General features: G+C 32.9%; 1 protein-coding gene across 1 annotated transcript; it reads left to right on the top strand.

Annotated features, from left to right (window-relative positions):
- The first annotated feature begins 56,679 nt into the window (after positions 1–56,679).
- dyl (transmembrane protein dusky-like) lies at positions 56,680–99,715 on the top strand. Its single transcript, XM_072546549.1, has 3 exons — positions 56,680–56,853; positions 95,170–95,260; positions 95,728–99,715. Exons 2-3 carry the CDS (start codon positions 95,207–95,209, stop codon positions 97,540–97,542), a joined length of 1,869 nt encoding a protein of 622 aa, XP_072402650.1. The 5' UTR covers positions 56,680–56,853; positions 95,170–95,206; the 3' UTR covers positions 97,543–99,715.
- The last annotated feature ends 44,464 nt before the right edge of the window (positions 99,716–144,179 follow it).

Below are 144,179 nucleotides of genomic sequence, written 5' to 3'. Positions count from 1 at the left end.
AGAAAACGTTGGCGAGTTTTTTGATCTGTTAGAAAAAGAAATAGAAGAAAAAAACTTTTCAGATAATCAAATATTTAACGTTGACAAAAGTGTCCTGAGATTTTTTTCCAAAAGGGAAAGCGGTAAATAAAAGCGCTGATATCTGCAGAGCGAGGATCTCTGATTACTTGCGTTTTGTGTACGAGCGCAAGTGGGAATTATGTGCCCTTTTGCTTATATTCCCTCGCAAGAATGCCAGCGAATTGGTAAAGAGGCTAGCTCTACCTGGAAGTATTTTTGCCTTCCATTCACCAGGGTGGATTTAAAACATTTTCGCTCAATGGTTCAATCGGTTCATCGATTATATAAAACCAAACGCCGAAAACCCGTATACTTTTGATTTTGGACGGGCATCACTCGTACACGAGTACTAGATGGTATTACCGCTGCTAGGGAAAACTACGTAACTTTATTGTGCTTACGACCTCGACAAATCCGTCCAAATTTCCGCTTTGAAAATTTTCTACAGTGATGAAATTCGTCAATTTTTAAGGAAAAAGAATCGCATAATACCTCATTTTGATATCAGTGGCCTACTTGGTGAGCCTTACTTGAAGATCCAAACAATCAAGTCAATGGATTTTGACAAACGGGTACCTTTCCAGTAAACGGACATATTTTTTCCGAATAAGATTTTCTAGTGAAAGTACAGAAGAACGAAGAAGCACACGTTGGACATAAAAGCAAGATAAACTTGCCTCGTGAACAGGAAAATGCCGATGAAGAATCAAATGGACAATCAGTTTTACCACAACACATACTTTCCGTTCCTGTTCTTAAAAAGCGACAAGGCATAAGATGCTGAAAATCCGGAACATCTAAAATTTTGACTAGAATCCCAAACGAAAATGAACTGGAAGAGTCAATCGTATCGAAAATTGAAAATAAATAAAATTAAAAGAAAAGTTATGTTTGATGGAAAGAAAAAGTCAACTGACGATGCAAAACCTGGCAGCAGCAAAAGAAATGTGGCAGCAAGTTCAAGTTGTGTTAGGAAAAAGCAAGAGGATTTAAGAAAGGAACTTGTATTTTCAGGTGATTTAAATGAGAATATCCCATCCCCAGATGAATCGACTTATGATGAAGAATATCCGAATAAGGACAGTAACCTAAAAGATGATGCGTAATGTATTTTTTGTTCAGGACGTTTTACCGCTGAATACTATGAGCACACGAGTTAGAAAAATATTTCATAGTATTATATTCTATATTACCTCATTAAGGTATTTCATATTACACGACCATTTTTTCGGTAAACAAAAATGTATTTTTTTTTCAATAGCACAAAATATATTTTTATGTATGATTTTTAAGTTCGTTACAATAATTCGGTATTATAAACCTTTTGACCACGCCTTTACCATTTTTTTATTTATATTTATTTCAATACTTTTCGCAATAATTCGATAAATAAAAATGGTATTCTATAATGAATAGTTGTGTTTTTGAGGTGTATTTTGGCATTAAAACACCACGCTTACCGGACGGGTTGGTGAGTGTTCGCAGTATCACAGCCGGTTAAAGCAGTATTTGATTTTCGCCTGCGACTTTGTGGTAGCGCATCTGTCAGGAATTGTATTCCTCAGCCACGGGCCACTAATGACACAGCTGCTGACCTGTGTCAAGTCCTCCGTTAATCCGCGGGTACTTATTTGGCGAAGCCTTATTCATTGCATATCTACAGGAACGTTCCCTATCAGCCATTGGGACACGCCGTGTCGGGGTAGAGGACTTTCCAGCGCAGTCTGTCTTGCACAAAGTACTGAAGGACCCCTACTCAGTTCAGCGTCCCTCCTCTACACAAGCTGAGAATGGCACGGGTAATATATATTACAAATAATAAATATCCAAATTTCAAAGATTTTTTCTCCTTTTTCTTATAATTCAGTAAAAAGTGTAGCATTAAGCCCGCGGGGTTTTTATATATAGATTTATAATAATTATATTTTTCAATTTTTTTTTAGCATCAAACAATCGTTTTGCTTGCTTACAAGTTTTAAGTTGATAAAGGAAGTCCCCAACTTCATTATTCCATAATAAAAATCATAAATAAAGGTATTTTGTTATTCCGAAGAAGATAACAAATAATAATATATTTTGTATTAATACGCATTGTGTATGATATACAGTTTTTTCTACTGCCTTTTATAATAATGCAAAATATTTATAAAATGTACAAAAATGTATGAAGCTGTTCTTAAATGGCTTTTATATTTAAAATCGTAAAAGATCGATATTTATTTTTATAAGATAAATATTTTTCTCGATTTTAGCTACTCAATAATTGATTTACTAATATCTGCTAAGGGCAATCAACGGTATTAGACCATACTCTTGCTCAACGTAATTTACGTTCCAATTTACATCCGACTACCACAGAACCGACGAAAAAGAACGTTGGATGTGGTCGTAAACCAGGAGCATTCGTGAACTCTGTATTATTCATTTGTTTCTCCTAGAAAACCGTTCTAAAGTTTTTATTTTCCGTGGAAGAAGATTATTTAAAAACGAATTCTGCTTCTAAATACTTGATGAGACAAATTGTGTGATACGACTGATGAAACATCTATTCAGAATCTTTATTTTGTTATTTCTATATAAAGAAGTAATTGATAGAAGAATTAAACAAAAATCACAGGGTATAAATAAAAAATTTCAATAAAACTACCCATTAAAAAATTTAACCCTGAACAAATTATTGAACCTTTACCCAAATAAAAATTTTTTATTTCAAAATTTTTAGTAAAAGGTATAAATAAAATACCCAAACGGGCTATATCACAAATACCGAACGTTTTCGGAATGTAAATTCCATCATCAGTGTAACAAAGTGGACATGCTATGAGCCACTAAAATATATGGGTGAAAACCCTTTAATTGTTATAAATTTACAAATATGTTACATTATATATTATTAAAAATTAGGATGTTTAAGTTACTGTTGGAATTGGTAACATGGCAATAATTGGGTTTTCACCCATATATTTTGGTGGCTCATAGCATGTGCACTTTGTTACACTGATGATCGAATTTACATTTCTAAAACGTTCTGTATTTGTGATATAGCCCGTTTGGGTATTTTATTTATATCTTTTACTAAAAATTTTGAAATAAATTTTTTTTGTGATACATGGTATACAGCCAGCTACAGGAACTTAGTTTCCTAGTGGACTTTACCCAAATATGATGCAGCAAACATTCCTCTAAAAAAATTTTTTACTTGCTTCGCATTTCGACATTTGATTGATCGATTGGTGCAAATATCAATCGAGCATAATGTTTTTGCAAAATACAACTTAGGTACTATCAGGTATCAGATAATCAAAGCGCACATAACTCGAAAATGGCACCCAGAGTTTTGTGTTAATAGCTTAGATGTGATGTGCGGCAACCTCGAAGACCATTTTTACGATTCAGGGGCCTTTAGTATCAATATCCGCTGTTTCTGTTATAATAAGAGTGGTATATCCCACCATAATTGGCCTAAAATATACAGGTGCAGTTTATTTCGTTTTTTAGCTATGTAAATTATACATATTGGAATATGTGATTACATAACTATACAATGTTAAGGTGCTCGAAGTGCTAAATGGTGATAGCAATGAAAGTAACTAGTCAACATAGCTCTCACCAGGATGCCGGTTAACTTCTTGCCAGAAGGTAAGGTTATGGATCAGAAGGTGAAGTTGTAATAAACTATGAACTGAAGGCTTACAGTTTTATTTAACTAGAGTTATATACAGGTCGGGCCGGACGTTAATCTAGTAGAGATTTGTTTTTAGAAAAATGTAAAATCAATTTAAACCTCCAAAACTCCTTGTATTAGATGATGGCAATTTGGCGGCAAACTGGAAAAAGTTCTCTCAAAAATTTTATATGGATTTTACCGACTTAGATCACAAGCCTGAGAAAAAAAAAACTTGCAACATTCTTGAGTTTACTTGGAAATGATGGATAAAAAAAGTTCGACACTTTTACGTTTAGAATAGAGGGAGATGAAAAAAAGTTACGACCAGTCATTGATAAATTTGAAGAGTACTGCTCCCATAAATTAAATAGTATTTATGAGCGGTTTAACTTGAACAGCGTTGCCAAAACAAGGGATACAATTTTGATAGTTTTGTAACTAAGTTAAAGAAAGCAGTGAAAATTACTGTGTATAAAGATTAGGACGACATGTTTAGAGAGAGAATTGTTATTGGAATAAAAGACAAACAAACACAAGAAAGTCTTCTGAGAGAATAGAACTGACATTGCAAAAAGCTATTACAAGATGTAGATTAAGTGAAAACAGTAAAGTTCAGGCACAGGTGTCTACATCTTAATCAACAGTGAAGCTAGTTAATCAAACATAGTTATTTCACAAAAAGTATGCAATTATTGTGGGTTTAAACATCGAGGAAGGAAGTGTCCTGCATATGGTAAAACTTGTGCCCATTACCAGGCTAAGAACCACTTTGCTGGAGCGTGCAGAAAAAAAAACACAAACATGATGGAGCAGGGAAAGTCAATAAACAGAACAGGAGTACATGAAGTAAAAAACTAAATGCGTAGTAGTGAAAGTGAAAGTGATGGTAGTGAGCCATCTATCAGTTGTGTCAAATCTGTGGGTTTATAGAAATCTAAAAGCTCCCAGATTGCTGGGAAACAGAAAATTCAGGTAAAAAACTGTATAGTAGAAGTTAGATACTGGTGCACAAGTAAATGTTCTCCCTCTTAATTGTATACACAATCTCGGTATAAAACCTGTGAGAGAAATTAGAATGCATTGCAATGTAGGGACTGCATCTTCAGATATTAAATTTATTGTTGTTAAGGTTTAGAACCAAGAACCTTTGTTAGGTTTGGATGCTTGTATTCGTCTCAATTTCAATAATCGAGTGGGAAGTATAGATGTAAACTTCAACACTTTGACTAATGATGTAGAAGCATTTCTCACAGTTTTTGAAGGACTTGGTATGTTTCCTATTGATTATCACATTTTATTGAAAGACAATGTTCCTTATGTTCAACCAGTTCGTAGGGTTCCTAAAAACAATTAGAAAAATTGAAACAATTAAAAATTAATGTATTATTAGAAAAGTAGAGAAACCTACAGTGTGGGTGAACCCACTTGTAATTTTTAATTACTATTTAAATGGGAATAAGCCACAATTAAAGGTTAAAATACGTTTATTGACGTTTCAATTTCCACTTCGGAAATCGTTCTCAAAATACAAACATTAGTAAATTAAATAAATTTTGTTTTTTTGTTACTTAGTGAAAAATTCTTCTAATAATTTAATTTTATCTAACTCATCTATATTGACAATTCAGACATACCTTATACATTTTAAAATAGACGACTTTAAAATGATATTGCCAATATTGTTGTTGTTGAGTTGAGCCACATTTCAAATGCTTCCAACTTTTTAGCAGTCGACGCGTTAAATGTAGCCAGGGAGTAGTCAGGGATTACAAAATAGTATAATGGAGTAAAAGGGATAGTGAGAAATTAAACCCATTTTTTTGTGGCATCAATGTCATTTACTATTTTTATTGGGAATAAGTCACAATTCTACTTAAACAAAATTTTATTTCGACGTTTCGATTTTCTCGTGGAATTTCCACATGGAAATTGAAACGTTAAAATAAACTTATTTTAAAGTAAAATTTACTTAAAAGTAACTTATTTAAAAATCATAAATAATATTAATTTACTTTACATGCATTAGGATTTCAAAAAAGATTGATGTAAAAAGTTTAGAAGTAAGTTTGTTCAGAGTTTAGGTTTACGCTAATTTTTTAGAGTTTGGGTTGGCGCTTTTTTATGAGCCAGTCCGGACCTGCTTGTGTGCGTTTCTTCAAGATTTTCCCTGTTTGTCCGGCGTAAGCATTGCAATCTCCGAAGATAGCTTGCCAAACATTGTAGTTTTTGTTCCAGTTTTTTATGTCTGGTCTTATATCTTGATTTTTGATATAAAAGACAATATTTAGAGTATTTGTGTCATATATTTTTTGAAAAATTAAAAACTAATTTAGAGCACTTTTTGAAAATAAAAAAAATTGTTTTAGTTCCTTTTTTATTATTAATATATTTGCTTGTATTGTTTTCCAGTTCACTTTACTAAAATGATGCTTCAAAGTAGTTTAAAAAAGGTTTTGTAGCCTCAATTATTTGAAGCAGTGTATTTTTCCAATGGTCTCTGTTGTGGTGCATACATCCAGTTATGTATAACCATTATTTTATATTGGCATTACCATTTCGATAACATTTGCGAGGCATGGGATTCGAATAGAAAGTAACCTAAAATCACCGATTCGAGTCGCTATAAACATTAATTTGATTTTCTCTGAATGTACATCAAAGAACGTATATATTTAGTTAATTGCTTAATTATTTAATGAGTACTCCACTTTAATATTCAGAAGGTTAATATCGTTTATTTTCGGTAATAAACAAACTTCTTTGGCTGTTGGTAGAAGATAATATACTAAGCGCATATTTGCGATTTAATGATTTATTTTACGCAATTCTGTTTAGGTTTGGTTTAGTGTTTAAAATATATAACTACTTAAGAGACAAATTAGAGCCTCCGGAAAGAAGTTTGAGAATATAGAGATCTGATGGTGGTCTAGGATCAAGAAAAAGTAAAGAAGAAGGGAGAAATATATGAAGAGTGATAAGAAAATTAGTCAGAGACAAATCTTTAAAACTTAACCAAAAAGAAATAAAATTGATTATAAAGCTTCCTCGGCTTGTGCAAAATAATTAAAAAATTAATTTCGCACGCATAACACATTGAAAATTGTTGGTCGCTTTATGTTTTGTTTCTGAGAGAACGGTTTATTCTAAAAAAGTACTAAAATATTTTCCACCTAAAAAGACCGCTTTGCAATTAAATGCTGGTAACTTTATTACTAGCGGACCAGATAAGCGGCGATATATTTTACACTACTTTTATGAATATGGTCGTATGAACTGCTCTGTTGTTTCAATCAGTACTGCTCAACAAGTTATCGTTTATTAGTTTTAATATTTTATTGCAATAGTACGAGTACGGAATATTTAATACATGTTAATTTTTTTTTTAATTTGTTCTGACGTATCGTATAATTTAGGTTTACCCAATAATTAAAGTTATGTCTTTATGAGAACATATTATTTGAAAAATACGGAGTAAATACCATGTGTCATAATAATTGTAATCCCCTTTATACACACTTTAAAAATTTGTTTAGTAATGTATTTCTTACATCCACACAATCATTGAAAAATTATTCATGCTGTTTAAAAATATCTTTCTGTTAACGACACTGTCATTAACAAAGTAAATCAAATTCAAAAGTTATCATATTTTCCTTCTGTTTATCGTTAAAAATTAATTGATGGTCGTGGGTTGTATTGGTGTTATTTAATAATTTAACAAAATGCATAATCAGCAGAAATCTTATTTAAAACATGCGAACGGTTTTTGCAATTACAATCAATGCAGTATTTATGCTTGTTTAGCATTGGCTGTTAAATAATTTGTGTTCGATTGTTTCGTCTGTTGTGAAACCCTCGTCCTTTTTAGGGTGTAGTAGTTGTATATAAGTACCCATTTTTTATAGTAGTGTAGTGAAGCGGTACTTTAAAGCAAAATGAGTAATTTGGAAGAAAATAAAATACAGTCGAAACGTGGAGTGTTATCTCCAGAAGAACGGCGTTTAGTTCTAAAAGTCGAAAGTTATTTCAATTTGAAAAAAAAATATTATAGGTCCATTGACATCTGTTATGGCAGTTCAGAAACGCACATGCGATGCTTGCGGTATCTCAGAGAGGACATTCCGGAGAATTAGCAACATGAGTGAGGATGAAATAAATACAGTAAGCAAGAGAAATCGTCAATATCCAAAAAGTTTAGATTTGCACCAGTCAATTAAACTTGCAATTAAAAATATTATATATAATATGTATAAAGCCAAAGAACATGTAACAGTTAGTGATGTGTTACAAAAAATAAAAGTCAAGGAACTGTGTGATATTAGTTCAACAAGTTTGTGGAGAGTGCTGAAACATTTAGGTTTTCGATATAAAAATACAAATAATAGACAAGTATTGTGTGAACTCTCTAATATTGTTTCAAAACGGTGGCATTTTTTAAAAAAATACATGAACAATAAAACGTCTGATAGTACGAGGCAAGTTGTATTTTTAGATGAAACTTAAATTTTCGCTAAAGGAAATATGTCAAAATCATCCTGGCAAGATGGCGCCACGAAATGTTATTCTTCTAGTCGTTCCGGTAATGGTAAACGCTACATTATACTTCATGCTGGAAATGATGAGGGTTTTATTCCTGACGCTAGTTTAATTTTTTTGTCCACAAAGAATACAGGTGATTACCATGGAAATATGGATGCAAATATTTTTGGAGAATGGTTTAAAGAAAATTTGTTAAAAAAATTGGAGCGACCATCCACAATAGTGTTGGATAATGCATCCTACCACTCAAGAGTAGAAGAGAGATTTTCTTTAAGCAGCTGGACAAAAGAAGAAATAAAGTTGTGGTTGACAGAAAAGAAAATTTATCACAGTGACATATTTTTAAAAGTCGATTTACTTTAAAGGTGTGGAAAGCACAAAATTAAAAAAAAATTTGTTACTGACCAAATGGCTCTTAAATGTGGCCATGAAGTTCTTCGACTTCCGCCCTACCATTGCCACTATAATGCAATTAAGTTAGTTTGGGTTGTAGCTAAAAATTTTTATGATAAACATGCATCCAAAACAACAGATGACGTTCTTAGTTTATGTCTTTTCAAATCGAGTGAGTTATAGATGAGGTCCGGCCTCTAATTACTCGGATAGACAATTCAGATAGTGAGGACTATCGTTTGCTAAAATGAAGTAACAAAAAAGTGTTTCGGGAATTCAATTCGGACTTTGTGGTGTGTTTTAGATAAACGATAAAGTACCTTCGGTCTAATTACTGGGCTGCATACTCTCAATAGCTTTGGTACTAATTACTAGACTACGTGTGTTTAAACATTTTGTTTTGCTGAAAATTCAGAAGTGATTTAGTGCCAATTTGTTTCAAGATTATATTTAATCCAGTGTCTGCAGACTTGTCAAAAGTCTTGGATGTATTTTATTCAAATTTGGACATGTCAGCAACTTGGCAAGTATCTTTCAATTTAACTGCATGCAAAACCATTCGTATAATTTTCACGCTACGCAAAATAGAGACTTATAGAGAACTTGATGAACATTTGATGTCGAGAAATAATTTCGAGTATTCGAAATATTTCGTCCCACTTCTTTTAACATGCCCTGTATATACATATTATATTCATTTTATTTGCCTTTCATACAGTAAAATCCAATATTATTACTGAACATAAAATACAGAAAATTAAATATTGTTACTTTTCAAGCGATCTGAATTAAATATTAACGCCCCACTCTTTGAGGCCCACTGATCATATATTAATTACATTCGGCGGTCATAGGGTAAAAGGACTACAATAACTACTTTTGTTCAACTGCTATTATCTCAGCTGCATTTTAAAGACTATTTTAAGTAAAAAAATAAGCTTTCTTTTTTATTTAGTAATGAATATGTCTGAATGTACAAGAAACAAAGTTATAATGAGATATTTAAAAAATAACTGTAAAACTAATAAAATTTGAAGAGACGTATCTTGTTTAAAATTAGCTATAGAACCTTTTACTGCAGACCATTTTAAAGATAATTAATTTGGCTTTCAACTAAATACACCACTGTATATACCTAAAACTGCGTAGAAAAAAGTTATAGAACAATTTGTGGGAAAAATAGGGAAAATGGTCAAAAAATGGTGTGAGTGGCGAACTTTGAAAAACCGTATCTGGGATACTGTAAATCCTAAATACTTTTACCAAACGTCTTTTTGAAGAAGAAGGATATTATTTTTGACTTTAAAACGTGACAGTTCGATAGGAAATAAATTTAATTGTTAATAAATAACAACTTTTTGTAAATGTTAATGTACTAAAACTGCATAGAATCCACCCAAATGCACCTTAGTACATAGGGACACGTTGAACCCTTATTCAAAAATGCACTTTTTTAAATGGTAGCACTCCACATTTTTTTTATATTTGGGGCCCGTTGACAATATGAAACAGTTATTTATGTACAGATTTGCTCGGAGTTTGTATCCTTTTCTTAAATTGCGTAGGTATTTATACGCCTTTCTTATATCCATGCTTTGAAGATTTTCTTCCATTTTATGTATATTAGTGTTTTTGTATTTTCTTTTCTCTGTTCGGCATATTTTATTTGCCCTCCATCTTCTTTCTCTGGCCCTTCTTTCCATTTATTTCTTGTGTTCTTGAATTCTTTTCTGTGTGACCTCTTTATACTCGTCATTAAACCATTCTCTTTTTGTTTTTTTTTTATTTTTTTGCCTATGATCTTTCTTGCTGCGTCAATTACTTTTGTTTTGATTTCTTCCCAATATTCTTCGGTGACTAGACTGCCTGTATTTGTCAATGTTTGTGTTATTTATGTCTCATAGTTCTGTTTGATATCTTGTTGTCTCAATTTTTCTATATCTAATTGTTCTGTTGTTTGTTCCTCCTCTTTCTCTAAATTTTGCATCTATATTTTATATGTACTAGGAGATGACACATAAGCAGAATGCTTCTCTCTAACTCCTCACATCTTGAATGTTTGTTGCGACTCTTTTGTCTATCAAGACATGATCAACTGGGTTGGCGGTTGTTCCACCAGGCATAATCCATGCCGTTTGGTGTATATCGCGGTGTAGGAATAAAGTCGAGATTACGATCATGTTCTTTTTACTAAAGTTGATCAGTAAATCTCCATTTTTATTGGTGTTTTAATAGAGTTAATGTTTATAAATAGTCCTAAGAAAAGTTCTTCCTTGCCTATTTGAGAATCCATATCCCCTAGTATGATCTTCATATCATTTCTCGGTGGGCTGTCATATACTTCCTCTAGCTGTTCGTAAAACGCTTCTTTTCTTTCGGTGTTATGTTCTGTTCGTGAGTGTATGTTAATGATTGAAAGGTTAAAGAATTTTGTTTCTATTCTTAGTTTACATATTCTCTCACTGACTGCTTTAAAATATAATATGGTATATTCCATCATATTGTTAACTATGAAGGCTACTCCGAACTCTTTGTTTCCGCTATATAGTATTGTATGCGTTTTTGTGTCTTTTATTCCGTGTCCTAGTTATTTAGCTTCTTGTATTGCTGCTAGTTCTATTTTGTATTTTATGAGCTCATTAAATAGCGATATCGGTCTTCTTCTTCCCGAGTTTTTTTTCAGGGGTCGCTCTTCCTTATTATTGTTCGCCAACTATTTGTCTTCATTGTCTCTTCTTCACCTAAACCTTGCTCTTTTAAGTCCTCTGCCGCACAGTTGTTTCATCTTCTCCTTCGTTTTCCTTTACCTCTCTTTCCATCAACTTCTAACAGCTCCATCATTCGTATCGCAGTGTTTTCATTTCTAGTAGCGATGCCTGTACTCCTGGTTTATTCAATATCAGGACATTGCATGTTCCTAGTGTATGCGTAGTCCATGTTTCTTAACTTAAGTCGTCGTCGATAAGAACCGATCTATCCGAGGCTTGTTTAAATGTTTCGTGGTTTTATACTTTTTACGGTAAAGAGTTACCGACCCATTGCCCAACCCCTAACCTGGAGGACCAGAATTTTTTGTCAGGGTTTATTCCCTTGGCCGATATGGCTCCAGTTTTTGGGAACGGTATCAACAAATAAAATAACAAAACACTAATTCACGAAAAGTTTGTAAAAAAAAATGGAAAAAATACACGAACAGCTTATTAGACGAAAAATTTGACAGAAAACGAATAGAGCTGTAAAATTTGATCTAAATTAGTATTGATATTGCATTTTATCTGACTTACTGTTCAGTATATATTGAAGGTAATTATCAAGAAGGTTATAGAGATAACAGATGGTAATAAAATAAATAAAATAAATAATAAATAAAAAAAAATAAATAAATAATAAAGGTATTAATACGATATGCGGATAATACAGTGATATTGGGAGATAACGAGAAAACACTACAAATAATGATGAACAGAATAATAAGAATTTCTTAAGAATTCATAAAATAACTAAACACAAAAAAACATATTGTTCTGAAGCTATTTTTTTGTGGCATTTTGTAGTAATTACTATTTTAATGTGAATAAGCCACAATTGAAGGTTAAAATAAGTTTATTGACGTTTCAATTTTCACTTTTGTAATTATTTTAAAATTGTTTCAAATTATTCCACAATTTCAGTTTTGTATTTTGAGAACGATTTCCGAAGTGGAAACTGAAACTTATTTTAACCTTAAATTGTGGCTAATTCCCATTAAAATAGTTGGTACAAAAAACAAGGAACATAGTTATTAGCAAGAACATGACAGATATTAGGAATAAATATAAAAGGGAATGAAAACGAACTAAAGGTAAAATTAATGTAGTTAGGATGAAATCAGAGTAAATCTTCATATAAACGCACGGACCTATACAGAGGGATCTATATTGTTAAAAATGAAAACGATGTTATGCAAAAGGTTTTGTAAACATGATGTATATCTACCTACAAATTCGAGTACTCAGACGCTACGTGTTTTCTCAATGTTGTACGGTATTTGGGCGTGGACTAAAACAGAGAGTACAGGACAAAATGCAAATTCTGTATTTTGGTCGTATCATGAGAAATCAAATATATAACTTAAAATTCATCATTAAAAGATTGAAAACAAAATGAGACCGGGAAGGCACAAACTCTTAGCTTAAAAATAAATGACATTGGACTGTACAGTGAGCAGTAGATAAGACTAAACGGACTAATGGATCAACGTTTAAGTGGATACGGAACCCAACAAAAAAGGAGATAGTAAGTACGATGTAAGAATATTGGACAAACATGGCAAATTTTCAATAAATACATTCTGGATCACATACAATCGTTCGCATATAAAATAATAGACTTAACATATATTTTTCACCTTATAGAAAGCACATATTCATCAGTAGGGACCAGAAAAAACACAATCTGTGTTTTTGCAAGCTGTTACATCTTAGATTTCTTTTTATAACATTTCTATGCTTCTTACTAAATTTTAATCTACACCTCATCAGAGCATCCAGAAACCTTAAAAAAGACCTCTAAAAGCCTTTTAACATAGCTAAAACATGGAGAACAAAAGAACTCTGTACACATAAATATGTTTAGAACAGACAAAAATAGAAAGTGTCTAGTTAAATGAGCATGAAATATACCTATTTCAAAAACAGAGACTTCGATAAATCTTAGATATGCAAAAATTGCCTGAAATAACAAGCACAGAGTACAATGGAAAAATGCATCAATAATCATGAAACAAATATGAAAAAGGGAAACATCAAATAAGCAGCTCTCATCCTATCTAATGAAGAAAACTACGTAGTAAACCATCAGCAGAGTGTAGCAGGCTTTGATTGCCAATACTAAAAGAAGAAGTCAACAACAAGAACATAACAACAATAGAGGATTAAAGGAAGTCGCAGACATCAGTTACAATTATACACAAAACATATGCAACACACACACAGTATCTACGCCAATACACAAACACAGTATCTACGTCAAACAAACATTATACAAACAAATAAAACAATAAAATACACAAAACTGTCTAGGTCAAGTAACTCAACAGACAGTTTAGAAGAACATACCCCAACTTAACAACTTGGTTATACTTTTCGCATAATTGTTTAAATATCTTTTATCAAACGTTTTTTAAAAATGTAATTTTCAATACAATCATTAACCTCATATAAACATTATTTGACTTAGGCATGCCACAAGAAAACACTTTCAGAACCTTTTTAAACATAAATGTTTTTATAGTTTTTGTAAAAACTCAACAGTAATTTTAAAATTTGCAGTCGTTAAATATTTGTTAAATTCATTCAAATTGTTTTGAATAGACATTTTTAGGAAAAGTTTTGGTAGTGTAGACGAAAATCCTAGTCGGTATCGTAGAAAGTCACTGGATTAGCAATCCGAGATAACGTCTAACGAAAATTGCTCAAACTTAACTTTCAATCCACGGCTCGGAGCGTTGGATCCGGGTGTTATCTCCAAAAATTCATTGAAATTCAGACGACGTAAGTAATTCCTGTAAAGTCGAACTGTGTTACATAACTCCGTGAATAAGCTATTGTCGTATATATGTTAAATTTGCGTCACAATTGTTTTGTAGCTTTCACTAGTTGATATCAGGTACCCATATCGTTGCACCCGGATACGAGAAACTTTCAACTACGGAACAATGAGTAAGGCGTTCGCAACAGTTACAGCTCTAGTCAGAAGATGCATCCCACGCTGGTAGGAGACGATTTCTTACGCGGGGGATTGAGAATTGGATGCAGAAGAAAGTGACGACAAATTATAATACTTCTGCATCTTAAATTTGAAAAGTATAGGCCGTAATATTAAGTAATATAGGCAAAATTCTTCTCTTTTAAAAATACGATATATAAATAATATTAAATTCTTTTTTGTAAAAATAAAATTATTATTAAGGTAAACGCAGAGAATATTAGAAATAAGTCATAATAAAATACCTTAAACCGAAAATGCATATATGGATAAATACTTAGAAGAATTCTCCCAATAAATTGATATAGAAAACTGTATCAGAAAAGTGAGAAAGAATTATACCTATGCGTAAAAGTGTTAGAAAATATAGTCCGATCAGACTGAAAAGAACAATATAACATGATTGGCTTAATTTTTTTATTTTTCATAGAGAATTCGCATCATCAATAGAAGTTGGATTTTTGTGGTGATATTCTGGAGAGAGTTTCTACATTTCTGTTTTTAGTGTCTTTTTCTTCTTCAAGTACCATATTCGTTCCAAATATTGGCAATCATCAATGTTACGTGTATTTTCATCCTGCTGTTCTAATTCGATGAGGTCTTGAAATATTCGTGAAGATTTTTTTACAAATAGTGTCTTCTACTTCCTATTATTCTTATTAGGCTTATTTTTACTTGCGTTATCTGTTAAAATAATAATTATGATGTGTCCTAGGTAAGCATTCCTATTTTTATTGGTCAGTACAACTTCCACAAGTCAGGTCAACAGTATCATCAGGTTCCACAAGTCAAGTCAGTACAACACTTCGGCATTAGAGATTTTCTGCTCATATTGTTATTCGAATTCGATCCATTCAGGGAAACTTTTTTCTACTTTTCCTTTTTTGTTTGTAGATTTAAGGCATGTGTTTCGAATTTTTTTGTAGTATGCTCAGGAATAAATCAACTATAAAAACAATATGAAAAATTGAAACATAATTCTTCTTTTACGATCCGCCTTGTATGTAGAAAAGTTAATTCCCCAACAAACTAATAAAACCTAAAAACGGAACAAAATTTAAACTTTAACCGAAGTCCTAGTAGTTTATTGAGCCAGTTTTGGGAGTCATTGTCAACTCGCTGAAACTGGGAACTGAAAGGTAGTGGAATACGTCAATCACAACTGTAACCACATTGTTTTAAAGTTAAATTTATCAAATTAGTCTCTGAAACAGCTATATCCCTCCTTGAATCGATTTTCGTAATGTACAAATACTATGAAATATATTATTTGAAATATAGCAGTTGGAGCAGTTTGCTAACTTTATTTGTTGCGTTAGATTTTGCAATGGAATATATATATATATATATATATATATATATATATATATATATATATATATATATATATATATATTACTTTTTTCTTACTCTTGAGTAATGCAGTCAATTGATTTGAGCTTATACAAGTGAAACTCTTTGAGCTTAGACGAGATTTCGGAAATTTTCTTTCCTTTTTCAAGACAATCTAAAAATGTATCCTAAATGAGAACGGTTAGATTTAGATAATAAAAAAAACTTACTGCTCGTGATTACAAATTAATTCAATCACTTTGATGAACATAAAGAATTTAGAATACATAAAAAAACATAATGCAATTTTATTATTTTTATCCAGATTTAGTCATACGGCTCACACTTCTTCTAAGGAGAAAATTCACTCATCCCCGATACCTACAACGGTATCACATGGCCATATAGAGATGTTCATTTAGACGCATCTATTTAATGTTCTTTGGGAGGTTTTCGGGAATAACACCAGCAGTAGATAGAATAATAGGTACTGTCTGGGTACTAGATCTCTATACTTTGCAATCTTTTCGATGTATTTAGCACGTAAATTATTGGTGTTGGGTATCGCCACAAGTAGTTCATTATAATCAGTACAGACAAACACCTGGCAGCCATCGGTAAGATGTTAGATGGTTTCTTGGGCTTGGCATACATATCGGCATGTGTCATTTTGGACTTGAGGATCTTTAACAATATATTTCAGGTAATTTTAAGTTGGAATAACCTGATCCTGAATGGCAAGTAGAAAACCTTCAGTCTCGGGAAACATCTTGCCAGATGCCAACCAATAGTATGACGCTGTATTGTCAACATATTCTTGGCTGATCTCATTCAGATGTCGCCGATGCAGAGGTTTACTTATCCAGGTGCGCATTTTTCTTGCTTACTCGGGCGGTTTATGCGCATTTCTTGTTCCCGTAGTTTCAGCGGCGTTGCATCATCTACTGCGCAAATTGCTCGATGTAAAGTAGATGTCTCAGCCTGTACCTGAAAATAAGTTCTTAAATTAGCAATCTGTTTATCCAGTTGCTCACCTATATCCATAAATCCTCTTCTCCGTTCATACTGCGGTAATGTTGTTCTTTCTACTGAACTGCGTGGATGGTGTTTTTGCGAATTTGTGAGAACTGTTCTTACTTTCTGCTTAAAACCCTCTATATTCGTTTTTGATCACTTTATAATACCAAGCCATAATACTAAGCTATAATAATATTATAATACCAAGTCTCAGTTTAAAAGCTATCTCTTGATGGAGAATCTTCCCTACTGAGTCATGCCGTTCCTTATATTCAGTTGCAACAAATGCCTGGCAGCACCCGGTAAGATGTTGGATAGTTTCTTGGGCTTGACATCCATATCGGCATTTGTCATTTTGGACCTGAGGGTCTTTGACGATATATTTCAGGTAATTTTTGGTTGGTTTAACCTGAATGGCGAGTAATGAACTTTCTGTTTCAGGGAACATCTTTCCTGATGCCAGCCAATAGTTCGACGCTATATTGTCGACATAGTCTTGACTGACTTCATTCGGATGTCGCCCGTGCAGAGGTTTACCCATCCACATGCGCATTTTTTCGTTCTTAGTAAGATGGTTTATGCTCATTTCTTGCTCCCTCAGTTTGATCGGTGTTGTGTCATCTACTGCACAAATCACGCGATGAAGAGTAGATGTCTCCGCCTGCCTCTGAAAATAAGTTTATGTAAAATAAGATTAGTAATCTGTTTTTCTAATTGCTCGCTTATATCAATAAGTCCTGGTCCTCCTAAATACCGCGGTAATGTCGTTCTTTCTACTGCACTTCGAGGATGGTGTTTTTGTGCCTTTGTGAGGTGTGTTCGTACTTTTCGCTGAAGAGTTTCCATATCCGTTTTAGTCCACTTAATAATCCCAAATGAGTAGCTAAGCGAGGAAAATGCGTAGGTGTTTAATGCCTTAAACAAATATTTACTATTAAGATGTGAGCGGAGTAGCTGTTTCACTCTTCGTATGAACTCTGATGTTAATTCGATTTTCATTTGTTTATGGTCAATTTTACGCGCTTGCTTTACTCCTACATATTTATACATGTCATTTTCGCCCATAGCCTCGATTTTTTGGCCATTTTGCGTATCGAATCTTCCGGGCTGAACCTTTCCCTTGACTATATGTAGTACACGACATTTGTCTAGCCCAAAGTGCATAATGATATCATTTGAAAAAGTTTCTAAAGTTTTTAGCATTTGATCTAAGTGATTTCGAGTGGAAGCCATTAGTTTCAAATCATCCATATACAACAGATGATTAAGCTTGGCCACTACAGTATTGTCGTTTTTAATGCTAAAACCTGAGTCAGTGGAGTTCAATAGCTGGGATAGTGGGTTCATCGCTAGACAGAACCACAATGGACTCAGCGAGTCTCCTTGGAATAGGCCGCGGTTAATTGTGATATTTTCCTTTTCGATATTGCTTTTACCAGGTATTTGGAGGTGAATTTTAGTCTTCCAATATCTCATTATATGTCTTAAAAAGGTCACTATATTATCATCGACTTTATATATTCTTAATATATCTACCAGCCATTCGTGCGGCACTGAGTCGAAGGCTTTCTTATAGTCAATAAAGGCAGTAAAGAGGTTCCTTTTTTTGGTGTATGTCTGGTTAGAAATGACTGATGAGTCGATAATAAGTTGTTCTTTGCAACCCATGGAACCCTTAGCGCATCCTTTCTGTTGAGGTTCTATGATATTGTTTGGAGCGCAGTGTTGGTAGATACGCTGGGCTACACAAGATGTGACCAATTTATACAGAGTTGAAAGACAATAATTGGGCGGTACTTGGCTGGATCTTGGGTATTATTTTGATCCTTCGGTATTAAATAAGTTGATCCCTGAGTTAGGAATGATGGTATTTCCTGCGAATTAGAAATTACACGATTAATTAGTGTTGACAAGCACTCATGAGCACTCCAGAACTTCTTAAGCCAGAAGTTTTGAACTCTGCCTGGTCCAGGAGATTTCCAGTTATAAAGCTCATTGATGATATTAGAGACTTCTTCTGTGGTGAAGGGTTCGTAGATAATTGTAAGGTAGTACAATTACTACTTACTACTTAGTAACTCTTTGAGTAAAATGAAATAAAATATTTTAAAAATGGCAAAAACACCAGAGAAAATGAAGTAAACCCAGAAATTATTAAATATGGGAGCGAATACTAATGCAGTAATTAAAATTTTATGGGAAAGAAAGTAGATTATTACATTTTAAAACAGTTGTTTTGAAACCAATGTGTCAATAAGCACCATTTTGGTCTCAATATTAGTAGCTGGCAGATTCACTAATAATGATTGGGGAAATATTAACAAGAAATTAATAAAAACAGAAATTATTCAAACACATGTATGTCGATAAAGAAAAAAAAAAAGAAAATAAAGCAGACATTGACCTGCATGGGATAGGTATCCAAAATATACATCAAATGATATGAAGGTACCATGCAATCAAGTCCTATGTGACAAAGGAAACAGCCACTACCAATTCTATTAGGCATAAGTCATAATTTTAAGTGTCTTGAAAGTGAATGCTCAATTTTTCCAATATTTCCAATTTACGAGCTTTGTCTATTAACTTGATTACCCACTGTATAATGATTATTTAAACCCTGATAGCTAAAATAAAGAAAATAATTCAAGAATGTCGATAATTTAGGCATTAATTAATGGTGACCTCGAAATTGTCCGTGTAGACATATGGTAAAGTGAAGAAATATAAGTTTAAGACTACAGTACGAATCTAAATTTATGTCGTATGAATCGGCCATATGCTTTATTTCTTTTCTGCATTTCTTCGGCTACTCGAGAGATTCTTGACAGCTGATAGGAAAACGTACCAGGTGTTGTAAAAGAAAGTCATTATTTGGCGAGATGCTAGTTGTTTAAATCATTTGTGCAAATTGGTCTGAATCAGAGAATATAAGTTACAAAAAAAGTTATAGTGAAGCTGCTACAAAAATCTATATGTATTTCAAAAGGTGATCGCCGTCGTTTTTAAAGAATTTGGCAGAGAGATTAGAACCCCCTTTGTTACAGGATCCTTTAATAAAGTACAAAATACTTCATATATGTAAAAGAGAGCTATTTCTTACATGTTAAAGAAATCTTTTATTTTGACAAATGACATTAAATATTTTTGTATAATATAAAAATACCCTATAAATGCTTAAGGTAGGGATGCCAAATAAGGCCAGTGTCTTAATAAGGCCAATTGTAAATATTTCCTTAAATATCGATATTATATACTAGATGTCACTGTAAATCGCTTTCCCAGTCAAAATCGTCTACGCCATGCAGTCGGTAGTATCAAACAGCAGCGCGAAGTCTACTAGACACGTGTTTACTACAGTGCCGAAGTTCGGTTATAAATTTGAGGTAAGTTATAAAATCACTATAAAGTTACGTAAATAATATACACCAAATATTATTTCTTTGTAAAGCAATAGAAAATTAATACTCTTTTAGGAACTGGTACTGTTTTTTCGCTATATTGCACCACTTATCATTATGAAAGGGCAATGAGCAACGAGTTAAACCAGAATGGTATTGTAATCTTTCAGCAGAAACAAAAATTATAATGACTAAGAAAGCAAGCATGACAGCAGATGCATTTATAGATTGGTTAGATCACTTCTACCGATTCAAAAATCCTGGACCAGCCCTTTTAATTTTTGATGGAGCTTCATTTCATTTAGACATTAGAATTGTAGAAGCTGCAATTAGAAAAGATGTAACTCTGTTTTGTCTACCGTCTCCAACACCACCCATGAGCTTCAACCACTCTATAAAGCAGTCTTCAGGAGTTTTGAATCTTACTGGAATGAGGAGGTGTTAAATTTTTGGGTGAACCATAATAACGAACGTATCATTAACCCAGCAAGATTTGAGCAAATATTTACCCCGGTTTGGAAAAACGCAATGACGCAAAATATTTGTTCTGGATTTGATGCATCTGGAATATGGCCTGTTGTAAAAACAACCTGTATAATATTGTAATAGTATAGTTATTTTATCAAATTGTGCGCTCAGGTCGTCAGCTATCGTGTTAACGTGTGTGCGACTGATTTCCTACATCAGGGACCCGTCCTCCCCTCGTTATATAACTTAGGACAGACAGTGCCAATTTGCCTCTCGGCAAGTGAAGGCCGGGTGTGTGTGATCCCGAAAAGTGCGTGGTGCGTAAGTGATAAATGCGCTTGTAAACCCGGTGTTTTGTGTTAAACGTATATCAGTTTGTTTCTCTCAATTCTATGTATCTCTGTTACTGCCTCCCAGCACTGTAAAGCTAATGATATTTGTATAACTCTTTTTAGTATTATCAGAATTGCGATAATTATCAATGTTGAATTAGCCCTTAAGTTCACTATAAATAAATCGAAGGAAAAATACATTTTAATTGTTTTATTGCTTCAGTGGTCCTTAATAAATATTTTGAAGCAATTAGGTGTTCAAATACGCCTCTCTTAAATGTGGATAGTTTGGCAACAAAGTTTACCCTTTCCACCATGGCCATTCAATCCAAATGCTATTCCGGATGCTGCCTTTGCACCTAGGTGTCTGACACAACGAGAGATTGAAACAATCGCCGAAGATTTTTAAGAAAATCCTACAACCGAACCAGAAATTGAAACAACTGGCAAAAAGAATACAAATTTCGAAGAACAGCTATCCTGCAGCGGTGTAAATAAAAATAATAAAAGCAAAGTATTCTCGAGTAGTGAGAAAAGGAAAATTACCAAAAAAAAAAAAGGACTGACCAAAGTTTTTCAAACTTACATCTCAGATGAACACAGTGACTCATCTGGGTCTTACACAAGTGCTACAGCTTCCAGCCAGGATTATAGTAATGCAGTTTACACGTCAAATAAATATGATAAAAATAAGGTTGCAAAAATAAGTGAAACAGACCATGTGAAGAACTAAATGCAAGTTTTAGTTCCAGTGGTTTGCTGAGCACACCGGAGTTAAAAGTATCAACAAAAACACATCGACAGGCCATTAATGCGAAAGCACAAGAAGTTACCATACAGTTACAATCTCATAGCTCAGCAAAACGAAAACCAAATTAAAAAAAATATTCATGATACTGTTTCTTGTGTGGTGAGGATAGAGTGGCTGATATGCGCAAGTGTATTTGTTGTAATAAGTATATCCACGAGGAATGTATAGGATTAACAAAATACGACAAGGATATATTTGTATGTCCTTGTGATGTGTGTAAATGTGCGATATATGTACTTAATGTATTAACAAACGTTTGTTTTTATTATGAATAAAAGTTTCTTTCGCCAAACTTTGTATTTATTCTTTAATTCTTAGGTTTAAAATTTATTATCCACGTAAATTTCTTTAAAAAATGAAACTGGCCTTATTAAGTTACCAGTTCCAAATAAGACCAAATATTCAAGATTTATTCAATGGTAAAATTTTATATTTCTTTATTTATTTATTAGTATTAGTATTAAAGTATTTTATCGTGAAATTCGATAGCTAAAATGTTAGGCAATATATATATACAAGACTTTTCCCCCATATTTTTGCTGAATAAAATATTACAGACATTTAAACCTAAACGTGGCCTTAATTAGCGTCCTTACCTTATAAACCTTATAAGATCCTATGTGTTACTTATATACCTAATCGTAGATTAAAAATTAAAATTGGAACATTGAAAAGAATAAAACGGTGAAATTAATTAAATTGTTATTTAAAGAATACTATTATCCCTAATACTCATCTTATAAGATTTACTAATTGAGAATAATGATACCCAAAAACAATGTTCATGAAATAAAACAGAAAATTCAACAAATTTGATCAAATATCTATATAATTATAAATATAAGTGAGTTAGACGTCTTTCTACAAGTAATTTGACAGGTTACGTCAAAATAAGGGATTTTTAAATAAAAGTTATCTGTCCTGTATTTAACTTAAATACAGGCGGCCTGCATTTTAATAAAGGCCAAAAATACAGAACTTAAAGCTGCACATGCGTATATGTTAAAATAAAGGTGCTTTTATTACAGGACGACATAAAATACCACTTTAACAATTCTCTATTATCAGAACCAGGGGATTTGTTATTTCTTAATTTTAAATACCTTCTTTAATTTTTTCCACGGTCGAAACTGACTCTTGCGCGTTTTTATTAATTTCAAGTAGAGGAACATCTATCGGGTCTTCCTCTCACGAAGTAGTTCTTCAAAGTGATTGACCCATCTGTTTAATATCCATCCTTTGTTATTAATGATAGGATCATCCTTATCTTTACAGGCTCTATTATTTTGAGTTTGTACTGCCACTAATTTTTTTTTGGTAGTATTTTCGTGGGTCAATTTTATTAAGGCTATTGACTACCTCGTTTAGAGCTTTTTACCTTTTTAGCCTTGTTACACTTGTTAACACCTATAGCCGCTGTGTGCATTGCCTACCAGCTATTTCTAACAATTTAAGATTTTAGCAATTTGTTATTACGTGGACATATAATGTTTGGAAGAATATGGTATTTTGCGGCTCATAATTCAAAGAAAAATAGAGGGAAATATAGTGAAGGAGGGACACAAATATCTTCGCTAAAAACTTAAGGAGAATGGTGTAGCATGTAACAAATCTTAATACGAGCCTAACATATTTCTTATTAATAGTGCAGAGTGCGTCTCTGTACTATATTTCTTTGCAATATATTTACCATAAAAGGTCGAGTTTTTGGTAAATGCCTTATACATCACAGATCCTGTATATATATATATATATATATATATATATATATATATATATATATATAGGGTATGTCATAATTTAATTACGCATTCCGGAGACAAAAATAAATTGACTGAATCCAACTTACGTTAGTACAAAAGTGTACACAAAAAAAGTGTTAAACTAATGATGCCACAAAATTCATTTGATTTGAACGTACTCAAAAGGTTGGGGGGATTTAGGGCTGCACACCTCCCTTAAAATTTTTCTGTGCGCTTAGATTTTGTTGTTTCTTTTTTATGAAAAATGCTTTTAGAACAAGAAAGTAACGTGTCCATTTTTATTACAAAATGTCAAGTAGTTTAGGACATAATACAAAAAATCAATTTCTATTTTGTAACTTCTTAGGGCTGTAGCTGGATTAAATTAATTTATTTTTGTCCCCGGGATGCGTGATTTAGTTCATGACATACCTTTTTGAAACACCCTGTATATATATATGTATATATATATATATATATATATATATATATATATATATATATATATATATATATATATATAACAGCGCTACACCTTGGCTTCTCCAATCTTGGTTATTTCCCTCCATGTTTTCGGTTTTTCGGTTCCTTGCTTTCTCTCTCCAATTTCTCACGCCCATTTCTGATAAGTCTTAGTTTACTGCTTCCAACCATTTCTTCTTTGGACGTTATCTTCGTTTTTTTCCCATTTCCTTTCATATAAGACATATTATTTACATATAATCCGTGTCTCCGAACCGTCGTTATATTCAAAACAATTTCACACCTGCATAAATTAGTTCCATTTTTATGTTCACAAAGTTCCAATGTTAGGCACCACTAATCTAGGTTAAAATTACTTATATTGTCATGAAAAATAATTCGGACCACACACCTGTATTTTTTATCGTTCTATTCTTACTAAAAGGTTGTAATAGTCGATCATAAAAACATGTTATTGCTTTTATTGATTTATTGCTGAATTTACAATCTGGAAACCCATAAAAAGATCTTACTATATCCTCTAGTTTGAAAATTCCTACAAAATGCTGGTTATTCGCCGGTAATAAACACATATCACATCCTCAATTGGATAATTCATCTCGCGCTCTTTAGGTATTAAACGTGCATACTCGACATGGCAAAGTAGCTATTTAAACTTATTTATTTTCAAGGCAAATTGTAAAATAAAAGTGTAAAATTAACTGTGCTCGAAAAAAATTAAAAAACTGACAATTTGCTATTACTTTAATATCAAACTATACCTTGCTTCGACGAAGTTTACTTAGTCGGAGTCTTGTATAATTAACAACTTAGATGTTTGTTTTTCGTCTTATGTTGAAGGAAATCTACATCGACGACAAATGGTATGGTTGCAACTCAAAACAAATGTTTAGAACAGTTGCTTTAAAAATTAGCCCGTAATGGAGATGAACAGTATTTCTTTCTATATCCTCTGATATGTATATATATATATATATATATATATATATATATATATATATATATATATATATATATATAAATATATATATTTATATAATACTAAAAACTAGATAAATATAATGTAAAACAATTTTAAATAAACAGTTTCTGAAGCTTTTTGCATGCCTTATCGAAATGAATTTATATTATAATCTCTGATGGTTTTATTAGAAACTTATCATCTTAATTTCTTTTTCAAGCAACCACTCGACAAATTGCTCGACATACGAAACGAGAAATCCACTCTGTACATGGCGTATTTCTGTACATACTGTAGCGAATTTCTCCTGAATTTCATTTGTGTGAATCAACGCTATTGTGTATTCATACTATGAGCACAGCCTATTTCACTTTTGACATTACAAATGTTTAAATGAAATTATAAAATAATTGTGTTGTTTCTCGTGCAATTTGTTATGAACACACATTGTTTATTTAATTACTAGGACGATTCTTACTGTTCGGCTTTAGTTACATTGTTACCGTGTCCAATATTTTATATACTTTTGATCAAGTGTTTAAATACTATATTTGAAATAGATTTTAATGCTACAACGCTACCTTTTCTAAAACTCTTTCATCGTATTTTATTGTAAACGCTGGTATTTTGTCCCTCTTATTACGAGGCCAAGATATTATATTTTTCATATCCTTGATCTATATTTATCTATCCAACATTCTTAGTACCACTATGAAAAGGCTATCCATCTTTTATCCTTCTTTCTAATTTACCTACCACCCACGGAGATCACCTGCACTAACCTTAAAACCGATGGAGAACACCAAGAGAAAAAATCCGTAATCGAAAGTGTAAGATACCATGTATGACTACACGATACGTGGTCTCGAACAGTTTCCATCGGGAACCAGGCTACTTTCGGTTGTAAGAAGCCTTACTTATTTAAACGGGGCTCTGAATGAGTGGAAATTTATTTCTCAGCTGCTTGTGGGAACAGTGTGAAATCAACAATAAAAATAAAAGAAAAAATGGATATTTAGAAGCACGGTTAAAGTACCCCTGAAAAAGATATCTCCACAGTGGGAGACAAACAGATCTTGGAATGCTATTAAGTTATACTCAAGGGAAAAAGAACGAGACTACGTAACGCAACACGGATAGTTACGGCGGCGTCTGAAATCAAGAACACCCTATGAGAAAGCTCTAGAAGAATAATCAATCAATAAAACCTCCTAAAGAGAGGTTTCAACCCTCTTCTACCAAAACTCCTTGGAAAAGAATTATATCAGATTCATATATGCATCATGCGATTGCATCTGACCTGAAACGATTCCGAACCGAGGAGATGAATTACAAAGCTGCAACTAGCGGAATAAAGGTATGACTAATCCACTCTAAGTACCCAGTACAGCTAATAGAAAATGATAATTTTAAGAGGCTGTAGAAAGCCATCCTACAAGCTGTCGAGGATTTACTTGAAGACGGGATAGAATTTAAATTCTACGGCCTGGATGACTCCAGGTAATATATGTATTGACAACACAATCTCCAAATGGCTAATTAAGGCGACTGAAAGACTCAAGCGATGGAAAGGAGCAAAACTTAAGGCGATGAAAGGTACTGATCTCACCAAAACTCAGATATGTACTGCATACATATCTAACGCAGAAAAATATACCTCAATGTTCGCAGAAAAATTTCAGAACGCTGAACAGATGACAAAAGATGAATGACACTGCAAGAAATCTGGTCCAGGAAATACCTGAACTTTTTAAATAGACGTTCCATCTATGAAGACCTTAGAGAAAATAAACTTCAAGCCCTTTTTCGGATTTGGTTACATCATGATTAGACTACAGGATGCCAGGAGAAAGGAGACATCTTTCTCTAAACAATCAAAGTCGAAGAAAACAGAAACAAGGGAAGAACTGTCAAACTCTGGAAAGTTTAAACAGACCGGTCAAAGAGAATGGAGAAAGATCCTCTTTCTCGCAAGGCCGGCAACCCACAAAAACGAAACGAGAGGTATATGATGACCTCTCTAAAGCCTTTAAGAGACAAAGGTAAAAGTGGAGCCAATAAATATAAGAAAGATCCTTTAAGTGTAAACTACGATTAAGTTTATACAGGCGAATCTTCAACATGCCAAGGCTGCTTCATATTTCATTGACAGATGGAACATTAATACAGGCCGAATTGGAGGCCTCGATCTCAACTGAGGTACTGTATTACTCAAAAGGAATAAAAACCAGAAATTTTATAAAATTCCTGTTAAATCATTTAATTATGGATTGAATATGCCGGGGATTAAATTAAGATATGTTATACATTTAAACTGTTAAAACAATTACCGCACATTGGATCAACACTTCCAGTAATATGATATTCATGTGTTAAGCGTATATATCCTAATCTGAGTCTTTTTATTATAGTTTGGTCTTTCCTTTTGCTACACTTATTCTTCCATCTTGTTGCTGTTATTTTTCTGTCTCGTAGTTTTTGTTGAGAATGATTCCATTGTTTAAGCTACCATTCTTTTAATGTCGAGTTAATCTAGTGATGTGAATCTTTCTTATGTGTATTTTTCTGTTACAGCATCTACTCTTTCACTACCTATTTGTGACGGAATCCATATAAATTTTACAATGGCATTCTTTTGCTTAAGTGAGTACAAATGGTTTCTTATCAATCGCAACAATGGATGAGTTGGGTAAATGGTGCCTAAGGTGCTCATGGATCTTAAGGAATCTGTCTAAGTTTGCGTTCAGGGCATATTCTAATGCTTTGTAGATTGCGAATAATTCTCCTGTATGTACTGAGCTAAAATTTGAGATTTTATATGAAGCAGTATAGTCATTGTGTATTAAGGCACATCCCACTCCTTTTCTGACTTGAAAGCATCAGTATAAATACGTTAGTAATTCTGATACTTAACAATCTTACTGTAAAATTGTTTAAACATAAAGGAAGCACTGAGTTGATTACTAGTCTTTGTTAAACTCATGTCTAGGAAGGGCTCTTTGACTATCAAAGGGGAGCGGTTAAGAGATTGGTTTGGTATATTTTAGCAAGACAATTATTACTGGCAATGTATCTATTAAGTTTTTCAGATAAGGGGGTTTAGATCTTTTCTTTTGAAGATATGTTGTGTGGAAACGAGAAGCAAAAACATTGTTTCTCACGGGATTTTCGTTATTTGCTGAAACGTTTGCAGCATATGCTGGGCTAAGATATTGTCTTCTTAATTTCATAGGCATTTCTCCTACTAAACATGTAAGTGTGGTGCAAAAAGCTATTCTTAAGGTTATTCTTACAGCAGCATTTAGGATTGTTTGTAATTATTTTTAAAGTAATTGAATGGTAGACCCATACCAATACACTATTAAGCCGTAATCGACATTAGCTCTAATTAGGATTTTATATACTGTCAATAAGATATCTTGATCACATCCCCAATTTTTAATAGATAGGACTTTCATATTTCCTTCTTCTTCTGATATTCCCGAAGATATTCTTGTAGTTTTTGTTTTTTGTATTTATTGAAAGCTCTGTGAGTCTCCTTTATAGGATCTTGACAGTGACTGTTCCACCACGGTACTCCTATACGATTTCTTACTCTTTTCTTTTTTCTAATTAAATGATCTGCTGCGAAAAGTATGACGAAGGAAAATTTATTCACTAAATCGTTTATATTAACATTCGGAGAGGGATCTGAAAAATAATTAAATTGATAGTATGCGAAACCGGTCGTTGGTGGTAGAATAAATTGATTGTGAGTAAGTCTTATTCTTATTTATTTTACCTATTTGAAATGGACTAACAAGAGCAACATATTCAAGATTTGAATAAAAAATAGCATTGACGAAAGAATAGAATTACGAAAATTAATTTGGCAATTATTATACGGAAATCGTAATAAGATATTTTTAATAGTGACAAGGTTACATATCTCGAAAACTTTTACCATTCCGATCATCACTCATCACTTTATTTAGAATGGCTGTTTCGAAACCCTCTAACAGGATACTAAATATAAAACATATTGACGTGTGTATTTTTAGATCAATACTTAAAATTATATTGTGACAAAATTGATTTATTTTCATAAACGAGTTATGTGCATTTTCAATTTAATTTTCGATTAAAAAGTCGTTAGTCTCATTTATTGAAAATATTTATATTTGTATACATGCTGGATTTATGGTTGGTGTATGTATATGTGGTAATATGTGTTAAGTATTCTTATTTGGTTTCTTTGCAAATATAAGAAATTTGGCAATTAATATGATATCGTCCGCATATTTTAGGTTACAGGGTTCATTTACTACAACTTCAACATTTATAAGAACTGTACCTATTTCATACCAACTTTCAGTTACAAGTTAAATAGTAATGTAGAAAGAATGGAGATGAATATCTTTTTTCTTTTACAATGTTTTACTTAAATTTTCTTTCTTTTATATTATTTAGCTTTTATGTCAGATATACTACGATTCAAATCATAATCAAAATCATTCTAATAAGTTGCTTGAAATTGATGTGAAGAAACGATCAAATAAATAAATATGTTGTCCTCAAGAAGACGTTATAAAATTTTGAAACATCTTACAGAAAATTTGGTAGGAAAATTAGGAAAACTGACCAATGGAGACCGTAATCACCAGAAGTTATGTACCAGAATAAGCTAAGCTATATAAGGCTAATAGTAGCAATTTGATCATTTAAAACATCATATAATTATTTTTATATGGGTGTATCGTTGATGTTTTCGAAAAAGGTAAAGTGGAGATATGCTATGATTTTAAGAGTTTTTTATGGTGTTATATTTATTATTGTTTAAATCAGATTGAAATATATTTTATTTAGGTTCTGTGTATTTTTTTTGTTAGATTGCTTTTTATTTCAATGAATTCAAAAACTCTGTTAAATAGTTGACTACATTGGGCTGATTTACAACTATGTCAACTGAGTTGAATGAAAACAACTTTCCTGGAAAAAACTTCAGAGTAGTATATTTAATCGAAGACACATACAAAATTTCATACAAATCGGTCAAGCCGTTTCGAAGAAGTGTGCCACCTAACTCTGTGACACTGATAACTTTGTAACACTAATTTCGCTATTAAAAAATAGGGGTTGGTAATAGAAGGGTGAAACTTTAATGCCACATCATAAAAATTTAAAAATAAAAAAAAATGTTAAAAAAATGTTTAAGTTGAATCAACCTTACCACTTAGGGGTATAAAAAACAAATAAGAACTTATTCTCAGACCTACAGAATGTGAAATTATATCAAAATCGGTCCTGCGGTTTCGGAGAAGGAAGGCAACAACATGAGGTGTTCCCCAGCGGTCACTCATCCAAGTGTAACCGCGCCCGACACTGCTGAACTTTGGTGATGTAACGAAAACCAGTATATTCATTGTAGTATGGCTATTGCCCAATCTATCAATTCTGACATTTATTTTGTTAATCCCAGTTTTCTTTGTTAGTCATAGTATGGCGTCATCTATTAGTTATATTTCGATTTAAAATAAGAGAAAAACTGTTTTTGAAGTCTTCTGTACAATTTTTTGAAAATTATCTTTTACACAAACCTTCTGATGATAACAAACACAACAAAAAGAATTATCTAATTTGGAGTAGTTTGTAGACATGAAGTTAAACGCCACTTTATGTTCAAATGAACTACAACTGTAAAGGTAAAGTCGTATAAAACATTTTGAATAAATATATAATATAACTGGTTTTTTGTAATGTAACTATTTTCTCACCTATTGAACCCTCCTAGGACTTCAAATAAATATTTCAAAATGAAAATTAGCCAAATCGATACAGTCTTTGTCGATTTATTATAAAAACAATTATAAGAACATAAAATGACGTTTCGCTAAACGTCATTTTATGATATTTTATAACTACATGGATCAAATGAATTAACACTGTAAAGGTGAAGTCGTATAAAAGATTTTAAATATATATATATATATATATATATATATATATATATATATATATATATATATACATATATATATATATATATATATATATATATATATATATATATATATATATATATATATATATATAAGCAAGGTTCCTACAGACTCTGCTGCTTCTCGCATTTCGACCTCTATCGTTTTCTGTCCATTCATTCGTCTTTTTGATGGCTCTATCTCTCATTATGTGCCATACATTTTCTTTCCAGGCAACTGAAAGCGTTCCCCTTTTTCTTCTTTGTTGTGGTATGTAATTTAAAGCTTCCTTTGGCTATCTATCTCCATTAATTCACTTCACGTGACCATACCACACTAGTTGTCTCGTTTCAATTCTATTTACAATGGAATATATAGTATTTGTCCTCCTTCTAATATCTTCATTCATGATATGATCTTTTTTGGATACACAACACGATTTCCTTAGAAAATCCATTTCTACTAGTTCTATTCGTTTCTATCTTTTTTCGTGATCTGCCAAATTTCTGCCTCATAAGTCATAATAGGCCCTACCAAGGTTCGATAGATTTTGAATTTACAATTAAAAAAATAAGGGGCATTTATCGAAATAAAAAATATCCTATCTGCTAAGTTGGACCAACAAATACACTTTCACAAAATTTTATTGCAATCGGTTCAGTGGTTTTTGAATATTAGTTTAGACAAACACCGTGACACGAGATTTTTATGTATATATATATATATATATATATATATATATATATATAGAAATGTAGCCATAAGCTCCCTTACTATTAAGAATCAGCAGATTCCGATATCCGACGTTATAAATAGGAAGAAATCAATATTTTTATTATTATTGTAATTATTATGTTTCAATAGTCAAGTTTAAATCATTAAATGTAGTAGTTTGTAGAATTTCTCAAAAATTGTAACTTATTTTCGAAATAAAGATTTTTTTTTGGGAATATCGACGTTGAAGAAACATTTCTGGCGCTGCGAACAGGATATTTCATACAGAAACATAGTCGTTTCCTGGTCTACATTAGTTTAATGAAATCCTGAAGAACCTGGTAAAAGAGAAAAATGTATTGGAAATCAAACACGATCATCCTTGCGTAAGTTTTTCCTTTCTTTACCATTGTTTATGAGCATTTATTATTTTAATTGAATTCTTAAACATTTACATTGAATTTATTATTTATTGTTTATTGAATTTATATTATTTATAACATTTTACTTCAACGAATTTTTATATATACTTGCATTTATATTTTTGCATATATTTTATGAGTACATTGAATGATATTTCCCAAAATAGTATCGAAAATTTAAGTTTACTATTCGACAATTTAAATTTAAAAATAAAAAGAAATCTACAAACCTCTAAATCTAAGCCTGCATCTAAATTACGTTCCAAAATGCCGATGACCAATAGCGATATTGCTAGCCTTTGCTCAACTCTGCCCGAATTCTCTTCTGGAGACAACCTCTCCACCTTTATCAAAGCAGTAGATAATTTAATAGTTTTCTTAGGCACCCAAGATTTAAATCCGTCCCAAGAATTTATCTTAAATTCCCATATCGTATCTCGAATTAAAGGAGAACCTAGAAATTTCTTAAACTATTCTAATAAAACCAATTGGACAGAAATTCGTCCAGCATTATTAACTAAATACGGAGACAGACGTTCCGAAGACATATTAGTAACACAACTATCCACTACCGTCCAAAAACATAGTGAATCCTACGACAATTATCATCAGAGAATAACTACAAATCTGAACGATTTACTCCAACACATCACCCTAAACGATAATCCCGCGACAGTCACTTTTAAAACTCCATACTTCAAAAACATTGCCCTCAAAACTTTCTGTACCGGAATCAACGAGCCTTATTGCGAATACTTATCGCATTTTGAATTAAATTCCCTAGAAGAAGCCCTTCAAAAGTGTATTGCCTACGATAACCACAAAAATCAACAACAATACATGAACTTCCTTAAGAGCCAACAAAACAAAAAGGCCCCACTCAAAAATAAACCCTATCAATCTTCGAATAATCAAAGATCCACAAACTTCCAACCCACATACTCAAACTTCCAACCCACGCATTCGAATTATGTGAGACCTTCAACTCACAACACAGAGCCCAATTTTAACTTTACTCCACAACAGAACTATAATTTTCCTCAGAGACAAAATTTCAGTTCTCACGAACAAAATCAATCCTTCCAACGAAACAATGTTCCGAAAAACAACCAACAAAGATTAAATAAATATAAAGCTCCTCGACCCCAACCAAATTTTGCTACTCCAATGAGCGGTGTTCAAACTACCACAACCAGAAACCATCAGCCCATGACAATTACAACTAATAGAAGCCACAATTTTCACATAGACTCAAATGATACCCAATATTTCGAAAACGATTTCGAAAATTACGAATCCGAACAAGAGCCCGATTTGCATGATGAAAATCATCAGGATTTTCAAGCCATCCCGTTAGACGATCATCCACCCCCTGTATAAACCTACATAATATCGAAAGTTCCCCTGGGTTACCTTGCTTCATTACACCCAAAACACATCTACGCGTTTTAATCGATACCGGCGGTTCCCATTCAATTTTAAATCCGCGAGCTCTCAAACTATTTGATAAAAATCATATTTATCGAAAACCCTTTTCGCTAACGTCAATGAAAATTACTTCCAAGCACGACTTAAATATTAAGACGCCACTATTCCTAGAATATGGAATTCCACAAACATTCGACGTAAAAATTGCCGACTTTAGTCAATTCTTTGACCTCCTCCTTGGAACTTACGATCTGAAAAGATTCCACGCCACAATTAGCTACGCAACTCATACTTTAACCTTTGAGAATCCTCACGTTAGCATTCCATTTGAAACTTTATACCAAAAAATTCCAGTAAGCGTTCATAATGGCGAAGTTTTATTGCGTGAAAGACACTTTCAAGGTATCAAAATTCCCAATTCTATTCACGTTGCAAAAAACGGCTTTCTAGACACTTTCGACTTACCTATGCCTATGAAATTTAATAAGAGAATTGAAGTTGAGAACTTCTGTAATTATAATATAGTAAAAATTCCAACGACGCATTTTAACGAAAACAAAATACGTACTTCGCACTTGAATAACGAAGAAAAATATAAAATTATAAGTCTTTGCAAAAAATTTAAAGACGTATTTTACGATGAAAACAAAAATTTAACTTTCACATCAGCTGTTAGACACGAAATTAAAACTAAGGATGAAAATCCAATTTATGTAAAGGGATTTCGGCATCCCAAAGCAATGCAGGAAGAAATAAAAAAACAAATAAATAATTTATTAGATAATAAGATAATTCGACCGTCAATTTCACCGTACTCAGCTCCAGTTTGGATAGTACCAAAAAAAGCTGATGCCTCAGGTCAGAAAAAATTTAGATTAGTAATTGATTATAGGAAGCTCAATGATCATACTGAAAGTGATCGCTACCCACTTCCTCAGATAGATGAAATACTGGATAACTTAGGAAAAGCCAGTTATTTCACAACATTAGATTTAGCTCAAGGTTACCATCAGATTGAAGTTCATCCGGATTCTATTCGGAAAACAGCCTTTTCAGTTCCGCATGGTCACTTTGAATTTTTACGTATGCCCTTTGGTTTAAAGAATAGCCCAGCAACATTCGAAAGGTTAATGGACAATATTCTTAGGCCCTTTATTCATAAGTTTTGCTTCGTCTACATGGACGACGTCATTATTTTTTCCAAGTCACTGCAAGAACACTTAGTTCATATTGCGACTATTTTTGACACTTTCAGAAAAAATAATTTAAAAATTCAGTTAGACAAATCTGAGTTTCTCACGAAAGAAGTTTCTTTCTTAGGTCACGTAGTGACAACCGAAGGAATCAAACCTAACCCAGCAAAAATCGAAGCTATACAAAAATATCCTCTACCAAAAACAGTAAAAGAAATTAAATCATTTCTTGGTTTAATCGGTTACTACCGAAGATTCATACCCAACTTTGCAAAAATAACGTCCCCATTTTCGAGATGTACTCGAAAAGGAGCAACTATCGACCCCACAAATCCAAATTATTTAGAATGTTTTGCAAAATGCAAACAATTGTTAACTAATTCTCCAATCTTACAATATCCAGACTTCGAAAAGCCTTTTGTACTGACTACAGACGCCTCTAATATAGCTATAGGATCAGTATTATCTCAAAATAATCACCCTATTGCCTACTATTCTCGAACTCTAAATTCCGCAGAACGAAACTACTCCACTATTGAAAAAGAACTTTTAGCCATACTAGATTCTTGTAAACACTTCCGTATGTATTTATACAACCAAAAATTCACTGTAGAAACAGATCACAATCCTCTCGTATGGATCTACAAAATTAAAGACCCCACTTCTAGATTAGCCCGATGGAGACTTAAACTAGAAGAATATGATTTTGAAGTTAAATATAAAAAAGGCAAAGAGAATCAAGTTGCTGATGCTCTTAGCCGAGTCCAAATAAATGCCCTAAGCTCGAGTTCAGAATGTGCTGAACCCCCGAATTCAGAATGTGCTGAACCACCCGACAATTTCGACATAGACGATTTCCTTGCCGATTTTGACAACTTACAAAACAGTACTAACACACAACATACATCAGTTGAGAACCCTATCACTGGAATAGAGATTTCACCTGAACCAATTAATTTATCCTCAAACCAAATTATTTTTAAACCAGAGTCAAATAATTTTGAAATTAAATACAAAAGAATTTTTAACAAACACCGTTACACTGTCACTTTGACAAATAATTGGAAAACAGAAATAGCAAATACCTTCCAAAATATCCTTAGACCAAATCAAAAATTTGCAATAACAATCCCTCACGAATTTAGACCTTTTATCTGTAACTATTTTAAAGAAAAAATAAATTCCACAGTCAAAGCAATATTTTGCAATATACTACTTCAGGACATAGAAGAAGAAAACCAACAAATAGAATGCATAAAGAAATATCACGTAGAAAATCACAACGGAATAATTGAAACCTACAAACATTTAAAACAAAAATTTTATTGGCCCTCAATGCAGACAACTATTTCTAATTTTATCAATAAATGCGAAATTTGCCTAAAAAATAAATACGAGCGACGTCCTTATAAACTTCCTCAATTAGGACCGTTGTTAGGTCAAAAACCTTTTGATATATTACATATCGATCTATTCCACTGCAATAAAAACCTGTATCTCACAATAATAGATTCTTTTTCCAAATACGGTCAATGCTATAAGCTCACCGACAAAACTTCCATTTCCATACTAAATAAATTAAGACACTACTTTTCGCACCACAATTACCCAAAAAAGATTGTATGCGACAGCGGCACCGAATTTAATTCCGCAGTCATCAAAGAATTCCTAAATATCCACAAAATCGAAATACATTTTACAACAGTAAACAATTCTTCCTCAAACTCTCCAGTAGAGCGCTTTCATTCAACTCTTATTGAAAAACTTAGGACCTTACAAGCCCAAAATCCAAATGATTCGTTAGATGACATTCTAACACACGCCATTCTTATTTACAACCAATCAATCCACAGTTCCACAGATTATTCCCCGTTCTCAATTCTGTACGGACCCTATGCAGAAGAAATACATTTCGACTTTGATCTTCCGATATACGAAACATATAATCAAAGACATAAAGAAGAACTCCAACCCTTTATTGCAGAACTATATAATAAACAAAAACAAAAAAGACAACAACTCTTAGATAGACAAAACGAAAATGCCGAAGATATTCCGGAAATAGACCTTACAAAATCCCTATATGTTTCTAAGAAAAAACATAAGTCCAAATTACAAGCCCCTTTCTCCACTATTCATCCAGAAACGCAAGACAAAACAAAAATAATCGGTAAAACAGATAAACAAAATTTAACAAGCACTCACCTTAAATATGTAAAACGAATACGAAAACATGTAGATAAACCTACTCAAGACCCAAATTTTTCACAGGACAATCCTCGCCCTGGTCCATCCACTCAATATTCAGGAGATTCCGAATAATGGTTACTATGCTGAAGAGATAGGCAAATCAAGAGAAATCTCCCACTATCACAGACATTTTCTTCACATTCCACTAGACAAATTATCCGACAGTATTGACGCTAGTCCGACAAGCTATTTCAAAGATCACTTCAAAAATGCACCTCTCTCGCTACTGTACTCCCAATACACCCACATACAAGAACAAACAAAAGACGATCTACACAAGATTACGCGAAAACAGAAACGCGGACTTTTTAATTTTCTAGGTACAGCCATCAAATACGTGACTGGAAATCCAGACGACTCTGACTTAGACTTGTTAAAATCACACATAATCTCTTTAGAAAATAAACAAAACGAAATCATAAAAAAATTTAATAACCAAATATCTTATGGAAACTCTTTTAACACGAGATTCGATAAACTTTTAGAAAAACTAAATTCTGATAATTCAATTCTCATATCTGCACTCAACAAATTATCAGCTGATTTCGACAGCTATATCATTCTACACAACGAGATAATAAATCTCCAAAATATAAACGAATTTCTAATGAAACTTATTAGAACCATTACTTTATCTGAACTTAATATCTCCAATATAGAATTATTCACTTTAAAGGAAATAATAGACCTTAAAGAGAACCTTCTCAAAATTTATCCCAGAAATTCAATTCCCAATAGTAATGAACACCCTTACGAACTTATAGAGTCAACAAAAACTTTAGTTTGTGTAACTTCAAATACAATGCTCATAATAATTAAAATCCCTATACTCCATGAAATTCCTTATACTACCTATAAAATCTATCCCATTCCAAACAAAGATCATGTTATGATTCTGCCACCTGCAAGCTACTATACAAATAATAAATGGTTCAACACTTGTATAGGACAAGGCGATAACATAGTTTGTTCCAACTATGTACAATCCAAGTGTAACATACCCAATGTAGATAATTGCACAAAAACGTTAATCACAGAGAACTTTTTCCAAGAAACCAGCAAAGTCGTATTGCTAGGAATAGTTCACCCAATGAGAATCCAGCAGATAGAAATTAATTCAACCAGCCTCTTGACGACAGATGTACCAATAATGATTGAAGGTATCCAATTTAATAAAAAGACGTCTCAAGATATTTCCATTCCAAAAATTGTTCCAATAAAATTAATACCAAACCATGAGACGAAAATTGAAAAATTAACAATCCCAGAGACACATGGCCAAATTCAACCAATAGATACCATAGAAGTACTACCCCGATTATCCATAGGACTGAGCACCACTTCTGTTATAATATTTTTAACTATTTTAGCTTTCCTAATAATCTTCCTAATTAGGAAAAGAAAACGAATTTCCAAAATCCTATTTGGAGAAAAATTGCATCCTGCCCAGATCCAGATACTAGACGAGCTGATAGCCGAAGTAACCAAAACTTCGAGGACGAAGTCCCAACCAATGGAGGGAGGAGAAATGTAGCCATAAGCTCCCTTACTATTAAGAATCAGCAGATTCCGATATCCGACGTTATAAATAGGAAGAAATCAATATTTTTATTATTATTGTAATTATTATGTTTCAATAGTCAAGTTTAAATCATTAAATGTAGTAGTTTGTAGAATTTCTCAAAAATTGTAACTTATTTTCGAAATAAAGATTTTTTTTTGGGAATATCGACGTTGAAGAAACATTTCTATATACATATGATCACAGTCGACTTTGGTCCCCCTGTAATTTCTTACGTGTTTTGTTTGTTGTTTTGTAAATTGCTTATGTCTTTGTCCCACTACTTCATTCTTAAAGGAAGAAATACTTTAAAATGTGTAATATTAGTGTAGTAGTCTACAAGCGTATAGATCGTAGACATTTTGGAAATCAATAAATTCATTTTTGAATACAAATACTCGGTAATATTTATCTGTCCCTGTATCCATTACAAAGCATATTTCAATTTCGCTTAATTTTATGTAGTACCATCATTTTCTTGTCGATAGTTTCAATAAAATCTGAATAACATAATTATTAAAATGTTTACAGTTTTATTCTGCATGGCAACTTTCCCCTCTTATCTGCATTTTGCTGTAATACCCAGATGTATGCAAATCAATTAATGAAGCTAGTAGAATTGACCTTTATATTATATGTACGAGTATTATACCTAAGAACATAAAACTAGTAATTTACTATTTCGAAAATAGGTTTTTCCTCAAACTCAAAATTACTAGCAATTAACAGATAAATTAATTATTGTTTACTGAGGACCATTAAATAATTGACAAATTTTACAGACATTTGCGTAAGAAGTAAGTTTACTATATTTTTTTAAAAATACTTAAGGTTTCGAAAAAAAAAAAATGGCAAAAACTTACTAGGTAAAGTAACTAAAATAAGTAGGTAATAATTATTAAAAATAAAATGTTTAGAATATTCATTTAAAGGTGGAGTTAATATTACAAATAAGACTTTGAAGGACAAAATGATTTGTAGATTGTATATTTTAAAAGGATTGTTTGGTTTGTAAACATTTCCATAAGTTATTTCTTATTGATAAAAAATATAACTATAAAAAAATACGCAAAAAATACAACACGCGAAACAGGGAAAACATTACCAACAAACTAACGAATCAAAAGGTAAACAAAGAAGACCAGAAAGAAATATATTCATAATGGATCAGACTAAAAGAAGTTATTGCCGCGGCAGCAGAAAATTAAATGGAAATATCAAATTTCTGCTTGGAAATATCATTGGTTTGATGATGCATTTAAAAATATAACCAGAGAAAAAAGTGAAGCCTCCAGAAAAATACTTACCCAACGAACTAGAACCACAGAATTGTCTAAATCGTTTTAAACAAACAAAGAATTATGCTAAAAGACCCTCTCTCCTGCAATCGACTGGAAGGACCATCTATAATTTTCTTATATCAAGCAAGAACTAGTTATTCTATTATTACAGGAACGAATTGAAGTTTTCGATTAAAGTAAAACCAGCAAACCGAATTGACCGTTTTATTGACAGGAACCTGGTAAATAATGACCTGAAGCGTTAGGACCTGTGGCTTCCTTTTGACCGACTCTACCTCCCTCATTTTTTACGCGCCTTTTATAAATTAATTACTAGGTTAAGCTCCACGATTCAAGCTTTATTACCAATATATATTAAACAAATAATTGTTACAGTTTAAATTAACAAGTGTCAAACAAACAAGCAGGCCACGCATACAACAATAATATTTGAGAGAATTACCGCTAGAATTAGCGAATTAATTCGGCGAAGTAATAGCGAGGTAATAAAATTCATTGTTTAATGATATTAAACACTGCTCAATCTATCGCTGGAAAAAAGTAATAAGTACGTCATTAATATATTATGTGAAAGATATGTAATTTAGGTGAGGAAAAATGTCCCAGTAAGAAAACGCATCTTAATACATGTATTGGACAGAGAGGATAAAGTTCCATAACAAGATTTCTTGATAAAATCAAAGATATGAGAAACATGGGAATACACGCTTGGATAAACAAGGAGATGGATAGGGAAGACTGAAGAGAAATTCTTAAAGAGGCTAGACACATCTTCTTCTACTTCTTCTTTGCATGCCTCATGCCTTAAGGATATTGGCGATCATCACGGGCCATTTTACTTTATCTGCACCAGTTCTGAAGAGTTCTATTGTTGTTTTTTACTCCACTGCTTTAAAATTTTCAGCCAGGACGTGCATCGTCTCCCTGATCTTCTTTTTCCTTCCAGATTTCCTTGTATAATCAATCGCATAAATTTTTGTTTTTCATTTATTAGTATGTGACCGCAGTAGCTAATTTTTCTTTCCTATCCTTTCCTGTCCGTAATTGTCCAGGCTTCAATTCCATATAAAAGAGCAGAGAATACGTAGCATCTCAATTCTCTAGTTCTAATTTCTGTTCCCAGTTTTCCATTGCATAATACTGCTTTCATCGTATTGAAAGCACTTGTGGCTATCTCAATGCGTCGTTTTAATTTAAGAGTGCAATCCCATTGTTAATTTAGCTCACATCCTTAGTGATTGTATCTGGTTTTAATTCTTTAAAATTTTGTCTTTAACTTAGATTGTTTCGTCTTCAATCTTGTTCTTACTGGCAATCATGATTTTTTTTGTATTCAGAGCCATTCCATACCCCTCACAGTACTGCATAGTGCGATCAACCAAAATTTGCAGCACTTCTCTACTGTCCGCAAGGACTATTGTATCTTGTCTACATATCTGATATTATTTATTAGTGTTCCATTTATTGACATGATTTCATTGATGTCTTCTAGTGCCTCTTTAAACATCTCTTCTGAGCACACATTAAAAAGTATAGGAGATAGTACACATTCTTGTCGTACTCTTCGTATAGGTATCTCTTTAGAGTCTTGTTTGTCTACTTGTATTATGGCTATCTGATATCGGTATAAATTTGTAATGATTCTCACATTCTGACACACATAGTGTTGTAAAACGAATAGTATACTATGACATCTGACATGTTGGTAATTGTTTAGATGTACTATGTAGGCAAGAAAACAAAGCACTAAACCTACCAATTTTCCGCAGCAAGGTTAATCGATAAGAAACTTTTTGCATTCGATTCCGGAAAGTATCAGGAAAGTTTGTGAACAAAATTGATGATGGTAAAATAAAAATTACATTTTGTGCATAGTTTTATTACGTTTTGTGCAGTTTAATTTTGTTACTCGGGAGTTTTCAAGGTCGCTAAACACGAATATGGTAACGACGATGGTTCTCCGAGATATCTGATGCTCAGAGCGGATTTCGTCTCCTGAAGTATGTTAATTTCATTCTAAATCAATCGACAGTCATAACTCGTGGGTTTTCGAGGTCGCTGAATCATCAATCAGCCAGTCCCGTCAACTGCTGGACATAGGCCTCCCTCAGTTCTTTCCAGTGTTCTCTACACTGGGCCGCTTGTAGCCAGTTTCCCGCTACTCTTTTTATGTCGTCGGTCCATCTAGTCGGTGGTCGTCCTCGGCTTCTTTTATAATTTCTGGGCCTCCATTCCATAATTCGTCTTGTCCATCGTCCATCTTGTGTTCTGGCTAAGTGTCCTGCCCAGTTCCACTTAAGTCTCGTGGTTCTTTCGATGACGTCTTGAACTCCTGATCTTTGCCTGATTTGTCGGTTTGTTATGTGGTCTCGGAGGCTCACATTCAGCATTGCACGTTCCATGGCTCGTTGTGTAACTCTTAGTTTATTCGCAGATTTCTGCGTGAGTGTTAAAGTCTCTGCTCCATAAGTTTGTACAGGCAAAACACATTGGTTATAAACTTTTCGCTTGAGGCACATGGGAATTGAACTTTTTAGAATATGGCTTAGTTTGCCAAATGCTGCCCATGTCAGGCCTATTCGCCTCTGTATTTCATTTGTTTGATTGTCTCTGTTTATTTTGATCTCGTGTCCCAGATATTTGTAAGTGTCTGTTTGTTGTATGGTATTATTGTCGATAGTTATATTTCCACTCATTACGAGATTTGTCATAAGTTTAGTTTTCTCAAAGTTTATCTTTAATCCTGCTCTTTCAGACAGACTTTTAAGCGAATGTAGCATAGAAACCGTATCCTGTAAGTTATCTGCGATTAATACGACATCATCTGCAAACCTCAGATGATTTAATCTTTCTCCATCTATATTGATGCCCATATCTTGCCATTGGGTGTTCTTAAATATTGACTCTAGAGTTGCCGTGAACAATTTTGGTGAACTATTGTCTCCTTGTCTTACTCCTCGACCTAAGCTGAATTTTTCTGTGTCTTCGTGTAGTCGTATACTTGATGTAGCGTTCTCGTAGATGTTTTTGATTAGTGACGTGTACCTGTAATCTATTCGGCTTTGATTTAGGGCTTCCAGTACGGTTTCAAACTCTACAGTATCAAAAGCCTTCTCGTAATCGACAAATGCAAGAACCAGTGGTATGTTGTACTCGATGCATTTTTCAATTAAGATCTTTATGGTGTGCAAATGGTCATTTGTGCCATATCCTCTCCTAAAGCCTGCCTGTTCTTTGGGCTGATAGAAATCAAGTTTAGGTGTTAGTCTCTTTGTTAAGATTTTCATAAAGAGTTTATACATATGTGTCAAGAGGCTGATGGGTCTATAATTTTCTAATTTAGTAATATCACCTTTTTTGTGTAACAAGACTATCACTGCATTGTTCCAGTCTTTAGGAATCGTACCCGCATGTAAGCATTTATTAAACAGTTCGCTTACTGATTTTAATAGAATTTCTCCTCCTGCTTTTATTGCCTCAATAACGAGTCCATCGTCACCAGGCGATCGATGGTTCTTCATTTCCTTTAAAGCTGATCTTACTTCTGACACAGTAATGGGTAAAAGTATTTCCGATCCCTGATTTATGAGAGTCTTTACTCGTGTCGGTAAATTTTCTTGTGATCTTTGGCTGGTATAGAGGTCTTTATAAAACTCTCTAGTTATTTTCAGAATGTTTTGTTTATCTGTTGTTGCCTTTCTGTCTTTATCTTCTAGCTTGTATATTTCTTTTTTACTTTGTGTGAATTCTCTTTTCATTATCTTTAAACCTTTGTTCTTTTCTACTGTTTGAGTAATTACATTAGTATTATATCTTCTTATATCTCTTCTAATATCCGCTGAAATTCTTTTATTTAGTTTTCTATATTCTTCTTTGTTTCCCTTTTCTTTCTCGCTTAGGTTTCGTCGTATTTCCATGAGAGCTTTTGTGTCTTTGCTAATCTTTTCACTTTTGGTGTAATTTTTCTTGCAAAATTTGAGTTGTGCGTTTCTAACCGAGTCTGTAATTAATTTATTATGATCGTCGATACTTAGAGGTTTGGGATTATTACTCTGTAAAGTTTCTGCTATATTTTTTATGTACGCTTCTGGCTGATTTGGTGAATTCCAAACTATGCGTTTGCCACTGTTTATCATCTTTGCTCTTTCTTTTTGTAGGTTTATCGTTATTCTAGCTCTTACTGGTCTGTGGTCGCTTCCTACTGATAGTTTATTAAGTACAGTGACATCTTGAATAATTTGCTTTTTGTCTGTTATTATATAATCATATTCGCTCTTAGTTCTTCCATCTGGACTAACCCACGTCCATTTTCTACTCTGTTTCTTCTTAAAAAAGGTGTTCATTGCATACAGTTTGTGTTGCAGTAGAAAGTTGGTAAGTATTTCGCCTCTTTCGTTTCTTACTCCGATTCCAAAATCTCCGATTGCTACTTCTTGTTCGTCCTTTTTCCTTCCGAGTTTGCCGTTAAAATCTCCCATTATCAGATTGTAATGGGCCGGTTCCTGCTTTTTTGCTCTTTCGATTTCCTCATAGAAGACTTCAACAATCTCATCTTCGTAATCGCTGGTGGGGGCGTATACCTGGATTATTTTCAGATTGTATCTCTTATTTAGTCTTAGATTTATATACATAACTCTTGGGGAAATGCAGCCAATGCTCTGTATCATTTTCTGTAATTTTTTGTGTACTAATAAACCTACTCCTCCAGTTGTCGATTCTGTTTCCCCATTATAGTGGAATATGTTGCCTGATTTTAGTTTGACCTGATCTTCACCTCTTCTTTTGACTTCGCTAATTCCTATAATATCCCATTTCACATGTCTGAGTTCTTCCTCCAGTTCCGTCATTTTTTCATCTTTGGATAAGGTTCTTACATTATACGTAATTATGTGCAGCGTTCGTCGTTCTTGGTAGCCTCTTACATCCCGGAGATTCTTTGCACCCTCTGCCCGCTGTCCGTGAATCCTACCGCTACCTTGGTTGGGAACTAGCGAGCTGCCGGGGACTGAGGGCCCTTTTCTTGAATGTCTATTCATGCTGAGGGGTTTTGGCATTTAAACACCATGCTTGCCAGGCGGGTTGGTGAGTTGGTTTGGGAAATTGGTAGGATAGTAGGTATTGGGTAGGAATGGGTTTAGGACATGATTTCTCTCCATAGGAGTTGAGAGACAATTAAGGCTCGCGTAGGGCAGGGTCGCATCCCTGAAGTAAGCCTATCCTCCACTGGTATTGTGGAGGAGTACTTACCCGCTACCGCTGAATACAAATATGATAACGAAGATGGTCCTTAAGCTACCTGGTGCCCAGAGTGGAAGTCGTCTCTTTGAGTTTTATGTTGTTTTCATTTCAAATCAGAGTCGAAAGTCATTACTTAGGGGTTTTCGAGGTCGCTGAACACAAAAGTTATGACGGTGATGTTTCTGGAGCTACCTTGAGCCCAGTACCTGGTGCTTAAAGTAAACTTCGTTTTCTGGAGTTTTATGTTATTTTTATTATAAATCAGTCAAAAGGTTTAATATTCATTTTCAGCGACTTGGAAAAGTCCTGACTAATAACTTTCGACTGATTTCAAATGAAAATAACATAAAAATTCAGGGAACGAGGTCTACCCTGGGCACCAGGTAGCTTGAGAACCGTCGTCATTATCAAATTCATGTTCAGTTACCACCAAAACTCCCGAGTAATGACTGCCCACTGCTTTAGAATAAAATTAAAAGACTTCAGGTAACGAGGTACATCCTGGGCACCAGGTAGCTTGAGAACCGTCGTCATTATCAAATTCATGTTCAGTTACCACCAAAACTCCCGAGTAATGACTGCCCACTGCTTTAGAATAATATTAAAAGACTTCAGGTAACGAGGTCCATCCTGGGCATCAAGTAGCTCGAGGACCATCGTCGTTATCATATTCGAATTCAGCGACCTCAGCGAGTTGCAATTTTTTTATTTTCTATGTACTTTGGAAATGCATTTTCCTAATGCACAAAATGCAATTTTCATTTTATCATCATACATTTTGTTATCAATCTTTCCCGAATCAAATAAAAAAAGATTCCTGCGGAAAATCGGTAGGCTTAGTGCTTTTTAGTGCTTCATTTCCTCGCCTAATGGTATAAATGAAAGAAAGTGAATGCAACAAAAAAACTCCAATAAAATTGAAAGGTAAATTGTATACGATCAGTATAAATTAAAACAGTTAAAACAGTTAAAACGAAAAAAGAACTAATGTATTATGTAGACGTCTGAGTCTGAATGCTTTAGTTGATAAGTAGAGTGACAAAATAGGACAAAATTAAAAATGACTTTATTGCGGGTACCCTTGGCGTTGCATCAATTGATGCCGAATCGGAGAGCACAGGTTAAGATGGCTGGAGCATTGTCAACGCCGAAAAAATAATCAACAAAATACGCTGCAAAGTTTAATGTTAAATTCTTTAAAATAATACTAAAAAAGGCCAAAGAAGGCATTTTTTATACACTAAAAACTGAGTTCAATTTTGAATTATTTATTTTTACACGCACTAACATATTTTATGTATATGAATTATTCCAAACTTATTTCTTAATATACATGTGTAATAGTTTTTATACTATGAGTCATTGTTACCGTTTTGAAATTTCAAAGAAATCCTTTGGAAAACTAGAACAAACGAAAGCAAGAAACTAAAAGTAGTGAAGACCAAATAATTGAACCTATTGTCCAGTATACAGTCGTAAAATATTGCGTCATCTAATCGAAAGTATATCAAATCCGTGGTTTTGGCAGACGGACTATTAGCAAGGTGATTTTAACCAAACGTGACATAATCTGTACGCATTTAATTGAAACCATAGTAAAATGTTTTATCATTCCTATTCGTAATCGAAAATTTGTAAAGTGTATAAGTTCATAATGGACTACTTTTCTATACGTCCTTCTACATGATTCTTCCTTAATGCCTACTAAATAAATAAAATTCGACTAATTTTATACTTTATAGGTTCATGTTTTAAAAATATCATTAAGCTTTGTTCTAAGTTTACCATTTTTTTTGTAAAAGAGGTGTTTAGTTAGGTTTTTTTTTTGTATTTTTATTAGTTAATGTGTCTTTATCGATTTATTTCATAAATTTTATACTTACGCATTTATTTATTACTAAATATATTTATTACTAAAAATATGTCAACAATTATTCGGTTAGAAATCAATAATACTAACTTCTAACACATGACTCAATAACTCATTTGAGCACAAGCTGTAGGCAAAGGTTAATATATCAATTAACACTAAAAAATCGCTAATAAATATTAATAGTAAAAATAAATATACCCATTGCTGGGAGCTATGAACACATAACAAAGCACGACTCACTTTTTTGTGCGGAGAAAACAGAGTGGGCGTATAAAACAGCAAATTTCTTGACCTTTGATGAATTTTTAATTTAAAAAATATTTAATCTTTTCAAAATCAATAATATTTCAAGACGGTGAAAATAGGATTATACCAACCTGTGATCCATACTAAATAATATAGGAGTTAAATGTGACATTGGGAGAATTAAAAGGAAAGACATTGGAAATACAATAAAATATCTAAAGCATAGTAAAGGTCGATTTATACATATCCGTGCGTGTCCGTTCAGAGTTAGGCGAACTTGATACAAACGACAGTATCGACCAGAGCGCGATCCAAATTGAGGCAATCAATCACTCCATTCCAATAAAAACAATACAACATTTCTCTCCGGCACTTCCACAATACATCATTGCCAAAATTCAACAAAAAAGACGGCTTTTACGTCTTTATAAGATTAACAGAGACCCCAGAGATCAATCAAAGCAGAATTTAACCGCATCTCTGCTAGGATCAAAAGGGAAATATCTGCCCTACAGGCTCGCCAGTGGGAAGATCAAAAATCTTCTCAACCATCACAAATCTTCTCAAAAGCTGAAGCATTTAAAAACTCACTTTAAAATAATTTTCAGTTCCCAGACAATCCAAACTTTGATCGCTTTTTCAAAGTCAACACCGAATTCATAGTAAGAACTACTCTCATGCACTAAATTCCAGAACATGACCCGATCATGAACCCTATTACTGACAGAGAAACATAGGGTTATTGCTGAATAGGCAAAAATAACTCTCCCGGACCTGATAATATCAGTAGAAGGTGCCTAAAACAACCTCCAGTGAGTATAATCCAACTTCTGAAAAAAACTATTAATGCATGTCTCAAGAATAGCTTCTTTCCTACTCCATGGAAAGTAGCTAACACTATCATGATACCCAAACCAGGTAAACCTTGAACAAATGTTAAATCATACAGACCAATATCCCCAATCAACACTCTAGGGAAAGTCCTCGAGCTTGTCCTCAAAGAGAGACTCAACGACTTTCTCGAAACCCACAACATCATCCCCAAATTTCAGTATGGATTCTAATCAAACAAATCAACCCAAAATTCATTAAAAGATTTCACTTCTAAAGTCACCCAATCACTAAACGACAATTCTATCGCCATTGCCACTTTTCTGGATGTACAAAATGCCTTTGATCAAGTCTAGCACGACGGACTAGTTCGAAGGCTAATTGACATCAGGCTACCCCTACAATTCATCAAAATCTTACATTCTTACCTTATGAATCGAACTGTCAGGGTCAGAATAAGCGATCAATTATCAACCCCATTCATTCCATGTATGTATATAGAATGTATATAATATACAATATTATATACATTCCTTATTGTATATAATATACAATAGCAATTTCCAATAAAAATATTCCAGATACCAAACTGTATCTCTCTGCAGGTGACACTGCCCTCCTCACAACAGCGAACGGCTATTTTTTGGAGAGAACTTTTAGAAGAGCACAATTTTTTTAAACGGTATCGAGGAATGGTGTAATAAGTGGAGAGTCACACTAACCGCTGCAAAAACACAAACACTTGTGTTTCGCAGCCCTACAACAACTCAGAAAATCTATCGCAATCGTGATGATCAATTCCCCCTGAATTTGATGTGACAAAGGCTCGTTATCAGACCGACAGTTTCCTATTTGGGTGTTCCATTCACTAGGACACTCAACTGGGAAACTGATCTAAAGGCAACTTTAGGTAGGGTTAGAAACCGAGCCCGTCTTCTTACTATTTACAGGGGTAATTGGGAAAACACATTCCAATACTCTCATTCACACTTATAAAACATTCATTCGACCTGTTTTAGAGTATAAGTTCTACTTATACTGCCTTCTTAAAGAACATCAAAAGAAAAAGCTGCTCGCTGCGGAGCGCAGAATTCTGCGTAGTGTTTGGAAAAAACACTGGTACTTCCCATCCCGTGAAATCCATAACACCGCAAATGTTGCCCCAATCATCGAGACAATCAAAAGTCTCAACAGGAACTTTACTCTGATAACAGTTAATGCCCCCCATATATCACCCAAAACACCCTAAAAAGTTCCTGCTCTTATCTAGGTCACGTAAGATACTGAAGGCCCAGAATCAAAAAACTTCACATCCCGTCTGTCCTAATGCATGCTTGCATTGACGAACTTCCAGGTGAATACGTTGACATCCTTGAAGCTACTCCGCTAGCTTATCGAACCTATATCTAATCCAATCCTTCTTCCTTACCCCGGAGAGGGGGAGATTGGTTTTGTGCGGTTTCCCAATCTCACTATTCAATGATACCTATCCGTCTCTGAGAAAATAGCCGCAACTATTTTCTCATCTGAGTCGGCGAAAGCTGAGACCGTCTATCGAACGCCGACGAGGCCTGGCTGTTTACGTAAGCGATCAATAACAAGAATTTTAGTGCAATACACTAGTTCTGAAGTTGGTTGCAGACGTACAAACGGCTTGCAGGAGCAATGGTTACTAGAGAACACGGTTTTCGCCTTTGCCGACTCAGACTCGCACACATTCACACTCAAACATATTCACACAACACACACTCACACTAGCCTGAAAGTGAAAGGGGTCCTCTTTCTGCTACCGAAGCATTTTCGTCGGTGGTACCCCCGGCTGACAACAGACCCCGTTACTTAACACGGGATCTGGGGTCGGACGGGGAAAATCTAGGTGACTGACGGAGCCAAGTAACATCGAAATGATAGCGTCCATCACTGTCAGGTTAACACACACACACATTCACACTGGGCCACTTGCGACAAGCCACCTTTTGAAAATTGATGAGGCCTAGTCGTTAACGAATGCACCCAATGACAAAATTATGGTGCAATACACTAGTTTTGAAGTTGGGTGTAGACGTAAAAACCACTATAGAAACAATAGCAACTAGAGACTAGACTCTGTCGCATTTAGCTCAAAAAACATACACATTCTTACTGGAAAGAACACCACATCCAGACAAGCCTTTCGCCTTTGATTCGCATAGTGACTCCATCTCGACAGCCTCCAAGATGCTTTACCAGAAGAACACCGCTACCCCAGCTGGTTTTTCGGTCTATTTTTGCTTTTGTCCAACACAATACATTGAACTCCAGCCTGAAGAGGATCCAACGATCCTAAACGGGTACTTTTATGTTCATTCCTTTCGAAATAAAGCTTCACCTAACCCTATCCCACAAACTGAACATTGAAGTCAGTGTCCGTTCTGTAGCAGTGCTGAGTCCGGGTATTTTTAATGTTATATTTAATGTGCGTACCGGGCCGAATAGAAATGAAAACATTACATATTTATGTGTAAAAAAGAGTTAAAAATATGGCGGGTTGGATAGAAGATTTTACCGTGTTGGCATTATTACTTGATGAAGAGGAAGAGCAAGAGCAGAAAAGGCGGAAACAAAGAAGATGGAGTGTGTATCCTATGTGGAAAACAAAACAAACCAAAAGAGAATTTAAAATATACAGAGAATTATTAGACGATGAAACAAAATTTCACGATTATTTTATAATGTCACTGTACTCTTTTTTCTTTTTCTTTTTGCACTATCAGTATGTCAAGAAAAAAGTAAGCGCCAGAAATAATATTATCGGCAAACTAACAAATACAAAATGGGGAGCACAACCACACTCTCTGTACTTCTGCCTTAGCATTATGTTTTTCTACCGCCGAGTTTGAGCACCAGTGTGGAAAAACTCTAATCACGCTAAAAACGTTGATGTTGCGTTAAATGAAACGGTTCGTATAATATCTGGTTGCCTGAAACCGACACCTATCGAAGAGGTCTACCCTATAGTTGGAATCGCTTCACCTGTTATCAGAAGACAGGTCACTTTAGAGATAGAATGAAAGAAGTAGGAGACGGATCGAACACACGCCTTGCATGACCACCATGCTCAGCTAGGAGAAAGATCTCGGAAAAGCTTTCTGAAAAAATCACGATACCTTCCCGAAGATCCAAAGACGTGCCGAATACACCTATGGCAAGCGTTAGCTACAACACATTTTGCCCCCTCAGAGGAAATGACTGCTGGACACAATTTGCCGTATCCCACATGGAAAGTGCTGAACAGACTAAGAACTGGCGTTTCACGTTGTGCTAATAACCTGAAGAAGTGGGAATACCAGGAGGACAATACCTGCGACTGTGGCGCGGTTCAAAATAGTCACCATCTACTATCATGCACAGAGATGAGAGAGGCCTGCATAAAAGAAGAACTATTTTTAGCAAATGATAGGACCATGTATGTGGCCAAACATTGAAAATACAAAATTTAAAGCTGTTGGTGTTCCGGACTTGAAAAGTAAGTTAGTATAGTTTGTTTTCTCAATGTACTCTCCCCCAATAAAGATTTATTTAAATGTTTCTAAAAAAGAATTTAAAACTGGGGTAATTAACTTTATACAGAGGAATGTTGGATGCAATCATCATCTAGCATAAATCAAATTTAAATGTGTCTTTCTCCATTTTTTGAACTACTTAAACTAGCCCGCAGAGATATTTGGACTAATTTAGAGAAATTAAATTTTTCCAAATCACGTTTATGAAGTGGTGTTCCACAATGCAAGTTAATAAATTATTTTTTACTACTTGAAATCTGAGAATTTTAAAAGATAACAATAATTACAGTTTTAATACCACTTTTTAATTTAATTATGGGATGAGAAAGAGGAAGAAAAAATAAAACTTACCGATTTGCTGCATGGTTTACAAAATGCTCCATCTCCTTCTAAAGAAAGTTAATATGGGCCGATTAAAACTCTGATATAGTAACCACATATACAACTAATATTTGTTTATTCAACAAGGGAAACAGGTGAGGGATTTTCCTTGTTGAATAATCGTGGAACAGTTAAGCCTGAGGTCTCGATCAGGTACATTTTCCTAGTATGTATTATAAAACCATTGATATTTTATTAATGAAGCAAAATTTTATTATAGAAATAATATTAGTAAGCATAATATCATGGGTCAGTAAATCAATACAGATTGCCGCCTATGCCGATTATATTAGCATTATGTCTCGCAGAAAAGAAGAGGCGGCAGAAATATATTTACAAATAAAAACAGGGGTAGAAGAGACTGGACCAGAAGTAAATATTCAAAAGACAAAAAAACTAACATAGGCGAGAGCTAGAGGAAACAGACGCACAGTTGAATTAGAGGATGATATTGAAACTGTAGAAAGTTTCACATATTTGGAAGTTACATTAAACACGGATGGAATAGAAGATCCAGAAATTCAAAGAATAATAGTAAAGAGAAACAAAGCCTATTTTTTAATCACTCATGTGTTCCGCTCCAAAAACACACACTGGAGATCTAAAATCAGGATCTAAAAGACTATTATCAGATCAATAATATGTTATGGATGCGAGACATGGGTGATGACAGAAGACACAAAACGAAAGTTTTGTTGATCGGTTGATCTGTTTTGTTGATTGTATCTCTCCAATGGCGCTGCAACCCAACAGGGCTTCATTGGAGAGATAATATCATGAATAGTAGCTTACAATTAAAAAAAAATAGAAGTATTCGGAATTTACAACAAAATGCAAAATATGAAAAAAAAAACACCTAGAATAGGCAAAAAATGCATTTTACCTATAATCCGTGCTTTAATAAGAACACTCCTAAATGTCCCATCTAAAGTAATGACAAAAATTTTCTGGAAAGACTGAAAGTGGAACTAGATAAGAGACTGAGAAGCAACTAATCAGTGTTTCTTTTTTAATAGCTGTATTCTAAGAATATTATTTTAAAGGTATATGCGTTTTCAATTTCTAAACTAATTAACGTAAGCATGCCATCTTAAAATCGCTTCACGGCTTTTCGGCTAAGAAACATAACATATTTTTCTTGAGAGTAAGATCTATGGAAACCTTCGACCCTTAGACACATTAAACTTTGTAACTGCTGACCCTAAACTGGTCACACTATTTTTTTTTCAATAATCCTAAGTTGCCTAAGTCATCCAATCTACTAATTTTAGGAATTACAGAAAGTTGGGCATATGCCTCTGGGATTTCAGAGGGTAGCTGTAAATCTCCGGAAGGAAAGCAAGTCACTTAGGGTGTGGTGCTTTAGGGGTAAAGATCTACCTCCTCTCGCGATTTTTGTTCGATTTTGTTCGGTGTAGTAATATAACTACAGCAATATATATAGTTTTTCTATTTGGAGATATCTATCGATACTAATATTAGATCCCTCGCTACGATAAATACATACTTATTCTTAGTAATACTAATATAGTTGAATTAGTTATCAGTTTCTTTGTCATAAGTTATTTACATAATATCTGATACCCAACCTAACCTAACCCAACATAACTAATGATTTACAGTAATGCATTAGTTAGTGATCAGTGTAGTAGTGTCTGAGGGCTCGGGAGACTGAGACCTCTAAAACTCTAAAGAAGATATCAAAGAGTATGTCGAAAGCTTGGCGCAATAATCATCGACGCGTTCGAAGACCGGAAAACTGTTGAGTTTTTTTTAATAATCCTAAGTTGCCTAAGTTATCCAATCTACTAATTTTAGGAATTACAGAAAGTTGGGCATATGCCTCTGGAATTTCAGAGGGCAAATTTTCAATACAAGAACATGAAAAAAAAATAAGTTAACATATCTGCTACAGTCAAGAAGAATTAATGGAAAGGAATTCTTTTTCAGAATGCATTTGAACCAACTGGCTTATTGTACATCGACCATTTATTTATGATACCCATTACAAAAAACTGGAAACCTAGTAGATGGTTGTATATCATTTTGGAGTCGATAGTCTTCAAAAGGGTTTACCGCCTATAGAGTCTGTAGCTTACTGCTCCGTTGTTTTCCGCTGCTCCTTTTAACATGCGCTAGACCGGTTATACTTTTTCAGTGAGAGCTGTGTTCTGATCGGATCTAGGCTTTTTTCCGGTGGCGGACGGTACTTTTTTTCTTTGGACCGGTCTATCGAGTTCTTCTTGGCATTTCCACATTAGTCTAGAATCTACCTTACGGCTTCTCAGAGCCCCATAGTCACTTGACTATCAGCGCATATATTGGTCCGCTAAGTTGAAAAGATCTTGTGTTAATTTATCCTGCACAGTGTAACATTGCAGAAGTCTTTGCCTGGAATACAGAAGTATATTCTCCTAGTGAAATAAAAATGTTTACATTTACACCATTGCTGAATATTCCTACACCCGATCCATCTGCAGTGTAGGTCGGTTTATATACCAGGGCTGTGTGTTTTCTCTGCCTGGTCCCTCTTGTAACAAATATCCACCTTTTTTTTTAATTGTCATATTGCTAGACTCCAGTAAGAGCCTAAGATGGTATTTAGTGAACTCTGACAAGCAACGGTGGGGGAAATGTTTTTTATACATCTAATCTCACATAGCAAGACACCCTGGCATCTTCCGGCCAAGGATCAACTATGTTCCGGCTAACACCTTCACCACCGTTTCAGAATAATGGTCTTACCACTCAATAAAAGACTAAAATCCATATATTAACCGTCACCTTAAAAGAAGAATAACTATATTATATTAAGGAAACTTACAACTCATCCTACCTATTACCATAAATGAGAAAAAAAAAAAGATTAATAATGCCATCACTAAAAGAAAGCAACAAAACGAAAATGTTTCCGTGAGGACATATACTAATTTTTGTACTTACGGGTTCTTGGCCCTCGAGAAAGAAGAAACAAGATTTAAGATCCCTCGTTCAAATTCCTCCTCCATCCTCGTGCTCCTTCTTCTTTATAACCCCAGAGATCAGACAGTGTACTTCTTCCAATTCTCTCTGGCAGTTAAAAAGGTGGCGATAGCGTCCAGAACCTCACAAACATTACAGTCCTCTAAGGCAGATTTACCTATCCCATTTGTGAAGGTGCCAAAACTACCATGTCCGGTCAGAAACTGCGTCAGGAAGTAATCCAGTTTTCTGAGCATTTACATTCCCACCACGGCCTTAAACCAGGAATAAGCTCCTTCATGTACCTTGCCTTTCCGTTTTTATTCGCCCATTTCCTCTGCCACTCCACTATCGTTCTCTATCTCTTCCTCATCTATATTTCCATCCATCATCCTCGCATACACCCTCGCTCGCTCTTTATGCAACAAGACGATCGGTATCTCCCTGAGAAGCATTCGCCTTTACAAAGACTCCATTAGCTTGGCTTATTTTGTAGTGTATAGCACGCTACACCACACGGGGGCAGCGTAGGTCACCATCGACTGGAAAACTCCATTAAGCACCGTCATTTTGGTGCTACCTGGGTCTCCAATGATCTACATTAGCCGTACCACTACCAATGTCTCCAGAATTCGGTTCGCCTTCACCACAGTCTTAAACATGTACTCCGAACCTTAGTCTTTTCAACAGCCAGATTTCGAGATACTTAACCGATTTAACCGGTGCAACATCCCCTCTTTCACTGTAAAGCAAAGAGAGGATTTGTCCTGACTCACTTTAAAAACTACCAGTACTAGCCCTACTAGCCATGTCCGTTTTCTGACTTGCCTTCAGATATCCACTTGAAAATTCCTTATTTCATGTATGGTGTTACTATGTCCTTATCCCATCCCCGTAATCAGGTTTTTTTAGTCTACATTCTATTCTCGCCTCCCTTCTTTTAACGATTTGCAGAAAAGGAAGGAAGGTGCAGTAAGGCCTCCATAGTTGCTGTTAGTGTGCCTCTCAGAGCCCCTGCAATTCCAAGGTAAACGTCTTTGCACCTTGTTTAACTTGAGGCTTGCACCTTCTTGACAATGTTGTACTTGCTAATCACTCAATTATGAGCCCTATAGAGAGAAAATCAAATATTAGTTGGAAAAGAACCATGACTAAAGAATGCAAAATTGGATCAAAAAGAAAGATTATAATATAAAGATTACCTAGAGAAAATGACGACAGTGAAAATGACGTCTTATATTACTGCCCTACAAATGCAGAAACGTAAAATACTCCACAAGAAGGAATGGTGCTAGCCAGAGTTTTTTATTAATTAACCTTCACAGATTTTGTTTTTCCTATTTCAGCTAATAATCCTCTTTTAGTAATCAGACTAATCAGAGTAAGATTAAACAATTTTGCTGTTGCGATAGGTAACAACAATGCCAAAGTGCAGGGTAGATTATATAACAGTTATCATGGGTAGAAAATTCGAAGAAAACAATTAGAGGGTAATTTCAAGGCATGCAGTGATCAACTGTTAATTTATTATACCTAAAATTATGTTGTATACTGCTGTCGAAATATTTAACGGAATAAAAGTTGTGTCATCATAAAACGCAGTGTTAAATAATGCACGAAAATCCCAACAATCGAAAGTCAAAAGGGTTAAAACGGATCTATTGTGCAATAAAATGCGTCAACTAAAAGAAAGTGAATCAAATACGTTGAAATTCCGGAATCGCTATACAATGGACGGCTTCGGATCCGGAGTCTTGTTCCACTAGTAGCTCTTCTTCTTCGAGAGAGAGGGGCTCAACTTTCACGTCGATATAAAACCAACGGAACATTTTAGGTGGATTACTTTTCATTCAACTACACGTTACAGTGTTTGACACTTAATTTTTTAAATTTTGTGTACGGTCACGGACACGCAGTGCAGTGTTGTGCGACAACAAGTGCAATAAGGATTATTCTATACAGTGCAGTTTTTGTTACCCCTTCTTATTTTGGATTAACTTTAAAGTAAGTACAGAATTACCACTAAATCATTTAGTGACAGTGAAAAAATAGTAAAAATTAAAAAAATATATCGGAAACCTACGATTAAATATTACCGGACCGGCCTTCAGTTAGTGCAGTATTTAGCCACATTTATCAAGGTCAACAGGCAGCTAACCAGAAATGTTAATCAAACAGATTATTTTGCGGATGTTGATGTGCAAATCAACTGGTTATCCAGTACTCTATATTTGCCGGAATTTAAAAAGTGACACCATTTAAAACATGGCGAATAATTTGCAGAAATTAAAAAATTTCAAGAATTTAAAACAGAAATATAACACTTTAAAATGAATTTGTATCAACTAAAACGTATTACAAAGCAATTTTTAGGATTTTAAAAATTGTCGCGAATATTTAAAAATGAACTAAAAAATAATAAATTGTGATTATGATCGGTAATAAAATATGATAAATTATTTTACAATATTGTCACTACTAGAACTACAAGAAAAATAATTAAAATACAGAAATTCTCATACTTTTTATTAGAACAAGATTACAGAATATTAATTTTTTTTAATTATTCAAATAACACATTTTTTATTAGAATAATATATTTAGCAATTCGGCGCGCAATTTTTGACATTTCTGGTTGACTTTTTATTGAATATGCTCATGTAGTTTACTTCAGAGTTACCTCAAATTTTTTGGTAAAAGAGTTGGGAAAATATAGAATTTTAAAATATTTTCAAATTGAAATTACCGGGTTAGTGTTTTACTAAATTCTAAAAAGATGGCGTAACTGTCGGACTAAAAAAATCTATTTAATGTAATAATATATTTTGCAAAGAAAAAAAGAGGAAAAATACGCTTAACAAATTCACCTAAAAGTTAAATTCCAAAATAAAAGTATAAAACTTGTTTATTTTATAATTATTTTGTATATAATTATTTTCTAATAGACTTTAAAGAGTCAAATAGAAAGTAGGGGAGACCTTAAGGAGTTTTCACTTTTAGAAACGGTAAAAATTTTTTAAACGGTAATTTTTAAAACAACTACATATTTAAAATGTTTTGTCAATTTTTAAAAATATTGACATACAAAATTTTCTCATACTTCTGTTACGTTTTTGGTTTAGCCATTCAACACATTAGGCTCTTTTTTTTTAAGTAAGTAATAATTGTAGTAATTTGATTCTATCAAAATGTAAATAATATTATCTTAACTGCTACATTATTTATTCATTGTATTGCTCTTAAAATAAAAGATTCAAACAATCTGCATTTTAAACCTCCTTTTAATTTATCTAACATAATTTCCATATATAATTTTTTTAAATGTTATTATAAAAACAATTAATCAAACTGACTCAGTATCTGGGTTGAATCGCGTTGAATTTTACTGCGTTCAGCTTTTCCCATTGTTTGCGAAGCCATCTTCAGTACTTGTCGTTTGGGCTCTCCGCCTGTTGACTGATATACTAATAAGGATAAAAATAGTTATTAAATAGAATAGGTATTATATACCAAAGTATTGTAGATTATTACGTATTGGGTTAAAATTTTATACAATAGACAAAAACAGTAATAGTTTATCAATACCACTATACATTTGTTTTTGCTTATAACGTCATAAACAATATGATTTTATTGAAATATATGTAAATATTTAAATTGTGGACTACGGGCAGTTGTTATGGGGCGTCGGGTGGGTGGTATAGACTAATGAGCAACCCTCGGTGCGCGCTTGTCAGTAAAATGAAGATATCTACCAGCTATTTTGATCTCTGTGTATAAGATATGATATTGAGCACACAGTAGAAATGAAAGCAAGGCAGTGTGTCAATGAGCTTTCTTTGCGCATACTCTCATCGGCACACGGCACTGCAGGTGATAATTACGAATATACACACCTTGTTTAACATTGCCCCGAGCCGTTCATATGATTTTGAGTTTATTTATTAGTAAATGATATTGTTTTGTGACAAGAACTTAACGACAAATGAGATGAAAGCTTGTAACTTTGGTATTCTTTATTTTTAATTGATTTACTAGGAAAACCAGTCAATAAATAATTTTTAAAATTATAGTACCACTAGAAAGTTTTTAAAAATTAATAAGTATTGATAAAAAAATGATTTTTTAGCTTAAACAAAATATTGCCGTTTTTACCAAGACCAAGCCAATGCCATTTGCTCATTTGTTCTCCTTGATTACCAAAAGAACCTATATATATTTAAAAAAAACTTTTTACAAGCCGGATCAAGTACCTTTCTTCTTAAAAATCGTTTTGCTTTAAATCAACTATTCCTGGAGCCCAGCTAGAACAGGATCTTTCAAGATATCGGATTTTACTTGATCGTTCAGAAAAATACCCCTATTAATTTTTTTAAAACGCCCTAATCTTAGCTATCGGAAAATGCTTAAGATCCCGTGGATTGACCGAGTCACAAATGAGGAGGTCCTCAGAAGAATGAATAAGAACCGAGAGGTACTGACCACCATCAAATCCCGAAAGTTACAGTTATTTGGACATATTATGCGCAATGAATCCATATATGCTTTCCTTTAAGCCATCCTGCAAGGAAAAATATTTGGAAAACGAGGTTCAGGAAGAAGAAAAACATCTTGGTTAAAGAACCTCAGAATCTGGTTCAATACAACATTTGTGCAGCTTTTCCGCACTGCTGCAGATAAGATAAAGATTGCCATGATGATCGCCAACATTCGTAACGAATAGGCACATCAAGAAGAAGAAGAAGAAGAATCTTAGTTATGAACGTTAATAATTATCAGTTCATTCTATCTTTAGAAGCAGCTGTTGTAAACAGTTGTTTCCTCCTTCTTACATTATACTTTAGATTATAAGCCATTATGTTTTTCTTCATGCATTATATATCCGAGATATTGCAGTTTTCTTTCTTTTATTGCCCTTTCAACTTCTTTTAGTTTATTCACTGTACCGTTAGCTACGAGTGATATCTTAAGTGTCCTATAGATCCACATCTCAAAGGAGTTAAGTCTTCCCATGGTCTCTTGATTCAGCGTTCAGGACTCGACTCCATAGTATAAGAAACTATATACGTAAATTTTAGTTAATTGCAATTTTAATGCTAACGCCAAATATCTGATATACAAAGAACCTTTTATATTTTTATACAGTTGGCACGTGCTTTTTCGATTCTAAACTTTTATTTTGGTGGTGCAGTCGTTATTTCCTGTTATTAGTACTACCGGGTACGTCTACTTCTTTAGTTTTTTGATTTGCTAACCTTCCACGTTAAGGTTTAGTTAGAATTGTTATTACTAATTTTTATGAATTTGTTTTTTATTGTCGAGGGAGACTATATATTCTCCGCTTCACCTTAGTATGTTCCAAATTATTCTTTATAGACTTTCTCTAGACATTTTTAGGTGCTATAGTCTCATTATTGTTAATGGCAATGTTTTGTTGCGTGTCCTATGTTCCGAGCAACTTAGCAAGCAAGCAAGCCATAGTTTAACCCAGCATGAGTCTTGCACACCCCTTAAGAATGACATTAGGATGATTTAATTCATTGAAGCGTGGAGGATTAACTCGTGTAACCAGGAATCATTCCATTCCGCCCCAATGCTCCAGATCATCCACTCCCCCCCTCCCAATAGTGCTCTTACGCGCTTTAGAAGCTGTCTTATCAGCAAAGTGCTTGTTATGTGGGAGTCCTGGGTACAAGGCCTCCCACACGAAATCCTACTCCGAACTATGCAGGCAAGCGAAAGGCGCTCTATTCTCGCTATCTCTAGTGACTTACCATCGGTCTGTATTGCTTGCTTGGGCTTCGAGTCCCCGCTGGGTTCGGTGACTCGACGCTCAAGGATGTGGGCCCCTCTTGCCCATTGTTTTGGTTTTGTTAGTATTTTTTTAGGCTTACGCCTTTTGTTAGTATTTTATTATTTTGTGTTTTTTGCAGATTTTTTTAGGGCTGCCTGAAACATATAAAATCCACTTTAGTAAATATACTGCCATGCCAAAGGTAAACGCGGTTTCTTCTTTTGATAGAGCTACGATTATCTAGACTGTATTATATGTTGCCTAATGTTAACTGTTTGCATCTTCTGTACTTCCATCTATGATACACATCATACACATTAATATCTCTCGCAGGACCTGGTTTGGGTGGTCTTCTAACTCAGCGAATTTGTTCTGGCTTTTTCCTCCATCATATCCAGTACTCTTATTAGTTTTATGTTTCTGAATAGGAACCGTTCTGTGACATTACACAACAACTAAGGCAGTTGTTGTGTGATGGTTGAATCTTCTTTTTGTAGCTGTGACTTGTGTGTCCTCATGCAAAAGATGCATATGTAATTATTGATAGTATGATGGTTTTTATTAGTTTTAATTTTGTTTTCATAGTTAATTTGCTTCTTCTTCCTTTGATTCCTCTTATTGCGGTTCTTGCCGTTTTCTAAATTGTCCCGTTAACATGTGGTGTGAATGATAGACCTTGGTTCATTTTCACTTTTTCTGATATTTCATGCTTAGTGTTTACTGCTTCTCTGTGGTTGTAGTAGACATTGTACAATAATAATGTATATCGGTTATCATATTTATTTCTTTTGCCTTCAATTCCTTTTGTATCAATGCCTAATTCTAGTCTTTAAGAAGGTTTTTAGCGTCTGTGAGATGAAAATGTTTGGTAAATTGTAGCAGAGTTAGTTACATTAATTTTATATCTCGTAAAACAGCAAATTATAAAAACTTTAATTATTTGCACTATTCCTAAGTAGAGATAATGGAGAACAGTTATTATTAATAAAACAATTTTTTAAAAGCTAGGATCCAAAATAAAGCTATAGAAATTAACTGCCTGGGGCTTGTCATTTCAAAGTAAGATATTTTTATTAGAAATAACCGAAATTCTGAATTTGTTTGTGTATTATATGCTTAATCCATATTGTATATATATAAGAGATTATTTTAATAACAGCCTGTTATTTTTTTATTATATCACATTGTTTTTTCTGGAAACAAAAAAACATTGAAATTTTTTGTATAAATACGTTTTCCAAGAGAATACAAATAAGTATACACAGTCATTAGATATAATCAAATAGCGAGTAAAAATAAAAAACAAAATGTTTTTAACGTAAAAATAAACAATATGATAAAATTGGAAATTATTTGAAGACATTTTTAGGAAAAAATTAATTAGTGACAACAACCAGACTTTACATAAAAAGTGACGGAAATTTATAAATCATATTATTCGACAAAATATAAGAAAATTAATTACAAGATAATATATATTTGCAACCACCGAAATATAAGCAAGTAAGAGGAAACTAGGTTGACATGGAATGACGATATTTATTAAGAAGCAGGCTTGAAATCGGGGAAATGACAAGGAGAGCTATATATCCAAATAATGAAGAGTTAAGCATTCAAACCAAGTAAGGACGTACCACGCAAACAACGAATTAGAAACGAGAAGATATAAATTAATGTAGTAGCGATTATAACGTTCATAGTAAAGACAGCTCAGTTTGTAAAGATCCCTGCAAAGATTGATACCATGAGAAAACTCAAACAAGTTGGTAAGTTTAAATCCAAAAGAGGAAGGAAACAAGAGAGGCCAAAAAAGCTAATGTAATGATAGATTGGAGCAGCTTTATACATCGTTAGAGAAATTATTATATTACCCCTGCACTGACATACATACATATATATATATATATATATATATATATATATATATATATATATATATATATATATATATATATATTTGTTCTACACACCGTTTTCGATCAGTACCGTTGCGAGGTACGTATTACTTATTAACCTCTTATCTGCTACTGACACAGATAGTTGAATATAAAAAAATTGAGTCAAATTGATCAAAATTAAATATCAATTTTTTGAGCTATTATTATAGCTACAGCAGGTACAGATAATGAAATCTGCGGTTAGTAATGGTACACAATCTCAGCGTTTATTCGTCTTCATAAGTTGTACATCCAAAATGTGGAACGACTGATTTAAAATTTTTTTCTCTAATACAAATCTCTTTTATATATTTAAGCTAATTATATCCTAAACATAAATAATAGTCGCTAGTTAATAATGTTATTATAAAATAATTATTGTAACTGTAAACAGGAAAATGATTATAATATATGTGTAAACATGACACTGTTAACTATTTTAATGATTTTTTAAATTTTTTTATAACATAAAATATACAATATGCAAAAGGACACTTTCACAGAAGTCCGCAAACAGTATCTTAATCTAATATCAGCTAAGGGAGCGTTAAAAGAATTGAAACAATTGTATTCATTGTTACACCTCTCAAAATTGTTAATAGCAAGCTGCTAGGATTCAGGCATTCCAGTTGTCTAAATATAATAGCCAACAGCTTGGCTAGAGTTTAGAGATGTCTTTTCGAATCATGTTTTGGTATTTCCGTGAATTTTTGAATTCTTTCTGCTTTTATTTTTTATCGTGCTAGATTTTAAAAAGTAATTTTCGTATGTTCATGTATACATACATATATCATCATCATCATTCTCAGTGTATTCTTCCGATTATGGTGTACCCCTTCTTACATAGTCATTCTTCATTTCTGCCCACGATTGTCCAATATTCGCTTTTCTGTGCAATTTTGTACCGGCTTGTTTCCGATCCCATCTTAAATTTGGACGTCTTCTTGGTCTTTTAACGCCTCCTGGGTACCACAGTGTAATTCTAGTAAACCATCTATTGTCATATTGTCAGTTCTTTTCGATAACTATCTTAAATATTTATTAAAATATGGTAAAGATTTAATTCTGTGGATTAGATCTGTGATCTTGGTTTTCTGTCTGATCCATTCTATTCTTTTTCGATCTTTCATTGATATACCTAGCATGCATCGCTCCATTGACCTTTGAGTGACTTTTAGTCAATAATCCCAGTCATATGTCTTGATTGGTAGTATTTGTCTTAGGTATACATACTCGTCTACTGTTTTAAACTTTTTTGTTTTTGCCAAGTTCATTTTTCGACCAACTTCATTGCTAACTGCTTTTAGGTCGCTTATAAGTTCTTGTAGTTCTGCAGGATTATTAGCAATCAGAACGATGTCGTCTGTAAAAAAGGATTATCCTTTGTAGTTTATAGGTAAGGAATTTTACAAAATAGAGAAAATGGAACAGAAAACATCGAACGTGATTCCATATCATTTACATGACAGCATTCGAGTAGAATAACAATACCAAACATAAAAGGATTATCAGAAAAACTTAAAAGAAAAGAATATAAATTAAACATTTCAACGAGAAATGAGATCTATTTTATTTAAAACTAAACCTAATAACGAACAAAAACGAATAGAGGCTTGTATTTCTAAAATACCTGGTGAATGCGAAAGCTTTTATTTGGTGAAACATCAAAACCATTAAATGTTATAATAAAGTAAAAAATTAGACGGTAAAAACAAAAAAAAAATAAATAAGCTGCTCCTATTATGTTAAATGTAACCAACTGAGTCGCAAATTCCTTAAAACCAAACCTAACAACACAGAAGAGAGATCAAAAAGTGATCTCAAAATACGCTGTGAATACAAAAGCTTCTATGTAGGAGAAACCTCAAGAACATTCAGTGTGAGGATAAATGAGCATGAAACGCATTAAAAACAGGGACTTTGACAGATCGCAGGTATGAAAACATGCCTGGGACAAACCCATCAGCAGAATGTAACAGGCTTTGGTTGCCAATATTTAAAGAAGTCAGCAACAAGAATATACCAACAATAGCGGAATAAGAAACCATGTATACACATCATCCTCTATCATAAAAAAATTCATATGCAACACACAATACACGTTCATTAAACAGGAACACTCTACACGCATACAAACATTTACAGCACATGTTAACAGTACTGAAAACTTCTAATTAAAGTTTGAATTTTCCATGGGACAAAATATCCACCCTTATATCTTTTCGACCTAATGTGGCTGTTGCCTATAAAACCGTGGACAAAAGTAAATCAACCTCTAACAACAATATTGGCGGTTAGACACAACGTTTTTGAACTAAATTATTTAACACGAAATTATTTAACACGAGAGTCCATTTAGAAGATTGGTAAAAAGACTATAAAAAATGGTTTTTGCATAATTAGAGAGACTATTGAACATGTAAACATGTTAAGTAGAGTTATTCAACTAAATTTCCTATTCCGTTTGCTTTACTACGAGAAAGTGTGAGGAATACATGACTTTTTAAGGTTTATAGTTCAAATTCTATAAGTCGGCATCAAAAAAAGAAGTAGACTGTGATAGTAATAATATTTGTGTTGTTATAGTTTTATTAGTTTTTAACATTTTGTCTAAATCGTTTCTAAAGGTAGTATTTTACTCCTAAACAACCTATTCATTATTTCTGCATGACTTACATTTGCTATAAGATTATAAATTAACCTCTATATGGGATTTACTTGAAGAATTACACTGAAAAAATCAAATAATCTTAATCGTTTTTATATAATCCTAGGGTTTATATTTCAAAATTTGTTTACTGTATTACTTTTTCAAATTTAAGCCTACACATTCTTACAAATTAGTATGAGATCATGTAAACAACGAGTTTATATAAGTGGTACTGAAAAAATCAATGTTCTATCTTCATTGCTCTGTTTTTTTTTTTCAAATAAATTACTGGTTTTAAAGAATTCTTGTCTGAACATCCTCTTTCGTCTATGTATTGTTTTATAGTACAACATCTGTATTTTTGTTTACTATAATAATTTTGTCCTGAATATGGGTTTAAATCTGCAGTACAATTATTAAGTACAAATTTTCCTAAATCAAAATAAGAAAAGTCAAAGATATATCAAAAAGAAAACCTTGAGATGTCAGCTTAAAAAATAGGTTAAATAAGAGAAATAACTGACATCTTATGCAAAAATAAATCTATTACCTATATATTATGAATATTTTAGTTCTTATCAAAAATACTTTTAATAGTCGTGACAAATATATTGAGCTTTTTTCTAGTGTACAAACATCCTCTGTTGTTGTCACAGTGAGTGCACACTTTTTTTAGAACACCTGGAAGAATTAAGTCGTCGAATGACCTAAAAGCAGATACTTTTCTTACTTGCTTTTTAAATATCCTTATCCTATAAAATTTAATCAAGGAATAATGACAACTTTTTTCGGGTTTATCTTATCAAATATGGCTCTAAAATATTTCCACTGATTTCAACTGTATGTTTATCATTTAGTCCCATCTAACGTTCTCAATATAAATATTTTTATTTATATATATTATTTTTTAAGTGCCATGTAAAATAGTTCGCAATGGTCAAACTTATCTTAATTTCGAAATTGTGGTTTTAAAAAAATGGATATTGGCGCTGTTCAATCATTGACGCAGATTTTTTAAGAGAAATGGCTTCTTTTCTAAGTTAATCTTCTTTCACTTATCTTTCTTTGCATTATAAGTTAAAGTAATTTATATTTGTCTCCTTCCACGATTTTTCTGAGGGTACGCGCAGTCGTCTTTCTTCTAGATAAAAAACTTACTAACAATATTTTGGAAATAAAAATAGTAACACCAAAGTAGCCACTGTTGTTATAAAACTAAACAGGAGGCGCAACCATGGAATAATTCAGACTTTCACCCCAACATGTTTACATAGAGACGAGAAAGTGGACATATTCTACGAAGATACGACAGTAAAACCGCTGTAAACGATCACTCCTATAAGGGGACCACTTGAGTATAATGACAGATTATGAATTTCCAGTCATTTGTACTGGAAATCTCCGTTGATTAAGACCTCTTTATACCGACTATTCTTTTAAACGATCCTAGTACTCATCATCGGAATTTGCTAGTACCTGTTAATGATAAAAACAACCTCAATAACGGGCAATAAAATTCGAACATTCTTAAGAAATTTAAATAGGGTAAAAATTACTTAATGATAGGGGCGTCCATAAAAGTTATTTCTCAAGCTTTTAAGATGTGGATTTAACATTCAGTTCAATTTTAAACGTTTAGCTCCAGTGCTCACGAAGCAACTGTTTAAAAACTACGATCTGACACCACAAACCCAACATTAACACTGAGATAAAGTCAAGAATTTATAAAGCCAGTGTAAGACCAATAATGACATATCCCTCAGAAATAAGACCCGACACAGCCACAATGCAAAGGCTACTTGAAACGACGGAGATGAGACTACTGAGAAGAATTACAGGAAATACGATGAGAGATCGAAAGAGAAGTGAAGACATTAGAAGAAAATGTAACGTACAGTGTATAAATGAATGGACACAAAATAGAAAAAAAGAATGGAATAACCACATAAGCAGAATGGAGGAGACCCGTGTCGTCAAAATAGCAAGAGATAAGTCACCAATTGGCAGAAGAAGTTTCGGACGACCGAGCAAAAGATGGAGTGACAACCTTCCATAGAGTATGTATTAATCCGTCAATGAACAAGCAGAATTGCTTATAAAGAGGAAGAAGAAGAAGAAAAGTATCTGAAACTGAATGCGCTTCCAACTGTTTTGCGATCTCGGCAGCATATGTGTTAACTAGTTTTTTCTGCTGCTTATTATTTTTTTCTGCTTGGCGTATAAAAGCGAACAGTTTTTTTACAGTGGTATTAGTGTTGTTTAAAAACTAACGGGTATGGCGGAAAAAGGAAACGCCTCTCTATCAAAAGAAACATACGTATAATTAACGAAAGGGAAAAACCACTATTTTCATAAGAACTAGGAAGTTGCCTGAAAAATTTAAAGTAAGCAAGACTCAAATGACCATATTACTAAAAAATAAAGAAGAGGTCATAAATTTGTTTCAAGAAGGTGATAATGCTGACTAAAAGAGAACATTTCTTAAACTGAGGGGCTTGCTATGGGTCAAGCTGTGTTTAATTAGTTTTGTAAGGCACGAAACATGAACTTGCAAATATCTGGGCCTATAATTCAAATCAATCCCCTCGAAGTTGCGCAATGCCTAGAACTAGGTGATTTCAAGGCATCAAATGGATAAGTTTCGTCGTCGTCACGATATTACTTTCAAGACAAATGTGGGGAATCCACTGATGTTAGTGTAGAAAACGTTTTATGTAGAAAATCTTGGAATCAATAGCTGTTTGTTATTTTAAAAGATTATGTCCAAAAGATGTGTTTAATGCAAACGAGACGGGTCTCTATTTATTGAAACAACAAGAACATATGCATTAAAAACTGACAAGTCTCCTGGAAGAAAAACTACAACTCAACGACAATTTTGTTCTGTACAAATATGGAATATGAAAAAGGGGAACCACTTATCATTAGCAAAAGCAAAAACTCCTCAATGTTTTAAGGGGGTACACATCCATAAGTTGCCTCTTGAATGGGTCTCCAACAAAAAAATACAGATGACAGTGGACATTATGACCACATGGCTCTACAAATTTGACAAAAAGATGAGAAAACAATAGAAACGTGGTATTATTTCTACATAATGTTACATCTTACTCCAAAATTGCACTGGATAATGTTAAACTTATTTTTCCTTCATCCAATACTAATTCACATTGTCAACCCTTGGACTAATCTCTGGCGTTATCCAGAATTTTAAAATGATCTATAAAAGCTACTTTATTAAGAGACTTTAACCTTTTATAGACAGTGGTTGTCCTCTTCAGGAAATAGAGAAAAACATTACCATAACCAACGTCTTAATATAGGTTACAGTGGCTTGATGTACTTTGCGCCGATAATAATATAAAGTTTTAATATTTCACTTGCACAACTATTTTCAACCATTAAAGTCACATCAGTGATTTTAAAACAATTTGCTTTGGATGTGCTAACATAAAGTGAAGAATTGACCAGTAACGACTATATTGGGGAAATACAAGAAATAAATGAGGCTTGTCCCTAACTCTGAACCTGAGGAAGAAGAACCTGAATTTTTTGCAGTATCAAATATATCAAGCCTATCTAAACCCTATGTAAGTCTGATATTTAGAAACCTTTTTTATTAATGACAACAATTATAAGATGTCTATAAATATTTCTATTAAAAACTAGCATTTAATAAAATGGGAATCTGAATTTTTTAAAAAGAAATTAAAAAGTATGAAGTAATTAATAATTTCTGATTATTTTAAAACATAAAAAATTACTATACATTGTGTCCAAAAAAATATGCAACCCATTCTTAAATTCATAGCATTGCGTTCATTTATCTTTCTGATAAATTCTACTTAAAGTAAATTAACACTATATTTAATATGTAAATAAACAACGTAAAATGCAGATCAGTTGCATTAATTTTCCTATTTTCTCTCTTAAACGACCACTCCTCTTGGAAGGTAAGGAACGAAAGTGGCGCAAGACTGCAGCAGTTTGGATTAGAATATAACCTTTATACAAGTAATACAGTTTTCAGTAGAACATTTCTAATTAACATTGTACAGCAATTTTCTCTTTCTAATAGTTACATTACAACTTTCTTCTTGTTTTTTCTTGTTTTTGTTCGTCTTAACACCTCGATATAGGGGGTATCCTGTACCTAGAAATTTTATGTTCTGCGATATATCCTGAGTTTTTAAAATGTAATTTACGACATTTTACATTTTACGATATTACATTTGTTAAAATGTAATTTACGACATTTCGAGTTTTTTTGTACAAGCATGAATTTTTTTTTTGTGTTAACTGATAGTTTTGTTCTGGAGCTATTTTCTTGTGGCATTTTAAATTAATTACTATTTAAATGGGAATAAGCCACAATTAAACGTATTTTAACCTTTAATTGTGGCTTATTCCCATTTAAATAGTAATTAACTGATAGTTCATACACTCTGCTAGCTTGTGACCCTGAATTTAGTTGACTGCAATTCCATATTTTCAGTATGGCACATCTATAAAAATTACAGTAGGTACTAATCAAAGACTTCTTTTTGAAATTGCAGACTAAGAAATATTGTGTTTTAAAGAAAAATTGCATTTTTTCATGATGAAAAACTCAAATAATATCCAACAGGAAATTGGAAAGCAATTAAAAACATCCTTCCACTTGACCGCTTATCATTAACAAAGCTAGGCAAATTTTTAAATCTCTTGTTAAAAGGGGGAATTTTCTCCTTAATATAATTAAGAAAACAAAATAAAATACCGGAGTAGTCGAGGTAGAATAATAAGTTCAACTCCAATAATTCTAACAGAAATTCTCGATGAATTTACAATGCTTGAGAAAAACAAACAGCTAAGATATTTTAAAGAATAAAATATACGAATTCATAATTTACAATATTATCAAATACTATCAATTAGACGATTTTTCTGCAATGTCACAAAAAAAGAAATATACGAGAAATATACTATATAAAAACTTTTATTTAAAAAAAATGTATGAAAGGTATAAAAACCTTTTTTTGGGTTACATCACACAGCTAATAAGTCCATCATCAGTGCAGTTATCAGCTATACATGAGCGAAATCACTAAATACATCGGTAAAAACCCTTTTGTTAATAAGTTGGTGTGATTTTAAACTTTTTAATAGATACCCTTCATGGCAACGTAAGACTCCCAATTTGAGGGTGGCTGACCCTGAGACGATGTCTTTGTATGGTCCTAGATGGCAACTTCTAGTTTAGGGCAAAATATGATTTCTTTGACTAAGTTTTAAGAACATAAAAAGGTTCTGAAACTGTTTTCTTGTGGCAGGTCGTCAGTTAAATATATGAAATAAACATATGGGATAAGTTAAGTATATGAAATTAGGCCACAAAAGATTGTAATGAAAAATTTTTTTAGTCTTAGTTTTAAGTTTTAAAATAATCTTTTTTTGAGAACGATTTCTGAAGTGGAAATTGAAACGTCAAACAGTAGTTTGTTAAAATGTAATTTAAATTATAGTTAATTGTGGCATAAACCCATATATACATATTATTGAATGTATTCATAAAATGTGTTAACATAATCTAATAGCTTTTAAGGATTCAGTAACACGTCAACAACTTAAGCCTAGATAATATGACTGTATTAGCCAGAGGATAACGGCTGAAGTATAAAGTTGACGAATGCTTCTGCATTAAGTAGACATTAACATGCAAACGTGATATCAATCTGAAGGCCAAACAAACTCTGATTTAATTTGGGGAAGTTTCCTTTTAGGCAAAAGTTTCTTTATTTAAGTGACAAAAAGTCGAACTTCAAGAATAAAAAAATATTAGATTTTATATAGCTATAGATAAAGATGCAAAAGACATAAATTGTCAATACTTTTTGAAAATTTTCTTTTTATAGAGAACTTGAATTTCTGAGTACAAAAATATAATTATTCGAAATAACCAAAAATCAACTTTTATTTAAAAATACATTTTCGGCGATGATTACGAATCTGAAAAAAATTTTCAGATGCTGCTACCTATCAATATATCGATGATAATAAAAAAACGGTTTGTGAAATTGTGAACTACGTAATTTCATGGGTCACGGGAGACCGCCTTTGATCCGTTATTGAAAGGTTACAAGAAAAAACTAAAATATAAAGTAGTTTTAGTTGCCACCAGATTATTAAGAACAATTTTATATCTGGGAAACACGAACAGTAATAACAAGAAAAAGAAAATGAAAAGATTAAATATAAAAAATTAAATAGTCACAAAAACGAGAAAAACATGAAAAAATGTAGTAAATGAGAAGAATTATTATAAGGAACAAGAAGACATGAATATAAAATATGACAAAATTCTAGAGAGAAACTAAGTGGGAAAGGCAAAAGGATAATAAAATATCAGAAAAAGAAGAAATGTATTGCGAGTTTCTATATTTATACTAATCTTATGTTTTTCTGACGTTCTTTGAAAACGCCGGTTCATTAGTCCATATTTTATTAATTATAATGTTAATTTTGCCCCAAATATGCTAACAAGTTTCATGTCTAAAATAAGATTAAAGAGAAAACTGAAACACGGAATAACTTCCCATTTGATCATCACTAGCTATCAATTAACAAACGACCTTCAATTAGAAATCGTGTTCGGTGGATCAATTTAATATTTTCCAGTCTGCGGTCAGGTTTATTAACTTCTCCATTGTTCCTCAATAAGACTATTTTCTCTTTTAAGCATTGTCTTGGAGCAGAGAGCCGAACGGTCCAACAAACCCTGACAAATGTATCATTGTGACATTTAGAAATCTCAAAATTTTTGTTGAAAGTAAAAACGGTGACAATGCTGAAATTGTGTAACGATGTAGTTTGTCCTACGTAATAAAACCGGTAGAAATTTTAATGGTTTTATACTACATTGCAAATAAATTTTGCTGCAAATGCTAGGAAAAAATAAATACATATATTATTTTTTTAAGAAAAGTCGCTAATTAGTGACGACAAAAATGTAATAGAAACTTTCAATGAATGTATGACTTTGCGGCCTTGTTTTGTAACATACATTTTTATCTGAGTTTAAAAAAGGCTAAACAATCTTAGTTATAAAGACACATCGTAACCTGACTGTATGTAGCTACTTACATGCAGAAAAGGTACGCTATTACTTTATTTTTAAAAAGTTTCTGTTTACAAGAACCTTTTATTACGAAAAAATTGACAATTTGAATTAGACTATAGACTGAACACATTTGAAAATATGTTTAATCCTACCTGTTTAACTAAAATCATCAAATCATTGATCTCGGTTTGAATTTTCATGAACAAAACTAACCTGAATGAAAATATGCTCCCATACTTACTACTTATCGTTCTGGACCAAAATCGTTTACATTTTGTAATTAAATTTGTTATTATATTTAAACTAATTAGTTTGTTTTTCACAGTTGTAAATATAATTAAATTATATTCAACCAAATCAATTCCGAATTTTCACGTCATGCAAAATGTCAGATTGGAAATGTTTTCAATAAATGTTTTAATGGGATACATGTACATATAGTTTTAATGTGTATTCAAAATGTTCTTTCAAAACATAAAGGCAGAATATCTGTACAGAGGGCACCAACAAAATAAAAATAGGATTATGAAGTTAAATAAATAATATTGAATCTAGTTTGAACAACAAACACAAAATAAAAAACGATCTCGAAAACATGAAATATACAAATATGTTACGGGAAAAATAGATTAAAGGATAGGTAAATATATATATATATATATATATATATATATATATATATATATATATATATATATATATATATATATATATATATATATATATATATATATATATATATATATTTATATAAGCGGGGATCCTACAGCTTCTGCCGCTTCCCGCATTTCGATCGCCATCTTTTTCTATCTCTCCAGGTGTCTTCATCAATGGCTCTATCTTTCATGGTTTCCATAACACCTTGTATCCAAGACTTGGCTGGTCTTCCTCGTTTCCTTCTATTACTTGGATTGTATTCCATAGCTCTTTTTGGCCATCTGTTGTCGTCCATCCTCTGTACGTGTCCATACCATATTAACTGTCTAGTTTCTATTCTTTCAGAAGTTGTATGTACTCTATCTGTTTTTTTTTCTAATTTTAGAATTAGGTATACGTTCTACTCTTGATATACGGCAAGCTCTTCTTAGGTAGTCCATTTCAACCGTGTCAACTTTTTTCTTTCCTTTAATAAATACACTGTGTTAATAGTAGAATGAAAGAGAGTGAAATGGAGATATTATTTATAGTTTTAACAGAAAAGCATAGTAGACACAAAATTTAAGCGACCTCATTTTTCTAAACGAATCAAGTTACTATGCAAGTTGCAAGTTCTTCTATATAATGAAATCAATTTTTTTGAGACATTATTATTTTTTAACTTATTTTCGTCCTTACTGCATCTATCGTATTTGTACTATGTAGTTATAATATCTGTCCTATCAATTATTTTGCTACCTTTTAACTCAGGAACCTCTTCGTCTGACTAAACCCATCCTGGAAGTCTCATGCTTAAGATAAACTGCATCAACTTTCTTCTGGGAGGTTTCACGGATTTTTCCTGGCTATGCAGGTTATATCAACAATATAAAATATACAGATTCCAATTATAGCCTTTGGTATACCCACAATTAGTAGCTCCCCTAAAATTTGGTTCCCTGATCATTACGAAATTTCACTCATTGCCCCTATGTTATTTTTTTGGTCAGCATGGATTTCCCTGTCAGCCCCCTCAATGAAACTGATCCAATGTTTTTCCAACAGGTTTAGGCCTCCCCTAAAAGTCAGGCCACACGCACTGCAAAAATGTGTATGGTCACGCCAAGCAATATTTAAATTGCCAAAATTTTTATTTTGTGAATTATTGTTTAAAAAACAATAAAGTTGATTAAAAAATGTACTCAGTTGAGGAGCAAGTAGCAATAACAAAAATGTTTTACTCAGGCAATAGTGCGCGAAGTGTCAGTTCTTTATTTTGCCCAGATATCCCAATAGACCAATACTAAATCATTCAACAATTCAAAGTACTTTACAAAATTTTGAAAATACTGGGACCGATATTTCTAATTTTACCTGTACAAACAATATTGCTGAGGTACCAAGAAATTTAGAAAATGGAAATGAAATAAATGTATTAACCGCAGTAGTGGAAAATCTTAGAATAGGCGTCGGTCGGACTATTACAGACCAGTTTAATATTCATAATTTCACGGCCTTGAAAATTTTGAAAAGGAATAAGTTTCGTTCATAAAAATTTCAATGTCATCACGAGTGGAATTTTGCTATGAAATTTTAGAGATTGCTAATGCAGACAAACAATTAAAAAAAAAACATTTTGTTTAGTAATGAATGTACATTTACATTAAATAATAAACCAAATGTTCAAAATTGTAGGATTTGGTTGACAAGAAAGACTGAGAATATTATTGAAAGCCATACCCAATATCGTTGAAAAATAAATGTCTGGTTAGGAATATGTAGACACAATATTATTGGACCACTTTTCTATAAGGAATATTTAAATTTAAACAAGTTTTTAGACTTGGCCTCCGATATCGGGAGATCTAGCTTAAAGTATTATTTTATCTGGGGGCATCTAAAATCAAAAATATATTCTGACCAAAAATTTACAGATAGATTGAAGCATTAAAAATGCGAATTATTGAAGAGGGCGCAAAAATCACGTCACGCGTTCTGGCTAATATTAGACGAGAATTTTACAATCGATTGAGATACTGTTTAGTACAAAATGGAGAATTTTTTGAACATTTTTTATAGTTTTATGTTTAGAAATTATAATAAATTATTTTTAGGAAGGATCACAGTAAAACTATATTGAAATTCTTTGAATTGTTGTATAATTTCCAATTGAATTGGAGTGTATTAGAATATCTTACGTTAAATAAAGATCTGGTGGTGCTCGCACTGTTGTCTGAATACAACAATATTGCGATATTTTATTGATATTGCGATAAATATTTTAAATAGTCTAATTCTAAATAAATACTTGAAATCTACAAAAGAAAAAATCTAATATTACTAATAGCACGCATTTTTTCATTAATATTTTAATACTTAATTAACTTGAACATGTTCAGTTCGATATAAGCTTTGATTAATGTAGACTACCGCAATATTAGATCAGAAAAGTCTGAAAGCACTTGTTCCACTTTCTATATGCACTGGAATGTCGGCCAGTACGTCCAAATGATGAAAAATAGATATTTCCAGGGCCGGAGATTGTTCATAAGAGGAAAATAACATATATGGTTTTTATTAAAATTATAACGAGTTTTTAGTTTTACAATTTTGTTGTAACATATAAAAATTTTATGAATTAAAAAAATGGTTCGTTTACTTTGGGTTAAAGGACACTATGACATATTCGGAACTGAAGTCTGTGATCAAAAGGACTAAATAAAAAAGATAAGAAATTAAAAGATCAAGAAGTTATTAGTAGTATTTATCTTTTTGCAATAAATCCACATTGGATATTTTAATTTAGTTTTAAATCAATCCAAAAGTAAATTTAAATAGGGTTCTTTATCATTTTTATATATACATGCTTATAAAGTACATTTTTTTATTCAACTAATATTATTTTATGCCAGATGTCATAACGTTCATTAAAAACAGCGACTTAGATGGGCTGGACACATAATACGAATGCCAGAAAATACGATTGCTAAAAAGCTAAAAGCGAATTAGGTGGTTAGATGGAGTTGAAACCGACTTACGATATTAAAAATCAGAAGATGGCAACATGCTGCCAGAAACCGAACAGAATGGCGACGAATCTTAGAGCAGGCCAAGATCCACAGAGGATTGTCGAGCCAAAGATGATGATGATGAATATTATTTTATACTCCTTCGTTTATATCTTCGATATTACACATCCTAACTTACTATTTCCTGATATTCTTGAGTGAATATTCCTGTCACAATTATTTTCTTCCTGTTTTCACTTATTTCCATATATTTTGTGCTTTTTCTGATATTCTTCAAATAATATTCAGATCTCAGTTCTTTTCTTCTTATATTCCACTTCTTTCCATATTCTATTAATATTTGTTTCACGTGTCAGTTTTTACTCGAGTTGTTTAAATAATAGTAGAGTGTATATGTCCACAAAATCAACAGGCAAATCGAAAAAAGGAAGAAATGAAACAGCATGCTGAAGAGGTGAAGGGAGAGGAAAATTCAAAAATCTAAAATTAGAAATTAATCCATTTTAAGTTTTTAAGGAAATACAAGAAAGGAAACGATAACACGTTATTTCAAAAGACAACGCTAAATAATAACGTGTCGTGTAATAATAAGTATGTGTCCATAAAAAATCTCGTAACTGCAGTGGGTTTTCAATAGAATGGTAACACTTCAACGTAATGACATTTAACTTAATTATTAAACCTTAAGATGTGTCATTTTTTTCAAACTGATGGTGATTTTCGTGAAAAAAATTATAGTCTGTGAAAACAAAAATGTTATAACAAAAAAATGTATATAGATTAACAACTCATCGCAAATGTTGTGTTTAGAGTGAAGTAAAAAATAAATTCTCAAGCTTTAGAGAAATAACGATTCCAATTTAAAAATTACATATTATTTTTACGTTATTTAAATGATTTACAACAAAATAAACATATTTTACAATCAAAGTGTAAAGTAATCAATGTTATTCTGTGAAGCTTACTTAATATAAAAGAACGTTTCTACAATTTTTGTGGTCCGTCCCTGTGCAACATTTTGGTTCAGTGCCTTGGCATCTGCATTTCTCTCACTATTTATTGGAGCGACTGGTACTGCAAGGCCATGGAGATCGAGCAATAACGAAGTAGGCCTCGGACTAGCATCCGTCAAATGGCAGGATAATAACATTTTCGACCATAAGAAAGTTGTTTTTATCGATCACGTCGATTTTGTTAATCACAAATAGATCTCCTTTTAGGAGGAGAAAGTCAAAGTGTTATAAATAAATAAAAACTTGAGGCGTTTATAATTCGAGGAATGGAAAATAGAAAAAGTTGAGGCTTGGTTGGTAATTATGGTATTTGGGGTCGCACTATAATTAGTGAAAATGTTTCGTATCTATAATACTGTCATTAATACTATAATGGAAGAAAGAAGCCAGGGAAGGATAAAAGTTTCTATTATATATGATGTATTTCCAATAGGATTGTTGATTTATTTATTAATCTATCAAAGTTATCTTTTATTTTTATTCAACTTCTTCATTAAATATTGATAAAAGAATCTTAAGACATCCAACTTTGTTATTTCCGCTTAGAACGCATACTCTACTTTACTTGCGATACTGCTCATGCTCTTTTGCTGGAACTTTCTCCATCCATGCTTCTTCACGGTTTTGTTAACGAATATTCAGTAGTTCCTCTCTAACTTTGAAAGTATGTAGCGGGATCCAGTTTCATAGTTTCGAGATGGCCGAGCAGCTTTGTTCGTGTGTTCTTGGTCTATTTTAATGTTGTGTTTACAAGATATTTTCGTGTTTACAAGATATTCTCGTGTTAACAAGATATTTTCTAAATATTAGTTATTATTGTCTAAATATAAGGTATTGTATGCAATATTGTATTCTGTTTCCTATTTTCTTAAGTTTTCTTGACAAGAGTCATATTTTCAGATTCTTGTAAATGTTTATTTAAAATTTTTTTATAAAAGGTATACAATTAAAAAGAGCCTATCGGGCAACAGCACAACACAACGTTTTCGTTGCCATCTAGAGCCCGTACAGAGACATCGTGACAGGGTCAGTAATCCCATTGGGAGTCTTACGTTGCCATGTAGGGTATCTGTTAAGAACTTTAATATCACACCAACTTTTTAACAAAGATGTAATGAATAATAAATTTTGTACCATTTTAAGGATTTTTACCCACATATTTAGTGGCTTGACTCATGTACACCTAGTAAATGCACTGATGATGAACTAGTAAGTCGGAAAATGTTCTGTTCTGATGTAGCCCGAAAGGATATTTTTTTAATTAAATACCTTTTTATAGGATTGTTAAACACATTTTTTTGATTTTAGGTATGGTATGCAGTCAACTACAGGAATTTTATTTTCCTTGTAGATTTCTTGTAAACGTTTTATGATCTTCTTTATTTTGACCGTATTTGTTATCTATCTTTGTGTATATTTTCTTGTAACTTTTAGTTGTCCTAAAATTATTGTTGTCCTATTAAATCAGTCGTTTTTTCACAATTCTCCATAATTATTATCAGTTCTGGTGTCTTTTTATTATTATTAGTTATGCTAAATTCTTTTTCCGTGTTCTGTAAAGTTTCCCCTATCGTAGTCCAATAGTTGTGAAATCGTCTATTATGTAATGAAATTAAGTCAAAAAACACTCAACTATCCATCATTACTCTCATTCCCAACCAAATTTCTTTTTAACCAGAGAAAGTAATAAAAGAAAAATCGACCAAGTTTTGTTTTTGACACTATCGATGACTTTTTCTGGGTCAAATATCGATTTAATGAATTGATATTTTATTTTAATGTGTTAAAAACTGAAACGGTTCCTGAATTTGTGTCAATTTTTAATATTGGCTGTTAAAATAAATGAATTAGTGCTATAAATCAGCAAATGTGATTACGATCGTAAACGAGAATGGAGAAAGTTAAAACGTTATAAATAAAAGAGAAAAGTGTAATTCATGGGTTAAAATTTCATTTTTTATTAGGCAGATTTGAACCGACTATTAGATTATTATTTCATTATTACTTCTGAGTAAGCACAGGGAGCCATATAGGTAATGAGTGTATGTACACGGTTAACAGAGCAGGGGTATCGCAATAAATAATCTGTTTATCTAAAATCATCTTTTTAAACATTTTTTAAACAAAAAAACTTAATCTACCTACTTAATTTTTAACAAAAATGACACTTTTTATTATTTAAACAAAAATAACGTTGTATCAACTACATTTCTGGTTGTTGATATATTCTTGTTGTTAACTGCTTCTTTTAGTAATGGCAACCAAAACCTGCTACATTCTGCTGATGAGATTGCTACATATTTTTCTTCATTAAATTTTCACATCTGTGATTTGTCAAAGTCCCTTTTTTTATGTATGTTTCGTGATAGTTTATCCTGACACTTAGTGGTCTTGCGGTTTCTCCCATGTTGCATTCATAGGGTATTTTATAAATGCTGTTCATTAATCTAGCTTGTGTGTTGGTAGGTTTGGTTTTAGACAGGATAGATCTAAGTGTATTGGTTGTTTTGAACGTTGTTGTGATACTGTACTTATTTCCTATCCTATTTAATTTTTCTGAGAAGCCCTTTATATATGGTATTGTACTCATTTTTATTCTTATCTTCTATTTTGTTGAATTCCTTGTATAGAAATGACGATGATTAGACATTTTTTGGTAAAACCTTTGTTAGCAGCTTTTTTCTTCCTGAATAAATTTTCATTAGAGCAGGGGTTTTGGCTACTTCGTATAATGATTTGATAATTCTGTTTTTAATAATTCGTTTTTTCTTCCGTTGTGGTTTAAGTGATAATTTAAATATCTGTTGGTGCAGGTTGATTTTCTGTAAACTTTGGTTGTATATCCTGAATCCTCTTTTGTAATTAACACATCCAGAAAAGCAAGTGAATTATTGTTTTCTTTTTCCATTGTGAATTTGATTGATTCTTCATTACTATTGATGTCCATGGACTAGCAGAACCAGAAACGAAGAAGTTCTTCGAAGAATGGGACATCAACGAACTCTATTAAATATTATTAAGAGGCGTAAACTAGAATATCTTGGACATATAATCAGAGGACTAAGATATGAGTTCCTTCGGCTAATTCTCAACGGTAAAATCGAAGGAAAGAAATGGATAGGACGGAAGAAACTCTCTTGGTTGAGGAATTTGCGGCAGTGGACAGGTTTGACAGCTGACCAATTGCTACACGTAGCGCAAGACCGAGATCAGTATAAAAATATTATAAGCATGGTAGTCGCCGACGTTCCGTAGGGATATGGCACTCTAAGAAGAAGAATTGATGTCCATTAAGAATTTATTCAATGCTTCTGGTCTATGAGGTCAAATGAAGAAAATATCTTCTACATATCTCCACCATACTGTGGGTTGTTTATGTACAATGTTTGAGATAAGCATAAGCCCATGGATAATAAAAAATTTTGCTTATAGAAATCATTATCTAGTTGAAAATAAGTATTGTCTGTGCAAACTGGGAGTAGCTCCATGATAGCTGATACATTCAGAAAGAGTACTAAGTGTCAGGATAAAGGAAATTGAAACATACATCAAAAACAGGTACTTCGACAAATCACAGATATACAAACACGCCTGAAACAATGAGTATAGAGTACAATGGAATCATCCATCAATAATCATAAAAGAAAAACGGATAAAAAAAACATAGAAGCAGCTCTCATCTTACTTAATGAAGAAAAATGTATAGCAAACCAATCAGCAGAATTCAGCAGGCTTTGGTTGCCAATACTAAAACAAGAAGTCAACAACAAAAATATACCAATAATAGCGGAATAACAAAGTCAAGGACATATCGTCTACAATCATACACATACATATGCGACACACAATACACAAACATAATACATAAACACACATATACAAACGTATCTTGCACATAATATAAATAATACAGAAAGACACAAAATAATCAAAATTTTTTCAGCCAAAAGCATGGCTGTTGTCTATAAGACCTTGGCCAATATACTCTTTTTTTATACATTTTTAACTTATCTTTTTTTGAAAACGATTTCCCGAGTGAAAATTGAAACGTTAAATATTAGTTAAAAATGTAATTTTCATTGCAATAAATTGTGACTTAATCCCATATAAATACAATAAGTTTTTTTTTTGTGGCATAGACTTTCGTCATTCAGCCAGTCTCGAAAGGTTGTAATATATTCCTTAATATTCCTTAAGAAAGTATATACACGTAAGTACAGATTATTTCCCTCAGACAAATGCACAGCGATATCCCTAAAACGAAATAGACGAATAATTAATCGAAGAACACGTCCAAGGAAAATACAAGGACACTCGCTTCTCGTCTAGGGGTCCGCCAAGACATTTATTTTAACAGACAAACAATACTGGACCACGGATAAGAATACAATAAGTAAAGTGATTAGGATGTTGTAGAAGAAATGGATGGTTTTTTACTATTATTACTACTTGCTCACTACGTTTGGGTGTGACTGCTAAATTGGTGCCAACAGTTTCTAGAACATTTTTTAATTTGTTGGATTTTCATTTATTCTACCATAAAAACGTAATAATATATGTTTTTTGATAGAGACTTTATACGCATTTCTTGTTAGCATGTTTGTGTAGCTTCATTAAAGTTGGTCCACTGCTTCATTTTCCTTAATTTCCACGTTTGATGGCGCACAAAAAAAAGTTGTTTCTATTTATTTTTGTTTGAAAGTAGTATGAGTCCATTTTTAATTAGCATTATAATTTCATTTGATGGATATTGTTGCTGTAAAGCTGTTAGTGTACTTAAAGAATCAGATATTATAATGTAACGAGGTGAAGATTTCCTTACAAAAACTTTTAGTGCCTCCAAAATAACCAGTGGTTCTCCATTAAATATACTACAGTTCAGAGGGACGCGTATGTTAGATTTGTATTCTCCATGTATGTAAGCCGCTGCTAACATTGATTGAGTTTTTGATGTTTCAGTATAGCTATGTTTAGACTTTGGATATAAGGATATTATTTCATAATCTGATTGATATATTATGGTGCGGTTAGTGGATCTGTTGGGATAACAAATAATGCAAGTTTCTACAAAAAGGGAGTGTATTCATAGGATTATTTTTGTAGTCACTGATTTTAGGTTTAAAAATATTTGACTGCATAGGATTTTGATGGTATGATGATACTCGAGCTGCATAATTTAATGAACATTGTGGCCGTCTTAACGTAATTCGTTAGCTAATACTTGAAAGTTACCAGTTGGGCTAGTTCTAAATGCGCTAAGAGCAATTTAGTGCTGTAGTTTTGTATTGTGGTTAGTTTTTTAGTGTAGTTTTTTGACAGGATCATTACGTATTGCACAGTATTCTAATTTGTTGCATATAAGTGAAGTAGGATTCTTGTCTCTGCTCCCCACGTACGGTTTAAGAGAATTTTCAATAGACTAATTATTCAAGACATTATTTTTTCAAAATTATTAATGTAGCTTTTACAGTTTAGGGCACAATCTAGAGTTAACCCCAAACCATTTATTTCGTTTGTTTGTATTTTACACCAATAATTGTACTTGGTCACATTTTACTTAAACTGTCAACTGGCTCAATTTGATAATTCCTCGGAAAATGTCTCATTTAAAATTTAAGCAACATTAGATAAAAACCAAAAACCTTCATACTTGTCTAAAACATATTTTATTTTCTTAAAAATGAATTGACCATTACTCTCAGATGCCGAGGTAACCTTTGACTAAAAATTATCTACCAATTTTATTGACTCACATAAATTTACCTCTTGTCTATCTAAAAAAGTTATTCTGATAACTATTAATTTAAAATTGTTATTGATATATGCCAGCTGCTACATATTTCAATATCGAATTTTTTAATATTTTTTGCTTCTCGAATGGCTTCAGAATACCGTCATCAAATACTAATTACTAATTCTAGTTTATTGCAGTGCTCAAAGTAAAAAAAACTGCTTCGAGCCATATTCCTTACCTTGTAATTAGTGGTTTAGGTGGCAAAGGGATACCGGAGAGTCTTCCTTTATATATCTGCACTCTGAACGAAGCCCTTACGAAAACTTTTTTCATAAAATTTATAAAAACGTTCACCAACGGAAACAGGTTTTTTTATTTTTTCTTCAATTCTATTTGCTCCGTGGGCTACACAAGTGCAATTAATTAGTGATGTGATTACTGTATGTAGTTCTAACTATTTTGATATTTGGACTAACTTACAGGAATTAAATTTTTGCAAATTAAGTTTGTAAAGAGGGGTTCCACAATGCTGGTTAATAAAATACTCAAAATCTAAGAAGTTTAAAAAATAACAATAATTCAAATTTTAATACCACTTTGGAAATTAGTTATGTGATGAGAAACACAGAAAGAGAAAATAAAGCTTACCGATTTGGCGCACGGTTTACAAAATGCAACTTAGAAGTCATCTTTCTGAAAAAAACGTTTAAAACTTTTTAAAATGTGTGTTCTTTGCTTTTCGGCATAAGCAGCAAAACTAAGCTCTGATACATTGACTGATTGACTGGGAAAAAGTTAGAGGTTTCCAAATAGGTAAACCTCAAGTCTCGATCAAGTACATTTTCCTAGTAATCTACAGTGCTCAAAAGAATCAAAGGAATATTTTATGCCAGAAATAGTCGGAGTTTGTAAAAATTTAATATAATTATAATAATAATAATACTCCGACTTTGTTATTAATTTTTAACGAAATAAATTTTGTTGTTGTTGCCATCCGTTTTTTTCTTTTTTTACTATCTTCAGCAAAAAGTTGAATATTAAATTCGTATATTTTCATTTGACATCATAACACAGTTTGGGTTCAGTTGTTTTAAATAGTGCAGTATTTTTATTATTTAGTTATAATCTAAGCCTCAAAAATGTTTAGATATTTGGGGTTTTCACAAGGGGCTGTAAATAGAGCTTCGAATCATTGTCATAAATAGTGTAATCTTATATGTTAATGGTGGAGGGCGACAATAGAGTACCAACACTGTTAATGACCGATATATGCGAATTATTGCTAGACGGAACCCAACGTATACTGCTTCTCACATCTACAGAATATTGCGTAACGCTACTGGAAGAATAATTTCAAACCAAATCGTTAGAAGAAGGTTGCATATGACTGGTTTCAAGAGCAAGAAGACGTTCATCTCATCCTGTACCAACCAAGGAAAATCGAGGATTGAAAATACTATTGGCTGAAAAACACCGCAACTGGACAATCAACGAATGGAGAAACTGTTTATTTACAAATGAGTCTCGATTTCGTATAAACAATTCCGATGATCGCATTTTGGTTTGGAGGGAACGAGGAAGAAGGTATAATGAATATTACAGGGTGCCTACAATTGATTTTGGGGAGTCTCTATTTACGTCTGGAGTGGTATTTGTTTTGATGACCGCACCGACTTAGTGGTTCTGACAAATGCTACGATGACGGTTCAGAGATATAGAGATATGGTTGTAGAACTAATTATTGTGACATTTGCGGGTGCAATTGAAAAAAGTTTGGTTCTTATTACCGACAATGCCCATCTCCACCGTACTAGAATTGTGAACGAAAGATTACAGCATCACTGTATTAACAGAATGGAGTGTCCAGCCTGGTCACCAGATATGAACTGCATAGAGCATGTCTAGGCTGCTATAACACGACAACTAAATGTGTTAGATGAATACCCTTCAACATCTAAGTGAAGCTGTGAAGCACATATGGACAAATTTGGATCAAAATTTTTTGACTGCATTAATTGAGAGTATGCCTAATAGGGTAAGAAGTTTAATTCGTTTACGAGGAGGTCCAACAAAATATTAGATTTTTTTCTTTAAGTTTCGTAGGCCAATTATTTCGTTATTTTTAATTTTATAGAACCCAATTGTCTGTTACTATATTTTAATAAATTGTTTTATTCTTAAAATAGTTTATTATTGCTTTTGAATATTTATATTTCAAAAAATGTATATTTTTTCCAACTAAACCAACGATAAAATACTACGATGTCAACAAACTTTTAAAATATTTGAACCATTGACATTCATTGATCCAAAATTTTATTATAGAAAGATTTAGTAATAGTAGTATGAATAGTATTATGTGTAGTAGCACACAATTAAAAAAACGCCAGAAATAGGTGGAATTTTCGAAAAATGCTAAAATATGCAAAAAAACGATCTAGATTTGGCATAATAGGCAAAAAAGGCATTTTCTATATAATCAGAGCTTTAGTCATACATTTTTCTATTATATTTTTATGTGTCGTATAAAAAACCAAATAAGTAGTTCTTATATTAATTTTTTATGGTAAACTCTTAGATCTTATATTTTTTCATAAAATTCTTTTATAAATAATTATCTAACACAAATAACGAAGTGTATCGTGATTTGTCAGCCCAATTTCATGTATTAAACGCTCCTCTTATACTGTACAAAATGAACTAAATAATTAATAGTTAGTTATATTGTTCAAAAGCCAGAACAAGTAGGGTAAATGAACAAGAATAAATGTTTTCTAAAAATAACAACGCTTTCTCCATACTTAATACTGCCCCAGAAATTCTTGTTACGTTTATTTCTGTTCATGAATATATACTGCGAGAAAAATTTTCATAATTTTTTCATTTAATAATTGGAAAGTTTTTGCTATAATTTCTTATACAAAATAATAGACAATTTACATTTTACACAATTTTACACAATAGTAATTTTTGAATAATAAAGTATACGAAAATAAGTATTATATGATTGAATACACTGTAACGAATGAATCTGATTATTCAGTCCTTTTGGTTATGAATTTCGATTTAGTAAAAACTTTGTTATATTCTTTTATAGATACGTTTCCAATATATTTTTGTAATTTGTTATGGTAGATTGTAAATTTTATGATGAAGAGTTTTAAGTTTCTACATCTCCGACCTATATTTTCGTTGGATGTCAACCTTTATTGTGCGTACTATTCCCATGCGCTTCCCGATTCTCCAATTTATGACTCTATCCCTACTCTTAATTCCCAGTGTTGGTCTCACTAAATTCACTCCCGTGGCTATCTATCTTTTTTCTGTTTCTCTCTGTTCATCGCCACATTTCATATCCGTATAATAGCATGTTTTTTACTATAGTTTCTTATTCGTTATATTCCTGTTCCAGAATATTCCGTTTAAAGATCCTCTAGACGGTGACTGTCAGACCTGTACTGTTTAGATATTAATTATTAGTTATCTATTCCTTCTCGATTAAATGTTATTCCTAGATATTTTTCTTTGCAGAAAGATCCTATTCTCCAAGACTATTTACAGGGTTATTTTAATGCAATGACTTCTTTTCTACGATGATTTTGGTAACGACAGTTTGCTTCTCCCTTGAATATTGATAAACTTTTCTTATATTTTCCTTTTTTGTAATAATAAATTCTTGTAATAATACATTATTACAATTTTACATCCTGTGATTAGACTTAACGGTATTTTCTCGTCTCCATCTGTTTTTGTCTTCATCCAGATACAAAATTTTGTGTTTTTTTGTCTAGTTTTGTACTTCCAGAAATCAATACTAGGTACTGTATTGATTTCTGGATATATTCTATCCCACAATTTATTTTTAAGTGCTTCAATTATTTTTCTAATATCAGTATTATTTCTGAAATATTTACAAATATTGGATGGTCCTTATTTATTGCAAATAAGTACTATGCAACAACTATTGAGAAATACAACCTCGTCTAACGAATCAATTGCAAAGAAATGAAAACTGAACACTTTATTCTTTTCTTGACGCTTAATATCAAATGGAACTACCAATCTTCCAATTGAACACTTAAAAAGTAAAACAGATAATAAAGAATGATATATGATATACAACCCAATAAGGTGCCGGGATACGACCTCATTACGGGTAAAATACTTCAGGAACTAACCCAGATATGTTAATTCTGCACTACTTCCCTTTGCAATGAAAAGCGGCACAGATTATACTTATTTAAAAACCTGGCAAAGATCCAAAACATGTTGACTCATATCGATCAATTAGCCTACTAACAATCATTTTTAACATTTTTAAAAAAGTGTTGTTAAGAAAATTAAACCAATATTGGACAAAAAAGGTCTCATACCTGACCATCAATTCGGATGTCGTAACCAACACGATACAATAAAACAAGTTCACAGATTATATACAACAATGGGAACTAGTCTTGAAAACAATAAAAACCGGTACTGCAGCCTTTTTAGACGCATCTCAAGCTTTTGACAAGGTGTGGCACACACGACTTCTGTACAAGTGAAAGAAAAACCTACCTTTCACTTACTTAAAACTGCTTAAATCATACCTTACAGAAAAAAGATATCTAGTAAGGTATAGTGAAGCCTATTCAAAACTCTAACCCATCCTATCTGGTGTATCCCTATATACACGGCAAACTTACCAACAAGCAATACCTTAACACTTGAAAAATTTGCAGATGATACTGCTTTTATTAGCATCTCATAGTAATCCAGCAATATCATCAGAGATACTGCGACTACATCTAAGCAAAACTAATAAATGATTTAAACTCTGGAAAATTAAAATAAACCCCTCAAAAATCTACACATATTGCATTTACTATAAGAAGAGGTATATGTCCATAAGTTAACCAAGATGGACATTCTTTACTCCAAAAGGATGACACCTGGACAGACGATTAACCAAGTGATTCCTCCCTCCAAATGATTCTGTTGCTGCGTTAATTATGTTATTTTTGGGTTTTTACCAGCTTTTCTCGATGTTATCATTTTCTAATATTTCATTCTCAGCAATCTTCTGTGATATTCTTTTTCTGTATAAATAATCCGTAGATTCTATATTTAGTCCTTCGACTTTGATCTTGGTTGTGTTGGCGCTGCTCTCTTAGGTGTGAAGTATTTCATGATGATTCTTATTTTATATAATACTAGGCTATGGTCGATACCTAGTCTTCGGAGTTGAGGCATCTTATTAAAATTATTTTTGATGTATGTATATCTCTGTTGGTTATAACATGGTCTATTATATATTTTTGTCAACAGGTGTTACTGAATGTATATTTGTGTTGGTCTTTGTGGTCAAAAATGTGCTGTTTATTCTAAGTTCGTTATTCGTGCAGAAGTTTATCATCAGTACTCCAGTTTCGTTTTTAACATTCTCGTTATGTTCGTGCTTAATTCCGGGTATTACTTGGTTGCCTTGAACAATATTGTCTTTTTCCCTCTGACTTGATCTACTACCTGTTGTAATTCGTCATAAAATGTTGTCCTTGTTATTTTCAGTTCAGGTCTTTCTTCTCTTTTTTGTTAAAATCCTTTCTGATACGTATTGACACTCTTCGATGTGATTTTGGTACCTTTGGTGTATTATTAAGGTTTTACCTTGATTGACACTATTTTCTTTTTTTACTCCACTGTAGATTAATATATATTCACCTAATTTTGATTGTGCTTTTCTATTCTTTTTTATTTCCTCTAAAGAGTTTATATCTTTTGCTGTTCTTGCTGTTCTTGTTTGTCCCAATCTTTGATTAATTTCTTCCTCTGTTGTTGCCTTTTTCGTGATTATAAACCCCAAGTATTTGAATTTATTTTTTCCTTTGATTGTTACGTTGTCGTTAATCTGTAGATATTCTATGTCCTCTTCACTTATAGATAGGTACTCTGTTTTAGCGAGGTTAATATCTAGGCCAGTCTTGATATATTCTTCTTGTATTTTCTTTATCATGTAATTGAGGTCTTCCTGGTCTTGTGCAATCACTACTTGATCGTCTGCAAAGGTTAACGTATATAGGTATACGTTTCGTACCGGTACTCCCATGCTTCGCATTTTCTTTTCCATGTAGTTAAGGTTTTCTATAAGTACATTTTGAATAGGGTTGGAGATGTGGAACAACCCCACAGGAGCCCTTTTGATGTGGTGAAGTTTCGTATGATTCTTGTTCCCATTTTAATGGACACTTTATTTTCTTTAAACGGAGCCTTTGTAGCTTCTATTAGTTCCGTCTGTATTTCTAATTTGTACGTTGCCTCCCATAGTTCTGACCTTGGTACAGAGTCATAGGCCTTTCTTATCCACAAATGCAAAATGTATCTCTATTTTTTGCTTTTTTTTCCAACAGTTGTTCCAGTGTGTATAAGTGGTCTATGCGTGATATTCCTGCCATGAAGCCTGCCTGACCCTCTCCGATTTTGAATTTTCCCCACAGCATCTTCCCATATAATCTTCCTATTGATGAAATTATTCTGTTTTCTATCTCCTTTCTTAAATATAGATGTCATATATGCCTCCGTCCATTCCTTTGGGGGCTGTTCTCCATTTTTATATTTTCTCCATGGAATCTTATAAGCCTAATGACAAAAAATAGAGTAGAATAGACGACGAAAGATGGTTTCTTAATAGGAAGACGATCAGTGGGAAGACCACGAAAACGATGGAACTTACTGGAGGCATATTAAAAAACAGAAAAAGAGTCATGTTTACACAAAAAAAAGAAGAAGAGAAATATTCTTCTTCTTCTAGAAACAAAAAGAAGAAGAAAAAAAAGTTTGCAATTCCAGTTAAATTATAATGTTTTTTTGGTCCAATCTTTGTTCTTGCTTTGTTGTTTGTACTTTGTACGCAGTGCTTCTTCACCTGCTTCAAGTACTGCTTACAAGAATATTTAAAGAGTAAATTTACCAGGGCAAAGAAAAATTGAGGTAGAAGTACATCTCCCACAATCTTCAAAAACTCACCGGGAATTTTCCCATTGTATGCCCAACATAGAACCTCCCTAGTTATTCTATAATATGCTTTCTCAACATAAGCGACTACTATAATATGAACGTTGTTTCTTTATTGCTATGCTTTCCATTATCTACCTTATAACGAATATTACATCTGATGTATAAATTTACACGAATTTTCGTATATTTCTGTTTTCTCACTTATTCGTCTATAAAGTAATCTTTTCCATATATTTATGGTGTGATTATAATCTATTTACAACCACGAATCTGATAGACCCGGTACGACTCACCCCTTACTCGTGTTTATTTCGCGTGCTTTTTCTTAGCTTTGCATAAATTATAATAAGTAGTTTATGCGTCTATACTTTGTACATTTTGTTCCTGTCCATATTTCTCTTGAATCAAACTCAAACGTGTATGTTTTCAATAAAGCGGCAATAATAAAACATAAACATATAAAGTTTGATATATAGATGTACAAATTGCGATTATTTTTATGAAATTCTACAAAATCGCTAATTTTAAAAGCACCCTCATCCAGTTATTTAAAATTGAACATTTTTTTGTTTTATTTTAGTATCTGTGATATAAATTGAATGCCGGAATAAATGCCTATTTTAGTTAAAATATTTATTTTACAGCAAATATTTAGTTTCATAAATTATAACAGATCATTTCGTGTCCATTTTCAATCAGTATGTTTTGTTTTTTTATTAACTATGCGATTGTTATAATATATATATATATATATATATATATATATATATATATATATATATATATATATATATATATATTTAAGCAATATTTTTACCGTTCGACCACTTTTGTATAGGCAGAATAGTAAAAGAAGAATAGTAAGGGGAAACAAAACTTACTTTTCACTCGCCCATGTGTTCCTCTGTAAAAATACATACTGGAGATTGAAAATCCGGGTCTACAAAACTATTATCAAACCATAGTGACAGAAGACACAAAATAAATGCTGTAAGTCTTCGAAAGAAAAGTTGTAAGAAAGATATTTTTACCAATTAAAGAAAACGGAATATGGAGATCCACGTACAACCATGAACTCTACCAACTGTTTAAAGAGGCAAGGATCTCAGTATTCGTTAAACTTCAAAGACTTCGATGAGCTGGTTATGTTGTTAGAATGCTAGACCTAAGAACCTTGAGAAGATCGGCAAGATTGGAGGCATAGTTTGGAGGAGGCCAAAGCTCGATTTGGGCTGTAGCGCCATTGGAGAGAGAGAGGTGCCCCTGGTCCTTAGATATGCCCCTCGTAAAGGTCAAAAATAGCCCTTCTTATTCTATGTTTGAAGAGCTGTATTTATGAGTCCAGTGGACCGATTTAAACTGACAACATCTGATTTTCTTTTTGTTATAATGTTAACATTTTGATGAAATAATTTGCAAAACCGCAAAAGATAAGTTTTATTTTATTGGTCAAGAAGAACGAAAAGAAAACTTACAAAATGTTGCGATTTTCAATTAATTGTCAAAATTTAACTATAAGATAAAAAAATTATAGAAACATTAAAATTAAAGAATTTTAAAATACCTTTCAAACGAGCATTGGTAAATTACAATCCATTTAGTAGCTATTTAAACATTTCGGTATTTCGGTATTTAAACATTTCGGTATAACGATAGTTCAAGCATTCCGCTAAAAATTATCCGTCTTTATAATGGTACGTTATAAGTAAGTTTTTTAACCTATGGTATACAGCCAACCTACAGGATTTTCCCCTTTTACTTTATCCTATTAGAGTTTTTTATTAATATTGATAAAAAGATGATATTGACATATTTTTTAAACCTGTGTCTCTGTCAAAATTTTTTGTATCTATTTTAGTCCGTTTTTAATATGGTTGTAATATATTTACTTTTATAGTATTATATTGTAAATTTTTGTTGTAGCAAATTAAAAATCCTCCATATTTCAAAAAGATATCTTTTCTTCGCCTTTCCGAAGTTTTGAATAGATAATTAAAGGAATTTTTTCATTTAATATCTGTAAAGTCTTATTAGCATTCCTTTGGTTGTTAACTTTTTCAAAATCATCCAATTTGCATAACACCTGATCTGTAAAAAGAATAAAAAACCCTCTGCGGCTTTTCACAGATACTAACCATCTAAATGACAATGCCACAAGGCGTTCTAATTTCTAATTCCTAATTTAACTAACAAGGCAACAGCTGAATCAACACGGAGGGTAACAGAAGTAAAGGGTTAAAGTCAAGGAGGGGTACAAGTGGTGGTTTTTCCATTATCTTACTTTCCAATTAACTTTGTTGATTATAACATGCTGTTTTAGTTCAACTAAATTATAGGCCTAAATAATTGAGGTCTGGAAATAGAAAAGGTTTGGAGGTTTAATTTTTTCATTTAAGTAAATTAAGTTTGGAGTGTTTGAGGAATAAGGTATCTTATTTTAATACCATCGAGCCAAGAACTAATACATTTATGTATTTTTCTTCGATTACCAAAATGACTTCGGCATTGTGCTTTTTTGGCAATATCTTTTTAGGAATTGGTATCAGACAGGGAGACTTGTTGAATTAGCTCCATATACAGGTTGGTGTTGTGCTGTACATAGGATTCGAGATAAAGAAATCAAAATCATCGATTAAGCCGATGTTTACATCGTATCTACATATGTATGATATTCAAGAACTGTTAAAGTGTTTCGAATAACTGGAAATCATTTACCAACATATCAAAAAATTAATCATATGTATTAGTGGACAGCCGAATGTTAATCGGCGTAATAACACTTGATGTTGATACCCTGAATGATTGAACTCTACAGAGAATAATTGAATAAACGGAAGAGCCAAATAAGAAATATAGAATATTGCTCATCATGCGAAATCTTATTACATGACACAGTGTCACAATCAGTTTTATAATAGTTTTTGCTTAATATGAAGCACATAATCTTTACAGTGACCTATTATAGAAGATCGATGAAGAAGAAGTAACAAAAATTGATAGCAGCGTTATTAAAACCCGGTTTTTCCTCATTAAACATATAATTATTAACTAATTAATCAATTAATTTTCATAGGTATAACCTTGAATTCGGTATATCAACTGGACCGCAGATAAAAACTTGAGTAACGAGTATAAAAGTAATAGTGAAAGATAGCTCCAAGATGCATTCGCGATGCAGGTCGGTGAACTGTGCTTAGGGAGTATGTTAGTGGGTCGTTGTCTGTTCTGTCAGGTGCAGAGAGGTGTGGGATCAAATTAAAGGTGGAAGAAACTTCAACTTGAATGTTACAAATTTAACATGTTATGTAAATTGACTTTTATTGAAACAACAAAATACTAGAAATCTAGTGCCTAAAAATAATAAATTAGGGAGGAACGAGAGGCTGCTAGCGTAAAAATAAATATTTATTATATAAAATGCGATTGGGCCTTTTTTGAAGCAATTTTGTCATTTTGATTGAGGTAACCACAAAACATGGATTTTTTGTCAATAGCAGATTTTGAAGGCGGTGAAAAAAAATTTACTTCAGGTATCTAGAATTCAATTTATCTTGCCTAATTTAAACATATTATTATTAAATTAATGCTGAAAAAAGGATGTTAATTATATGTTTTGTCCATTCAAAACATCTGATTCAATGAGGATATCAATTTATTTACTTATGATGATTGATAAAGGACAGCTGGGATTTAGACGAACGTATTAAAGCAAGAATGACGATCATAAGAATTAAATAGATTTTAGTCTATGGACTTAAAATAGTTTCAAATAGTATTGTCAGCGTTACTGAGGTGCTTTCAAGGGATGATGTATTTGAGACTAGTAAGTACATTTCGTTACTTGAAATTAATAATGTCTAAACATTAGACAAGTTCTTGTTGCATATAAAAACTGCTAAAGGATCTCTAAAATTTACCTTTGAAAATTGAAACAATAAATCAATCACTACTCTTTTTAAATCTGTTAAATTCTACGAAGGATATCTGATAGGAAATTCAATTTTATAGAAATCCAACGTGCATGTCAACATATATTTATTTCAACATTCAAATCACCACACTATTATGGAAGCAAAGCTTTTATAATGGCTTCGTAATAATTTTTCAATATAGTAAAATTCTGGGCGGATCGTCACGACACGAAATAATTCGTCACGATACGAAATAGTTCGTACTAAGTCACTACTATTTATACTGTCGTTTTATTAATTTTTTAACGTTAGTTGATAGTACATTCATTTCATTAGTACAACTATACGTAAATTTTATTTTTTAACATCTTATTTAGTTTATATATTAATGAAGTTTACTATCAACTGATATTTATTTAATTTGATTGATTTATTATTTAAAATAATAATTGATTGAATTATTTTAATATAGCGTAAATATATAATTTATTTAAAATATAAATAATAAATAAGTAATACAATTACTCTATACAATTTTAAAAATTATTTGAACTAAAAAAATACACAAAAATAGTATGAAGCTTCGCGCTAGCCTACAGTATGTCATCAGGTGCCACCAATCACGCACCTCGATGTGCATCGCCCTTCCTTCTGGAACTTATAATTAAACTTAATTGGTTGAGAAATAAAAAAGTTTCATATAAAAGTTAATTTATCTTTAAATATGGGACATTTTCGGATCTCAGGTCAGTACAGTGTATAGTGTGGTTTTACCCGTCTAGGGTAGCTCCCTAGAGCACTTTGCTCGAAGGACTCTGCGAATTTTCTAAGACTCTGAAGCTGAGTTTTTTTCTTCTTAGAAAACCTGTGTTTTATTTCCACCAAGTAAATAAACCATAAAGGCATTGTCTGTTTCAAGACAATGCCACAATAAGAGCGTACCGGCTAACTACGCAATATTGCAATATATTGCGCAATAGTTAGAAAAATTAATAAACATGGAAACTTGCACCAAGATGCTATCATTATTTCATACGTTTATTAATTACACCGGAGACGACAAGTACCACCCACTGTATAGCCTAAAAAGCTATCTAAGAGAGTCATGAATTCAGCTTAGCGGAGTGCTATTGTTCCGAGGTGTTCCATAAACAATAGATCTAGCTGTTTTATGACAAGATCCCTTGTTTATGTAATTTCACACCTCCAACAATTACACCATGCTAAGCTGAATATTATTGAGTCTCTTAGATAAAAATAAATAGAATAGATAAACAAAACAACAAAAAAAATAAAGAAGATAAATAAGGGTACACTGAAATAAAAAGATAGAAAGTCCAAAAGATTACATTTTTAAATTACAATGTAACACAAAGTTACTCTGAAAATAAAACACATAGTTCCAAGCACCATGTAATAACCGTTGCGCTATTATTTGCCGTCCACCTTTATTAACTCATACTACTTTTGTTGTGGTATCTTAAATTCAATGTCAAGGTACTCTTATAATGATTTTCATTACAGAACGATATAACGGCTGAACACTGGCTGAAGGAACATCATGACAAGGTCGCTCAACGTTCTAGGAATTTTGGCAGTTTTACTTACATTAGGGGTAAGCACTTTCACTTATTTTTTAATAAAACAATTAAAAATGATTTCAAAATATGATTTTGAGCATCTTGGAGCAATAGTGGATACTATAATGTAATGATAATATTTATGTACGCTGTATCTATTTAAATTTAATACAATACGAGGGGAGAAGAAAAATAGTCGGATTAGTACTAAATTTTTTTTTCAATCGTATCCAATCTTGTTTAATAGATGCCTTTATTTCTAAATTTGAATATTATTAATTTTATCCGGTGTTTGGAACAACCACATTCTGCCCCTTTTCACTTTAAAAAATTACAATATTTAATAATAAACAATAAATTCAAAAACTAATTTATCATTATCTAACAAAATTACTTGATGTATTAATGCAATCGCGTACTATAAGTGGGTACCTACGGGTACCCGCTACCATTTCTATACCTAACTTAAAATATCTCTAATAAATAATTTATTAATTTATAGGAAATTCACTGCGATGCTCCACTTTCCGATTCAGCGTCCCTGCCCCTAGAACACCGAGCGGTATATGGTCCACCACTGTCCGGACCTGGATATCTTCCTGCTGGTCTCTTGGGTGGTGGAGGAGGAGGCGGGGGAGGAGGTGGAGGAGCTGGAGATGACCCCTGGCCGTTAGCAACTCCTGATATGCCCCAAATCAAGCATCTGCAAGTGCAGTGTGAAAAGACGCATATGAGGGTTAATATTGAGTTTGATAGACCATTTTATGGGATGATATTCTCGAAAGGGTTTTATAGTGACTCGCATTGTGTACATTTAAAACCTGGAACTGGTCATTTAAGTGCTACTTTTGAAATTTTCTTAAACAGTTGCGGTATGTCTTCTTCAGCGAATCATAACGCAGCTAGCTATGGTGGACCCACTCCTAGCGGAAGCTACGTTGAAAACACCATCATTATCCAATATGATCCTTATGTTCAGGAAGTGTGGGATCAGGCGCGAAAATTACGATGTACTTGGTATGATTTCTATGAAAAAGCAGTTACATTCAGGCCGTTCCAAGTTGACATGCTACACGCTGTAACAGCTAACTTTCTTGGAGACAACTTGCAGTGTTGGATGCAAATTCAAGTAGGAAAGGGCCCATGGGCGTCTGAAGTCTCAGGAATTGTGAAGATTGGCCAAACTATGACAATGGTGTTGGCTATTAAAGACGATGAAAATAAATTCGACATGTTGGTCAGAAACTGCGTTGCTCATGATGGCAAAAGAGCGCCTATCCAGCTTGTTGATCAATACGGTTGTGTGGTTAGGCCAAAGATTATGAGCAAATTTCAGAAGATTAAGAACTTTGGTCCATCTGCTTCAGTCGTGTCTTTCGCCTACTTCCAGGCCTTTAAATTCCCTGATTCTATGAACGTTCACTTCCAGTGTGTCATTCAAGTATGTAGATACAACTGTCCAGAACCAAAATGTGGACATGGCTTGGGTCTTACTAGTGAATATGGAGCTCCTCCATTGTCCAATGCTCTTGGAAGTGGAGACTTCGGAGGCCATGCTGGTTTGAGCAGTGAATATGGACCACCTCCTTCTGGAGAATATGGTTTACCTGCAGCCTTCCCAGATCCAAGACATCCATCCGGACCTACTGGTGCTTACTCTGAACAAAATGCAGATGTTGTCCCAGCCCCTCAAGCTCAAACGTCTTCATCATCTACTTCTAATCCTCCTAATCTCTCATCTCCAGCCCCACAAGTATCAGCTCAAACGGGAACTGAGATCCACTTGCCTCCCCCACCACCTCCAGGTCACCATGGTATATACAACACTGTTAAAAGGAAAAGTAATATTGCAGAAGAATTTGAAGGTAATTTGGCTACTCTAGGAGGCCGACCGAGACTTATAGAAAACCTACCAAGTGAATTGCAAGGAGTAAGAAGAAGGAGAAGCCCAGAAGTAATGTCGGTAGTTGTTAGTCACGTATACAAACGAGAAGCTCAAGAAATGACTGATGTCAATACTAGCCGTACCATTCAAGTAGTAGCTCCTGGAGATGTAAACTTTGCCCTTAATTCAGCTCAAAACAACGAAACTGTAGTCATCCAATCTGCTTCGTCTCAGGATCCTGAGACGATATGTATGTCAGTTCCGAGCTTCGTAGCTGGGTTAGTAATGCTTTTGCTGGTTTTAATTGTAGCTAGTTTAGTAGCAGCGTTCTTGTTTGTCCGAGTGCGAGCGATCGATAGAAAGGGAATAGGTCAAACTTTTGTAGGTGCTAGAGGTTATGACAACGCTGAATTTGTTAAAGTGGCCAACTAAAGCAGAACTTTGCGGTGGACCAATCATCAGAAGTTAAATATTCCAAATAATTTAGATATTTAAATCGTTTGAAGAATGTTTACGAGTAAATTATTCAATACATTAAAATATCTAATGAAAATCTATTGTCGTAGATCTATTTTTAGGTATTTGTATTATAGTGAATATATTCTGTTGACATCCTTCAGTCATTTAAGTTATTTGGAATAGAGATTTACCGAAGTGTTGGTCTGTGGTAGGTGCATTCCAAAAGTTCCAAAGATGTTCAGGTTTAGCAAGTGATTATCGCGAGTGATTAAAGTAGTCGCAGGGCGACATATATTTTTTCGTGTCCTACCATTATGCTTTATGTAATTCCTAGTCCTATCTGAAGCACTCGCCAATAAAATGATTGTGATAACTATTTCATTTTTAAGATCAAAATGTATCAGGCGTGCAAAACGAAGATGAGAAATTATACGAGATAAACTATACATCTATATCACCTGGAAAGCTACCAAAAGGTGCTGTAAAAATTAAAAATGATTTCAAAATTGCACCAGGAACTGGAATATTGGGAAACAAAGAACATTTTCTCAAAAAATTGTATAAGGTTTCTTTGCATGCTTGTTTGTGTTCTGGTGTAACTCAGAAAAACTAAAACGTTATTTTAGAAAAACTTTTAGCATATTTCATATCGGAAAGAAAAACGCTGAAGCCAAATACAAAAAGGAATAAATAGAGACTTCTCTTAGTATTTGACCAGTTTTTGGTTCACATGTTGGCATGGAATTACAGATAGAACACATAAAATAGGAAACACGAAGCATTAAAGTTCTTAACTAGTTCCAGCTCCTTTTAGCAGATTTCATTAAAGGTGGTGTCTTCGAAAAGCAATCTAAGAATATTTATTTTGCACTACTATCTTGTTTGAGACCATAATATTCCAGACTTTGATTAATTAATTTTGTTAACGAAAGATGTTCATATCAAGACACGAGCACAAAATGCTGTTAGAAACATCAAAAATTTTGACTTCAGTTTTGAAGAGGTTATCACAATCTTTTAGGTCTTTTCACCCGCCATTTCATGATTTAACTACATAATCATCTCATCAATCAGCTACTACCCTATAAGAAAATCATTCTTTATATGAAAATAATCTTTTATATCTTCGGAAGAAACAAAAACTATACTCACTGAACTTTTTAGTTGTACATTATAGTGTCAATGGTTTTCTTATGGGGTGTTCCATTTGTGCTAGCAAAGGCATTGATCTGCCCTTGCCAGCATGACCTAACCCTAGATTTAAGTTATTTATATTATTTTAGGATTTATTTATACAAACAATTATTAGGTATAACTCAATCTGTATATGTACTGTTTAGTAGATACGTTTGCAAAACATCGGATATTTACTTGTTACGGACTGAGTGAGTAATGTAGCTCTAGTATAGAGCGTTTCAGCCGTCTGCAATATTCATCATCCTCAAGGGGCAGATCCTAGTCTTGTAGTTAGGGTATAGTTCATGTGTATATAAACGTTTATAAAAAATACTCAAAATGTACTTGACGGCAAAAAATGATATCATAGTATTAAAGAAGGTTTGATACTTTATTTTTTCTGTTCTATTTAATTGATTTAAAAGTTGAAGTCCTAACATTCGACAAAAAATACCATGAAACAGTATTATTCTGAATTTACATAACAATCAACAAGGCACTATTTCTTCTACTTAAATTTAAAACTAACAAAAGTGTGTATTAAATTTTCCTAATACTTTATGATAACGTCGTTTTGTCGGAGAGTTTGAAAAAAATACACAAATCCTAAAAGTTGTTGTTACTTCCCACCTATTTCATTGCAAATCTGTTTTCCTTAAAGTCATTCCTATTTTGCAATTTTTTTTGCAACATAATTTTTAATTAGTTCAAAATTTCTACCTGTCTAATATTTGAGACCTATATTTATTTTATTAATGATCACAAAAATGTGACCAAAATATAAAATGTTTAGGTACCTATTTTTGTATTATTTTGATTAAAGAACACTAATACATGAAAAATGATGTCTCAAAAATGAAATGTAGAACTATTACTTCCATTTCTTATAAATTAAAAAATTGTAAATTATTTTTGGCTAAATTATTGTCAATATACTTGTCATACTCTAAAATTAACAATATTTTTATAAATAAAAAATTCAAAATATTATTGTATTTGTTATAAACCCAGTCATATATTACTTATGCAGAAATCGTAACAATTACCAAAAGATGAGTATAAAAAGACTGAAGGAAGAACAAAAGAGAAAAAGGAAAAAATAATGAAAAATATAACATAATAATCTCTTTTGCAAATCTGAACCGAAATTATTCATGGAATCAGTTATAAAAGATTAAAATAAATTAAACGAAAAATTATAATTAAAAACAGACCAATAAAACGAAAGTTATACAGAATTGTGTAAATAAAAACATCAAACAACATTACATCCCAGAAAAAAATAGGGTAGGTACTCGTAGTACTCCTGTTATTAAACTCTAACCAATGGATATACATATTATATAAATATATATATATATATATATATATATATATATATATATATATATATATATATATATATATATATATATATATATATATATATATATATATATATGTAAAAGATATAATCTTTTAGCGAAAGCCGCTATCGCTTTATTAAATTAAATGGCCAAATATATGGCCTAGGAGGACAAATTCGAATTTACAGTTACCGAATTTGTCCTCCTAGGCCATATATTTGGCCATTTAATTTAATAAAGCGATAGCGGCTTTCGCTAAAAGATTATATCTTTTACACACTTCGCATAGCGCAGAGGATACAGAAAACGATATTATCATATCGTTTTCGTTCACGGCCGCCAAAGCAGGTGGCGCCTTTGCAGCTAACTACTGTTGTAGTGAAGTTTTGGGAGACATTCGTTGGACTTTCCGAGTTTGAATTTGTATCAGCCCAAAGTGTCTGATGAGGCTGGGCTAGGCCGAAATGATCATAACACTTTATTGATACCGATTCGAGCACGGGAAGTTTAACGAATTTGTCCTCCTAGGCCATATATTTGGCCATTTAATTTAATAAAGCGATAGCGGCTTTCGCTAAAAGATTATATCTTTTACACACTTCGCATAGCGCAGAGGATACAGAAAACGATATTATCATATCGTTTTCGTTCACGGCCGCCAAAGCAGGTGGCGCCTTTGCAGCTAACTACTGTTGTAGTGAAGTTTGGGAGACATTCGTTGGACTTTCCGAGTTTGAATTTGTATCAGCCCAAAGTGTCTGATGAGGCTGGGCTAGGCCGAAATGATCATAACACTTTATTGATACCGATTCGAGCACGGGAAGTTTAACGAATTTGTCCTCCTAGGCCATATATTTGGCCATTTAATATATATATATATATATATATATATATATATATATATATATATATATATATATATATTATATATATATATATATATATACATATATATATATATATATATATATATATATATATATATATATATATATATATATATATATATATAAACTAAGGAGGAACACTCGAAGAGTGGTGGGTTTTTCGGTCAAAGCGGAGAAATAAAAGACAAAAGGTGTCAACTTCATCTATTTATTGAAGACGTTTCGCTTTCTGCTCATAAAGCATAATCAGTTCATCTAAAAAGAACAATATGAAAAACCAAACATCCATAGAGAAGTTACAACATGTGTGTTACCTTAAAAAGACATGCAGCAGTCAATAATATTAAATGTGTAAAAAAGCTTACGATAATGGACATTTAGAGATAAAGTTGTATAAACAATTAATTGAAACTAGGTACAGTTTACAAATTAACAGACTTAGCACAGCAAAAGAACATGTGATAATCATACATGTATATAAAAAATTATTGTAAAAAACTTAAGTAAAAAACATTAAAATTGATATGTAGAGAACTAGAAAGATCATGAGGTGCACTTCCAACAATGTATTATCAGTTAAATTTAATTTTGACTTTAGGTAACATTATTGAATTGGTTAAGATTAAAATATAATATTTAAAAGTAAAATGAAGTTACCAGTTTTTAGCTTACTGAGTGCCGCAGGTAAATGAATTAAAAGGTGTAACACCCATGCCAACAACGTGAAAAAACAGTGGCCTTGTGGTCAAAATATGACAGAACAGCAAGGCGAAATACCAACCTCTAGTGCAATAAAGCGGTACATTTAAAGAATATGATAAATTTGGGTGACAAATTGCCATTAAAAGCCATTTTCACCATTTCCCCCCCAGTGATTGGTTTAGAAAACCAAAGAACAAAGCAAGCGAGGTCAATCCAAAATACCACAGATTATAATATCTACGTTGTGACTGTTGAATTAATCTTCACCTGTTGGCTGGTTAGCCAGCCAACAGGTGAATATTAATTCAACTTCCACAGGCCAAGGTTCATAGCATTTGGAACTGTTAATGAAAAAGATTCTATGAATCAGTTTCAATTAAAAAATTTTACTAAACAAGTCCATCAAAAAACAATTACTTAATGTATGTAAATGTGATATTGACAAAATAGTTCATAAAGTGTAAGTTGATGAATCTAAGTTAAATAAAAAAATAAAAATAACTTGCAGATTGAGACTCTTGATAATGGCTCCAAAATGGGTGCCGAAATGTCGAGTAACAAATTCTCAACGCGGTTCTTCCCGAGAACTTAGTAATTTTCATATATACATATATATATATATATATATATATATATATATATATATATATATTGTTATGAAATTAAAGCTCCTAAACAGTTTTTTTTATATGAATAGTATGAACATAAAACAAAATGACAATATTGAATATACCACATATATATTTAACTCAAACAATTGTATTATGGTTGTTAATTTAATAGTTGAAACTAGATTCAACAATAAGAAAGAAACTAAAAGCAAAAATAAGCAGAATTCACAGACATGTAACAAACCAATAACGACTATATTGTATCACCAGATTTAATTAATGTTTTCAAAATAATTTTAGTATTATTATAATTAAAACCAGTTGGTTTATTATAAACAAATTTAGCATAATAGAAATAAGATTCTTTTAATACGTGAGTTATTATAGCCACTGAGTTATAGTTGGTTGATAAACACTTTTCAATAAAAAAAAAATATATATATATAAAAATTTAACCAAAAACAATTGTTGATCATGAAATTGATTATGATTTAAACTTAAGTTATTGTTCGTTATATATATTATATTATTTATGTAAGAGATACTTACAGAATAAGCCAATATAGCCACAACATAAAGATACAAAAAGCAAATATCAAACCACTTCGGATCGAGTGGAAATAAAAACCATAAATTTGTATTTATTAATTAATTTCATTTTTTATTACAATCCAAATTCTAATATACACAAGTCAATAGAATCTTCAACAGTCCTAAAATAGATAAAATATTTAAGTCATTTATTCACAAAGTAAGAAGTTTCAATTTGTTAGTAAACATACAGTTAACATGGATAGAGCTCGGAAAATAAAACGTGTTAGGAGGTGAAATAGGATATAGCTCATAAATAAGAGTTCAGAATGATATAATCTTTAATGGACAGGTAATCTGAAGACAATTCTCAGTGATTCAATATCAAAAGTGCTTTCAGATAGCTTTAAAATTAAATAAAAGCAAAATAAAAGCAACTAATTCATGTTAAAATTGGTGTATGTCAAATTTGTTAGTAAAAATTTTAATATTTAAATTATCATTTGTTGTAGAAATTATATGTCAAAAGAAAGCTTAAATTCTCTAGTATTTGTTTCAATTCATTTCAAAAGTCAATATAGTTCTCAAGATTTAACAATTTATTAAAATTTAAAATATTTTTATTTTAATCATAAATGTCAAAAATATACAAAAATCCTGTCAGATCTTTAAAAACATTGTCAAAATGCTTGGAGATCTGGTAAGCAATGAAAAATAAGTGAATAGAAAATCAATAGTTACGAGGAGTCCAAAAAAATTTTTGATTTTTCAGCAAGCACAATTTTTCAAAAGTATTTTAAAACCTTAAAAAAGTCCTGAATTATAACAAAGTATATTCAAATTACCTTGCCGATAAGAAACCATCGTTTCTGATTAAATTTTAGCAAAGCCTGCAGATTAACAGTATATTTTCCGATAAGGGAATTGTTAGCAGTCATCATAAAGAGGTCAACAGCTACCAGAAAGGTGAGTTTTTCCACTCATTTGAATTCTCGCTGAATAAAGAGACCGTTTGGTGTTTATTTTTGACTGAAGATCATTTAAAATTCATTTTGGGTACTTATAAATATTTCTCAACCATTGGAGAGATAATTCTGATAGTTTAGCGGCCCTAATCCATTAGAAGACGTCACTGAAAGATGCAATCTTTGTTATTGAAGATTTCCATAAAATTTTAGAGAAGGGATTATCTGAAAGACGAAAGTGAACTTTAATAAAGTTAAACGCAAGTTTTGAAATTTCTTTAGAAATAACCTTACCTTTTTAAACAGCCTATATCATTCTAAATCATCTTTGTGTTAAAAAAAAAAAAAATTTAATTTGAAGTCAAGTTCACAAAAATTTTATTATCGCTTTTGTAATATTAACCAAATATAATTCGCCGTTTCTTTTGCTTACTAAAATCATTAAACAAAACAGTTAATCGATATTAAACTAAAAAAATTGAAGGATTATAAACCTTTGTTTTCGCTCTAAAAAGATAGTAAGTGAGGTTATAAATACTTTGACAAACAAACACGTATTAGATCAAGTATTTCTTGTTGCAACTTCACAAAACACTAATTTCATATACTTACTTCAATATTGTATTACGTCATAAATCTAAATCCATTCATTTTCATATTAGTATTAAACGGTTAAGTATTGGCTTATTTATTGGAAGAATCTTAAATAATTTTCTTTATATATTATACAAGATATCGTTGTGTAATATTTAATTGATCACTTGTGAATAATTGCACAGTACATTAAAAATAAAAACTTCTTGTGTGGTGATTTTTGCTTTATATAATTTTGTATTTCTTTATCAAGCACTACAGGTCACAGAACTCGCTTGAGTTAAGAGTCTGCATGTTCTAAGAAAAATAAGTAAAAATTCAAATTCAAAATACAGCACGTTTCTTTCTATACTTTAGATAAACAAACGAAATTTTCTTTTATCAATAATAGAAAAGATTCACTTTGCATAAAAATAAAACAGTATCCTGTGAGATTTAGAGAATACAAGGTGAGTAGAATAAATGTTTGTCTAATTTTTTTTATATTTTCAGGCGTTCAATAAATTTTATTAAAAGCATTTATAAATTTTTCAATATTACAAATTAATTAACTTAAAAAAAAATTATTTTTATCTTCATAAAGCTAGCCGGTAAATAAGAGCAACTTGTAGTTTTCTTACATCGCATTCACATATCATAACAATATATATATATATATATATATATATATATATATATATATATATATATATATATATATATATATATATTAATATATAGACATGTAGCAGTCAATGATATTAAATATGTAAAGAAGCCCACATATTTAGAAGCTGTAAAGGTAACACACTTATAATAACTTTTCTATGGATGTTTGGTTTTTCATATTGTTCTTTTTAGATGAACTGATGATGCTTTCTTCTGATTAGAAAGCGAAACGTCTTCAATAAATAGATGAAGTAGCCACCTTCTTTGTCTTTTTTCTCTCTACCTTTTGACCGAAAAACTCACCACTCTTCGAGTGATCCTTAATTTATCTTGGACGATTGACGGCCGTACTCCTTTTCTATATATATATATATATATATATATATATATATATATATATATATATATATGAGAGAGAGAGAGTGGGGACCGAAAGTCCGAACACGCCTAATTATCTCCTACATGGGTGAACAGTGATACACCTATTTTGCAATATGAAGATTTGAACTTTGATGTTTGTAGAGTGTTTATATTTAAATAAGTACCATTTTTCTGATATCATTAGTCACTTTGGTTTCTTAAATACAACACCCTATATATTGTAACTCCAATACCAGTTCAACCGTATACAATACTTTCGTTTTTATGTAGTCAGGAACATCTTAAAAAGATAAAACCAAAGCACAGAAACGCCTAATCGTCTCAATAATTTTTTTTAATCAAACTATATACAGCTGCGGTCACTGAATAGTTTACATATTCATTTTTATATTGTAATACTATAAAATCGCAATTTCGTACGAATTTGCTAAATGTCAAAGTGCTTGCCAAAAATTTTCGTGTATTGAAAAATAAAATAAAGCTAAAAATAGCTATTAAACGCGTCCAAAATTTCTAGAATGAAATTTAATGACAGGTAAAAAACAAGAGCAATTGCCATACTCGAAGAAGGTTGGTCAATAAGGTAAGTTGCTGAAGATTTGAACCATAAACAATATCTTCATATAAAAAATCAAACAAAGATAGGATAATTTTCACTCTATGGGACGGGTGGTTCCATAGAGTTAATTGAAAAAGAAACAGAGGAAAAAATCCCTCCAGGCCTATGATTAAATAGAGAAGTCTTGAAGTCTATGTCTTTGTTTTCAGTTATTACCATCGTCTTAGTTTTTCTTTTATTCAGTTTTAATCTTTGCTGCACATTTTATTACATAAATTTATATTATCTTGTAGTTCATTTTTCGCTAATAAAATAATTAGAATGTCATCTGCAGAGACATATTCTGAGATAGATATTCTGTCTAAATTTATTTAGCCTACATAAACTTTTTTTAACTCCTTGTTACACGAATTGGTAACTGTTATAAATTTGATTGGTAATTGCTCCTATTAAATTGTGGTAGAGCTCACTTTTCTGTAATATTTGCCAAATTTCAGCTCTTCGAACTACATTAAACGACTTTTCTAAATCGATGAATGCAATGAATACTTTAAGTGTCTGTTGCTTTATTTTTCAATCCTTTTTGGGCTTTGACTCTTAGCTACTGAGCCATTCTCCCAATTTTTTTCTATAATTTGCTTGTTTTGTTTATGGTAGATCGGGGTAGGACCCATTTACGAGCCGTTCAGATACCTAGACCTCCTAAAATGGGTCTTTTGTATCACCCCTATCATAGTGAATAAATAGGCGCATAAGGACCTATTCTTCGGCGTTTCTGGGTCCCATGTTGTTCCGGGCTCCCATATCTGCAATAATCAGTAGGGGCTCCAAGTCTGAGCCCTTCTTGCCGTTCTGAACGTCTAATCCTTTAATAAGCCTGTGGCCCCACAGAAAGCCACAAATCTCTCTAAGGATAACTCCCTCATATGGCTCGGTTGAATAAAGATCGAACCCAGGATCTGCCACCTCTGGGAGGCCAGTGCCGGGCACTTCCAGAGTTCACGTGAGGAGGTTTCTTCCTTCTCATTACAAAGATGGTACTGTGGGCTATCCGCCAATTCAAGCAGATGAAGGTGCTGCCTGAGTCTACAGTGGCCGGTAAGCATACTGACCACCAGAGAGCACCTTCTACGGTCTACAAGGAGAAGTTGGAGTGTAAGACTTTTGGATGGCCCCACTATGTAGAGCCTAGCCTGTCTCATACCTCCACAACCAGCCCAGGAATCTTGAAACCTCTATAGAATAAGCTCTCTAAGTCTATACCAACCAGTACTGAAGGGCACTCCAAATACAGGTTCGGGTGCCACAGGCAGAGGGAATGAGACCTGTCGTGCCAGGGTGTCAGCAAGTTTGTTCCCTTCCACGCCTATGTGTCCCGGTACCCATACCAAGTTAACCCTATTGGTTCGCCTATTTGCTTAGAATTAAGCAGATGCAAAGAACACGATTGTTTTAAGTCCAACAGAAAAGATGTTCCTTTAATTAAATCGAATTTTGAAAAAATGAATATTTGAAAAATTCCAATACATAGCTTTATATATACATAGCCAATACTTTATAATAGCGGTACCATATCAGATACTTGATAAAATTTAAGATATTACAAGAAAAAGGTTCTGAACAACGCCAATTCGAAAACTACCTTCCAACCACCGAGTAAATTTTTTCCACTTCTACTACACCAAACCTTTTTTATTCGATCTAATTCTATAAAAAGCTTTATAGTCTTTAAACCTTTAAGTAAAAGTAAGAATATTTTGACAAGGATAAATGGATTCTATGTTCCTCAAAACATGAAAACGAATATTTCGTATAAGCATTTCGAGCACTCTATCGCTGTATATGATAATAAGCGTGTACAATCGTGGCGATATAGGTGCGGCTCTTAGAAATCTTTGTTTAAATTTAAAAGTGTTTAAAAATGTTTTTGGCAAGATATAAATCATTTATCCTTGTCAAAATATACTTACTTATACGTAAAGGTTTAAAGATTATATAGCTTTTTGAAAATTGTCATTTACCTATTTAGTAATTTAGAAAAAAATAATCCAAAAATCACTAATTAAGGCATTTTTTAACAAAAATTGTAATTAACTCGAGAAGGAAGTATTTTTCAAAAAATTACCAAGAAAAAAAAGTATTTATTTCGATGAGATACGTCTAATATAATTCAACTCAAAGCGATTCAGGAGATTATTTTTTTGTTGTTATTTGTTAATAACAATTTCCGGACCACTTGTAAAAATAAGAAAAAATACATTTGAACTTAAAAAAATATATAGAATCGAATAAAAAAGGTTTGGTGCAATAGGAATGCAAAAAAAATAGTGACTATAACGTCTTTTTAGAGGACAACCGCTTGCATATAACAGTCATTTAAACAATATAAAGTGTTCTCTCTTTTTAATACGTAAACAAAAAATACCTTGGTAGTTCATTCCATTGATGTTAGTCTGCTAAACTCATTAATAGTCACTCTGTTAAGCTCTCACTTGAATATAAAATTATAGTGCTAATAAAAATTAATAGTCGTCTATAAAAATTAAGAACACTAACAGCCATTCCACTATTAGTAATGATATCTCAGTGTAGCTTTCGCACAATACCATCCATTGTTTACAAAGAGGCCAAAATACTATTGTTTCTCGAATTCTCTGATACATGCTATTAAAAGATTAAAACAAGTGAGTAGACCACTTTAATTTTATACCATATGCTAATATTAGCACACGAGATAGTACTTTTTAACTTTCTCTGATTAACATAAACTTATTGTGTTGCATATAGTCTGATTTAATATCGAAAAAGAGACAGGTTTAACATGTGTTATTTTTTTAGTTATGAATCGGTGTTATCCTACAAACAAAATAATTATAAAAACAAAAACCTTCTTACAAATTATTTTATGTATTTTATATTAAAGAAATGGAAAAATGGAAAGAAAACATTGATAAAGGAATAAGTTCCCGAGATTTATATATATATATATATATATATATATATATATATACAAATCTATATAAATATATATACTACTTTCGTAGTGTATATATTTACATATATTTATATATAATTAACGCACCACTCCAAATGGACCATGATTTTGAAACTATATTTCTTTTTTACCCTTAAAGGGATTTCGATGATTTTTTCACATTGTAGGTATATTTCTAATTAATTACTATATTATTGTTTTCTAAGAATTGTTAACGTTTTACCTATATACGGGGTGTAAAAATAAAAATGCGTTTTTTCATCTTATTTTGCTACACCCTGTGGAATTTACTTAAAAGAAACACTACATCTTATTAATATTTCGAGATAGTTTAATTTTTTTTTAATATTTTCGTAAAAAAATCATGAATATCTTTATTATCACAAAAAAGTACGTTCAAATCATAACGTGATTTTATAGAATAATTGTAATACTCATTAATCGAAGCAGTTAGTTGGCTATGAAAAATCAAACTATTTCACAGGACAGTTTTAGACTGACAATATTGTTTACAATTCAATAAATTGTTTTACTGTTTTGCGTATGTTAATTACTTGACAAGAAATCTGAGTCATTCAACGTTTTCGAAAAACCAACGACCATACGAGACGGCCTGGACAAGGAAGAGGAAGACTCACAACACCACGCCAAGATCAGTTTATCAGGATTCGTGCTATAAGAGAACGTTTTGTCACAATAAGACATTTACAAATACAAGTGGCAGATGTTCATAATATTCAAATTAGTAGAAACAATATACAAAGGAGTCTCGCTGAACAAGATTTGCGTGTAAGGATACCAGTCGGAGCACCAGCTTTAAACGCAAATTATCGTAGAAGTAGATTACAATTTGTCAGAGAGTACCTTGACGGGAATGTTGGAGACTGGGAGCACGTGTTGTTCACTGAAAAAAAATTTTTGTCTTTAAAAAAATTACGTTTTTCAATGGAGGATCGTAATAGTTTGGGGAGGAATATCTATTACAGCGCAAACAAACCTTGTAGTTTTACGAATAGGTTGCTAAACAAGTGGAAGGTATATTACAGACATTTTATCTAAACATCTAGTTCCATTGTGCTCCTTAAATAGGAAATAATTTTCTTTTAATGCATGATAATCTCAACCATATGTTGCACGTGTGGTCCGTGATTATTTGGACGAGGTTGGAATACAAACCATGAACTGGCTACCCTGCAGCCCTGATCTAAATCCCATAGAAAATTTCTGTAATTATATTGATCGCAAACTCAGGAGCCGGCAGCCACCACCTGTCTTCCTTGACGACATATGAGATATGGCGAGAGAAGTTTGGGACGCAATTGATCAAGACCAAATACGACGCTTGATTTTCACGTAGAGGTAAAAATACTCGTTTTTAAGTGTTGTTAGAAGAGGAAATTATTAAGTTATGTTTTCTTAGGCTTTAGTTGTATTCAATGTCAATAAAATTTATGTGAATAGTGTTTTCTTTGCTTTAAATGTTAATAAAGTTTTGTTACATTTAAAGTTCTATATAAAATTTGATAATAGAGATATCGAGATATTTTTTTACAAAACTCTTGAGAAAGGATAAAGCTATCTTGAAATATTAATAACATGTAGCGTTTATGTCTAATAAATTCCACAGGGTTTTACAAAATAAGATGAAAAAACACAACTTAATTTTTACATCCCGTAAATGTAAAGTAAAAAGTAATGGCATGTCTCGCAAAACAGAAAACCAAAAATGGTATATCGATGGAAGGCAACCATATATACGTATTTCTGACTATTGATCGTCTTCAGTACGGTGCAGCCAAGTTAGAAAAGGAGCATATTAACTTGGGAAAGGATCACTACAGGAGTAATTATTATTATACTCCTGTAGTGATCTGACAGTGATCTTTTCCTTCTGACATTAGATCCACAAATGATTTTTCTTTCCTTTTGCTTATGATTACCACTTCATTTTGTTCTTTGGCCTTGGTGTTGATGTTGGCCCCTATTCTTGTTGTTTTTTTACCTAGGAGTGTGATCGTCACACCCCTTAACCTTGCAGTCCACCCCAGAAGTCTCCGCAATGTCTCAACCCCCAGTGCTGCCGGCGTGTGGATTTCCACGTTTTCTCTTCCTAGCTTCTTCATTTTCTGTATCCATTTCCTGCACGTTTTCAGGAAGTTCACCGGCTCAGATTCTTCTTTCTTGTTTGAGAGAAGTTTTAATCCATACTTCTCCTTGTGGATCCACATTCCATCTTTATATGCAGACATCGTGACTTTCATAGTTCCCAGGCCACTCTCTTCGTTCACCTCCGCTGGAGCATCTGGTAGATGCGGAAACATAGCTCTTCTCGCATGTCGCCATCTTGTCCGCGATAGCGTCTACCCTTTTTTTTAATGGCTTCTGGGTTCTATAAGTCCACTTAAACCCCCATTGTCGCCATCTTCTAAACTTTCAAGGGTTAACTTTTTCCATTCATCATCAGAGCTGCTTCCGCTGTCCAAGCTGCTTTTCTGTCCTTCTGTATGTTTTTTCCTTCCTCTTTCTCTTCTCCTTGTCCCTTTATTTCTTCCTCCCTCTTGGTTTGCTGTTTATCTCTTCCTTTCCTATGATTCCCATTGCTTCTGCTTGCACTTTTCTAGCTCCAATTTCTTTCTTTTCTTCCACTTCTCTCCTCCAGCTTATCTCCCTTCGAGTTTCAACCGTTTCTTTCTCTCCACCTCTTCTTCTTTCTCCATGATCTCCGCTAGTCCCTCTTCCATCTTTTTATTTTTTCTTTTTCCTTCTCATCTTTCTTCCTCCGAGTTGGGTCGTGCTGATGGGGTCCAGTGGGACAGTGCCCCTTACCCCGCCAAGGCTATTTTCCTTTCGGGTTCGCCATCTCCTTTGGGCATCACTTGCAGCCAACTATATTACCCCTGGGCCATGCACCCCTTTGGCATGATGGTGTTAAACCTTGAGATTGGGGAGGCGGTATATTAGGATGATGCATAGCGTCATCCTAATCGGGATATGCCTGCACTATGCATATCCGTTTGTTTTTAGTGCTTTCCTCCACTGGTTTTTATATTCGTGAAGGTTTTCTCCTCGGGTATAGATTTGTGTATCAGGACTTATATGACGGGTAGGGGTGAGTGACGTATGATAATTGGGAGTATTTACTATCACACAGGGACGAGATAGAACTTGAGTAATTGTTAACGGACAGCTGCTCCAATTTGTCGCCTTTTTCGGTGAGCAGGAGAAACTGTGAAGGTATTCTAGTAGAGCGGCCCACCTTCAGACGGGCAAGCTGTTTGTGAACTTACCCGTTTACGTATAGGTCATAGCAGACTAACTCAAAGCTACTTCTTTCTTCAAAGGTCTTCTTCTTCAAAGGTCTTCTTCAAAGGTCTTCTTTCGACGATGGTTATATCAGAAGCGATCAAAAAGACGGTTTTTTTGACACAAGTGCCACGATCCACTGTGTACGAACTTATAAAAGACGGTCCAGTGTTAAGAAACAAAGAAATAAACCTCGAGTGTCATAAAACTACTTTTTGGAGGTTTTTAAAATTTAATGGTTTTATGTTTAAAACAATGAATAAACGGCAGGTAATTATGGAATCCAGCCATTCAATAAAATGAAGGTTCAATTATTTCGAGAGTCTCAGCGAAGTCCTCTTTTTTAGGAGTGAAGGGAAGAACTTGTATTATTTGGATAAAACTTGGATCGACACCCACGATATAGTTAAAAAATGTTGGACCGATGGTAGTAAAAATTGCGCCACCAATGTTTCTTCCACCAAATACAGTTTAAGCTTTTATCTTTTTTTATTTTTTGCGTCTTGTTGGAATAACTTAGCTCTTTCCTATGAAATTATTCTTTAATTTTTTTAAAATATTAAAAAGCCTCCTCTACTAAAAATAATATTTTTGGTTACCGACACTTATTTTTGTATAATTAGATCTCTTACTGAATAGTTCTCGAAAGAACTAAATAACGAGAACAAAGCTTGAATAAATAGTACTTCTAAGAAATCAAAACCAAAGCTCATGTTTTCTGGTACACTTAATTACCTATGAAAAGACAGTTCCTCCATTTTTCTCAGAATACATACACTATATAAAAAATAAAAGATTTCAACATATCTTAAAATGTTCTAAATATTCGTATAGAGACCTATCTTCAATAGATATCACAATAAAATTGTTGGGCAATATCCATAAAGCCTGTCTTGCCAGCTATATTAAAAGAACATTACATAAAATTATTAACTAAAAAGGGTGTTCAAAAATACATCAAATACAAAAAAAATTCTGGAAATATCATTTTAGATAATTAATAGAAATTATAAATTTTGGCGAGTGTGCCAGGAGTAACAGAAAATAATTGGACCGAAATACAATAGAATCTCACTAATTTGACACTATGAAAAACCAGAGGCCGCCGGATTGGATTGGATTGGAACGTTCGCATTACTGGATTGTAGATTGTAGTTAGAAAAATTCATAATAAATAAAATAAAGCATTTCATAAAGAGAATAGGTGCAACGTATGCATTTGTGTTCATGTTCTACACGCTTATTTATAAAATTTTAACATATCTGAAATTTAACTAATTACATATAGCCCAGTCTGGTTATGAAAAAATCATCGATTTCACGCCAAAATTTTTCGCCGATATCTGAAGCTTTTAAGACATAGGTGGGGGTTACTAGATGACGAATAGTTGAAAAAGTACTCGTAGTTTTACCTTGCGTTTTTTTTTTTAAATAATAATGTATGGTCACAATTTGATTTTTTGTCTGTAAGTTTTTTTCCCGTATATTTTACATAAACAATATTTCATTTTTTTATGTCAAGAATATCTTTATTATCCCGTTTTTTAAATTAAAATTTATAAATAATTTACGAAGATATTTGCAAAAAGGGAGTTTTTCGCACTAATTTATAAATTTTATTAATTTTTTTATTAACAAAATAAAATGTTATTTATAAATTTGAACATCGAGGAATTACCGTCTTTTAAATTTGTGCGATATTTTCCTCCGATCGGTCAAATAGCTTAAAAGTTATTTAATTTACTTATCCCTGAGGCTAAATATTTAAACTATTGAACTTAATCTATTAATGATGCTAGATACATTTAGCAGACAGTATATCTGTTAGTTGGTAACTCTGCTCTGTCATGTCACTTCTCTGTCATTGCCAATATTAAATATTTTCTTAGGTTTATATATTTATGGTATATGTATTTAGAAATAGTACACTCTACAGTTTTACATGCGTTCCCAGTCTGGGAGGAAGTACTGAGAAAAAGTATATGGAAGGGATAATAAGGGCGTAAATAAACCACTACTATGGGTGGTAAGTGTATATAGAACAACCTCAACAATTGCTGTACACGTGATGGAGGAGTTGTACCAATCCAGTGAAAGGTAACGAAGAGAAAGATAATGTACAATAATAGAAGGAGAATATAAAAAGGATCAGGGAGAAACGCAGAAAAAACGTGTGAGACAGTGGCAGAGAAAGTGGCTCGAAGCAAGAACTACAGTAAATTGGACGAGGACGCTTATCTCCAACATTTAGCCGTGGATAAACTGCAAATTTAGACATAACTTTTATTTCACACAATTTTTGAGGGGCCATGGGTCTTTAAGATCTATTCTTGTAAGATTAAAATCACAAATGACGATCGATGAGTAATATGTGGGGTAGAAGATTACGTAGAACATTGCGTTTAAGGGACTCATTGCTGATGCAAGCTTGTCTAGAGAAGACGGCACACCTCGCCCTCCAAATGCCATGCCAAGCCCAGGATGGGAATAGCTCTCCCACAGCCTCGAGATTCTCGTCCAGTGGTATGTTGTACAGACGACAAGCTTTGTATTCTCTCTTTCTCTCTCTCACTCGCTATTTCCCTCTGTCTTTGACTCCTCGCCCTTGTGGCTTATCTGCGCAGGGTGATGTACTCTCTCCACAGTCTCTTGATCTCATCATTTTTCTTAATCTCAGTGAAGCATATTGCTGTCATACCCATTACTGGTTCTACTGGAATTCAACGTGACTTTCATGACTCGTTACAGACCCTCCACCGTAGGTGGTTGGTCCTAAACGCCTTTCACCTTCCACTGCACTCTCTCCTCATATATGGTCTAATTTACCTGGCGGTTTTCTTGGTATCTCGACACGCGCGCCGAAGACCCTCTTACGGGGTCTCCATCCCGCCTATTGTAAAGCCAATGAACCTATGGTTTAGGCCAGTATAATTTGGCAACACAGCCCAATTTTTCACGCATCATGCTGCCGTCTGCGTAGCGCAGGTGATATCGATGTATGTTCCAAAATCACCTTTTACAAACGTTGGCTCCAGACCTGTGTTAAACACAATGTCAAGAGCCCATACATATTCAATTATCACCTTCCTTCAGGTATCGGCGATCGGCGAACCCCAAGTCGCGGATATCGGGTTAAAGTTGGCAAGTACCACGCATTTGTTCTTGTTTTTTTCCACACATCTTTCATTATTTTATTCATTTTCCATTCTAAATCAATCACCGCTATATTTATCGAGATATAGCAGCAAATAAGACTTACTCTCTCTAGCCTTACACATATAAAGTCAATGTGAGCTTCGACCCCTCTCACTCTTAACTTTGGGTTCCGGATTTATACAGCGACGCGACCTGAGTAGTTCACCATTCAACCACGATTCTTGACAAAGGTGGTGTTTGATTCTGACGCCACGAGAATCTCAAATATTCTCTCAGCGGCGAAAGCAACGGTTATATCGTGCTCCAATTTTGCCGTAACCACGATGATCTTAAAAACCCTCAACTCAAAATACCTGACCTCCTCGACCAAGCGTTTGAACTTAGGGCACTACCTACTCTTACTCCTATGACCTACGTTACAGTTTACGCACCACGATTTATTCTCATTGCATCGTTTGGTAATGTGACCTTCTTTGCCACACCTCTTGCAACCCTTAAGTTTGCTCTCCGCCTTACATTCCTCCCCCACCAAATGCCTCCCTAAATGCCTGACATCTGTGACACTTCGCAATAGAGACCCTTTCCGTTACTAGACAGGATAATATTCCCACCCTGTCTTTTGCTCCAGATCAATCGTTCTGCCACGTAGGATTCGACCTCAACCCAGGTAATTTTGCCAGGGTATGACGGTCGAATTTTCTTCACCTTACATTCGTACTTTCTCCCTGCAAAGGCCTATATCGCATACAACACGTCTTCCTTCGTGGTTAACTCATCCATGTCGATCAAGGACATCGTCTTCCTCGGCACTCCACCTCGGATGGTCCTCTTGAATATAGCCTCCGGCCAGTCCTCACTGACTATTTTCATTATATCTTCGAATCCGCGCCCTCGTTAATTCTCCTCTCTAGATCTGACACTCGTTGTTTCTCTCCTCCGAGAACTCTTCCCCCAGGTTGGTCTGGATTCCGATGTTGCCCGTCGGACCCATCGACGTCAACGTTTGCGTTCCCACGCTTGTGATGCTGACGGATGACTCCCTAGTTCTCTTTTTTTTTATTTCGACAGACCTCTGCTACCTTCCCTTTTAATTGAAAGCTTGCTCCAGCCTAGCGAGCTGGCTATCTAAATCCACCATCTCAGTCTTGATTTCAACTTTTGTGTTGATATTGACCTTAGTCAATCTCAACATTTCAGTTGATGTCTCTCTAGATCGGGAGAAGATTGCTGAAGGGCACTCTTCTTCCGCGACCACAATATCATTATTTCCGTATTTTTTTCCGTTCTAATTTCCACGAGTCGGGCCAAAACAATAGTCCAGCGGGGTAGTGCGCCCTTACCTCGCAAAGACGAGACCGTCTAATGCTTAGCCATTTACCACTTAATTACGGATCGCCTGACACCTCGTGGTTGCGAATTCTTTTCTCGAGGTTTACTCCTCTAAGCGGTGGTGTCACTCTATGACACTGATACACAGCAACGCCCTTGTTGTCGAATGCAGTAACACTACCTAGCGCTTAGTTGGTGTAAGAGAAGAACTCAGCCGCCTTCCCTGAGTCCGGTATACCGAAAAGGCTAAAAGCAGAAGAACACGAGAATCTTATCGTCCAAAAGAGGAAGATAGGAAAGTTTAAATTCTTTCCACCCAAGATAGGTTGAAGCAATATCAAGAACCCGAGCCATCAAAGAGCGACGAACTTAGGAGAGGTAGATGGCCGGAAATGAGTGCGGGCAACCCAGATTTAGATGTATCCTGTAAGGAAGTTGGTTTAACCTTTAACTACGGGCTACGGTGTACTCAGTACACCAGTCGCACTAAATTGGCCGCTATTTCTGATAAGCACTGGTTGCGCACGTGTCCCTCTACCTAACCTATCTCTGATGTGTCAGCTATAAACCTCAACAGTTGTAAAATTGATTGTTGCAGAGATAGACTGACGGTTGGAAAAATTCAGGAGAAGTTTACCAGTGGTGTATGTAGTACACCAAGCACCTAGTTATGTAAGTAAATTTTGTGAGATTTATATTACGTTTATCTACTAAAAAATAGCATTATTAATGTATAGCGACTTATATGTAACAAAAGCTAGACATTTTGCAACGTTTTGAATAAAAGAATTTGTAATTTGTTATTAAAATTTGAATAAAACTTTCATTTTATTATAATAAAACTAGTTTTATGATAATACATTTGATCAAATATTTTATTTTAGCATTTTCTCATAACTTAATTATCTATCGTTATCTATTTGGATATTTGTGAGTACCTATTATTGGACTATTTAACGACCTTCTAGTTGTTTTTGTGGTCTTGTTTTTTCATGTTCTTTCTTCCATAGCAATACGGTCATGTCTCTTTGAAATATTAATTAGAAATAAATAATAAAAATTACAAACGTTGCCTCTATATATTTCTCGTAACGTTTATAAATCGAGAGGTACTACAAAATATTTACTTTGCAGGGATCGTGTACCAGTAAGAAATCCCCAAAAACTCTCAGAAGATGAACTTAGAGCTATGGCTCAAGCTATATTTGAGGAAGAATCTGATGAAGATGTTGGTGGAGACCCAGATACTTCAGACGATGAGCTAATAGAAAAAACGGAGCACGACACTGAATCAGAAGTTGATCTGAATGACAAAAATCAATATACGATTGACTCGGACACAAACAGTAACATTGAAAACAGTTCAGATCTTGATGAAGACAATGATTATTTTATAGCAAAAGACAGAAAAACTAAATGGTATAAGAAATCTCTTCTTAGCAAATTTACTAAAACTCCTTCAAAAAATATTGTCAAGATATTTCTTGGGCCAAACGTTTGTGCGAGAGATGTTACTATGGAACTAAGTGCTTTTGAAAAACTCTTTACAAATGAAATCATAGAAAATATAGTTGAATGTACAAATTTGCAGATTGCAAAAATGCGATTAAATTATGAACGGCCAAGACGGGCTAAAGATACGACTAAACAGGAAATCATGGCATTATTAGGATTATTATTTCTTGCAGGGACTAAAAAACAAAATCATACACACTTCCTCGAATTGTGGACCAAAGATGGTACCGGCTCAGAAATATTTCGAGCCTGTATGAGCGCAGATCGATTTTTATTTTTGCTTGCTGCTCTTAGGTTTAACAACAAAGATACTCGAAAGGACCGAAAATCAATTGACAAACTTGCTGCCATTCGCTTTAATCTTGATACGTTTATGAAAAACTGTAGCAGCAACTATTCCTTGGGAGAAGAAATGACTATCGATGAAATGTTGATACCTTTTAGAGGTAGATGCAACTTTGTGCAATACATTCCAAGTAAACCTGCAAAGTATGGCTTAAAAGTGTTTGTGTTATGTGACGCGCAGACCTTTTATGTCACCAATTTTGAGGTGTATTGTGGTCAACAACCGGAAGGGCCCTACAAAAAATCTAACATACCAACGGATATTACCCATCGCCTGCTTCAACCTTGGAAAGGTAAAAACCGTAATTTAACATGCGACAATTGGTATACGAGTTATCCGTTGGCAATTGACCTTTTGAAGGAAAAGATAACGATGGTTGGCACACTTAAACGAAATAAAAGGGAACTACCTCCAGAGTTTTTACCAAGAAAAAATACACCAATTGGATCATCCACTTTTGGTTTTCAAAAAGAAGTTACCATTGTATCCTACACACCAAAAAAAATAAAGCTATCATTCTCCTATCTACCATGCACAGTAATTCTACAGTAGATCCCGAAACAGGAAAACCAATGATAATTTTAGGCTATAATTCACATAAAGGAGGCGTAGACACTGTAGACAAAATGTGCAGTACCTATTCGGTATCCCGAAGAACACGAAGATGGCCAATGGCATTGTCTTTTCAACTCCTGAATATTGCCGGAATTAACAGCCAGATCCTGTACAATGCTGCCAACATCGACAATCCTCAAAAATATAGAAGAGTTTTTTTAAAAGAATTATCATTGGCATTGATAAGACCTCATCTTTCTGAGAGGGCGGAAATACAGAGTTTACCTCTGGATTTAAAAATATTCTTGAAGAAATACAAAAACGTACAAGACGACCACGATGAAGAACCACCAGCAAAAAAACGGGGGAGGTGCCATTGTTGTGGAAGGAGCAAAAATAGAGTTAAAACAATATCTTGCAACAAATGTAATAGAATGGTTTATAAAGAGCACTCTTTTACAATTTGTGCAAATTGTAATTTAGTAGACGCAAACGAGGAAGAAAACGAAAGTGAATAGCACACATATTCTCAAATATGTTCATTTGTGAATGATTATTTACTCTTAGGTTTTAGGATTTATATACTAGTTTTATAATATTTTTAATGTTAAGCTAATATACAAGAATCTCAAGAAGGTTATTTTTAGAGAAAAAGAAGTGGTTGAGTTTTTGTTCTTATATTTGTTGCTAATCTTTATATTTTCGTTATGTATTATTTTTTATGTTAAGACATTCTCTTAAATATATGCCTACATTTATTGTATACAATATATGTACTAAAAATACCTAGTTGTGGCTTTTATTTGCGTTTTTAGTCGGTGGTGTACAGAATACACCGCGCACGTAGTTATGACTAATGGAGGGGCGCCCGTAGTTAAAGGTTAAACATACATTTTTAAAAGACACAATACATGAAAAATGTGGTACCAAGCGAAAATCCAAAAGTTAACTGCAACGATATAGCATTAGTGCACAAATATAAATACTTGGATTATAAAATCCAAATTGCTACGGCCACATATAAAACTTCATCAGACATCTTCAAGAGCAACATGTCAAATTATTTGAAAAAGAAGACGTTCGATCAATGTGTGCTTCCAGTCATGATTTACGGCACCAAAACACTTTCTTTAACCCAGGTCACAGCAATCAAATTCAGAGTGGCTCAAAGAAAAATGGAACGGTCATTACTTGGACTGGCTCTCAGAGATAGCGGTAGAGACGAAGAAATAAGAAGGACAGGCGTCGTAGAGCACATAGCATGACTGAAGTGAAACTGAGCGAACCATATGTCGAGAATAAATGATGGGCGGTGGAGCAAAAAAATTACAATGTGGAAACCACACGCAGATAGAAAAAATAGAGTTAGACTACATGCATGATAGATAGACGACATCAAAACAATCGCTGGGAATTTTCGCAGGAAGCTCAAGACCGACAGAGCTGAAAGAAATTAGGGGAGACTTATGTTCAACTTTTGACGTAAAAGGCTGGGTGATGATACCTACATTTTATTCAAATTTTTTCTGTATCTCCATTTTTAATCAATACCATAATTTATTTTATTGACTACCAATGTCTACAATTGTAGATATTATTTTTTTTTTCATATACTAGGAGGGCAAATTTTGAAAATAAAATTTTAGGATGTTAAACATCATATTTGATCCCTATAAATTATCCAAAAAATAATTTTTATTCGTCGAAACAAAAATTTATGAGTTAAAGGGATAAACCAGATATAACACAAAAGAGATAATATATATTACCAAAACTGTTTATTAACTAAGCTATAATTCTATGAACGTTAAAAAGAACTTCTTAATTTCTACAATTTCCCTCGAAATACACTCTTTGTCTAGGCCTTCTTAAAGATATAAAAATAATTAAAGAAAAGAAATAAATTATTAGTTTATAATCCACTGCAATCATAGGTCATCATCTAAACTTCTAAACTAGTTTTTTAATTTAACAACTACCTTCCAAATAAGAATTTAAACTTTCACTTGTTATACTTTTTATTCTATTTATATTTTCTCTTAATTGTTATTATTAATGTGATACCTAATTTACACTAAGCGCAGTAAAAGTAGACCATCCAAATTAATTTTTAGTTGTGTTGTAAACAGCTACAGGCGGATGTGAAAAATTGTTAAAATTTTTTAAACGTTGCACTGTATAATTAATTATTTATCGTGTGGCTACACACGGTATTAAGAATAAACAATTTAAATAATAGTAGGTATTTAAAAAGTGATTTTTTAATTTATACGATTAGTAAAAATTTGTGCAAAGGACTGTTTACAAAAGGTAATCCCGTCTTTCAAAACTGTTTGGTCTGCGTGTTTTTTTTTTATATTTTCGTCTGTTTTGTTTCAAACCGTCCCACAATTAGTTTTATACATGCTCTTCTCTCATATAAATAATAATAATTTTTAGTTATTTTTAGTACATAAAGTGCTTAAAAATTGGTTCGAACATATCTAAAGTTATTTTAGAAACAAATAAATCGATTTTTATTTGTTTTTATTCGACCAATAATTTAAGCAACTACTCCCCTCGTATGATTTTTATATCTAAGGGTAGACTGCTTTTACTGTTCCTCGTTTTTACATAAAAATGTCTTCTTCGGTTTCCCCTAGACCCCATTTCAGATTTTGTGTTCATTGAAATGTTTGTCGGAAAAACCCCTTTTACGAATTAGCTGTTGTATTTGCCTACCCTTGATTTAATTCAGGAAATAACTGAAGATATTTCCCAGACAACTAACGCTATAAACTTCCACCCCATTTCGTTTTAAAATAGTCCCGTTTATGGGCTTTTTATTCTGAGGATTCATAAAATACAGGGATGCTGAAATATAATAGCTTACACAAGAAAGCAATTTGTCGCTACAGCCTTTTTACACCCAGATCTCAAATCATGACTAGTTCTGCGGAATACAAAGTTTACACCCAATTATGTTTTGCTTTAATGATAATAATCGAACAATGTTCCAGAGTAATATACTGTGCCAAAAACACTAGGAAAAAGTGGTTTAATACAGAATACAGAATTATAGGTTGTAGTACAGAAAAACTAAGCAAGAACATAAATGTTACAAATAAATGAGGCGACATTTTACTTCAATTTTATTGTCATAAGTACGAGACATACACAAAAAAAAATGTGAAAATTTAATCAAAGATAATAAAAAAAAGTGTGAACAGATGAAACTGAAATTTTCATGGAGAGTCCATTGTCATGAAATAATTAATGGTAATATAGTAACAGAAGAAGAATATGATGACATAGAAAAAATCTGATAAAATAGGCAATGACAATGACAAAAGCAATAAAATAACAAAATTGACCATATTCAATGTGAAAAAGAATAATTGCAATTAAACCTAAAGAAAGATAAAAACCCCTGAAGTTATATTATTTGAGTCAAACTATAAAAATATAAAGAAGAAATATTAACAGGAAAAATTGATGAAATAATAAAAAATATATATAGAGACAAAAATACTAAAACAATAGCCAGAAGCAGTAATACGTAAATATTTCTTCTTCTTCTTTTTCTTCTTTTTATGTAGACATGACTCTATCTGTTTTTCAATGTGTCTCCAGTAAGTTGTTGTTCCATTGTTTTCGTGGTCTTCCTACTGATCGTCTTCCTATTTGGGAATCATCTCTTGCCGTCTTTACTGCTCTATTTGTTGTCATTCGGCTTATATGATCGTTCCATTCTACTCCCCTATTTCTTACCAAGTTTTTGATGTTTTCCACCTTGCATCTACGTTGTATAGGACAGACCTACTTCTAGGTCTGTCCCATAGTGTCTTGCCATCAATTTTGCCAAGTGTTTTCATTTCTCCTTTTTCTAACATCCTTTTTGTCCTCTCTGTGATAGGTCGTGTTTCTGCCGCGTATGTCATTATTGGTCTCATGACTGTTTTGTAAATGCTGCCTTTCATTTCTTTTCCGATACTTTTATTTCTCTATATTGTTTCATACAGGCAGCTTGCGTCTCTGTTTGCTCTATTCACTTGATCTTCCACTTCAGTTTAGAGTTTTCCGTAGCTAGATAATGTGATGCCTAAATATTTAAACTCCATCACTTGTTCTATTATCTGACCTTCCAGCTCCAATTTACATGTTGGTTAATTTGCTGTTGTAACCATGCTCTTTCGGGGAAATTAAAATGTGGTTATATTAAATTGGTGCATCATACGTTTTAAATCGTCTTTACTTTGAGATGAAACCCCAATACTCTGGGGTATTGTAATTTAAGAATAAGAATTTACAAGAAGGAGAATTTGGAAGTTATTGAATGTACTATTAAAGAATGGCTTTGCTCAAACGAATCAATTTAAAGAGAGAGGCACCAAATCTCAAGGGAGAATTCGGGCTAGCTTTTCTACATTTAGGATTGACTTTGGGATAAAAGACCAATATATGGAATAATAAAATTATACAAACAAGGGAGAAAATGAGACCTTGTAACACAAACAATGAAATTAGATAGGACAACTTAAAATTTAATCTTGTATTGAAGGCACTATAAGTAAATATACGAAGTTGCCTAAGGTACTAAATGTGGGCGCCACTCAAGACTAGCTTGAGAATTTAGAAATAAGGTAAAAACAAAAAACAGGTATACCTAATACAGTACCCTGGAATTACTTAAAAAACACTATTTACCTTGTATTGCTATAATATACTGGTTTGTAGAAAGTGAAATAAAAAGCTAACTACTAATGACAACTATATTTAAATTACATGTAAAAAAATGCTAAAATAACAGTAGTAGTGGGTATGTAAAGATAAGATAGGGCCTAATAGCCACGAACAAATGAAAATACCACCAGTACTGTGCCTAGTAACAAGGGTATTAGTAAAAACAATGAGCTAAAGTCCAGGAGAAAAGCGCAATAACTTAACAATAAAGGTTAGTATTAGAATACAAAGTAAACCTAGACTAGGTAAGGAATTAAAGGTAAGCAAAGAATAACTATGGTTACAATAAATGAATACCTAGCAGACGCAAAGGGGTGAGGTACTCACCGATAGGACTAATATGTGTCCGAATAGCAACTAAATACCAATTACTTACTATAATATGTAATAGAATGGGTCGGGTCAAAGACTCTTTATAATAACCAAATGAGTGGATGGGTATATGTAAATATACCCTGGATGGGTGACTGGTGACGAATCTACAAAATAACATCAAGAAAATTCCAATTGTTTCTAAGAAATAGCACTATAACACAATTCTAGTGTTATAGCACTACATATTTCATATCGGATCGTTCGATAAACGGTATACGCAGCTAGAACTTTTTACCGTATTGGAAAAACGAATAAAAATTATTGAGGAACGATACATGTTAAAATAAAAATGAAAGCCATATGAAATTATGACATAAAAACGTTGATTCTATTTTGTTTCTTACAAAATGAATAACGATATATATGGCTAATAAAAGAACCGATTTTATAAAACAAATAATTGAGATTGCTTATCTGGGATGAGTGCGTAGCTTTACAACTTTAGAGCGATTGCCATTATGGCGTGGTTTGATATATAATTTATTATTATTTAAGTTTCTTGCTTAATTTGAGTTGCTTTAATATTTAATGATGATATTAACTAAAATTTCGACATATGTAAAAGACGCTCACTTCTCAAATTGGTCCCAAATTCGCCACCAGAGATACGGAAAGTTGCTACGCACTCTCGAGTCTTGACCCCAACTGACGACCAAACGAAAATTTCGCATCTAGCTATCGTTAAAGTACAGCGACCTCTTACATTTTAATTTGGGCCATGGGCGCATCTAAGAGGATTTATACGAGAGCAGTGTGATATCTGCTACAGAGAGAGTAGTATTGCATCGTCTGCATAGCAGATTATTTCAAGTTGTTTTTCTCCCATTTGGTATCCTTTTTAGTTCTTACTTTTTTTATTATTTCAGCCATAATCAGGTTGAACAATAGAGGACTCAGGGAATCTACCTGTGTGTGATCCCATTGCCAGCTTCAATAGGGTCCGTTAGTTCTTCTTCCACTTTCTTCCACGTTCTTCTTCCACAAGTTCATATTTAAAGAAGGAAATGCCATGAACTGCGAAAAGTACGGTGACGTAGCTCTAAGACAGGAAGTGTAGCTTTTTTTTTCCTGAGCCCATCTAATCCAAGAGATCTCCGTTATCATTGAAGCTAAAACTTATTGTGTTTGCTGCTCACTGTTGTTTTCTACACCCAATCTAGAATTTTTGTAAACTTTTGATTTGTTTGATTCTCTTTTCTGTTCTCTGTTCTCTTCGATGCCCTGATGAACTGGTACACAGACAACATACACCTTGTTCCGGTCTTAAAGTTCATTCAGTTTTTTTATGCAGTCCCACGCCAGCTTAGACGTCTTATCCTGGCACGCCAGTGCCTTTAGTGCCGCTGGACCATCGGACAATATATAGATCTGTTCTTTTTCAAGAGCTATCTCATTATTCCCCTCTGCACATTGCATTGCTTGACCCTTCGCTTTAAAAACGGTCCAGTTCCTCTATGAGGCAAAGCTTTTACTAAATCTTGGATTACTGGAATCTATTCCTGCCTTCACACCCTCTCTCGTCTTGGATCCGTCGGTATATCAGGTCTTACCCTGTTGGTTACGGTACCCCTGGTATCTCCATACATTTCTTTCTGGAATAGACACCCTGTATAAATTCTTAAAATTGTATCTTTTTGTCATGTAACCTTGTTTCGAGCTGTTTCGAGCCGCAGCGAGCAAGGTCATGATTGCCAATATGATTTCCAACATCCGAAACGGATAGGAACCAGAAGAAGAAGAAGAACCTTGTTCCGCACTAATATGTCTTTTGGCACGGCCCTTGTGATACTCTCTGTTTCTGATGTGATAATCTGTTTCTTCATTGCAAAGTTTCAGTGATTGTTTTATTCATTAGGCTTCCATCCTTGTTTTTCCTTATATTATCAAATGCAAGGGAAGCAAGCTTAGTAAAGCCTCTATAACTGCTGTTGTAGTAATACGCATGACACGAATGATCCTCATACACGCAAGTCTTTGTACCTTCTGTGTTTGGATTTTGCTGCTGTTTGAAGTCCAAAGAAGGCCAAATCATCGCTGCATATGTAATTGAAAGTTTAATTACCATGGTGTACACTCAGTATATCATGCCCGATTTTAATTTCCATTTCTTCCCATACATGTGTCTAACCTTCATAAGAGTTTTTACTACGATGCAGGTTATTTCTTTTAATTGCCGGTACCAACATTTCAGAATTTCCGTCTGCGTGTGAAAGTAATTATGTTAAATTTGTAGTGACTTATATTTAGCCCCTCTCTACAAGTCCATTGTCTTACTAGTCCTAGGGCCTTGATCATACGATCTCTGACTGCCATATTGTACTTTTCTTGTGAGATAATTACAGCAGCTCATCCGCATATTCAATTATTTTATAGCCATTTGCCTTTAAACTTCTTATTAGTCCGTCTATCACTAGATTCCACAGCAGTGGGGTCAGTACTCATACTTGTGAACATCCTCTGTCGATCCGTACCAACAAGTTCTCTTCAAGGATAGTGGTATTAACGAAGTGTTATAAAAAGCCTATTTTCAAAAGTTCTAATCTTCAAAAGCTGGCAAAAAGCCAACTCTTTATTTTTGACTGTCTTTGCAACTTTTCTACGAGTCTGTAGTGCTTTCGGATGAATTCCCTGCTCTATAGGAGTGTGTACTAGTGTTTCATCCCTAATATACTACTCTAGTCGTCACAGACGAAAATGCCACTGAGCCTCTAAAAATCATACGAATAAGCTGAATTTTGCTGAGAATGTCAATTTTGGGACCCCAAACAATATGCAAAAAAGTTTACCACTTTTACCTCCGGTCTTTTTCCTAAAACGCAAGGTTTTAAACTTGCATACAACAAACGATCTAAAACATTTAAAACTTTTTTTAAATTACACTAGTACGTTTGATAAAAGAACAAAACTGCTGCAATAAACTACACCCGAAACTGTCTTCTTAAAAGCATTTCTCGTGACGTGTGATCGTTTGTAATGTAAAACATTAAATTCTGCGTTTTTTATTCATATTTCAAATGCCTCATGTTTGTTACCACAACTCCAAATTAATATTTCATGTCGTAGGTTTAAAAGATTCATCTCTAAAAATGAAAATTTTACTACAGATGTCAATGAAAGTAATCAATTTTATTGATCTCACGAGGATTATAAAAAATGGCAAAAATCGCTCCACATTTATTTATACCTGGTTAAAAACCGAGTTAATTTGCGGCAAAATACAAGAACTGCATACGAAAGCTGAAAATGAAACATTTCTATATTCGGTGTACAGATTTTTGGTAAATCGATTTTTTTGGGTTTTTACCCCCTGCGAGGGAAGTTTTAGGGGAAAGCCCGGAGGTAAAAGTGGTAAACTTTTTTGCATCTTTTTTGGGGTCCCAAAATTAATATTCTCTGCAAAATTCAGCTAGTTCGTATGATTTTTAGCGGTCAACACTCTGACGACCGGACTATGCCTGTTAACAGTTTCTTTAATGTCGTTTGTAGGACATAGACTTATTGGTCTTAGAGACTATGCCTTTTCCCATCGTCTTGTCTCCAGCTTAAGGAATGAAAGTTACTCCAACGTCTCTCCAACATTTTGTACCCGAAGGCTACATTACTTCTGACTACATTGCATAGTCTGCTGTACAAAAAAACTTCTAGTCCCTTTTGTAATAATACTGGACATATACCTTCCCGGTTGTTTTTACGGCTCGCATGAGTTTATTGCCCGCGCTACTTTTTTTATCATTTACGTCAGTTAGTTCTTAAGGACCTCTTCAAAGCCTTGTTTCCTGCTAATCCTCAGTAAATTGGTAATTTAACTATTTGTGATCCAGGGAAGTGCACTCTGAAGAGCTCTTCGGCCGTGTCTCTTCCGGTATTGGTATACTCGCCCTTATCATTTATGATGAGTTAGTTGGTTGTATTTTCTTGTTTGAGGGCACCTTTTGCCGTCTAGCACAATCATGAGTTCATTAAATTTTCTCACAGTGCTTCCTCCATGTGTCTCTCTTGGCTTTTCTTATAACTGTTTAGTATTCTTTTCGTAAGGTTCTGTATTCTCCCCACTTCCCAGTTACTTTGACTCTGTTGAATAGCTTCCTTGTCCGTTTCTTTAACACAGACAGTTTTTTATTTCACCATGGCGTATCCATGGTGACACTCCTCTCCATTAGAGAGAAGGTTTCTTGGAATGATGTAATAACAGCATCATTTAGATCATTCACTGCCATTTCAAAGTCCGTGGAGTAAGTATAGCTTACAAAATACTAGGAATCACAAAAAATAAACTAAATGAGAATATGAATGAAATAGTATGAAAGTATATAGTATAAGACTATACAAGAGTAACAAGATTTAAAAGAGTGTGGTGTGACGTGCGTTGGTGTACGGCGGTGAAGTGTAATCCGTAAAGAAGATCCAGGAAAAGAAGATGGAGGTAGCTGAAATGAAAACGTTACGGTGGATGTTAAGCAAAACTAGAAAGGACAGGATCAGAAAGGACTTGATTAGAGAAAAAACCGGGGTGACTACAGTCTCAAAAAAGATTCAAGAACAAAGACTGCAATGGTTGCACTCCAATGGTAGACGAATACCGAAAAGAAAATGGAAGAACTGTGTGACAGAGGACTTGAGAGTGAAAGGTTTAGGTGAAGAAGACCCAATGGACAGAAATGAGTGGCGACGAAGAGTAAGGAACAGCGACCCCTGAAAAGGGAAAAGCTGAGGAATAAGAAGAAAAAGTATGAGAGTATTAATGTAGCTTCAGAAAGATTAGGAAAATTATGGAAAAATTGTTTGTCAAAAGACTGTTTATCTCCTCTAAATTAGCAAACACTTAATGCCAATTAAGAGCAAAAAGAACGAAAATTTATAGTTACGCAGAATGCAATTTTAACTAACATATTAAAGCTTTTAATTCATTTGTTTTTAGGTTTTGTTCAGTTATCGATGAAAAAAATCCACAACCCTGTATATACGTGTTTTCCAGATTATTTAAGTGCAACTGAATGTTTCTTGTTCGGCGCCCCCTTCAAGTGTTCTTGACGCTATAGGATCCTGTGTGCGTCAACACCCCCTCTGTAAACGTGCAATTTTGATGTATATAAGTACCCTTCGGATATCTTTCGATGAAGGGGCTGATAGCTAATTTCGTTTTGAGTGATTTTCCTATTCAATAAACGGTTTGTTGGAGCTGGGTTAAAGCTGAATTTTTAATCTTTAAAAGACCCTAGACGTTTTTCAGGACACGTAGCCCCAGGAACATTTTTATTAGTTTTCGTTTGGGTATTTTTTTCTGATATCAGCATTTTTATTTTTATTTTTACTACTTAATTTTTACTTACATGATTTCATCATTTACTTTTATTGTGTTGATTCGGTAGATATTTTCGATAATTTTAATTATTCCTAAAGGTATTTCTTCTGCGTACACTAAGTGGATAATGTATATATAATATAATTTGACCCTGTTAAATGCCTTCTTAAGGTCGACAAACATAGATATGCCGGTTTGTTGTATTCTAATGATTTCTTTTACACTTGCCTCATTATAAATATAGCGTCGGTGCATGATTTTTTTGGCCTAAAACCTTGTTGTTCTTTTGCTAGTATTATTTCATTCAGTTTATTTATTATCACATTGGTTGTTAATTTTAGTGTTGTGTAGAATCAATTAATTCTTCTGTAATTTTTACAAGTCCGATTTGTCTCCCTTTTTGAAGAGAGGTATTAGGCTGCTTTGTCTCCATTATTGAGGCATTATGTTTTTTTATTATTTTTTGGAATAGTTTTAGAAGTACAACAGAAGATAAGGAGAAGAAAAAAAGTTCTTAAAGTGAGGAAGATAATGATATATACAAGGTAGCAACGAGCGAAGCTAAGGAAAGATCCTCTGCAAAGCTGATTAAGAGTTGGAAACATTCGAGGAGATGAAAAGGTTATACAGCATTGCTGAAACAAAGGACAAGTCATTAAAGGACGTGCGGCAGATTAAGCGTGTAGATGGCAAGGGATGAGGTTATCGAAACTTTAAATAGGATGAAGAATAGTAAGGTAGTAGGACTACGAATGGAACCGCAGTAAATTATATTGATGGTATATTGATTTTTTCAAAATCATTTACTGAGCATATAACACACATTAAAAAAATGCTGGATGCTATACAAAAAGAAGGAATTATATATAATATATATAAAAATACAGTTTATTATTAATTTCAAAATTATATGCTAACAAATTATACAAACCTAAAAATAGAGAATCAACAATTAAATGTTTATGCTTCCAAATATAAAATTATTTTATCTATCTGATTGATGATGAACGCTGCGGAGTTCCGTAATACCAAGCATTCACAAAGCTTACATCTTGGCTCCACAAGGTATAATTTTCACTATGCAGTGCAAATTATGCGTTTTTATGATATATCACTATGAGTAGACATAGGAATGAGCTTTGTAATATGATACAAACCAATCGATCTTTTTCCATGTCCTGTGTTTATTTTATAAACTGAATCAGACACTTTCTCCATTACTTCAAATGGACCAATTCGGACTTCATCCATTTTTTTTTTCTGTTTAATTTATTACCATTGGTTACATAAACTAGAACTCCTTCTTTGAATTCATATTGTAATCTCTTCTTATCAAATATAGATTTGTTGTACTGATGATATATTATTGATCTCTGTACTGCTATTTTTCGATCTTGTTCTAATTTTTTTATTTTTTCGCTTTCACTTTTAATTCAGGTTGTAACAAGTCAGTAGATTTACCACTTAAAAGATATTTTGATGAAAATCCTGTAACTCTGTGATTTGTCTCGTTATATTTATATGTACATTTTTGTTCTATTTTAGACCATGCCATTTTTTTTTATTTAATTTACATCGTATTTTATTTATTAAGGTTTAAGCTCTGGTTTAACTTATCGTTTAAACCATTTGAGACTGGTGCATCTACTGCTGTGAAAATCAGTTGAATGTTCTTTTGTTTAAGTATTGTCTCTATTTCGTTTTCTGCAGAAAACTTTTCTCTCAGCTTTGTGAGTTCTTGAGCAGTTTGACCTTTTGAACAGAAGATAAACGCAAATCTTGTAAAGTGATCTACTAATTCGTCATCTGTTCTATTTTTAACATCCAGCGGTTTTTTCCAGTGGTTTATAATCTGTGTATACAGCAAAGAAGTTTTCAAGCAACCAATGTTGCCAAAATTTTATACTTTCTTTTATAGCCAAAGTTTCCAAAAAATAGCTTTTCTTTTTTTTGATATTGGTTTAATTTTTTTAAAAAGTATGCTACAGGTTTTTTATCTCCATTTAATTGTGCTTGTTTTAGAACATCTCCTAAACCATTTATATCGGTGTAAATAAATATGGGTAATTTTGGATTAAAAATTGCAAGAATTGGCCTTGAATATAAGAGATTCTTTATAATGTCAAATGCTGTTTGGTACTCATTGTACCAATAAAATTTTGTATCTTTACGCAATAACTTATGTAGAGAATTTGGGATATATTTACCATGAAAATTGACTTTTCCTAAAAATTGTCTTTTATGTTTTCCGCTTTGTGGAGTGGGAAATTCACTTACTTTCACGTTATCCTTTAGAGGTGTAATTGTATTATCTTCTATTAAGTGGCCCAAATATTTTACTGACTTATATGCAAATCTGCACTTTGTAAATTTCAGTCTAAGTCTTCCTTTTTGTATAGCATCCAGCAATATTCTAATGTGTGTTATATGTTCAGTAAATGTTTTTGAAAAAATCAATATGTCATCAATATAACTTACTGCATTTCCAGAAAAAATTTATTTCTTTTATTTGTTTCTTGATATTTCTTAGAATCCTTTGAAAAATTGCTGGCGAAGTCTTTAGGCGAAATGGAAGATATTGATAATGACCTTCTCGAGTTACGAATCCTGTTTACAAATGTTTTTGGTCTATCTTGAATTCTTAGAGGTATGGACCAAAAAGCAGAGTTTATATCTAGAGTTGTAAAATATTTGCAATCTATAGTCTGAACCATTCTGCAAGTCTTCTATTAAAGGAAAAGGTTGACATTGAGGAACTATTATCTTATTTAGGTCTCTAAAGTCGATACATAGTCGCTTTCATTTTCCTTCATCTCTTTTTAATGCCAGAGTTACTGGTGCTGCAATAGAACTGTGTAATTCCTCAATCAAATTATGTTTTAATAATTCTACAATTTGTTTTTCTATCTCCTTTCTATCTTCTATTGAACATCTGTATGGTCTTTTATAGCAATATTTTTCTGTTTGTAGTTGAATGAAGGCTTCATAATTCTTTATTTTGCCTACATAAAATTTGTTTTTAGCAAATATTTGTTGATATTCATTCACTAGGACATTTATAATTTCTTTTTGATCTGATTCTAAGTGTTCTGTGTTAAATAGAAATTAATGGGTGACTATTCCTTCATTGAAATTTATTTTATAGTCTTCAGGTGGTTTGTCTATATCTTCTTCTATTTTTGTGATATCTTTTGTATTATCTTTTAATTTTTGTATGTTTAAATTCGGGCCAATCTAAATTTTTTTATTCTATCTAATCCCAATATGAGATCACTATCAAATTCTTTACTTTCTAATATAAATGCATTTATATTATTTTCTTTATCTAATATTTTTGCTTTTAATGTTACTGAGCCATTAGTTTTTCCTCTACCATTAATCGATTTTAATGTACTGCTTTGTTCATCTTTTTCTTGATTTTTTACCTGTAATAATTTGGAGTTTATTACTGTAACATTTGATCCAGGATTATAAATTCTTGTAACCTTCAATTTGTTATTCAGCAATACATCAATTTTGATTAATGGTGGGAAATTTAGTTTGTTTGATCTGTATTTAATTTAGCTTCTAAAATTAAATTTGTAGACATGTTTTTATTTTTTTCTGATTTGTACCAGCATATATTTTCTGGGTGATAGCGGTTACTCTTACCTATTTCTTCACAAATTTTGCATGTTTTTTTAAAAGCTTTCTTTGTTTCTGGTTTTTTACTTTTTTTAATATCAGCTCATGACATTCTAAAGAATTGCTAGAAGCATAACAAAATTAGAATATCGAAGTGTGTTATGAATTTTGACGGCTTGTTGCGATATTTCTTTATTGTGACTAGATCCCTCGAGAGCATGCACAATCTGAATAAGTTTTCTTAAATATTATAACGGCTTTATGCTTAAGCCCACCGTGTTTTCCATATCGCAAGCAGACTTTTTGATGATTAGCTGGTAACAAATCTTGATTTTTTTTTCAGAATGGCAGTGCGTTGAGCCGAATGTCTAAAGCAGGAACCAACAGACTGCACGATACCAATACAATTTCACACACTTTCTTGTAAACATGAGTTAATAATTGCAAGGTGGAGAGGGTGAGAACTACAATGTACATAAAAGCAATTCTTGACAAATATACCCTAGGGCACCGTGAAAATATCCACTTATACCTACAGCTCCATCGTAACCCTAATCAACCACATGGGAACATTTAAATCCATGTTTTTTTTTTAGAGAAATCCATTATTTCTTTTGTAATAAAGATATTGAAGGATATTGAAGTCCATCTACGACAATGGTATGTTGAGAATGAGATTTAAATACAAGTTATATCAATATTAGAAAAAACCCTCTACAGCAAATTAAGCAAAAATACAAAGATTGCGAGAATTAGCAGGTCACTTTATATTAGTAAATAATAACAGAATACCTAGTAGAAAGCTTAATGGAAGTATGGGAGGCGTCGGCCAGTAGCAAGACCATAACAGAGGTGGATAGATGAAGTAAGAATCGATAATAAAGAGATATTGAGGCTGAATCTTGTGACGTCAAAAATTGGAATATACTCTAAGAACACTTCCTTAACTTAAGGTTGTATAAGAATTAAGCTTCCTTTACTTTACAAATGATTTTTGTTGATTAATGTCAACAAGTTACAAATTTTCAGAAAGATCTTTATCCCCAGATTCGGCTGTATCGTACCGCAACAGTGCTCGAAAATTACCATTATTCTCAGGTGCCTCTTCAGACTTATGTGTAATGTACTTACCATGCTCGTGCGTGATGGTATCACAGTGTAAAGATAAAGGAGACATTCAGGACTGTAAGAACTATAGATAAATAAATTTAGTGTCGCACAAAATGACAATTTAGAAGAGACGTGTAAAGCAAAAGTTAGGGAGAAACACATCGACAGGAGAACAGTTTGGGTTTATGCCAGGAAGGAGGACAATGGATGGTTTGTTTACTTTGGAACAGTTGATAGTGAAAAAAGCTACATTTGGTATTTATAGATCTTGAGAAGGCGTTTAACACTGCCCCTAGACAAGAGCTATGAAGATGTGTGAAAGAGAAATAGGCTCCTGAGAAGTATGTAAGGCTTGTTAAGGAAATGTATGAGGGAGAGTATGTCGATCGGATAGCCAAGCGGGCTGGGCGGCTGGCTTCTCCTTCGCTTCAATGCGAGAGATGTCAGTTCAAATCCCCGGCCCGGTGAATAGAAAACAAAAAGGCTAACGCAGTAGTTTAAAATTCTAAAATGGATCTGCGGCTTAGTCTAGAATATGCTGGTATCTGATCGGCCTATGGTGGAGCAGTACGGCAAGAGATAAGGGCTTGCGACTAGGTGATACTCCTCCATAGATCCCTACCGGAAGGGCGTGGAACGCCTAAATACCGGGTATATATATATATGAGGGAGAGTACACCAAAGTAGGTACTTGTCTGGGTTTGACCAAAGTTTTCCAGTGGCGCGATGGTTAGTTTGTATCAATGCTCTTGCCTGAGTCACTACCTTTTTAATTTTATGATGGATGTACTGTTGTAAAGGCACTGGGATGGACTGTGTGGGGCAAAGAACTTGAGAGAGAACGGTATAAAAGAAGAAGACACGATGGCCATAAATAAATGGCGAAGAAGAGTAAGGAACAGCGATCTCTGATTGGGGGAAAAGCTGAGGAAGAAAAACGAGAAGAAGAACTAGACCTAACCTAAATTGTACCTAAATGCTTAGAATAAAAAGAGTCTAACTATAGAGTCATATCAGTAACTAGTACTTTTAGTCAGTTTTACAGTTCCTGTAAAAAGGCTCTAGAAGACACTACAAGAAACTAACATCAGTCACTCTCTCATAAAAGCATTTATAGTTAGTCAACTTCAAAAATATAAATTAGTAACAATATACCACAGAAATTCTCCAATACAGTACTGCAAGCAGCCGAGCTTACCTTTGTCGCTGTTGAGACGAAACATCAAGAACGCCAAAGCATAAATCCCTATGGCCCATAAACCTCGAATATAATGTATCATTACAAAACATCAGTTATAAAAGTATACACTCCATATCATTTATTGTTTAAATTACGTATGACAATAATAAAATTTTCTTACTCCACATTAAACCAAAAACTATATCAAAGAAACAGTTTTAACAATAAGAATTCCAATTTGCTATTTATTTTTTTTATATATATTTACAGGTCGGAATGTTGATTTGAGTTTTCCGTTTGTTTACTCTCATCGTGCATTTTTATTTGTTTGGATTCCCAGTAAATTTTGTTTTCGGAAGTTTATTTTGTACCCAATTTGAAAAATATTATCCAAAAGTGATTGCTACTCATCAATCAGTGTCTGTCGGGAATACTTTTTTGTAGGCAGTTTACAGGTTTAAAACGAGAAAATAAAAAAAGACGAGTAAAAAACATGAATCCGGATATTTGGTAGTATTTATTTTGTAATATCAGTAATATACGAACATCTGCAAAATAACAAATACAAAAGGACAATCAGTAACAAAAAAGAAAACATGTTTGAAACAGTAGAAACTTTTTAGAAATAATCGTCCATGATAAACAAGATATTCAAACTCATTAATAAAGGATTAAATAAAGGCTAATATATTATAAACCAGCGACTCCAACCACTAGCAGAAAATATTATTGGAGAATATCAGACGGGCTTCAGACGGGGAAGATCGACAATGGATCAAATATTTACAGTCAAGCAGGTCTTGAGCAAATCGTGGGAACACGACATTGATGTTCACAACGTGTTTGTAGACTTCAAACAGGCATACGATTCAGTCAAAAGGGACAGACTATACTATATATTGGCAGAATTAGCAATACCACATAAGCTGATTAGACTCATTAAAGCCACAATGGATGAAACTCAGGCATGTGTACGAATACAAAACAACCGGACAGACTTTTTCAAAATCTCGCAGGGACTAAAGCAGGGAGATGGGCTGGCACCAACATTGTTTAACCTGGCACTGGAGTATGCGGTTAGGCAAATGCAAACTGGACGAGAAAACCTACTGACCAATAAAACGGTTCAACTGGCCCTACGCCGATGATATTAATATTATGAGTAGAACATCAACAGGAGCACAGGAAGCATACGCAGAGTTAAAAACACAAACGAAAAGGCTAGGTCTGGAAATTAACACAGAAAAAACAAAAATAATGGTACAGACGAGAAGAAATATAATCCCACAAAACATTATGCATGAAGATGACATTGAAACGGTTGGAAAGTTTACATACCTGGGAGTAGAAATATATGCCGATGGAGCAGAGGATGGAGAAATACGAAAAAGGATAACGCAGGCAAACAAAGCTTATTTTGCCCTCTCCCATATATTTCGGTCTAAAAGTGTCCACCGAAATACAAAGATGAGAATCTATAAAACTTTAATTCGGCCAATAGCATGTTATGGCAGCGAAGCATGGGTCCTGAAAGAAACATCCAAAAACAAACTCGACACATTCGAAAGAAAAGTACTGAGGAGAATACTAGGACCTGTGAGGGAAAACGGAATCTTCAGAATTCGATATAACAACGAGCTCTATCAACTGTATAAGGAAACACCCCTGTCAGACTTCATTAGAATACAAAGATTGCAATGGGCCGGACATGTGATACGAATGGGAGAGGATAGGCTACCAAAACGAGCACTGAACGCCAGAATGCAGGGAAAGAGACCAGTTGGAAAGCCAAGAAAGCGCTGGGAAGACACAGTAAGCAGCGACGCACAAGCACTTTTAGGAGTCCGTGTATGGAGAAGAGCAGCCACAGACAGACAAGGGTGGAGGCAAAAAATAAAGGAGGCCAAGGCTCATTTTGGGCTGTAGTGCCGTAGAAGAAGAAGAATATATTATATGATTGGTATTGGCCGCCCGTGTGCAACTTAATATTTGCCGCCCCCTTCCAATACTAAAGACATACATACTAATATTTAAAGAAATGTGGAGAAGATGCATAATATAACAATAATAATTTGTAAATAGATAAATACTTGAACATTTAGACTAATCTCCATGATCCAACGTCCCTATATTATTATTATCCTAATGTATATCCTAATATCCCATCCTAATATCCTAATTTAAACGTCCTTTATCCTAATTTAAAAACCATGATCCAACGTCCAGAATATGTATATCCTAATATCCTAATTTAAACGTCCATTTAATTAAAATAAACCGTGAGTAGAAACATAAACACATTAAAAAACTAAAAACGCACCGTTCTTCAATTACTGTTATGGCAGCATCCAAAATCTTAAAAAAAAATTTATTTTAAATGACAATTCCGGAGATAATATAGGTTCATCAGCTCCTTCATACTCAAAATGCACTTTTCTTCTATGTTAGCTTTTCTAGATATCTCTCTGGATTCAGTTACAAAATTTTAAAAATGTTCATCAGAACATTTGATTATGAAATATTTTTTTAAATTATCAAGTGCATCAAGTTTTTGCAAGATTTTATGTCAAAATTTGGACTTTGAAGGATTTTGCTAACCAAGTTTATTTTACTTAAAATATCTTGCCACACTAAAACAGAACACATGAATTTGAATTTCCAAATTTTATTTTTAAGGGATTTTGCTAAAGTCATAGTATTCATATCCCTTGTGTTATCATTTTGCAATTCTTCTAAAGCATCATATATTTCACTAATCTGGGTTTTTACTGGTGCGATTGCATCGATCCGACTCTCCCATCGCGTGTCCGACAATGCTTTTAATGTAAACTTTGGAAGGTGCTTTAATAAAATGTTCCATCTAATATTCAAGGAAGAAAAAAATACATATAGTTCCTGTACAGTATTAAAAAATTCCACTGACTCAAAACTTATTTTTACTGCATCATTCACCACCAGATTTAAACTATGCGCAGAACAGGGAATAAAAAATGCTCGAGGATATTTGTCTAAGATTTTCTTCTGCAATCCAATGTGTTTACCACGCATATTGGCTCCATTATAGTATCCCTCTCCCTTGTTTTCTATAAATTCAAACAGACCTTGTTCAGTTACGTCAGTTACAGGAGAAAAGCCCAAAAAGTATTCAAATATCTGAACTGGTGTTGAAGTTAAAACACATCTTACTACAATTGTTATTTGTTCTACGTGCGTTATATCTGGGATACAATCTAATATGATAGAAAAATATTTAGATTCTCGAATTTGTTTTAGGATAACGTCCTGAACAGAATTTGCCAATAAAACAATCAATTCATTTTGATGTTGCCATCCTAAATAATGTGGTATATTTGTACTCTTGGATTCCACACGACGAAGATGCTCTAATAATACAGCGTCAAACTTAGAAATCATTTCAACTAAGTGCAAATATTTTCCTTCCATTATTTGGTTCAAATAACTTATTGGATGATCGTCTAAAAGCTAAACATTGTTTAGATAAAAATTTTACAATTGATAATAATCTTTTAACAACAGCGCCCCAATGTGTTTTCTCCATTTCATATAATTTTTGATGAGCAGAGTCAACTGTGAATCCTTTTTTTAATGCTGTAGATAGTTCAAACAGTTTTTAAGAATATTTTATATGAGCTGCACCGAATTCATGTCTTTTTAAAATAATAGCTAAATGTTGCCAGTCACTTACCCCATTAATTCCACTAAGTAATTGTCGGCTACTTTCATCACAACAAAACAGTTTACAAGGTGCACAAAAAATACTATTTAGTGATAATGAGTAAAGTAACCACGGGCGACGAATTAGGTAATGTGCGATAATAATAAGTTTCTGAAAATTTCCTATTATTTGTATCTCTGGGGAAGTTAATTTTTGTAATTTGCTGAGGAAAATTTTCAACAACAAATTGAACTTTACTTGCTGGAGCTTCCTACTTCCTGGTTCAACCGTTTCAGCATCAGCACTCGCACTATCTCTATTATTGTCATCAAATCCTTCGTCTGTATCCGCAGGAATATTCAATTGTTTGGTACCTTTTTCTATGGTTTGAACTTCTCTTGAAGTTGAAGGTCCTAAATTTATATCCGAGTCTTCTATATTTTCATGTATGTTTTTCATCAAAAATGATTCCAGTGCACCGCTAAGTTTTTTTTTCTCCTCAGTTTTTGCCTCTTTTATTTTTCTATATTGAAAGCCTGAAAGTCGTTTTCTTTTTCTTTCGGACATTTTGAAATTATCACTTAAGAATGAAGTCGGGCGAATTTAACAAAATAAATCTAAAAACACTTCAAATAAGTTGTCCAAATAATGTTTCTCCAAATAATATGTAGCCGTAACGCGTATACGAATAAAATTGCTCTGATCTTGACGTTACTTCGAAATACAGTACCTACTGTGCAAAAGAAAAGGGTACACTACTATATTTTACAAACAACATCGTTTATCAGAAGCTTGTCTAAATTCATCGAATTCTCAACTAAGACTGAACATAAGACATAATACCCCATCTATAAACATAACCATAGGAACAATATTATAACAGAAACTTTACAACCACTTGCCTAAATTCTTGTAAAATATCTACGTGTAAAATCCCAAATAACTGAAGTATCCCCGAAACTGCTTTATGACTGTACCTGCAAAAGGGCGGCAGTTCATACAATAAATAATATTTTCTGACATTTTTTTAGATTAGGATGAAAAAAAGAAGTATACATGATAAATGAAACGCATTTGAGTATTATCACGTACTGAATAATTATTATTGTTTGGAATATTAGAGTTCGCTGAATTATCTGAATCATTACTATTTAATTATTTGAATTTATTTCCGTTTTAAAAAAGTATTATCATCAGTGGACTGCTTTTGGCCGCCCCTATTGTTGGCCGCCCCTGTGCGACGCACACTTAGCACTGGTCTGAAGCACATCTAAGGCATCTCCTCGAAGAGCGATAGTCAGGTTTACAGCCTTTTCTTTTTCAGACCATCCATTTGCTATTGCAGCTGATTCAAACTATTTCATGTAGTTGTTACATGACGATTTTCCATCGAAAGTTGGGACTTTCACATGGACAGAACCTCCACTTCCTTCAAATTTCGGCCGTATTTCCAACTTACATTTCGTCTCGTCTTCTTTTGTCTTTGCTGTAATTGGATTGTTTCCTCTCTCTGCTGTCCCTGTTTTCTCCAGCTTCTTTTCCATCTCTTTCCATATCTTTTCTTCGAAGGCCAACATATCGGCAGCAACTTGGTTTTTTAACGTCGACATTCTATCGTCGAGGGCAGACATCTCAGAAGTGACTTTAGAGATTTCCAAAGAGATGTTAGCAGAAACTTTGCTTTCCAAATAAGAAATCTCCTTAGAAACTTCGTTCTCCAATGATGCGATGTCACCAGAAACTTTGTTCTCTAATGATGCGATGTCACCAGAAACTTTGGCTACATCACCAGAAACTTTGGCTACGTCACCAGAAACTTTGGCTACATCACCAGAAACTTTCGAAATCGACAAGAGGACAGCATCTTCAAATCAAATATATAAGTCTCAGGATCTATTCCTTCTTCTATCAAAGCGTTCTTTAGTCGTTGGACTAACTCAGCCTTTTTTCCGGTAGAAGCTAATTCTCTGTCTTCGAGATGTCTTCTTAAATTAGTCACTGTCAGCTCATAAATCGTCGTCATTTTCACAATTTACAATTATTCACGTATTTATTATGTAATATATATGTTATGTAATTTATTTTCGCAATTTATCTTATGTATTCCACTATTCTGACACCATTTGTTGTGAATTTATTAAAAGGTTCAATATTTATAACACTTACGAATTTAATTTATTTTTTATTTATATTAACTTATCTTACAATAATTTATATATCCGAACGTAACATTTAAATCGCGGGCGCGAATCTTCTTCATTAACTGACCTCCATATAAAAATGTTTTATTTATATACATAAATTGCCGTTATCTCGAAAAGTCGAAAACCTTCTCGACTAGACTGAATGGCAGCAAAACGGTAAGGGCAAACTGGATTTCCCATCGACTCGCCTCGAACTTTGTTTTTATAACATCGTGTGTCAGGTATTCATGACCTAGAAAATACTCGAATAAATAAGGATATTAGTAATAAACATGTTTACAGGTTTTTAATATGACTCATATTTTTACGTAACAATATTTATTATTATATCCATTTGTTCTTATATTTGCTTCATTCATTTTAATATCAAATTGATCTCTTATGTTTATAACTTTATTGAGTAGGCGTAACAATGCTGTAACAAGCAGACTTTACAAGTACCTGTAATTTTTATTCCATCCTCGTAGTATCTTGTTTTAAATTATTAACTTAAAGAAATCTGATAAGGCTCTTCTTTGGACCAATTTTCAAGACTGTAGAGCTTTTCCTCCTAGAGTTATCACACACACAAGTAGACAAACAAGAACACGCTTTCACAAGGTAAAAAATTCCTTTCAGGTTTCTAGTAACATAAACCTAGCTTGATTGCTTGTAGTCTACGAGCCCATGGGAGATTTTGAATGGGTCGTTTGATACAACGAATCACGTATAAAACAACACTACAATATGTATTAACAACTTTAGAAACTATGCCGTCAATTCTTATTAGTACATGTGAGTCACAAGTAAAATACAGTTATCACTCAAGGGGTAAGTTTTTTATGACTTAGGTAGGTAATACAAAAATAATGGCACGTGATATTGATACCAGGAGCAGGGAATATATATATATATATATATATATATATATATATATATATATATATATATATATATATACATATATATATAAATATGTATATATATATATATATATATATATATGTATATATATATATATACATATCCAAAATATTTACATAAATATTAACAATTCTTTTTCGTTCACTAGCTATGCAATTCCTAATAAGTAAAATTTAATCGTGTGGTTGTATGTACTTTATTTATCTACTGGCCCCTTTCTCACCGTTAAAGCTGCATTTCATGATTAAACTTTACAATTCAGAATGAACGTAGCTAGTTGAAACCTCGAATCATAATTTTTTATACCCTGGTGGGAGACGCCGATGCCCATGCCGACGCCGACGCAGAGGCAATAAAATGTGGGTATTAGTTCACTGAAATTAGCATGTTGTTTACGACCAACTAAGTCAATTTAAATTATAAATTAAGTTAGTTCGATTTTCTGTCCTCAGGCTCTTAATAATGGGGAAATATGAAGTTTCTCTATTTCCATAATTTCAATTACGAAATTTTATAGTAGTTTGCGGAACAACGGCAGAAATTTGTAAAGTCGTAAAATCTGAAAACGAATCTAACAACTAGAAATTCGAGAAATTTTCGTATGTATCGTGATTATATCACTTTAAAAATATAGTCTGATCAAATAAAACTACAATACACGTGAATAAAAATGTAATTCAAGATTGGAACAAATTTATACCAAAGTTTAGGTGAAAATAAAAGATATTTTCAAGAAAGTATGTATATATATATATATATATATATATATATATATATATATATATATATATATATATATATATATAATTTATATACCTAACGCTTTAAATAATAAAAAATGGGTCATTTTTACACACAATTTACTTTTTTTTAACTACTACGGTAATTTATGTTTTTATGAAGGTTTTTACGATTTTTTTTCTGCAAAATTAAAGGGAAACGTTTTTATTTCAGACTTGCTAAATTAAATTTGACCCACAATTTATTTAAATAATTATAAATAAAGCTTAAAAAACAAATTTTCAAAAAAAATATTATCTGCAATATAAATAAGCACAAATATTAATACTAGGCTCGGGCTTCAGTCTGTTAGAGGTCTCTTGGTCGGGGCTCTTATTACAGGTCAAATATAAAGAATCAGTTAGAGAAGTACTGAAGATACAGGGACGAGAAGTTAGAAGATAAAGAGAAGAGAAGTTAGAAGATAAAGTGAATAAAAATATTTGGGCACCACCCTATTTTTAGGACATATAGAATAAGATAACAAGAAAGGTAAGATACAGTTAAGATAATCACTCGAGAATAAAGTAAACTAAACCGTGAGAAAAAAGGTATTATGATTGTGCGGTACACACTTAATATTTTGACACATATACACTGTTTATATGATAAATCAAATAGTAATATAAAGCAATAACAATGCTTGAAAAAGATACATCATGCACAAAAATAAAAATTTATATCATAACAAAAAATAAAAGGCAAATAGTTCATCAACAAAGTTATATTGAGGTATAGTATTTAAAGTAAATGCACTATAACAATTTTTACTGCACAGTTAAATAGCACGAGATAAGTTATTGCACAATTTATTATTGAGTACAACAAAAAATATCTTTCTTGAAAAATAATTACGAATAATTTAGTATTCTCAAGAATAGAAAAAAAAGCAAGGAATATTATAATTGTATCTACATCAATATTCGTCAAATAAGTGATTTTTATGCCTTGAGAATACGTAAATTACTACGTAGATTACGTAACAATTACTAAATTTTGATCGTGATCACCTCAAATCTATGTATAAAATTTATCATGTATATAACCTACATATAAAACAAATTGTTCAAAATTTATACGTATATATTATACTGTAGTTTTATACTGATAATAGTTCATTCGGTTAAAGTTAGCC

The sequence above is a fragment of the Diabrotica undecimpunctata genome, chromosome 10 (assembly GCF_040954645.1).
Source record: "Diabrotica undecimpunctata isolate CICGRU chromosome 10, icDiaUnde3, whole genome shotgun sequence".
NCBI lineage: Eukaryota > Metazoa > Arthropoda > Insecta > Coleoptera > Chrysomelidae > Diabrotica > Diabrotica undecimpunctata.
The sequence above is the reverse complement of the archived record's forward strand: the minus strand, read 5'-3'. Positions and strand labels throughout refer to the sequence as shown.

What these genes read in the sequence shown, in the direction of transcription:
- dyl (XM_072546549.1), top strand. Translation starts at nt 95,207, where the DNA reads ATGACAAGGTCGCTCAACGTTCTAGGAATTTTGGCAGTTTTACTTACA. An exon ending in CAGTTTTACTTACATTAGGG is followed by an intron (nt 95,261 to 95,727) that starts GTAAGCACTTTC and finishes ATTAATTTATAG; the next exon opens with GAAATTCACTGCGATGCTCC.